The sequence below is a fragment of the Hemitrygon akajei genome, chromosome 10 (assembly GCF_048418815.1).
Source record: "Hemitrygon akajei chromosome 10, sHemAka1.3, whole genome shotgun sequence".
In the NCBI taxonomy this organism is placed as follows: Eukaryota; Metazoa; Chordata; class Chondrichthyes; order Myliobatiformes; family Dasyatidae; genus Hemitrygon; species Hemitrygon akajei.
Window position 1 is genome coordinate 19,343,131 of NC_133133.1, and position 115,627 is coordinate 19,458,757.

General features: G+C 42.0%; 4 protein-coding genes across 8 annotated transcripts; 2 read left to right on the forward strand and 2 right to left on the reverse strand.

Annotated features, from left to right (window-relative positions):
* Positions 1 to 3,994: 3,994 nt before the first annotated feature.
* akap14 (A-kinase anchoring protein 14) lies at positions 3,995 to 24,251 on the forward strand. The gene is made up of 6 exons (XM_073057635.1): positions 3,995 to 4,028; positions 4,468 to 4,598; positions 11,615 to 11,709; positions 16,733 to 16,912; positions 20,924 to 20,976; positions 23,293 to 24,251. The coding sequence occupies exons 2-6, from the start codon at positions 4,490 to 4,492 to the stop codon at positions 23,375 to 23,377; spliced, it is 522 nt and encodes a 173-aa protein (XP_072913736.1). The 5' UTR covers positions 3,995 to 4,028; positions 4,468 to 4,489; the 3' UTR covers positions 23,378 to 24,251.
* A 1,213-nt stretch (positions 24,252 to 25,464) lies between these two features.
* Positions 25,465 to 60,601, reverse strand: nkap (NFKB activating protein). Its single transcript, XM_073057862.1, has 10 exons — positions 60,463 to 60,601; positions 53,791 to 54,198; positions 46,542 to 46,622; positions 45,904 to 45,974; positions 39,135 to 39,254; positions 37,180 to 37,222; positions 30,802 to 30,908; positions 30,073 to 30,151; positions 28,334 to 28,483; positions 25,465 to 25,975 (listed from the first exon to the last, which is right to left on the reverse strand). Exons 2-10 carry the CDS (start codon positions 54,147 to 54,149, stop codon positions 25,801 to 25,803), a joined length of 1,185 nt encoding a protein of 394 aa, XP_072913963.1. The 5' UTR covers positions 54,150 to 54,198; positions 60,463 to 60,601; the 3' UTR covers positions 25,465 to 25,800.
* Positions 51,625 to 52,139, reverse strand: LOC140734051 (large ribosomal subunit protein uL15-like). The gene has a single exon (XM_073057636.1). It carries the CDS (start codon positions 52,098 to 52,100, stop codon positions 51,654 to 51,656), a length of 447 nt encoding a protein of 148 aa, XP_072913737.1. The 5' UTR covers positions 52,101 to 52,139; the 3' UTR covers positions 51,625 to 51,653.
* An 895-nt stretch (positions 60,602 to 61,496) lies between the features above and the next one.
* On the forward strand, positions 61,497 to 109,843 carry LOC140734203 (transcriptional regulator Kaiso-like). Of its 5 annotated transcripts, XM_073057864.1 has the most exons (5): positions 61,497 to 61,603; positions 91,373 to 91,415; positions 99,052 to 99,360; positions 99,551 to 99,710; positions 105,734 to 109,843. In XM_073057864.1, exons 3-5 carry the CDS (start codon positions 99,121 to 99,123, stop codon positions 107,578 to 107,580), a joined length of 2,247 nt encoding a protein of 748 aa, XP_072913965.1. In that variant the 5' UTR covers positions 61,497 to 61,603; positions 91,373 to 91,415; positions 99,052 to 99,120; the 3' UTR covers positions 107,581 to 109,843. The 5 variants fall into 5 exon arrangements, with proteins under 5 accessions (XP_072913965.1, XP_072913966.1, XP_072913968.1 ...); XM_073057865.1 differs by lacking the exon at positions 99,052 to 99,360; XM_073057867.1 differs by lacking the exons at positions 99,052 to 99,360; positions 99,551 to 99,710.
* The last annotated feature ends 5,784 nt before the right edge of the window (positions 109,844 to 115,627 follow it).

Sequence of the window (115,627 nt, forward strand, 5' to 3'; positions counted from 1 at the left end):
GCCTGCAAGTGTCGCCATGCTTCCACACCTTACTAACACAAACGTGTACATACATCTTCAGCCCGTGGATGGAAACCAGAGCATCTGAGGAAGCCGACGGGGTAATGGGGAGAAGGTACAACCTGCTGACGGAAAGCAGCTAGGGAATTGAACCCTGATCGCTGATTGCTGGTGCTGCAATAGTGTTTGCACTAACTGCTACGTCACTGTGCTGCCCTTTCAAAGTTCAATGTTCTTGCAGGCATTCACAGTAGAACAAACAAATGCAGTAGAATCAATGGGAAACCACACACAAACAAAAAAGCTGGCAAACAATTAACCTGCAAAAGAAGACAAACTGTGCAAAAAATTAAAATAAATACGTAAATAGGTAGGTAGGTAGATAGATAGATAGATAAATAAATAAAGAGAACATGAGTTCTCACATCCTACAAACCAACAAAATATGGTGGATACAGCTCAGTCCATCACAGGCAAAGCCCTCCCCAACAGTGAGCACCTCTATAAATAGGGCTGTTGGAGGAAAGCAGCATCAATCATTGAGGGCCCCCACCATGCTCCCTGCTCGCTGTTGCCATCAGGAAGGAGAAGGAGATGTCTTAGGTCCCACGCCAACAAGTTTAGGGACAGTCATTACCCCTCAAGTACCAGGCTCCGGAACCAGGGTAGAAAACTTCACTCACCTCCACTCTGAACTGATTCCACATCATAAGGACTCTACAACTCATGTGGATTGGTAGGATCGGGTGTGCAACACTGCAGAATTCACTGGAAGTGGAAGGTGAGAAGCTCAACATGGGATGTTTTAATGAGCCTATTTCAATTGGTGCTGCTTAAGTGGAAGAGATTGTATGATCGTGCTAAAGGACGTGAGGTTGGTGGGATTCCTGATGTTTGTGGGTCTGCTAACTGGCTTGAACCAGGCTCAAAATGACCTGGACGCCATTCAGGGGAAACTTCTGCTGCTCTGCAAAGGTGATTAAAATGGCCTGGAGATTCCAGGCCCAGATGTACCAAATTCAGCTCAGTGCCCCAGAGGCAAGGTCCCGCCAACGAGGCCAAGAACTACAATAGATGAGTTGTTGGCTCTGGAGTCCATCTGGAGAGGGAAAGCCAGAGATGATGATTTCCTCACTACTGAAGGGCCAGCAGAGAATGGGAAAGGTCATGGGCAGTTGTGATTGGGGACAGTTTGCATGAATGTAGGACCAAGACAACATTGAATTAGAATCTGGTGTTGTTGAGTTTGTGGTTATTGGGAAGATTTTTGAATCCTTTCAATTTGCAGGAACTCTATCTTCCACACTCTCTTCCGAATCAGCAGGGCCCGGATCCAACAGTTTCTTCTGACTTACCAGGTTCTTGCCTCATCCACTGCCTTCCACTCACTGGGGCCCTTCTCTCCACTCTCCTATCTAGCTCATCAGTGTCCTGAATCAAAGTTTTCTCTTCAACTTGCTGAGGCCTCGGTTCCATGCTCTCCTTAAAATGACTACAACCCTATTTCCCTCTCTCCCTTCTCACTCTCACCATCGGGCAAGAGTCACAGGAACCTTGGATCCCACCCCACCAGATTTAGAAATCATTATTATCCATCAACCACCAGGCTCATGAATGAGGGGATCTCATTGAAACTTATCGAATGTTGAAAGGCCTCGATAGTGTGGATGTGGAGAGGATGTTTCCTGTGGTGGGGAAGTCTAGGACTGGAGGGGAGGGCAGTCTCAGAGTAGAGGAACATCCATTTATAACGGAGATGAGGAGGAATTTCTTTAGCTAGAGAATGGTGAATCTGTGGAATTTGCCACGGGCAGGTGTGGAGGCCAAGTCATCGGGTATATTTAAGGTAGAGGTTGATAGATTTTTGATTAGTCAGGGCATGAAGGGATACGGGGTGAAGGCAGAAGACTGGGACTGAGAGGAAAATGGGATCAGCCATGATGAAATGGCAGAGTAGACTCGATGGGCCAAATGGCCTCATTCTGCTCCTGTATCTTATGGCTTTATGAATCATCGTGGATAACTCTACTCACTTCAACAGGAGTGTATGAAATACTCGCCACTCGCCTGGATGAGTGCAGCTCCATCAACACTCAAGAAGCTTGACACCATCCAGTACAAGGCAGCACACTTGACTGGTACCCTTTCCACAAGCATCCAATCCCTGCACCATCGACAAAGACCTGCAGCAGTGTGTCCTATCTACAAGATGCACTGCAACAACACACCCACATCCCATAAATAAAGAATTCAAAACTACTCTACAACCAACAGGCTGTGGATAACTTTACTCACCACCAGTCTGAACTGATTGCACAACCTACAAACTCCCTTTCAAGGACTCATGTTTTCAGTTTTATTTTGATTTTGCATGTTGACTTCTTTTCCACATTTTGGTCTGTTTTTGGTAAAATTCTGATTTTTTTTGCTGTGAATTCCAGCAAGAAAATAAATCTCAAGGTGGTGTATGGCAATATATATGTACTTTGAATCTTTCAACAGAGGTCCTGATGCTCTTCCTCGCTGGGGAATCTTCACTGTACCGCTCACTATAGCAAGCGAATCATTGCTTAGGAATGGAGTCGAAAACTTTACACAATAAACCATTTATACAGTCAGAACCAGTACGAATATCCGGATCTCGTGCACGCCAACATTCATGCAACATTGCATTCTGAGGCATTTGGCAATTGTGCTCTGCACACCCTGTGGGGCCCACTGATCCGGGATTTGAACCAGCTCAGGGTCTCGGAGTTCAGAGTTCGATTCCTGCGCCCCCTGTGAGGAGTCTGTACTGTGTGACTGTGTGGGTTTTCTCCAGGTGCTGTGGTTTCCACAACACCACTAATCTTTGCAAACTTACTAACCCACCCTTCCACTTCCTCATCCAAGTGTCTACATTTGTCAACCTATGGTCCAATAGTATACTCTCCACTCTGTGGTCACTTTATTAGGTACACCTGTACACCTGCTCATTAATGCAAATATCTAATCAGCCAATCATGCAGCAGCAACTCAATGCATAAAAACATGGGTCAGACCAAACATGGGGAAGAAATGTAATCTAAGTGACTTTGACTGTGGAATGATTGTTGGTGCCAGATGGGGTGGTGTGAGTGTCTAAGAAACTGCTGATTTTGAGGGATTTCTATGCACGTCTGTCTCTGGAGTTTACAAAGAAGGGTGCGAGAGACAAATAAAAAATTTCAGTGAGCGGCAGTTCTGTGAGTTGTTAATGAGGGATATCAGAGTAGAATGGCCAGACTGTTCAAGCCAACAGGGAAGTGACAGTAACTCAAATAACCACACGCTACAGCAGTGGTGTGTGAAAGAACACGGACCTCGAAGTGGATGGGTTACACAGCAGAAGACCACAAACATACACTCAGGTGGCCACTTTATTAGGTATGGGAATAACTAATAAAGTGGTCACTGAATGTATAGTTATCAATCTAGTTCACATGGGTGTTCATCGACCAATAATGCACTTTACATTTTAGTATACTTCATTTTTTCTTATAATATATTGAGAATTAGTTATTTACACTTTCCAAAATAATTGATTTCCCCTGTTTCTGAATTTTCACTGCATTGGCACTGGGAGCCAATTTCAATGACAAGAGAAAATTTGCAGATGCTGGAAATCCGAGCAACACACACAAAATGCTGGGGTAAGTCAGCAGGCCAGGCACCGTCTAGGAAAAGAGTATAGTCGACATTTTGGGCCGAGCCCCTTCTATGTCCTGCCGCAGGCTTTCGGCCCGAAACGTCGACTGTCCTCTTTTCCATAGATGCTGCCCGCCCTGCTGCGTTCCTCCAGCATTTTGCGTGTGTCGGAAATTTCAATGGTTCTCATTCAATGTCGTTACAGGTGGAAGACTCCCTATTGGTGGACATTGGCGTCGCCCTGGTTACTGTTGTTACTTTGCGTAACCGGGATACGCTGCTCAATGGAATTATCGGTGAACGGACTGTACCACCAGTAGCAGCAACATATCCGACAGCCAGCGGAAGGTCTTTGTGAAGCGGTAATATAATGCATTAATCTAATCCTTTCAAGTTAGTGTTAGAATATTATTTAGCTGAATTGAATATATATATATGCAACGGGATTAAATTTCTGGGCTAAGATCTTTTAGCAGAACTTAGTTTATTAAACATCATTCAATTTGTTGTCACTGTGATCCCAACGTTTGCACTTTGGAGACATTCTATTGGTGGAAATTGGCGTCGCCTTGGTTACCGTTGTTACTTTGCGTAACCGGGATAGGTTGCTCACATGGAATTACCGGTGAACGGGCTGTACCACTCAGTAATAGCGGCATAAGCAACATAGTGCTGTTGGACCACGGCCATAACTTTTTTAAAAATTTTAAAACTTAATTTAAGAGGTGGGTCTCGAGCATAAAAACAGCAAAACGAATTCACTCATAAACTCTCGTTTGGTTAAATGTAATCGTGCAAAAGGTTTTTATCCCAGCAGGGCACCATGGACGAGAAGCTTTTCAACGCAATGCTGCAGAAGCAGGCAGAAGCTATCGTAATAGAGGTACTGGAAAAGGCCAAAAGTTATCTTGAACAACAGATGATAACAGAGGGTAAGGAAAACACACGTTCAGGATCAGAATCAGGTTTAACGTCACTGGCCTATAGTACTATGCAAAAGTCGTAGGCACACATAGGACGTGTAAGACCTTTGCACAGTACTGCAGTAATTTTATGTATTGCACTGTACTGCTGCCACAAAAAAAAAACAAATTTCATGACATATGTGAGTGATGATAAACCTGATTCTGATATGTGTCTCCATTGTAGACAGAGAGGGAAGGGGGCAGGGAGAGGGGAATCATGGTTGGGAAAAGTGGGAGGGAGTGGGAAGCACCGGAGAGATATTCTGTAATGATCAATAAACCATTTGTGTAAAATCAAATGGCCTTGCCTGCTGTCTCAGAACTGTATGGGTCTGTACCCCGTGCTACCCTCCCCCCACCACCCCTGGCACTCCTTCTCTGCCACCTGTCCCACACCCCTCCCGTGGCACTCCACCCTCACCATTCCCAACATCCTTTCCTCCCGCCAGATTTACAAACTCGCTCTCCACTCCACATTGACAGATACAGTGCTGTGCAGACATTCTGACTATATGCAACCCGCACAACAAGCTGGAGGAACTCAGCAGGCCGGGCAGCATCTGTGGAAACTGACAGTCAACGTTTCGGGCCGAGACCCTTTGTCAGGACTGAAGGGGGAGGGGGCAGGGGCTCTATGAAGAGGGTGGGGGGGGGGGGGGAGTTGTGTGTGTTGCTTTGACCCCAGCATCTGCAGAGTATTTATGTTTAGGATTCTCAGACTTTTGCACAGTACTGTATGCCATGGAAGTTTCTTCTTTATCAGCAGCAGCGCAGTATAGCACACAATAAAAACAAAGTACAGGGAGAAATACATGGTGCCAAAGGAGAGTGAAAAAACAAAGGAAAAAGTAGTGAGGTAGTGTACATGGGTTCAATATCCATTCAGAAATCTGATGGCAGAGGAGAAGAAGCTGTTCCTGAAATGTTCAATGTGTGTCTTCAGGCTCCTGTACCTCCTCCTTGATGGTAGCAACAAGAAGGGGGCATGTTCTGGATAATGGGAGTTCTTAATGATGGATGCCACCTTTCTGAGGCATCGCCTTTTGAAGGGATCCTCAATGCTGGCACATTAGTGCCCATGTTGATGTCCAAGGATACACACTGCAGAATGCAGGGGAATCTCACTGAAACCTACCAAATATTGAAATGACTAAATAGGGTGGATGTGGAGAAGAGGTTTCCTATGGTGGGGAGTATCCAGAACTAGAGGGCACAATCTCAAAATTAAGGGGTGACCTTTTAGAACAGAGGTAAGGAGGAATTTTTTTTTTTTAGCCAGAGAGTAGTGAATCTGTGGAATGCTCTCCCACAGACCGCAGTGGAGGTCACGTCTGTGGGTATATTTAAGGGGAAAGTTGATCGTTCTGATCAGTCAGGGCATCAAAGGATAGGGCAAGAAGGCAGGTGTATGGGGTTGAGTGGGATCTGGGATCAGCCATCATGGAATTCTGGAGCAGACTCGATGGGCTGAATGGCCTAATTCTGCTCCAGTATCTTATAGTCTCAGGTAGAAGGGGTGATGTTGCTCTGTTGGTTAAAAAATAAAATCAGATCATTAGAAAGAGTTGACATAAGGTTGGAAGGGGTTGAATCCTCGTGAATAGAACTAAGGAACTGCAAGGTTAAAAAGACCCTATGGAGTTGTATACAGACTCCCAAACAGAAGTAAGAATGTGGCCTACAAATTGCAACGGGAAATAGAAAATGCATGTCAAAAGGGCAATATTACAATAGACATTGGGGATTTCAATATGCGGGTAGATTGGGAAATCAGATTGGTGCTGGATTACTGAGGGAGAATTTCTAGAGTGACCATGAGATGGCTTTTTAGAGCAGTTCGTGGTTGAGCCTATCAGGGGTTCAGCTATTCTGGATTGGGTGTTGTGCAATGAACCAGAATTGATTAGAGACCTTAGGTAAAAGAACCTTTAGGGGGAAGAGATCATAATACAATCAAATTCACCCTGAAATTTGAGGAGAAGCTAAAGTCAGATATAGCAGTATTACAGTGGAGTAAAAGGAATTACAGAGGCATGAGAGAGGAGTTGGCCAGAATTGATTGGAAAAGAACACTGGCAGGGATGACGGCAGAGCATCAATGGCTGGAATTTCTGGAAGCAATTCGAAAGGCACAGGATATATACATCTCAAAGAGGAAGAAGTGTTCTGAAGGAAAGGTGAGACAACCGTGGCTGACAAAAAAAGTCAAAGCCAACATAAAAGTCAACAAGAAGACATATAATAAAAACAAAGATTCAAGGGAAGTTAGAGGATTGGGAAGCTTTTAAAAACCAACAGAAGGCAACTAGAACAGTCATTAAGAAGGTAAAGTCAGCTAGCCAATAATATTAAAGGCGATACCAAACATTTCTTCCAAGTGTAAAAGAGAGGTGGGAGTGAATATTGGACTGCTGGAAATTGATGGAGAGGTAGTAATGGAGGACAATAAAATGGTGGATGAACTAAATCAGTATTTTGCATCAGTCTTCACTGTAGAAGACACTAGCAGTATGGTGGAAGTTCCAGGTGTAGGGGGGCATGAAGTGTGTTAAGTTACCATAACCAGAGAGAAGGTTCTAGGGAAATTTGAAAGGTCTGAAGGTAGATAGACCAGATGGTGTACATACCAGGATTCTGAAAGAGGTGGCTGAAGAGATAATGGAGGCATTTGTAATGATCTTTCAAGAATCACTAGATTCTGGAATGGTTCCAGAAGACTGGAAAATTGCAAACGCCTCTCCACTCTTCAGTAAGGGAAACGATAGGCCAGTTAGTCTGACCTCAGTGGTTGGGAAGATGCTGGAGTTGATTATTAAGGATGAGGTCTCAGGGTACTTGGAGGTATGTGATAAAATAGGCTGTAGTCAGCATGGTTTCCTGAAGGGAAAATCTTGCCTGACAAATCTGTTGGAATTCTTTGAAGAAATATCAAGCAGGTTAGATAAGGAAAAATCGGTTGATGTTGTGTGCTTGGATTTTCAGAAGGCTTTTGACAAAGTGCCACACATGAGGCTGCTTAACAAGCTACGAGCCCATGATATTACAGAATGATTCTAGCATGGATAAAGCAGTGACTGATTAGCAGAAGACAAAGAGTGGGAATAAAGGGAGCCTTTTCTGGCTGGCTGCCGGTGCCTAGTGGTGTTCCACAGGGATCTGTGTTGGGACTGATTCTTTTTAGGTTATTGGTTTGGATGATAGAATTTATGGCTTTGTTGCAAAGTTTATAAACGATGTGAAGGTAAGTGGAGGGGCAGATAGTTTTGAAGAAGTAGAGAGACTACAGAAGGACTTAGAGAGTTTAGGAGAGTGGGCAAAGAAATGGCAGATAGAATACAGTGTCCGGAAGCATATGGTCATGCATGTTGGTAGAAGAAATGAAAACATTGACTATTTTCTAAATGGAGTGAAAATACAAAAACCTGAGGCACAAAGGGATTTGGGAGACCTTGTGCAGGATTCCCTAAAGTCTAATCTGCAGGTTGAGTCTGTGATGAGGAAGGCAAATGCGATGTTAGCATTCATTTCGAGAGGACTAGAATATAAAAGTAAGAATGTAATGTTGAGGCTTTATAAAGCATTGGTGAGGCCTCACTTGGAGTATTGTGAGCAGGTTTGGGCCCCTTATCTTAGGAAGAATATGCTGAAACTGGAAAGGGTTCAAAGGAGGTTCATGAAAATGATTCCAAGATTGATTGACTTGTCATATGAAGAGCAGTTGATGGCTCTGGGCCTGGATTCATTAAAATTCAGAAGAGTGAGGGGTGACCTCATTGAAACGTAATCGAATGGTGAAAGGCCTTGATAGAGTGGTTGTGTTTCCTATGGTGGGAGAGTCTAAGACCACAGGACACAGCCTCAGAATAGAGGGATATCCTTTCAGAACGGAGATGAGGAGGAATTTCTTTAGCCGGAGGGTGGTGAATCTGTGGAACTCTTTGCCACAGGCAGCTGTGGGCCAAGTCTTTATGTTTGTTTAAGGCAGAGGTTGATAGATTCTTGATTGGTCAGGGCATGAAGAAATACAGGGAGAAGGCTGGAGATTGGTGTTGAGAGGAAAATTGGATCAGCCTTGCTGAAATGGCGGAGCAAACTTGGTGGGCCAAATGTCTGTTGCAAATGCAGCAGCAATGAATATGAAACTGAGACAGGGTTTAAAACAAATCCCGAGATTTATTAACCTCTGCTCAAAACTTAGAAAAGTAAACAAACGACTAACTTAACCAGAAGTTAACAGTTAGGCGGCACAAACATTCAAACTTAGAAACTGTTCTTAACGAGATCTCATCCAAGCACAGGCTTAAAGTGATAAATTTAAAAGGTCCATGTGATTTATACAGTCTTTAAGGAGAGAATTCCCTGAAACAACAATTCCTTCGAAGTAACGATGATCTGCCGATCCCACAGCCGACAGATGCCTTGTTCTCAGAAATCACGAGGAAATAAAAGGAACTGCCCTTTAGATTGGAGGGTGGTCACTGCACAAACCTTCCCCACCTTGCAGGGGTTTAACTCAAATGCGCATGCCATAATTCCTGAACGTAGTCTCAAAGGTCTATCATTCCCCAAAATGCTGAACAACATTAACTCTATCCAATCCTTTGAACTCAGATAACTCCGGTAATGCCTTCACTCTCTGATACTGGACTGTAAGGGAAAAATAAGCGTCCAACAAACAAAACTGGTGGAGTTTCCACACCTCCAACCGGCAACAACAACGTTGCACAAAAATAAAAATGAGAACTGCGTTACAGTCCGCGGGCTTTGTTCAAGTACAATTACATCATCCCTCTCACAAGACCATTACATCATCCTACTTACAAGACCATTACATCATCCCACTCACAAGACCATTACATCATCCCACTGTCCCGTGTTCAAACTGTGGGTATGTAACATGGCCAATTCTTCTCCTATATTTTTTGGTCTTATGATGGAGATGGACACGAGCCTTATATAATTTAGTGATGTTATTTACATAGCTTTTTATCATACTCTCGAAATACTCCAAGAGGCACATGCACAATCATTTAGTTTTAAAGATAATTGCCTCAATTAAGTTTTAAGGAATAACATGAATATAAGTCAATTACAAGTTGAGTCGGTGGTGAGGAAGACAAATATAGAGGACTGGAATATAAAGCTGAGCTTTTATAGGTCATTGGTCAGACCATACTTGGAGTATGGTGAGCAGTTTTGGCGGTTAATGTATGAGGAGCCTTTTATGACTCCGGACCAGTACTCATTGGAGTTTAGAAGAATGAAGGGGGATCTCATTGAAACCTGTTGAATGGAAAGGATGTTTCCTGTAGTGAGTCTAGGACCAGAGGGCACAGCCTCAGAACATAAAGACAGAAATGAGGAGTAATTTCTTTAGCCAGAGGGTGATGAATCTGTGGGATTTATTGCCATGGATGGCTGTGGAGGCCAAGTCATTGGGTATTAAAGCAGAATTTGGTAGGTTTTTGAATAGTCAGGATGTCAAAAATTACGGGAAGAAGGCAGGAGAATAGAGTTGAGAGGGATAATAAATCAGCCATGATGGAATGGTGGAGCAGACTTGATGGGCCAAATGGCACAATTCTGTTCCTGCATCTTATGGTCTTATTACTCAAGGTCTTGTGTCTTGCATTTCAGTGATCTTTACCATGTCCTTGGACAAGGATACAAGAAGCTGGCATGGGAAAGTATGTAACTGGGGTGAGGGCTAATACTGATGCCATGCGGCAAGAACTTGGGAGCAGGTTGTGGAGAACGACATATACCTGTCTGGACATGCCCCCTGCTGACTGCTCCTGTGGCTCCTCCCACAGACCCCTGTATAAAGGCGATTGAGGTCTGAGCCCAGCCTCTCAGTCTCCAGGATGTAGTATGGTGGTCAACCACTGCTTGTTCCTTCTTCCAGTCAATAAAAGCCGATATCTCGCCTTTACGTCTCAGAGAGAGTTATTGATGGTGCATCACTGGTGTACAGTAGAAATGTGGAGGTTGTTTGGGGAGCACTTGCATGAGGCTCTGGATAGGTTTGTCTGATTGAGGCAGGGAAAGGACGGTGTCTTTGCGAAGCTTTTGGGAAGATTCCAGTTGGCAGAACATGGGTTTACAAAATGGAGACATGTAGATTTTTAAAAACAAAATAAACTTTATTCATAATAAAAGAACATTTACTAGAATAAACTGTTGAATGCCTTTTCATTCTTTCCATTCACAGTCAAGACTTTCCAAACAGTTCTGTTGCATTCGTACACATCACTAGCACTATTGCCATTCACGCCGTTCTCTGAGGTGGCATGTTAACTACCACTATGACTGAGGGTTTTCTTCCCCCAACCCAGCCCCTCCTCTCCAGTAGAAGAAGAACCCTGCACTGTGGTCCTTCCCCTCTGAATCCTTGCAGCAACTGCACCAAGCTTCAGTTGTCCCCTCAGTGTGTACCGCTGCAGCCAGTGGGTAGCGTTCCTCCACTGCATCTGAATGTGCTTGCAGACCAACAACTGTTTTTTTTGGGGGGGGGGGGGTCACACTGAGCAGGTGCTACACCTTGGTCACAGGTGAGCTGCAGGCAAGCCGAGGGAAGGAGCGCCTTACACCTCACTTGATAGAGATGCGTCTGCACCCCGCCACCCATTATGTTGCCTAGTCTATTTAAAATCCAGCAGGTACGTTCATACTCTGAACACCACTGTAATAATTCAGCATGTACTGTATGCATCTCGACACGGTTTCCAGAACCATGTTGGTGCAGATGAAATTTGGCATAAACAGGCTCCAACTGTACCAATTATACAATGTTCTTCACTTTTGTAAGAAAAAAAGCGCTTGTCAAATTCGCAGTGTCCAATAGGTCACATGTATGGATCAATTTGATAAAGTGTGCATTCAAATGTAAGCACTCTTATGTTCCTAAATTAGCATTCTGTGTCACTCATGTCGTCAGGCAGTTCTTTTTAGACCATTTATACAATCTTCCTCTCTTTTGTAAGGAAAAAGCATTTATGAAATCCGTAATGTCCAATGGGTCACATGCAAGGACTTCACTGTTGCCATTGGGGCAAAGCAAATCGAAGAATATATCTCTGTAAGTTTATTTTATGCTGATAATGGACTTCCACTCTCTTTTGTGTTGTCATTTTCCTTTGGCGTTTATCTTCCCTTTTTTTTTATCAGCCGCCCCTCGTCAGTGACATCCTTTGCCAGAATATCGCTAATATAGATCTCAAGCTTGGTCATTCTGTGGTCAGATTCTGAAAGATCAGAATCAGGTTTACTATCGCTGGTTTATGTTGTTAAATACAATGCAAAACATAATGGAAAAAATGTGAATTGCATTAAGTACAGTATATACAGTATGTATATTAAATTAGTAGAGCAAAAATAGAAATAAAAAAAAGTAGTGAGATAATGCTCATGAGTTCAATGTCCATTCAGAAATCAGATGGCAGAGGGGAAGAAGTTGTTTTTGAATCACTGAATGTGTATCTTCAGGCTTCTGTACCTCCTCCCTGATGGCAGCAATGAGAAGAGGGCATGATGTGGGTGTTGGAGGTCCTTAATGATGGATGCTGCCTTTTTGAGACGTCGCTGCCTGAAGATGTCCTGGATATTACGGAGCCTCGTGCCCGTGATGGGTTGACTAAATTTACAACTCTCTGCAGCTTATTTCGATCCGGTGTGGTAGCCCCCTCTCTGTTTCATGCCAGATGGCGATGCAGCCAGTTAGAATGCTCTCCACAGTACATCTGAAGACATTTGCAAGTGTTTTTAGTGACGTGCCAAATCTCCTAATGAAATATAGCCACTGTCGTGCCTTCTTTGTAGCTGCACCGATATGCTGGGTCCAGGTTAGATCCTCAGAGATACTGACCTGACACTCAGGGACTTGAAATTCCTCAGTCTTTCCACTTACGGTTGCTCTGTGAGGATTGGTGTGTGTTCCTTCATCTTACCCTTTCTAAAGTCCACATTTTTTCTTTGGTCTTACTGATGTTGAGTGCAAGGTTGTTGCCGCGACACCACTCGACTAACTGATCTATCTCGCTCCTGTACGCGCTCTCGTCACCATCTGAAATTCTGCCAGCAGTAGATATGCATTAACAAACCAAGATAGCTTAATCTGTTCTTTCTCACACACACGCACACAAAATGCTGGAGGAATTCAAGTCAGGTAGTGAATAAATATTTCAGGCGAGACCCAGGATTTGTTCCGAAACGTTGACTGTCTAGTTCCCTCTGACTTGCAGAGTTCATCTAGCATTTTGTGTGTGTTGCTGAAGGTTTACAGCATCTGCAAAACCTCTTGTGCTTCTGATAATCTCCCCAGCTGATCAGGACGGCTAATGGTAGAGAACTGTGGAATTGAGTGTTAGTGCTATTGACAATGGGACAAATGAATTGAATAAGATTCAGTCACTCTATACCACACTGGTTTCTTGTCACCTGTACTGAAAAGACAGTGAATAGCTTTTGTTTTGTGTACCGTTCAGACAGTTTCTCCTGCAGAGGCATTAAAAAGAAAACAGAATCCAGAACATTTATGATGATGTTGCCAGGACTTGGGGACCTGAGTTATAGTGAAAGGTTAAATAGGTTTGGACTTTATTCCCTAGAGCGTAGGAGAATGAGGGGCGATTTGATAAATGTATACACAAACTTATGAGGGATATTCATAGGGTAAATGCAAGCAGGCTTTTTTTTCACTGAGATTGGGTGAGACTCGAACTAGAGGTTAGACAATAGGTTAAGAGTGAAAGGAGAGATGTTTAAGGGCAACCTGAGGGGCGACGTTTTCACTCAGAAGGTGGACAGAGTGTGGAATGAGCTGTCAGCTGAAGTGTTTCAATATACACGTGACAAATAAAGCTAATCTCTCCTAATCAATAAGAATTTTGCCGACGACACTACATTGATTGGCCTAATCTCAAACAATAATGAAGAAGTCATCTCTCTGACACAGTGGTGTCAACAAAACAACCTCTCCCTCAATGTCGCAAAAACAAAGGAGCTGGTTGTGGATTACAGGAGGATTGGAGACGGGCTAACCCCTATTGATCTGGGTTGAGAGGGTAAACAGCCATAAGTTCCTGGGCATCCACATCACCGAGGACTTCATGTGGTCTGTACACACCAGCTGTGCGGTGAAAAAGGCACAACAGTGCCTCTTTTACTTCAGACGGTTGAGGAAGTTTAGTATGGGACCCCAAATCCTAAGAATTTTCTACAGGGTCACAATTGAGAGCATCCTGACTGGCTGCATCACTGCCTGGTATAGGAACTGTACTTTCCTCCATCGCAGGACTCTGTAGTTGTGAACTTCCCATGATTCAGGACATTTACAAAGACAGGTGTGAAAAAAGGACCCGTAGGATCATTGGGGACCTGAGTCACCCCAAACACAATCTATTCCAGCTGCTATCATTGGGGAAACGGTACCGCAGCATAAAAGCCAGGACCAACAGGCTCCAGGACAGCTTCTTCCACCAGGCCACCAGACTGATTAACTCACGCTGATTGGAGTGTATTTCTATGTTACACTGACTGTTCTATTTATTATAAATTACATATTACTATGATTGCACTTAGCACATTTAGACGGAGACGTAAAGATTTTTACTCCTCATGTAAGGATGTGAAGAATGTAAGAAATAAAGTCAATTCAATTTGAATGAAAGCTTGAGTAGGCACCACATGTGGTCAGAGGCTGGGTGACCACATCAGAGCATGATGGGATACATTCTGTCTGGAGGCGTATCAGTTGCCCTGCACATGGCCACAAGAAACTGCAGCCAGTCGTGGACACAGCTCAGCACATCCCTGGGACCAGCCTTCCCTCTATGGACCCTGTCTATACTCCTCGCTGTCTCGATAAAGCAGCCAGCATAATTCCAAGACCCCATCTACCCTGGACATTCTGTCTTCGCCCCTCCTCCATCAGGCAGGAGATTCAAAGACCTGAAAGTCCATCTTCTGCCCCCTGTTATGTAACTATTGAATGCCTCCCGAAGATGATGTAGGGCTCTTGACGTCACTGTCTACCTCATTCTCATCTTGCACTTTATTGTTTACCTGCACTGCATTTTCTTTGTAGCTGTTACACTTTATTCTGCACGGTTACTGTTTTACCTATTTCTACCTCAGTGCACAGTGTAGAGATCACAAGCCAAAGGAGCAGAAGTAGGCCATTCGGCCCATCGAGTCTGCTCCGCCGCTCCACCATGAGCTAAACTATTCTCCCGTCTAGTTCCAATCTCCGGCTTTTTCCCCATATCCCTTGATACCTTGAATAATTAGATACCTATCAATCGCCTCCTTAAACACCTTCAATGATCAGGCCTCCATAGACAATAGACAATTAATGCAGGAGCAGGCCATTCGGCCCTTCGAGCCTGCACTGCCATTCAATGTGATCATGGCTGATCATCCACAATCAGTATCCCGTATACAGCTGTATGTGGCAACGAATTCCATAAATCCACAACCCTCTGGCTAAAAAAATTTCTCCTCATCTCTGTTTTAAATGGGTACCCTCTAGTTCTAAGACTGTGGCCTCTTGTCCTGGACTCACCCACCAAGGGAAACAGCCTTTCCACATCTACTCTGTCCAACCCTTTCAACATTCGAAATGTTTCTATGAGATCCCCTCTCATTCTTCTATACTCTAATGAATACAGTCCAAGAGCTGACAAACACTCCTCATATGTTAGCCCCTGCATTCTGAGAATCATCCTCATAAATCTTCTCTCCAACATCAGTACATCCCTTCTAAGATAGGGGGCCCAAAACTGCACACAGTATTCCAAATGAGGTCCCACCAGTGCCCCATAGAGCTTCATCAACACCTCCTTACCCTTATACACTATTCCTCTTGAAATGAATGTCAACATAGCATTCGCTTTCCTTACTGCCGATCCAACCTAGTTTAGGGTATCCTGCACGAGGACCCCCAAGTCCCTTTGCACTTCCGATTTTTGAATTTTCTCCCCATCTAAATAATAATCTGCCCGATTATTTCTTCTTCCAAAATGTACAACCGAACATTTCTCAACATTGTATCTCATCTGCCATTTCTTTGCCCACTCTCCTAAACTGACCAAGTCTCTCTGTAACCTTTCCATTTCCTCAACACTTCCTGCTCCTCCACCTATCTTGGTGTCATCTGCAAACTTAGCCACAAAACCATTTAGTCCATAATCTAAATCATTGATATACAGTGTAAAAAGAAGAGGCCCCAACACCGACCCCTGCGAAACACCACTAGTAACCGGCAACCAACCAGAATAGGATCCCTTTATTCCCACTCTTTGCTTTCTGCCTATCAGCCAATGCTCCACCCATTCCAATATCTTTCCTGTAATTCCACGGGCCCTCATCTTATTAAGCAGCCTCTTATGCGGCACCTTATCAAAAGCCTTTTGAAAATCCAAATACACAACATCCACAGCCTCTCCCTTGTCAATCTTATTTGAGATTAACTCAAAAAATTCCAATAGGTTGGTGAGGCAGGATCTTCCCTTCATGAAACCATGCTGGCTTGGGCCTATCTTGTCATGCACCTCGAGGTATTTCATAACCTCGTCCTTGAGGATCGACTCCAATAACTTTCCAACTACCGATATCAGGCTAATAGGTCTGTAATTTTCTTTTTGCTGCCTCCCTCCTTTCTTAAACAGCGGAACTACATTTGCGACCTTCCAGTCCACTGGAACCATGTCAGAGTCTATTGATTCCTGGAAGATCATTTCCAATGCCTCCACAATCTCCAAAGCCACCTCCTTCCAAATCCGTGGGTGCACCCCACCCGGTCCCTGTGACTGTGTGGGTTTCCTCCACATCCCAAAGACGCATGGGTTCACGGGTCAGATGGTGACAGGGGTGTAATTGGGCGTTGTGGTCTCATTGGCCAGAAGGACCTGTTCCTGTCATGGATCTCTGAGTAAATAAATGACATTAAATTAATCATAGACACAAGGAGGTTTGCAGTTTCTGGAAATCCAAGGCTAACACACACAAAATGCTGGAGGAGCTCAGTGGGTCAGGCAGAGTCTATGGAAGTGGATAACGTGTCAGACTCATACTGTAATAAGAATGATATTGTACTCCGACAGGCATGGGAGTTCTCCGATTGCTGGCTTCACTGTTTGGACTACCTGAGGGAAGAGGAACTAGAGTACCACATCCACCACCATTATCGAGTGCGATGGAGTATCCCGACACGAAGGAAGCCCATACCACGAGCAACAGCCTCCATTTACTTCATTATTGAAATCTCAAAAGTTAAACCACCTGTGAGTAAGAGTGTAGAGAACATCCACACGATAGATGAGTTCTCTGGTTTTAAACAGGGTTTGGATACACCAGCCTGGGGTAGATGTTAAAGATGGATCGTGGGATTGTGAGGGGGAATGGGCTTTATTTCTGTTGGCTCTTCATTAGACCAACACGATCTGGTGAAGCTGTGTCTATACCAGGCTGGGAGAAGAAAGGTTTGTACACTCCAGTTGAACACTGTGGGTAGGTTGTGTTGATCTGTAGATTCACCACAGGTCTAGGAATGGTGCCTTTAGCCACAGAACTTAAGGCACTGAAAACATGACAACATGGAACATAGAACAGTCCAGGCCTTCGGCCCAAGATATTGTCCCGACCTAAATAACTCTACTCCATGAACAATCTAACCCCTCCCTCCTGCACAGCCCACAACCCTCCACTTTCCTTACGTCCCCATGCTTATCTATGAGCCTCTTACATGTCCCTGTTGTATAAACCTCTGTCCACCACCCTGACAGTGCGTTCCACACAGCCCCCACTCTGTATAAACACCCACCTCTGTCCACCACCCTGACAGTGCGTTCCACACAGCCCCCACTCTGTATAAACACCCACCTCTGTCCACCACCCTGACAGTGCGTTCCACACAGACCCCACTCTGTATAAATACCCACCTCTGTCCACCACCCTGACAGAGTGTTCCACACAGCCCCCACTCTGTATAAATACCCACCTCTGTCCACCACCCTGACAGTGCGTTCCACACAGCCCCCACTCTGTATAAACACCCACCTCTGTCCACCACCCTGACAGTGCGTTCCACACAGACCCCACTCTGTATAAACACCCACCTCTGTCCACCACCCTGACAGTGCGTTCCACACAGACCCCACTCTGTATAAACACCCACCTCTGTCCACCACCCTGACAGTGCGTTCCACACAGCCCCCACTCTGTATAAATACCCACCTCTGTCCACCACCCTGACAGTGCGTTCCACACAGACCCCACTCTGTATAAACACCCACCTCTGTCCACCACCCTGACAGTGCGTTCCACACAGACCCCACTCTGTATAAACACCCACCTCTGTCCACCACCCTGACAGTGCGTTCCACACAGACCCCACTCTGTATAAACACCCACCTCTGTCCACCACCCTGACAGTGCGTTCCACACAGCCCCCACTCTGTATAAACACCCACCTCTGTCCACCACCCTGACAGTGCGTTCCACACAGCCCCCACTCTGTATAAACACCCACCTCTGTCCACCACCCTGACAGTGCGTTCCACACAGACCCCACTCTGTATAAACACCCACCTCTGTCCACCACCCTGACAGTGCGTTCCACACAGACCCCACTCTGTATAAACACCCACCTCTGTCCACCACCCTGACAGTGCGTTCCACACAGACCCCACTCTGTATAAACACCCACCTCTGTCCACCACCCTGACAGTGCGTTCCACACAGACCCCACTCTGTATAAACACCCACCTCTGTCCACCACCCTGACAGTGCGTTCCACACAGACCCCACTCTGTATAAACACCCACCTCTGTCCACCACCCTGACAGTGCGTTCCACACAGACCCCACTCTGTATAAACACCCACCTCTGTCCACCACCCTGACAGTGCGTTCCACACAGCCCCCACTCTGTATAAACACCCACCTCTGTCCACCACCCTGACAGTGCGTTCCACACAGCCCCCACTCTGTATAAACACCCACCTCTGTCCACCACCCTGACAGTGCGTTCCACACAGACCCCACTCTGTATAAACACCCACCTCTGTCCACCACCCTGACAGTGCGTTCCACACAGCCCCCACTCTGTATAAACACCCACCTCTGTCCACCACCCTGACAGTGCGTTCCACACAGCCCCCACTCTGTATAAATACCCACCTCTGTCCACCACCCTGACAGAGCATTTCACTGCCATTACCCCCTGGAGAAAGTACTGGCTGTCCACTCTGTCAATGCACTATGGACCTGGATCAGTGCCTAAACTCAGAGATTCATTATTGACCTGGGATTAGTGAGTAAACCATTGAGAATCCAGTACCGAGGCAGGATCAGTGTCAAAACTGTTTGGAGCCTGATGCACCATCAATAACTCACTCTGAGCCGTAAAGGCGAGATATCGGCTTTTATTGACTGGAAGAAGGAACAAGCAGTGATTGACCACTATACTACATCCTGGAGACAGAGAGGCCGGGCTCAGACCTCCATCACCTTTATACAGGGGTCTGTGTGAGGAGCCACAGGAGCAGTCATCAAGGGGCGTGTCCATATGTAGTTCACCACAGAGCCACTCCAGACAAGGGTTCAGAGTCCAAACTTCTTGGACCCGTCGCAGATCTGGGATCAGAGTCTAATCAACTGGGGAACTGGTCTCGATCTCGTATCAGTGTTTAAACCTTCAGTGACCCAGCGCAGAGCTGAGAACAGTGCTTTAACCATTAAACTATAAAGGTTTTAATTCTTGAAATGTACCTTTCCAATGGCGATGAAGGCTGAAGATCTATGCTTACCGCCAGTGAGATGACTACAGTGTGTCCCAGGATGACTTTTCAAGGTCAGGTTTATTGCTGTTCAAGCATGTATACAATGAAACAAACCATTGTTCCTCTGGGGCCAAGGTGCAAAACACCATGTATACAGTCACACACAACATTCCCAGTTACGACCCTGCACGTGGAGTCACAGAATAATATGAGCGCAAGTCCCTGTGGCATGGCCTGAAGGGTCGACAAAAAGTGTGTGGTGCACGTTTATGTAAGACAGTATCATGTACTGACACTATTCTAATAAAACAAGCAGTTGTACAAGTATGTGAAACGGCAGCAAAGAAAGATGAAAATTTTTCAGAGCGTGTTGAGAGTGTGTCTGTAAGTTGGGCAGTTGTGGGGTGGGGGGGTAGTGGCTGGACATTCAGACAGGGTGTATATGTGTGCTGGGGAGCAGCAGGGTGTCAAGAAGTCTTAACAGCTCTGGGGCAGAAGCTGTTACCCAGTCTAACAACTCTCATTCTTAGGCCGTGGTACCTTCTGCTGATGGCAGGAGGTCAGAGAGACTGTGGGAAGGATGGGAGGGGGTCTTTGACAATGCCGGAGGGACTGCATATGCAGCACTTCTGATTACGATCTGACATCTGGTATGTGATGTATGATATTTTTATATATGATTTCCCATGATTGGTAAGGCCTAGATTTACTAGAGAACGTATCTCATGAGGAAAGCCTGAGCAAGCTGGAGTTTATCTCTGGAGTGATGGAGGATGAGAGGCAAATTGGTAGAGGTGTATAAGACTGTGAGAGGCGTTGAGGGAGTGGACAGCCTGCACCTTATTCCCAGGGCGGCAATGGTCAATACCAGACGACATCCATTGAAGGTGCGTGGAGATATCAGACGTAGGCTTTTTACACAGAGTGTGGTGGGTGCCTGAACACACTGGTGGTTGAGGCAGATACATTAGGGACATTTAAGATGCTCTTGGGTGGGAACTGGGATTTAAGAAAAATGGGGGCCCTTGGGCTGTGTAGGAGGGAAGGGTTAGATTGACCATTCAGTATGTTTATATAGGTCAGTATTACATTGTGGGCTGAAGGGCCTGTGCTGTTCTATGAAGCCTGCAGCTTGAATGGAGATTTGTCGTCCTCTAGTGAACACATGGACATGGCTGTTCTATGTCGTCATGTTTTCAGTGATGAAACACTGATTGCTAAGTGTTAAATGTGATCGGAATTGGGAGTTTCAATTCAGCTTTGCAAAAAAAAAGGAAAAATAATCCTTTATCTCTGGAACCTTCAGTCAATGCAATATATCGCATTGTTGAGAATGCTCTGAGTAACCTATCATTCTCCGTCTTGGTGTGAATTCCTGAAGCACAGTGTTACTGAAGGATTAAACTACAGTAGTAGCACACACAGAAAAGTGAACAATTCAGTGATTTTTCTTTGTATTGTTGAAATGGATCCATCAGTTATTTAACTAATGTTAACATCTCAATGCTTTTAGGTTTTTCCAGTTGAAGTTTACTACTTTTTTGAATCAAACAGACTTCTGCACAGGTAATTTACTCACGATTTCTAGCAATTGTGTGTTTTTAATTCATTTCCAGAATACGTACGTGGGTGTCAAGGTTAGCATCTAGTGGTTGGCAACTTTGAGGATAAGCTGTACATGGAGTTGTGTTGTATAAATGACACCAAGCTGATGAGCCTTTGGAGGGACGGGTGTGCCCAGGTCTGTGGATTATGGGCCAGGCTACATCACAGGTGAATGGGATCCATTGTATTGGTGGCACTGTTTATTTATGACCTGCTCTCTCCAGAGCTCCTTTTCTACACAAGTGTCATTCACAAAGGCAAATACTGACGCCAAGGATCTGGCGCCAATGACCAGCTCCATTTCAAGGCTTTCATAAATTTGGAGCTCTGCAGTTGCAAATAAATTGTGTTTTGAGACTAGAACTAGAGGTCATGGAAAAAGGATGAAAGATGAAATGTCGAGAGGGAACTCCTTCACTCGGTGGTGACAGCTGCCAGCAGAATTGGTCAATGCGGGATTGATTGTAGCATTTAAGAGACATTTGGATAAGTACATGGATGGGAGGGGTATGGTGGGCGATGATCCAGGTGTGGGATGATGGGACTGGTCAGAGTAACAGATTGGCCACAGACTAGATGGACCAAAGAGCATGGATCTGTAATTTCTCTTTGTGGGCTGAGTACAGACATGACCTAGTTGTATATTACCAATCCACCTATTCTCTAGAGTTCCCTTTTAAATACAGAGGAGTATAGATTAACACCATGGATAGTTTTCCTGAAAATCATTAACCATTCCCATGGATTTTAAAGAGACAGCTTCAGCAGTAATAAATTATTTTTCATTAGGAGAGATTTAGAAGTCAGTTACTGCATTCACAATCAACTAAAGTTGGATTCTGATTATCCATTTATCCTCGTTAATGTGAAATAATTCCATACTGCACCTAGCAGAATCAATAGGGTCATTGAAGATTGTATAAAGAGTTACACCCCTTTAAAGGAATCAATGACTTCGCCTGTGATAATTAACTAATAGATAGCTGACTTCCAAGCCACTTCAGGTATCACAATTAGACTATTCTGACTGCAGGCAAAATTAAACTCCCAAACTAATATTGTAACATTGTTATATCCTACCTAGAGAATTTACAAATTCAGTATAAGATCACAAGACGTAAGAGCAGCGTGTCAGCTCTGTCATTCCTTCGTGGTTGATTTATTATCTCTGTCAACACCATACTCCTGGCTTCTTTCTGTAACCTTCGACACCTTCACTAATCAGGAACATATCAACCTCTGCTTCAAACAGCGGATTCTGGTTATTTGGGCACATTGGGACCAGTACATTTTGGCCCAATTATGCGGCTGCTCCAATTACTCAAAGTTTCATGGAAATAGTTTAAAAGGTATAAAAAAGACAAACTACTGTTTAACTGGATAACATGTATTTAAACGAAAACCACTACTGTAAAACTTGTATTAGTTCCTAATAGTTTCAACTGAGGAATTAATCCAGTGTACACTGCCGTGTTCTTTTGATTGACTGTAAATGAGCAAAATCAGTGCAGACACCCAGAGCAGATAATGGACTGCCGTCATACAATTGCATCCTCCAAATCATCATTTTCATTGTAACATTCAAGATTATTGTTGATATCTTCAAATTTTTCAGTTCCTTACTTATTGAAGAAGTGAAATTGTTTCATTGCTGAGGCAGTCGATGTTTCAGGCTGAGACCCTCTGTCAGGACTGGGGTCCTATGCTGTGGACCCCAGGTTGGGAACCCCTAAGCTAGAAGGTGATAGGTGGAAAAGGTAATAGGCTGAAGGAGGGATCTGATAGTTGTGTTTAATGATAGAATTTCTAGTTTAAGATGTAATTATTAGAGACTGACAGCTAATGTGCTCAATGTTTACTGACAAATACTTGGTAAAGTTCTATTAAGGTAAAGTTGTTAAATCTTTAGAAGGAATAATTTTATTTCTTAAAAACAGGTGAGTAAATAAATGGGAATTGACGTAGTTGGGCTACCTAAATAACCAAGATGTCTTGTAATATCTGAGATTAAACATGATGATTGTACATTTGAGAGCACTTGTACAACAATGGATGGGTGGAAATAGCTTTATGGTTTGCAAATTAGTCACAGAGAGTTCCTCATAATAGCTGTGGTTGCTCTTGCTAATCAGATTCAGGACAGTAACAGCAGGCGAAAATGATTTAGTTTCTTTCAGAAATGTTTCAATTGATTGGATATTTTAAGTCAAGGATTATGCTGAAACACTTTGGTTTTAAAAGCAAAGAACTAAGCAGCGTATTATTTTGTTTTTAAAGACCAGGCCAATCAAGATTCAAAGAAAGCTGGCTAAAAGACATCATCGAAAGCAAAATTCTATTAATGGAGCAAGTGGAATTTTAGTTTGAATTGTGAATATTTGGAAGAAACCAAAGCTGATTTGTATTTGGTTTTACTTTTAAAATTATGATTTACACACAGAGATGGTTCAATAGTCTCCAGTTGCTCTTTGCTTCCCTTTTGTTTCGATTCCCATAATCTATTTGTGAATCTTGATGTGAATGACAGCAGGCTGTTAAACATTTGCAATCTCTTTTTGAGAATGCAATGTCAAGACTTCTAGCATACCTCACCAAAATAAATGAGCACTCCTGCTGAACCATACATCGTTGTCACCTGAACATGTTTAAAAGGAAGCATTACAGCTGTCCTCTCCGTGACAAATATCCATTTCCTTACCTTATCATGGAGACACAAGGTCAATGTAAATACAAGTCCTCAGATACAGGACCATTGGCCAGGAATCAAACCCAAAATATCTAAGCAACAACCGACCTCAAAAGTTTCTCTGATTGAGCCATCCATGAAATGAGCAGATTTTTTTAATATATTGCATGATTTTCAAAATTAATGTATAATAAAATAATTTATGGAAAAAATTTCAGTATATTTTTTAATAAACCAGTGCTAGATTAGATTGTATAATTGCTATTTTTCTTGTAGATTAGCTTTATGCTTGTTTGTATTTTTTATATAATTACCTATGTATCTGCAGTTGTTCAGTGTTTCTCCTAGTGTTCCATATTATTCTGGAAGATTCTTGGGTATCACATTTTTCTGAATAGGGGCTATCTGATTGGTTAACCTGTGTCTACAAAATTTGAATGGTATTACTGTTAACAAATTGGTATAGGAAGGCTAAACCATGTTGCCTTGGTTGCTTTCCCATGCTACTAGGCTCTGCTTTCCCAATCACTTTGTTCTCTAAGCACTTAATAAACTGTCATGAAACAGGTTTTATGTCTCATTCTTGACTTCTGAAAAGCCTGGGTCAACCACACCAGGATCCAATAGCAGTTTCATATATACGAAAGTAGCTTCAAAACTGCTGTTTGACGTAACTGAAGACACTATTGGCCACAGGAACAAATTCATTTCCAAATGAGCATCTTCTTGGGAAGTTTTCTTTGGTTAAGCGTCACAGTGCAGAACCACTCATCCATTTTGACTTTGTTCCATCCCACTGGGCATCACTGGCATATTTTAAGGGGAAATCAGTTTATGAAGTGTTCACTTTAGACACTTGTTTGAATCATTGATCAAGTAACAGCAAGTAATTCTGTTGTACGTTCTAAACATCAAATGCTATCTTTGGTCATATTAATAGCATGGCAAAATCAATCTTCATCACTGGTGTCACAGAGAGCTTTTGGCACATTGGCCTTCATACATTAAAGTACGAGTAGAGGAGTTGGGATGTTATGTTGAAGTTGTTTAAAATGTTGCTGAGACCAAATTTGGAGTAATGTGTCACGTACCTACAGGAAAGATATCAGTATGATTTTAAAAGTGCAGAGAAAATTTACAAGGATGTTGCCAGGACTTGAACAGAGTTATAGGGAAAGGTTGAATAGGTTAGGACTTGATTCCCTAGGGGAGATATGATAGAGGTGTACAGATTGAGGGTTATAGATAGAGTAAATGCAAGGAGGCTTTCTCCACAAAGATTGGGTGAAACTAGAACCAAAGGTCATAGGTTAAGGGTGAAAGATGAAATATTTAAGGTGAAACTGAGGAGGAACATCCTCACTCAGGGTGGTGGATGCAGGTTTGATTTCAACATTTAGAATGTACATGGATGGGAGGGACATGGAGGGCAATAGTCCAGGTGCAGGTTGATGGGACCAGACAGATGAGCAGTTTGGAACAGACTTAATGGGCCAAAGGGCCTGTTTCTGTGTTGTCGTGCCCTAAACCTACCTAGGTCTGTACTGCCTTCCAGTTAATTAAAGATTAATCTTACCATATGTTTAATTAAACAGTATATGTTAATCATGGATATCACAATCAGGATGTTATATATCAACCATTTGTTGTAAATTACTCCAAAGTTGCTGGGGTCTCTGTGCTAGTGCAAATGTTTGTGAAGGATATTTTCTTCACCTGACTAATGAAGAGTACAATACAAAAAAGTATCCATCACATACCAATCTATATTAAACATTTTAATATCATAACTTTACATCAAGGTAGCACTAAGTTAAATTGTTTTATACAAAACTAGAAAGGTGATAGGAAATTTAAGGTTTCAAGTTTACAATATTAACATTCAATTTGAACCAGCTACAGTAAAACAAGCTTATAATATATCCAGATTATATTAAGGTTTTGATCAAAAACATTTTAAATGCTGAAAATGAAGGTAAAAAATCTGAAAATGACCAGCATTGCAATCACCTATCAAAAAAACAAAACTCAATCAGGTGATTGACCTGCTGCTGCACATTCCCAGGTTTTAAATAGAAGCTGTTTAAAAAATTTGATCTCTATTTCTCCTCCTTGCCCTTGGTCTTTCTTTGTACCATCTCCCTGAAACCAGAAAGGATCTTGTTCTCCCTCTTTAGCCGTTCCTCTTTGTTAAACGAAGCTAGGGCTCTCTTTTCATCTGCACTGTAAATCTGGTTCTCTTTACGGAGACGCACAGCCTCCATTCGGCGATGTCTGAACACAAAACAGGCAAAACTCAAGTCAGAGGATAAATGTCACAATTATTCACACATTGATAAAGAATAAAATCATGACTAATATCCTATCATAACTGGATGCATGTCAGAAGCAAAATGGTCAATGAAAACTTAACATTTGCTTAAAATTCTTACATTTCTACTTTATGTTTAAGATCCAGTCATTCATCTGTTATTTTACAACTCAGTTTTATTAAACAGGCACTTTACAAATTAACCAATAAAATTAGTGGCAAACTTTACAATTTAGAGCCTTACATGCTTTATGCAAGCAGGAGCTCTAATTGTGTCTGTTTTAGATAATATCATGAACAAAATCAGATAACAAGCCCACCCAGAGTTTTTGAGGTAGCACAGTACAGTAGTATAATGCTATTACAGCGTCAGCGATAGGTTCAATTCCCACCGCTGTCAGTAAGGAGTTCATGCGCTCTCCCTGTGACTGTGTGGCTTTCCTCTGGGTGCTCTGGTTTCCTCCCACATTCCAAAGACATACGGCTTAGTGGGTTAGTTAGTCACATGGGTGTAATTGGGCAGCATGGGCTCATTGGGCCAGAAGGGCCTGTTACCAAGCTGCATCTCTGAATAGAATTTTAAAACAAAGACTTAGTGTAGCCCTATTTCTCTATCCAAATCCATCATCCAGGCTCCAAAGCTGGTCATCACTTTCATAACTTTGTACATAATTTGCACACATATTGTAATGCAAGAAATTGAGAAGCTAATGATATTAATGGAGGGCATCTAAACGTGCAACATTTTAAACAAAGATTCCAATAGTTCTAACAAATGCAAAGTTGAGGAGCAGGTATTTGGCAGGATGGGGTACTGGTAGAGATCAATAAGCCAATTTAAATGAAATTCAGTGGAAAGCTCTTGACAAGGGGTTTAATAACTGATGAGAAAAGTAAATACCTAAACTTAAAAAAAAAAAATTCTATTCTGCAATTCCTTCCTTGACATGTCTACTGTGGTGCAGTTTCCCAGGCGGAAAAGTGTTCCCATCTCCTCCAGCATTTGCAGTAGTGGTCTGAAGCAGAAATTCTACAACAGACAGCACGGTAGTGTAATGCTGTAAAAGCACCAGCAATTGATAAAATAGTGTTCAATTCCACCGCTGTCTGTAAGGAATTTGTACTCTCTCCCTGTGACTGCGTGGGTTTCTCCTAATTGATCCAGCTTCCTCCCACATTCCAAAGGTGTGGAAGATAGGTTTAGTGAGTTGTGGGCATGCTACGTTCGTTCTGGAAGTGTGGCGACACCTGCGGGGTGCCCCAGCACATCTCAGACTGTGTTGCTCATTGGTGCAAACACCACATTTCATTGTATGTTTCAAAGTACGCGTGACAAATAAAAGCAAATCTTTAAATGGGCAATACAACCAATCCAACCCTTATCTCAATCTCCACATACAGATGCAGATTTCTTGGAGAATTACAATCAAGAACCCTGCAACAACTCCACCTCCTGAAGCAGAAACTCCAAGGGAAACTAGAGTTGCCTTTCTAACACCTTTAGATCCAAGACAGATTCGGCAGCTAATTTAGTTGACAAAGGTGATCCTTCCTTAACCGGCTGTATCACTGGCTTTCATTTACTACCTTAGTTGCTCTTTGATTCCACACACAAACCCCTTTAGACTGATCTCCTTGTTGCAGAAGAACTTGCACCTCAATAAGGCCTTAAAAATATTTTACACTGAATTCATCAATTTCCTACATCAAAATGCCACTGAGCAGCTGACCCTCATTTGATATACCCTCAAGAAGAGTTTAGTCCATTTTTTTCCCCAAGTGAAAATACAAAATCCTACAACTATATAATAGTAGTAGTAGTGCCATCACCCGAGTCAAGCATAATATCCTTCCAAGGGTTTGTTCCCTTAATGGAGAATGCATGTGCATAACTTTATTTCACGTGGGGAGGCTGATACACGGGTAGCTACCTACACAGTCTTTGACAGGTTGGGGTCAGGATCCAGCGGAATGGCATCCAAGATGACTGGGTGCCCTTCACTGCTGCAGCCTTCCGCCACCTTCACTGCTGCAGCCTTCCGCCACCTTCACTGCCGCTGTGATTGAGGGCTTGCTTGGACCCTCCCACTTGATCCTACCGCAGTGGGTGACGCTACCAGGAGCTAAGCTTCAGACGGCTTTGCTCTTGGGATCTCAGGAACTCACAGGCCTCTCCACACAAAGTGATAATCCTCGGAGAAGCTATGTCATAGATATTTTCCCTTCTTCCTTTCACCAAGTTTATAAATTCTACAGAACATAAATTAAAACTTAAAACAGAATTTAAAACTTGAAGTGCACTGTTAGGAAAAGCTTCTTACCTGCTTCCACTCATTACGTAACCAGAATGTTCAAAGGAAGCAATCTGCTCACTTGTCAGACCAATTTCACCTCTTCGTGGAATACGCTTCCCAGCCTTCACGTACTCAGCCATGGCAGCCCCTTCACCAGGAAGCAGAGCGTGACCGTAACTAGAAGTCAGAGATGGTTAAGTGCATGAGTAATGAACTTTAATTCTTCATAGAGCCTTACAGCACAGTACAGGCCCCCCAGCCTACAATGTTGTGTTAACCTTTTAACCTACTTCAATATCTAACCCTTCCTTCCTACATTTTGTTTGATGTTCCTTTTCGTGCCTTGTGGCACACTGGGCGACAATCTTGCCGTTCCTTTAGCATTTTGGTTTGTATTTTGATGAGGTTGAATTGCTAGCTCGACACTCAACCCAGCCTGGATGGAAAGCATGCAAAGAGCTGGCTGGGTTCAAACCCGAGACCATTCACCCTGAAGTCCATTGCAGCTGCCACTATGCCACCGGCTCACATTTCCTTCTTACGTAGCCCTTCACTTTTTCTTTCATCCATGTGCCTAGCTAAGAGTCTCTTAAATGTATCTGCCTCTACCAATACCCCATGAACCCACGTCCGTAAAAACCAACCTCTGAACAAGGTCAGTATTTTAAAATAAAAGAAAATGAACTGCTGGAAGCCAGGCAGCAGACCTCATTGAAATGGACTGTTGACAATTCAGGTCAAGATCCTTCAGGATCTGCTAAGTTCTCCACCATTTGCTTTTTTTGCTCCAAATTGCTGTATGTACAGTCTCTTGAGGCGTCAAAACAGCTGCTTTGACACAACTAGTGTGGTAGTGTAGTGGGTAGTGCTTGTCGCTCTCACTTTCAGCTTCCACCGCTGGCTAGCAGTCTTGCAAAAAGGAGCCCAAATGTGTAAATCTCTTCCTCCAGTACAGAGCCTCTCCAACAGTAAGATTTATGTGGCGCCTCCTCGCTGGCGACACACGGAAACCAAACTCCTTTCAGACTCAGGCTGAACTAAAGAGGACAGGCAGGAGGTCTGGCTCCCACACACGTAACAGAGAGGCCCACTCGTGTGTGCACACACCCTAGTTCCCCAGCTATGGGTAAATAGCCCCACTGCCTTGTTGGCAGCCTTGGGAGAGGTGAGGCCTATGGGAGTAAACCCAGACAGCAAATCCGAAGTGGAGCCCCTAAGGCGGCTGGACACCATTGAACATCCCTCCGGCAGCTCCTGCAGCCAAGCTGGTGCCAAACGTATTGCTTCATAAGCTTTCCTTTGGACTACACTAGTGAGGCAGAGAGGGGAATCCTGATGACTGGGCATCTCAAGATCTCCATACCTTCTGCCCAGGCTTGTGATCATGATCAGCACCCATTGTCCTTCTAGACAGACGGATACCATCTACTACTAAAGTCTCCAGTCTCTGTGACAGTATCCAGTTACAAATCATTTGTGTTAAAACAGGGACTACCTTCTCCCTCTCCTGGTCACATCTTTCACCTGCCAGTTTGTGCTCCTTCCATCCCCCCCCTTCTTATTCTGGCTTCTGCACCCTTTCTTTCCAGTTCTGATGAACGGTCTTAGCCTGAAAACTCGACTTTTCAATTCCCTCCATAAATGCTGCCTCACCTACTGAGTTTTTCTGGCAGTTTGTATCTGTTGCATATGTATTAAAAAGTTGATTCAATTTAGAAGTGTAGAAAATATGATCATCTACTTAAAAAGAAAATGCAATCACTTACTTCAGCGGCTTGTCATCATCTTGGGCGGAGTGTTGCTTTGGAGCTTCAGGTCCATACAAGATGTCCTCCTCATGTGCACCTTCAAAAGGAAAATGTTCACCAAGGTATTAATTAGTTAAACAAGTAGACTGAAATTGAGAAAATCTCATTAATTTTCTGCGTAGCTCACCCTCCGACCTTGTCCTCCTATGCCATTCTAATGAAGTTTAATGCAAGCTCTATAAACAGCACCTTATGTTTTGTTAGCCACACTACAGCGATGAGAGTAATAATATTAGATAAACCATTCCATTATCTGCATTTGTAGCTCCTCTAAACTTGGAGTCTGATTTAAATCAATTTCTGGTGAAGGTCCCTCCATCCATTATATTTTATGTAGGCCAGCCCCTATAAATATGACTCAACTCAAAGTTTTGTGGAAAAATTATGGATTCTGATTGCAAATATATCCAAATAAGGACTCCTGCATTACAGGGTAGGGAGGGAGTGTTTGCATTCCTTGAAAATGTCCCTCTTGCAATTTTGCATAACATTAAGAAATATCACCTATACCTGTGTTCACAAAAATAAAGTGAAAAATTTCCACATTTACTTTTTTTTTTCCCCTAATTTCATAAGAGTGAACTTTCAACCTGTACCAGAAGCTTCAGCTGTGTTCTGTGAACACTGCAAGGGCAAATTTCTGCTTGTCAAACTGCCGTAACATGATGGTTGTCTGTACATACTTACGTGTTTTTTCTACCCAGATAGCTTCATGTGCGCTTTCTTCGTCAGATTCGTCACTACTCGATTCAGATACTTTTTTCTTGTTCTTTTTTGCTTTCTTTGGTTTCTTTCTATTAAATTAAACACAAACATTTGCTTTCTTAAGATACTGTATTTTTCTCTCCATTATTAATTCGCTGCTATCAAGGCTTTTTGGGAAGGAGCAGAGTGGAAGTGGGGAAAGGACCAAAAAAGCAGAGAGGTAGAGAGGGAGGAGGGAGAAGTGATATTGTGCATCTTGCATCCAAAAGTTTTGTTACAAGCATTTCTCTTTCTGTAATGGGTTAATTAATGAAAGGCAAATGTTGAACTACTGAATTTATAGCAATGCTTTCACCAATGTGCACTCTGCTTGTCAAGAGCACACACCTGATCAGGACAAAGGATTTCTTTGTGAATCCTATTCTATCATTTGAAATTACGACAAGTTACTTTACCTTTCCCCAAATGAAACTAATCTAAAAATTGAAAAAAAAAATGCCAGAGAATGAATCAGAACTGGGAATGGGAATAAATTCCTTATTTTTATTCTGCAATTAGAGAAACCAACCTTAACCCTGACCTCAAACCAAACTAATTGGACCACTCTTTCCCCTTCCTCTCAGTTCCTGAAACATCGATAGTTTGCTCCCCTCCAGAGATGCTGTCTGACCTGCGGAGTTCCTCCAGCATTTTGTACGTGTTCCTCAGGATTTCCAGTATCTGCAGAATCTAAAGTATATGGACCACTATTTCTTTGTGATATGTAGCCCAAGTTGCACAAAACTCATTACAGCAGGTGAGGTTGCTTTTAGGTGTGCTTAACATATAAAATGGCTGTATCATTTAGCTTGTAGAAATATCAGACAGAGCGTGGTGAATCTGTGGAATTTGTTGCCACAGGTAACTGTGAAGCCAAATCTTTATGTATATTTAAGGCAGGGGTTGATATTCTTGATGGGTCAGGGCATGAAGGGATACAGGGAGAAGGCAGGAGACTGGGGCTGAGAGGATAAACGGATCAGCCATGATGAAATGGCGGAACAAGCTTGATGGGCCAAATGGCCTAATTATGCTCCTATATAATACAAAACCTACAACACAATACAGCTCCTTTGGCCCATAATGCTGTGCCAAACATGTACTTATTTTAGAAATTACTTAGGGTTACCCACAGCCCTCTATTTTTCTAAGCTCCATGTACCAATCCAGGAGTCTCTTAAAAGACCCTATTGTATCCGCCTCCACCACAGCTGCTGGCAGCCCATTCCACACACTCACCACTCTGCGTAAAAAATTTATCCCCGACATCCCCTCTGTAACTACTCCCAAGCACCTTAAAACTGTGCCTTCTTGTGTTTGCTATTTTAGCGCTGGGAAAAAGCCTCTCATCATCTTATACACCTCTATCAAGTCACCTCTCATCCTCCGTTGCTTGAAGCAGAAAAGGCCAAGTTTACTCAACCTATTCTCGTAAGGCATGCTCCCCAATCCAGTCAACATCCTTGTAAATCTCCTCTGCACCCTTTCTATGGTTTCCACATCCTTCCTGTAGTGAGGTGACCGAACTGAGCACAGTATACCAAGTAGGGTCTGACCAGGGTCCTATATAGCTGTAACATTACCTCTCGCCTCTTGAACTCAATCCAACGACTGATGAAGGCCAATGCACCGTATGCCTTCTTAACCACAGAGTCAACCTGTGCAGCAGCTTTGAGAGTCCTATGGACTCAGACTCCAAGATCCCTCTGATCCTCCACACTGCCAAGAGTTTTACCATTAATACTATATTCTGCCATCCTACTTAACCTGCCAAAATGAACCACCTCACTTACCTGGGTTGAACTTCATCTGCCACTTCTCAGCCCAGTTTTGCATCCTATCAATGTCCCGCTGTAACCTCTGACAGCCCTCCACACTATCCACAACACCTCTAACCTTTGTGTCATCAGCAAATTTACTAACCCATCCCTCCACTTCCTCATCCAGGTCATTTATTAAAAAATCACGAAGAGCAAGGGTCCCAGAACAGATCCCCGAGACACAGCAGAATATGACCCGTCCACATCTACTCTTTGCCTTCTGTGGGCAAGCCAATTCTGGATCCACAAAGCAAGGTCCCCTTGGATCCCATGTCTCCTTAATTTTTCAATAAGCCTTGCATGGGGCACCTTCTCAAATGCCTTGCTGAAATCCACATACACTACATCTACTGCTCTACATTCATCAATGTGTTTAGTCACATCCTCAAAAAATTCAATCAGGCTCGTAAGGTATGACCCGCCTTTGACAAAGCCATGCTGACTATTCCTAATCATATTATGAACACCTGGAGAGGCATAAATCCTGCCTCTCAGGAACTTCTCCATCAACTTACCAACCACTGAAGTAAGACTCACTGGTCTATAATTTCCTGGGCTATATACTCCCTTTCTTGAACAAGGGAACAACATCTGCAACCCTCCAATCCTCCGGAACCTTTGATGATGCAAAGATCATTGCCAGAGGCTCAGCGATCTCCTCCCTCGCCTCCCACGGTAGTCATCCAGGCCTGGTGACTTATCTAACTTGATGCTTTCCAAAAGCTCCAGCACATCCCTTTTCTTAAAGTCTATATGCTCAAGCTTTTCAGTTCGCTGTAAATTATCCCTACAATCGCCAAGTTCCTTTTCTGTAGTGAATACTGAAGCAAAGTATTCATTAAATACCTCCACTATCTCCTCCAGTTCCATATACACTTTTCCACTGTTACACTTGATTGGTCCTATTCTCTCACATCTTATCCTCTTGCTCTTCACATACTTGTAGAATGCCTTGGGGTTTTCCTTAATCCTGTTCACCAAGGCCTTCTCATGGCCCCTTCTGAGGCCATTGTTTTTTTATTGCAATTTATTTTTTTTATTGAAGTTCATCAAACAAACATTTCCAATAAGATGTATTTCAGACATTGTACATATATATCATATAATCATATATATCACAAATCTCCACGAAGTATTTATCTGAGGTATACACTTATAGAAAAGAGTGGAACTTAAGCTCCTTCCTGCTAGCCTTATAATCTTCTAGATCTCTACCATTACCTAGTTTTTTGAACATTTTGTAAGCTTTTCTTTTATTCTTGATGAAATTTTCAACAGATTTTGTACACTATGGTTCCTGTACCCTACCATCCTTTCCCTGTCTCATTGGAATGTACCTATGAAGAACACTACGCAAATATCCCCTGAACATTTGCCAAATTTCTGCCGTACATTTCCCTGAGAACATCTATTTCCAGTTTATGCCTCCAAGTTCCTGCCTGATAGCTTCATATTTCCCCTTACTCCAATTAAATGCTTTCCTAACTTGTCTGTTCCTATCCCACTCCAAAGTTATGGTAAAGGTGATAGTGATCACTATCTATCTCCAAAACGCTCTCCCCACTGAGACCTGACAAGGTTCATTTCCCAATACCAGATCAAGTACAGCCTCCCTTGTAGGCTTATCTACATATTGTGTCACAAAATATTCCTGAACACACCTAACAAACTCCACCCCATCTAAACCCCCTGCTCTAGGGAGATGCCAATCAATATTTGGGAAATTAAAATCTCCCACCACGACAACGCTGTTATTATTACACCTTTCTGGAATCTGTCTCCCTATCTGCTCCTCAATGTCCCTGTTACTATTGGGTGGTCTATAAAAAACACCCAGTAGAGTTATTGACCCCTTCCTGTTCCTAACTTCCACCCACTGAGACTCAGTAGACAACTTCTCCATGACTTCCTCCTTTTCTGCAGCCGTGACACTATCCCTGATCAGCAGAGCCATGCCCCCACCTCTTTTGCCTCCCTCCCTGTCCTCTCTGAAACATCTAAAGCCTGGCACTTAAGTAACCATTCCTGCCCTTGAGCCATCCAAGTCTCTGTAATGGCCACAATATCATAGCTCCAAGTACTGATCCATGCTCTAAGCTCATCCACTTTGTTCATGATACTTCTTGCATTAAAATAGACATCTCAAAACCATCAGTCTGAGCGTATCCCTTCTCTATCACCTGCTTGTCCTCCCTCTCACACTGTCTATAAACTTTCTTGATTTGTGAGCCAACTGTCCCTTTCTCCATCTCTTAAGTTCAGCTCCCACCCCCCAGCAATTCTAGTTTAAACTCTTCCCAATAGCCTTGGGAAACCTCCCTGACAGGGTATTGATCTCCCTCAGATTCAAGTGCAACCCATCCTTTTTGTACAGGTCACGCCTGCCCCAAAAGAGGTCCCAATGATCCAGAAATCTGAATCACTGCCCCCTGCTCCAATCCCTCAACCACGCATTTATCCTCCACCTCATTCTATTCCTATACTCACTGTCGCGTGGCACAGGTAATAATCCCAAGATTATTACCTTTGAGGTCCTGCTTCTCAGCTTCTTTTGTAACTCCCTGTAATCTGCTTTCAGGACTTCCTCCCTTTTCCTACCTATGTTGTTGGTACCAATATGTACCACGACCTATGGCTGTTCACCTTCCCACTTCAGGATATCATGGACGCAATCAGACACATCCTGGACCCTGGCATCTGGGAGGCAAACTACCATCTGTGTTTCTTTCCTGCATCCACAGAATCGCCTGTCTGACCCCTAACTATAGAGCCCCCCATCACTGCTACCACCCTCTTCCTTTCCCAACACTTCTGAGCCACAGGGCCAGACTCTGTGCAGGAGGCAGTGCCACTGATGCTTCCCCCTGGTAGGCTCCCCCCCCCCCCCAAAAGTATTCAAACAGGAGTACTTATTGTTAAGGGGGACAGATGCAGGGCTTCTCTCTAATATCTGACACTTGCCTGTCCCTCTCCTGACTGTTACCTACTTACCTGTCTCCCGAGGCCCTACTTGCCTATAGCTTTTCCCTATCGCCTCCTCACTTTCCCTGACCAGATGAAGGTCATCGAGCTGCATCTCCAGTTCCCTAACCCAGTACCTAAGGAGCTGCAGCTCAACGCACCTGGTGCAGATGCGGCCATCTGGGAGGCTGGGAGCTTCCAGACATCCCACATCTGACACCCAGTACAGATCACAGACATACTTCCTATCTTCACAAGTAACTTACCTCATCTCCACCTGTTATCGCTGAAGCCCCGTTGAGTCAAAGCCCTGCTACTCTGACTCCCTCTACTCCAACTCCTGCTCTATAAAGCTGTCTTCTATCGTATAGTATGGTATATCACCACAACTAGCACAGGTCATTACTAACTCCACTGGGTGAATTCCTCCATCGATAACTATTAAGAACTAATACAGTTTTATAGTACCATAGTAGTGTTTTGATTTATTCTGTATTTCATTTAAATACATAATTTGTTATTAAGTTTGTCTTTTTTTAAAAAATGTATGTTTAACTATTTTCATGAAGCTGCAGATAATTGGGACAGCTGGTTAATTGGGCCAAAATATACTGGTCCTGATGTGTCCCAGATAACCAGAATTCACTGTATATAAATCATGGCTCTTATTAAAATAAAAATTCAAATTGTTGATCTGTCCAAAAATGTAGCATTGGAACTCTAAAGATTTACAACTAAAGCCTAATTCACACTGAATGAGAAACTGGAGTTAAACTTACTTTTCATTGATTCAATTTCATCAGTTTTTACAAGTTTTAAGTTCCTTCCATGATCTTGTCCCTCCCTGTTTTGACTTCAGTCTGTCCAGACTGAAGAGGAACACTGTGGGAAGTATGAACCAACAGTACAAGAAGCACTCAGACAGGCACATGGAAGGACAGGTCTTGGAGGGATATGAGCCAAATGCAGGAAATTCAGACAAGCTACATGGGCACCATGGTCAACTTGGACTCACTGGGCTGAAGGACTTGTATCCATGCAGTCAGTGACAGGTCATCGAGACCCTGGTGGGCAAATGAAACACTTCAAAGGTGACAGCAACATCAGCCTGAGGAAGTTCAACATCAGATCTAAAAACTGGGAAAACTTTTACACTCAGTAGATTCACGTGGAGGAAGTCTGGTCAAGAGGGAGCTGTGTTACATGACAGCAAACTCCGCTGTGTCGCAGAGAACAAGCGACAGCTGCAAAAGGAGAGACTGAACCACCAATAGACCCAAATACTAACCACCACCATCACTTATTCTTGCCCACACTGCAACAGAATACCGTATGCGAATCCCAGATCGGCCTCTACAGCCACCCGAGGACATACCAATAGACAACCCTTTAGGAGAACATTGTACTTGACTCGAGTGATCGCACTACTGTCAGTGCTGTAATGCTCTATGACTCCCTAACAATTAAAATGGTTGTCAAAAATATTAATTTGCATTAGGTTAGCCAGATAAAAGCTAGACCCAGATACAAAGTGTCTTACTTTTTATGGGATTTCTTCTTCTTCTTTTTCTTTTTATCTTTATCTATTAAAATACAAGAAATACATTTAGTAATTAATACACAGTAAAACTTGGGTAATCTGGCAAGCTTGGGACACTGGTTGCAATTTTTGAACTCTTGGATGTTACTCTTATTAATAGATAGATAGAAAGATACTTTATTGATCCCAAAGGAAATTAACAGTGTCACAGTAGCATTACAAGTGCACAGATATAAATATTAGAAGAGAAATAGAAAGCATAAAAAATAAGTTACTACAAACAGTCTAACAGGAAGGGGGCATCACTTCCCTGGCTATAGGTTGACTCATTATTGAACCTAATGGCATAGGACAAGAATGACTTCATATAGCGCTCTTTGGAGCAGTGCAGTTGCCTATTACTAAAAGTGCTCCGCTGTCCAGCCAAGGTGGCATACACAAACACACTTGATTTAAAAATGACATGTTACATAGCACTGAATCTGGTGGACTTAAAAGACAGCGTGAATTTGAGACCTTCCAAAAGGCCATTGTAACTCAGATCAAATCCCAGTCAAACATTAGCAGCTGAGAAACATAGGATCCCAACCAAACTATACCTCAACTTACAAGTATATTTTAAAATTTTCGTCATGATATTCTTTCTCTAATCCTAGCTTCTTGCTAATCTTTAATTGCTTGACTACTAGTGGCTATGCCTTCAGCTTCCATGACTGGAAATTCTAACTCTTCACCTCACTACCTTACCTTCCTTGAGACACTCGTTAAAGCTCATCCATTTCTTTTTGGTCATCTTCAAGGTGGCTAGTTTTTCTGTTCTTAAAGAAGGGCAGCAAGGACAAGCCAAGGAACTACAGTCCAGACAGCATGACAAAGTAAATTTATTATCAAAGTACATATATAACACATATACTATCCTGAGATTCATTGTCTAGTGGGCGTTAACAGTAAATACGAAGAAACACAATAGAATCAAAGAAAAATCTCACATAAAAACAAACAAGCAGTGTTAAAGACAACAAACTGAGAGAAAAAACCCAAAGAAATTATAGCAAACAAACAAATAAATATCAGGAACATGAGTTGTAGAGTCCTTGAAAGGGAGTCCATGGGTTGCAGAATAAGATCAGTGTGGCGTGAGTGAAGTTAACCCCTCTGGTTCAAGAGCCTGATGGTTGAGGGGTAATAACTGTTCCTGAACCTAGTGGTATGGGTCCTGAGGCTCCTGTACTTCCTTCCTGATGGCAAAAAGCAAGAAGCGAGCATGCCCTGGTGGGGTCCTTGATGATGGTTGCTACTTTCCTGCGACAGTACTCCTTGAAGATGGGGGCTTTACCTGTGATGGACTACTTTTTGTACGCTTTTCTACTCAAAAGCATGAAGGGCATGGAGTTACTGGAAGGGACAGAATCTATCAACATTTGAACAGGCAGAGTCTGATAAGGAGGAGTCAGCATAGCTTTGTGGATGTGAAATCCTGCTTGATGAATGAGCTTTCTAGAATTTTCTAACCTAAAAGGAAGATGAGGGTAGGGCAGTGGATGTTACCTGTATGGACTTCAGCAAAGCCTTCTACAATCGCTGATAGGGAAGACGGTCATGATAGATAACAAGAAGATTTTGAAAATTTAGAGAAGTGGGACAATGAGTGGCAAATGTCCAGGGTGGGAGGGGTTCTTGACTATTTTAGCTGCTCTTCTGAAGCAATGAGAAGGGTACACAGAGTCAATGGATGGGCCGAGGTCACTTCTCTCTACGTCACCAAACCACCAACTCTACCCCATGTACACTAATTGCAAAGTACACTCCAGCCCACACCATTCACTCTCTGTAGCCTGTTTCTTTCCTTTTGCTTCTGTGTTCCTGTTTCTTTCTTGCGTCTGTACACCCAGAACACAGAGCAGAGTGTGAATGTGTGCGTGCGTGTAAATGAGAGGGACTAGTTTATATCTTACCAGTTAGGTCGCTTTCGCTGTCAGAATCTGATTCACTTTCTTCAGAATGTTTATGCTTTTTCTTTTTTGATTTCTTCTTTTTATTCTTCTTCCTTTTTTTCTTTTTCTTCTTTTTGTCCTCTGCAGGAGATATTAGAGGGTTTATATCCAATGTACACATACTGAATATGCCTTGTTCCATACAAAAAGTAATGAATTCTTTTTAATAGTGGTATATGTTGATTAAAATGAACATGGGTTCCCTGATTTCTCATTGGGTTTACTGAGTGAGTAGATTAACCAAAATATGATTTCTCGTCCTGCATTAATTGATTTTAGTCACGAATGTGGTAGAAGCATCATTGCTGGTAAGTTAGGGAGTAAAATCAGTGTGTTTCCACTCCAGAAACACTATCCTATTAGATGTAGATATAATAGGAGGGCAAAACCAGGCTCAGCCAAGCTACGATTATACAGCGGACTTTCACCATTAACATTGCCACAAATAACATTCAATTAAACTACAATTCTCCATTCATGTTTCCCCCCCCCCACCTTCCCTTCCTTCCATGGTCTTCTGTCCTCTCCTATCAAGAGTCCCCTTTCTTCATTTCTCATCTCTTCCATCAACTTCCCAGCTCTTTACTTCACCCCCACCCCCTCTCCCAGTTTCAGTAATTACCTGCCACCCTATACTCCTTCCTCCCCTCCTGCCACCTTCCTATTCTGACTTCCTCCCCCTTCCTTTCCAGTCCTACAAAGGGGCTCGGCCCAAAACGTTGACTGTTTACCCTTTTCCATAGATGCTGTCTGGGCTGCGGAGTTCCTCCAGCATTTTGTGTGTTGCTTTAGAAATTAAAGAACTGTATCCTAGCAAGGAGTTGATACTTCTTGGCTGGGACATTAGCAAGAAAAACTAGAACGTGGCAAAATCTATTTTTATAGATAGTTTGAAATTTTAACAAACTGATATTCTGGTATCCCAATCAGCAGGGGGGAGCAACTCAGAGAAGAGATTTGTCACAGGTTGGCAGCGCTTGTTTAAAAAGAGAGCTTCGCGGGCATTTGGTTTCATTCCAGCGTCCCAATCAGTGGCTGGAGAAATGCAGAGAGGAGGTTTCTCGCAAGTCGTGGGCGCTTGTTTAAAAGGACAAGTTTGTGTGCATTCGGTGTCATTCCGGCGTCCCAGTCAGCCACGGGAGCAGTGCAGAGAGGAGTATAGAAGGGACAAGCAGAGTGATCATTGTTGCAGTGGGCATCGTTGGGAATAGGAGAGAGTGCAGTAGCTCAAACGAGGCTTTTGCTCAGAAGAGGCATTGGCTCTGGGTAAGTTTTTGCTAAGTTTCCCTTTTTTCTTATTGTGTCAGGGGTATTTAGTGTAGTTTAAATGGCCATTGTGTGTTCTTCTTGCTAGATGTTGGAGTCCTGGGAGACCCAGAGCTGCATCTCCTTGAAGAACGTGTTAGGGATCTGGAGAAGCAGCTGGATGACCTTCAGCTTGTACGGGAGAGAGAGAGAAGATCATCAATCGGAGTTGCAGGGAAGCAGTCATCCCTAAGGTGCAGGAGGTGGGTAGCTTGGTGACTGTCAGGAGAAGGTAGGGTACGGTGAATAGGCAGTTAGTGCAGGGCACCCCTATAACCATTCCCCTCAAGAATCAATATACCATTTTGGAACCTGCTGCAGGGGAATGCCACAGAGACCGGGTTATGAGTCTGTGGTGCAGAAGGGAAAGAAGGAGGTAAAGGGGAGCAGTAGTGATAAGGGACTCAATAGTCAGAGGATCAGACAGGAGATTCTGTAGATATGAATGGGACACCCAAATGGTATGTTGCCTCCCAGGTGCCAGGGTCAGGGATGTCTCAGATCGCATCCACAGCAATTTTGGAGGAGGAGAGGGAGCAGCAAGATGTCTTGGTACTTATTGTACCAATGTCAGAGGAAGGAAAAGTGAAGAGGTGCTGAAGAGAGAATTTAGAGAGTTAGGCAGAAAGCTGAGAAGCAGGACCTCCAGGGTAGTAATTTCTGGATTCCTACCTGAGCAATGAGCCAGTGAGGGTAGAAACAGGATGATTTAGCAGATAAATGTGCAACTGAGAAGCTGGTGCAAGAGGTAAGCCTCAGGTTCTTGGATTACTGGGGTCTCTTCTGGGGGAGGTATAACCTGTACAAAAGTGACGGGTTACACCTGAACCTGAGGGGGACCAATATTCTCATGGGCAGGTTTGTTAGAGCTTTTGGGGAGGGTTAAAACTAATTCGGCAGGAGGATGGGAACCCAAGTGAAGGGACTCAGGATAGGACGGATGTTAAAAAAGCAAAGATAGCGTGCAGTCAGACTGTCAAGAAGGGCAGGCAGATGATAGAGGACAAAATTGCAACCAGTAGGGTGACTATCAGTGCATTAGGGATGCAGAATCAAAAAGGGTAGCAAATACAATACTCAAAAGTGTTATATCTCAATTCACGGAGTATCACGATGGTACCTGGATTCTAGCGAATCGCATAACTAGGGCCGTATATTGGACTTTAAACTAGATAGTGGGGGGGGGGGTGCAAAAGATTGGAGAAATATGGATAAAGTAAACAAGAAAATTGTGGATAAAGATAAAGAAAAAGCAAAAGGTAAAAAAAAGAGAAAAGAGTGGAGTGAAGAAAAGTCAAGTTCCAAAGAGTAAAATATTGCAAGATTTTAAAAGCACAATGAGTGTAAGGGCACTTCATTTGTATGTCCGTAGTATTCAAAACAAGGTCAGTGAACTTGTGGCACAAATCAGTACAAAGGGGTATGATTTAGTAGCCTTTACAGAGAAGTGGTTGAAGGGTGGAGAGGATTGGAAATTACATATCCAAGGATATCAGGTAATATGGAAGGATAGGCAGGAAGGAAAGGGAGGTGGGGCAGCGCTCTTAATTAAAGACGAGGTCAGAATGATAGTGAGAGACGATACAAGATCTAAGGAACAGAATGCTGAATCCATCTGGGTAGAGATTAGGAAAAGTAAAGGGTAAAACCACTGGTGGGAGTTGTCTATCGGCCACCACATAATAACATAGTGGCACAGGCAATAAACAGAAATATCTGAGGCATGTTAGGACGGAACATCAGACTTCAACTTGCACATAGATTGGGCAAAGCAAGTTGGTTGAGGCAGTCTTGAGGAGGACTTCATAGAATGCTTCCTTGATGACTTTCTTGAACAGCGTGTTACTGAACCTACAAAGGGAATGTGCTATCTTCGCTCTTGTTCTGTGCAATGGGACAGGTAAAATTAGTGATCTTGTGGTTAAGGATCCACTTGGAAAGAGTGATCATAATATGATTGAGTTTCTCATACAAATGGAGGGTGCAATAGTTTGATCTAAAACCAATGTATTATGCATAAACAATGGAGACTACAATGGAATGAGGGAGGATTTGGCTAGTATAGACTAGGAACACAGGCTATAAGGTAGGACAGTTGAAAAACAGTGGAAGACTTTCCAAGAGATATTTCACAGTGCTCAACAAAAGTATATTCCAGTTAAAAGCAAGGACGCTATGGGTGGGGAGAGCCAGCCGTGGATAACTATGGAAACAAAAGAAGGCATCAAACTAAAAGCTCATGCATACAAAGTTGCCAAGAACGGGAAACGAGATGATTGGGAAAACTTTAAAAAGCAACAAAGTACCGCCAAGTGAGCAATAAAGAAAGGGAAGCTAGATTATGAAAATAAACTAGCATAAAATATAAAAATGGATAAGCGGAAAAGGGTGGCTAAAGTGAATGTAGCTCCCTAGGGGGACGAGAAGGGGGAACTGATATTGGGTAATGAGGAAATGACTATTTTGTGTTGGTCTTCATGGCGGAGGACACATCTAACATACCAAAGAGATGTTATGGATGTGGAGGGAGGTGAGGACCTCGATACAACAGCCATCACTAAAGAGGTAGTGCTGAACAAGCTTGTGAGCCTGAAGGTAGACAAGTCCCCTGGTCCTGATGGAATGCATCCCAGGGCACTGAAGGAAATGGCAGAAGTTGTAATGGAGGTTTTGGGGATAATTTATGAAAATTCTTTGGCCTCTGGGCAGGTCTTAGCGGATTGAATGACTGCAAATGTCACGCCACTGTTCACAAAAGGATGTAGGCAAAAGGCAGGTAACTATAGGCCAGTTAGTTTAACATCTATAGTTGAGAAAATGCTTGAAGTTATCATTAAAAAAGAAATAGCAAGGCAACTGGAAAGAAATGGATCCATCAGGCAGATGCAGCATGGATTCAGCAAAGGCAGGTCTTGTTTGACAAATTTACTGGAGTTTTTTGAGGATATAATGAGCACAGTGGATAGAGGGGAACAGATGGACATTATTTACTTGGATTTCCAGAAGGCATTTGATAAGGTGCCGCATAAAAGACTTATCCACAAGATAAGGATGCATAGAGTTGGGGGTGATCTATTAGCATGGATAGAGGATTGGTTAACTAATAGAAACTATAGAGTTGGGATGCAACCGGTGGTGAGCAGTGTGCTGCAGGGGTTGGTGCTGGGCCTGCAACTGTTAATGATATACATTAACAATCTGGAAGAGGGGACCAAGTGTAGTGTATCTAAGTTTGCTGATGATACTAAATTGAGAGGAAAAGCAAATTGTGCAGAAGATGTGGAGCGTTTTCAGAGAGATATAGATAGATTTAAGTGAGCGGGCAAGGGTTTGGCAGATGTAGCGCAATGCTGGCAAATGCAATGTCATCCACCATGAAACAGCATATTATTACTTAAATAGTTAAAAAGATTGCAGCATGCTGCTGTGCAGAGGGACTTGGGAGTGCTTGTGCATGAATCATGAAAGGTTAGTTTGCAGGTGCAGCAGGCTATCAAGGCAAATGGAATGTTGGCCTTTATTGCTAGAGGGTTTGAACTTAAGAGCAGGGGGGTTATGCTGCAACTGTACAGGGTACTGGTGAGGCCACACCTGGAGTACTGTGTGCAGTTCTGGTCTCCTTACTTGAGGAAGGACATACTGGCTTTGGCGGTGGTGCAGAGGAGGTTCACCAGGTTGATTCCAGAGATGAGGGGGTTAGACTATGAGGAGAGATTGAGTTGCCTGGGATTGTACTGGGTGGAATTCAGAAGAATGAGAAGAGAACTTATAGAAACATATAAAATTATGAAAGGGATAGACAAGATAGAGGCAAGAAAGTTGTTTCCACTGGTAGGTGAGACTACAGCTAGAGGACATAGCCTCAAGATTCGGGGGAGTAGATTTAGGATGGAGATGAGGAGGAACTGCTTTTCTCAGAGTGATGAATCTGTGTAATTATCTGCCCAAAGAAGCAGTGGAGGCTATCTCAGTAAATATATTTAAGACAAGGTTGGATAGATTCTTGCTTAGTAGGGGAATTAAGGGTTATGGGGAAAAGGCAGATAGGTGAAGACGAGTCCATGGCCAGATCAGCCATGATCTTATTGAATGGCGGAGCAGGCTCAACAGGCCAGATAGCCTACTCCTGCTCTTATTTCTTATGAAGAAAGGTTACTATTACTTGATTGGCCACGACATCAAAGATTACAGGAAGAAGGGAGGAGTGGGGCTGAGGAGGGGTAGAAAGGATCAACCATGATCAATGGGCCAAATTGTCTAATTCTGCTTCAATTTCTTATGATATCACAAATTAAGCAGACAAATATCAAATAATATTTAAAATCCACTTAATAAAGACATGTCCAAAATTCAGTGACACCTTGATGGATTTAATTTCTCTTAAAAAAGTCTTATTTATAAAAATAATAGTGGCCAACTTTACATATTGTAAGGTTTGTTATCATGTCCTTGATTGATTTGGATAGATGAAGAGATCAGAAAAAAAGAAAATACAGATGCTGGAAATCTTCAGAAAAAAGTACCACTGAGAATACTTAGCACTGATGAAGGACCACTAAACTCAAACGTTAACCCTTTTCTATGGAAGGGAATAAGCAGTCAACATTTCGCTCCTGATGAAGGGTCTTAGCCCGAAACTTTAAGTATTTATTCCCCTCCGTAGACACTGTCTGACCTGCTGAGATCATCCAGCATGGGTGTGTGACGGGGTGGGGGGAAAGGGGGGTGGGGGTTGTGGGTGTGTGTAGAATCTCATGCTTAATATTAACTTGTTTTCCCCCTCACAGTCACATTTTGACCTGCTGAGTCAGTCCAGCATTTTCAACTTATCAAAAAAAATGTTATGATTGCTTGTATTTGTCACTCACAAAGCAGTTTTCTCATGTTATTTCCCATCTTATTTCCACATACAGTGCAACAAAATATGTTTTTTTGACCAGCTACATGGTACGTACTTTTAAATAACTATATAAAACAAGCTCATTGCAGATACAACTTAATTACATAGAGTAACTACTACATGGTATCATCTGGAGTATAACAGCTTGATAGAAAGAGAAGCAGGAGCTGGAAATATCAGTACTTAAAAAATTATTGGCATGAAGTTAAAAGTTACTCTGGAGCTTACAGCATGAACTGAGATAGTGTCTGCTCCTGTAGGACTGGGATGTAAAGCTATACAGATGCATCCAAACATGCTGACATATATTCTTGGAAAATGAAAAGTAACACCAAGAATTAGGCTGCACTGTGATCCTAGTTTTGAAACATTTCTGTTCATTAGAAACACTGTCAGCAAACAGTTTGCCAAGAGCCAGATATGATTCAACTGAAATGAAAGTTTCTGAATTATCTGTCAATTTCTAGTATCCATCACAAGGCCACCCTGCTGATTTCTTGGAAATATAATGTTATGAACAGTTACCTTCTGCACTGGAATCTGAACTGCTGCTCTTCTCGCCTTGCTCCCCCTCGACTGGAGTATGCTCATCTGAACTAAAACAAATGCAAAGTTCCAATGCTAGAAGTTCAATTAACATGAGGCACATTTATTCACATGGGAATTTAAACATTCTGAATCTGAAATAATGCACAAATTCCATACAGCTATCAGAATGAATACAAATAGAATTCAAAAGCAAAGTACCACAGCTGCTGGAAATCTGAACCAAAAGCATAAAATGCTAGAAAAACTCAGATGATCAGGCAGCATCTGTGGAGAGAGAAACAGAGTTACCATTTCTGGTCAATTATCTTCCATTAGAAATGGGCTCTGAAAGACCATTAACCTGAAATGTTAATGCTCGCTTCTTTTGCCACAGAATTCACCTTACCTGTTAGGCAATTTATTGATCTTTTTTGTTTATAATAGAACAGGGATATTGCTTAATAAACATTAGAGGAATTCTACTACTTTTGAATTGACTATTTTTGCTCAGGTTTCAGTAAAGAGTCATGTTTACTAATTTAACTACATCAAAATGAAGATGACAAATGAACAGTCAATCTACAAACTATAAGCACATGGGTAATTTAAATTGGTTGAGTTGGCAAAAGACTTACTCTGGCTCGGGGAATTTTGGAGACAGTCCCCAAATTTCTGGTGCACCAAGTTCTCCAATTCTTTCTCGTTCCTTTAGACGCCTGAAAGAAACATTCACAAAACAATCATTCGGTAACATTTTTAGAATTGTTACTAATGAATATCAAAAATTTGAACTCATTTATTCCAATAAATCAAGCTATAATTCAGGCATAACCCTTAGAACTGATGAATATGAAAACTACCACAGATAATGTGCCAAGTCTTCCTGAATTGTTTTCAAGTAGAGTGTATATGGTTATATGGGTATAACATATAGTGTATAGTGTGTGTGTGTATATATATATATATAGTGTACTGCACTGGTTATATGGGTAATCAGAGGAAATCATGCAAAAAATCTCCAATCATCCAGGTAAATTGTACATATAGTACCACTCTTCATCGAACATGCTTGGGACTTCGATGAGTTCACACACACTAATACACTTTCCATTAACTCTCTCCGCGGTGTTAAACAGCAGGATAATAATTTTTCCGGAGCCCAGTACGTTTCAATGGATCCTGGGAAATAAGGCTCTGGTGTGTTTAACGGAGCCAGGTGCTAAATTTTCATGACTTCCAAACAATCAGATGGTGGATTATTGAAATTTTGTTGCACATTGTGTCAAGTTGCACTACAGTATCTTGAGGAAGAGTTTGTGCTTTGTAAGCTGTTTTATTTTACCCAGCCATGCTACTCTATTCAAACCTGGCAATTAAGAAAACATTTGAGACGAGCTGGGAGGATCCAGGACTCCCAGTACATTGTTTGGTACAGTCCTGTTGCTTGATATCAAAGAAAAAGCAGGACTACAAAAGAAAAAATATAAGTAGAGAAATAGAAAGCTTTAAAGTTGGGAGTAAAAAGAGCAGCATGTCCCCTGAATAAGCTGTGTGTGAAAGAGTAGTTGATGAGACTCATTCAAATGGTCTATTTAGAACATTCAAATGGAAGTCACATATTAGAACATAGAACAGTACAGCACAGTATGGGGCTTTTGGCCCATGATGTGGGCCTATTTAGATGATCACGGTAGCAGAGCAGTTCATGTAACACTTTACAGCGCCAGTGACCCAGGTACATTTCCGGCAGCTGCCTGTAAGGAGTCTGTACATTCTCCCATTACAGTATGGGTTCCTCTGGGTGCTGCAGCTTTCTCCCACATTCCAAAGATATGTCTGTTACAATTCTGGCACTGGAAGTGTGGCGACACTTACACGCTATCCCCAACACATCCTTGGGCTGTGTTGGTCATTGACGCAAATGGCGCATTTCACTGTGTGTACGTATGAAACTAATCTTTTAATCTTCCTTCCTACGCAGCCCATAACCTTTATTATTTTTATATCTATGTGTATATCTAAGAGCCTCTTAAATGTCTCCTTTGTATCAGCAATATTCTTGTTTCTTTTTCATTAAACAGAACTCCAGCACAAGATCAGGCCCCTCAGCCCACAATGTCTGTGCCATTTTAAACTACCCCATCCGCCTAAATGTAATTTCTGTCTCTCCATTCCCTGCCTGTTCATGTATGTCTAAATACCTCTTAAATTTTGCTATTGTTTCCTTTCATATTTGACACTGGAGTTCACTTGTCACATTTTAATTTACTTGATTTAGAAAAGAGAAATTAGCTTTCCAACTAGTTTTCTTTTGTAAGAGGTATTCTAGAAAGATCTGCACAGATATAATCATTCTGGCTAGTTAATAAACTAAAGCATATTCTATTGTATTGGAGTACAAATTAAGTAAGTGATCACTGTACACAGTGAGGCTGTACACAGGTTGGAAGAGCAACCCCTCATTCTGCCTGGGTAGGCTCCAACCTAATGGTGTCAATATCGATTCTAACTTTTGTTAATTACTCCCCCGCCTACTTCTCTCTTTCTATTCTCCATTCTGGTTCCCTTCTCTTTTCCTGACTAGCCCATCACCACTCTCTGGTGTCCCTCTTCCTTCCATGGTCAATTCTCCTCTCCTATTAGATTCCTACTTCTTCAGCCCCTGATCTCTTCCACCTGACACCTCCCAGCTTCTCATGCCCCTTCCCCCTCACATGGTCTCACCTATCAACTGCCTGCTCATACTCCTTTCTCACCCTACCTTCATATTGTCTTGTTCTCCCTTTCTTTCCAGTCCCGATGCAGGGACTCAGTCTGAAATATTGACTCTTTATTCCCCTCCTTAGCTGCCGGACTTACTAAGTTCCTGCAGCAAATTGTGTATTATTCAAGATTTCCAGCATCTGCAGAATATCTTGCTTTGCAGTTGGAGATATATATTGTTGTAATTAAATATGCAAATATAGGTCATTGTACAATACTGGTATAGGCCCTTTTCCCCCCACAATGTCTGTGCTAACCATGAAAACAGTCCAAAGTAATCCTATTTGTCATTGCAACACATACAAAATGCTGTAGGAACTCAGCAGGTCAGGTGCCACCAATGGAGAGGAAGGAATTCAGCATGTCCTGCACCATCTGTGGAGGAGAATAAACGGTCAATGTTTTAGGCTGAGACCATTCATCGCAACTGGAAAGGAAAGGGGAAGATGGCAGAATAAGGTGGTGGGGGGAGCTATTCTGGCATCATCCCCCTTCCTTTCCAGCCCTGATGAAGAGTTTCCACCCAAAACATTGACCGTTTATTCTCCTCCACAGATGGTGCAGGACATGCTGAATTCCTTCAGAATTTTGTGTTGCTCAAGATTTCCAGCATCTGCAGAATCCCTCGCAGTGCAGTAAGATTGGAATACTAGGCATGAATACGCTCAGAACTCTTGGAAACAAAATAACGTTAGTATCCAATTTCGTTGAAGTTGTAGATAAGCTAACAAAGTAGGATAAAGTATCACAATACAGTTCCTCTTGAGGTTACAAGCACCCAACTTATGGACATCCCATATACATGAATGAGCATTTGGGAGCCCAGTGGGCTAGATGGGGATGAATTTGCTGGCTGCTCTGGGCAACATAGATCTTCAGCCAGCTGGGAATGGGGCATTTCTGCATGCCTTCTCTCCCCACTACCCCCTCCTGAACCCTACCTAACCTACAATAATTATGTCCTGTGCTGAGCGGAGCAGATATGGGAGCAGTGAACAGATTTATGAGGGGCATAGAGAGGGAAAATGCAAGCAGGCTTTTTCCACTGAAGTTGGGTGGGACTACAACCAGAGACCATGGGTTCGGTGAGGTGATAAGTTTAAGGGGAACACAAGGGTAAACTTCTTCATTCAAAGGGTCATGAGAGTATGGAATAAGCTGTCAGCACAAGTGGTTCATGCGAGCTTGATTTCACCATTTAAGCGAAGTCTGGTTAGGTACATGGAGAGTAAGGGTATGGTCCCAGTGCAGGTTGATGGTGTAGGCAATTATAATGGTTTCAGTATGGACTAGATTGGCTGAAGGGCCTGTTTCTGTGCTATACCTCTCTATGACTCTATTTACTCAGCAAGGCTGGCTGGCAGCCACTTTTCCCACTCACAGGGATTTTCTGCAATCCTCTCTTATTCACTGTTCACTTCTGACTTGCACACAGCTCTCAGGAAGCGAACCGCATAGCAAACTGGAATGAACTAGAATGAACAAAGTAGACTTTGAGATATATGAAACAGAGCCAATATAGGAAGGGCTCTTAAAAATGCAAGAGACTGCAGAAAGGGACAAATCAATCCAAGCCGTAACTTTCAGGGAAATTTATCTGGTTATGTGAAGTCCCTAAATAAACAACTTTGTTCCTGATTTTGGATTCTGGGAATTAACAATGTAACAAAATGTGTAACATGGTTTATTTGATGAATTAACAACGATAACAATTTGAGTAATCTTTAAAAATTGAGTTTGGGGGAGTAAGGCTCTTATTGGTTGTTAAAGAGGAAACTTAATTCAAATAAATCCTTTCCAAATTTGCATCAAGATGTGATGGTATAGGTTTCTGAAGAAAACTGATCTGGATTAACATATTCACAGCCAGCCGAGGGTTGGAACCATGAGTGGCTACTGATGAGTGGCATTGCTGTCAGAGTGAAGGATAACAGCTTTCTTCTGCCAATCACTGTGGAAAACAGTGATAGGGAAAACCTTGGGCTCCTTATCTAAGAAAAGATGTGCTGGCATTGGAAAGGGTTCAGAGGAGGTTTACAAGGACAATTCCATGAATGAAAAGGTTATCATACGAGGAACATTTAATGGCTCTGGATTTGTACTTGCTGGAATTTAGAAAGATGGGGGGAGGGGAGGGAATCTCATTGAAAACTTGAATACTGAAAGGTCTAGACAGAGTAGATGTGGAAAGGATGTTTCCCATGGTGGGAGAGACTAGGACAAGAGGGCACAGCCTCAGGATACAGGGGTATCCATTTAAAACAGAGATGCAGAGAAATTTCTTTAGCCAGAGGGTGGTGAATTTGTGGAATTTATTACCACAGGCAGCTGTGGAGGCCGGGTCACTGGGTGTATTTAAGGCAGAGCTTGATAGGGTTCTTGATTCCACAGGGCATCAAAGGTTATGGAGAGAAGACCGAAGAGTGGGGCCAAGGAGGGGAATGGTGGAGCAGATTCAATGGGTCAAATGGCTTAATTCAGCTCCTATGTCTTATGGAAAACCAGTGGAATACCATCAAATAGACAAATGAACATCAATAAAAAAGACATTCCGGTCAATGGGGTGGGGGGGGGGGGGGGAATTTCAGAGGCATTCAAGTAATTTATTCTATCCAGAATGGGGTGGCAACATACCATAGTGGTTAGGACAATTGCGTTACAGCACCAGCAATCACCTATCCAGGTTCGATCCTGTTGCCATCTGTAAGAGGTTTATATTTTCTCCCTGTGACTTTCTTGTTTTTAAAGCTTGGCAACACTTTAATGCTTTAATTTATCCAGCCCAAGATAATTATTACATTCTTTATAGAAAATAAATGTGCTTGTTATTTACTCAATATTTGAGACCACATGAAGGCCCGCTTATTGCCTCAAGAAGTTTGGTCACAAGAGGAAGAAATAAGCTCTCCCACTGCACATGGAAAATTAAGAGTAGAGACCTCAATTAAAAGTGAGTTTCTTTAATTCTTGCATCCAGTTGAAGTTTATGCCATTAATACACAAGCTCCTCCAACTTCTTTGATTTTCTCTTCAGCTTTCCTGCTGAAGAACTTAGCCTTGACAATGACCAGCTGTTTTGGAAGTCTTCCTTTGCCCAAAACTTTATAGTAACCTGCATGAACAACATCAATAACAGGTGCTGTTCCTTCAGGCTTCTTAGCATAGTTTAATCTGGTTTGTTCACTGACCAGTGTCCACAACTTATCCAGATTTATGGGAGGACAGAATAACTGGTTTTTCTTTAAATGGTAATGTCTCATACCAACTTTCCCAAAGTAACCGGGGTGATATTTATCAAAGTTGATTCTGTGGTGATGCATTCCACCAGCATTGCCTCGGCCTCCAGGATGCTTCCTGTGTTTGCCAATACGGCCATGACCGTGGCTAACATGCCCTTGCAGCTTCCTGGTTTTCCTAAACCTAGTTGGCATCTTGGCTGATGATGTAAAGAGGCCTCCCTATGACTTTCACCCACATTCCAAAGTTGTGCAGCCAGTGGTGGGGTTAGTAAGTTCTGGACATGCTGTGTTGGTGCCAGAAGCATGGTGATACTTGCAAGCTGCTCTCAGCACAATCCTCGTTGATCTGACAGTATGTTTTGATGAAGATGTGAAAAGCTAAATTTCATGTACTTAGGATGATCTAAAATTGGTGAAATTTGTTCCTTTCATGAGAACCTGAGTATGGAGCAGCATGAAAAGCAAAAGAGCTACACAATAACTATACAAATGCAACTGTTCACACATTTCAACAGCACCATGTAAAACTTTGTGAATGATGAAACCAACAGCTTCCATGTCATCACTTCATGCTTTCCCTACATTCCCGCAATTTGTTTCAATGTAATTCCCTGCAGGATCTGTATGGTCCAGTCACTAAATTCAAAATCATATTTATTCATACAATGGAAGTATTCTCTGCAGCAATCCACGCTCTCTTGTGAATCATTTCAACCGGTGTCCTCTGCTCCTAACATTCACTCTTCGACAATCAAGGATTCCTTCTATCTGAATAATTCATGATCTCAAACGTTGCTGTTAAGGCTCCTTTCAGCTTCATCTGCACAAAGGGGAACAACCTGATCATTTCCAGAGAATATTCCACGCTGTGGAGCTAGTCAGTAAATTCCTTCCTATTCTCTTTAAAGCAGAATTCAGGTTTCCAGCATTAGACTAGACCACATGGGACTGAACTAGTGTTTTATTTAAGTTTGATAAAACTTCCAGGATTTAATAAGGAATCCAATTTTTTAATTGCTGCACTCAGGATAGATTTTGAGTTTAAGCCTCACTGCCGAGGCTTGAACATATACATCCGGGCTGCTGCTCCAACACTACATTTTGCACCATGGTATTGTAGTGGTTAGCACCATGCTATTACAGCTTGGCACATCGAGGTTTGGAGTTCAATTCCAGCATCCTCTGTAAGGAGTTGGTACATCTTCCCCGTGGAGTGTGGGTTTCCTCTGGGTGCTCCTGTTTCCCACCATAGTCCAAAGACATATTAGTAAGTTAATTGGTCATCATAAATGATTATTTATTAGGCTAAGGTTAAATTGGGAGTTGCTGGTGGTGCAGCTTAAAGGACCATAAGGCCCTATTCCATGCTGCATCTCTAAATAAAATATAAAAATTCCAAATACCAATTTTGGACAAAACATAATGACAAATGCCCCATCAGCTCTCTGAATAGGATACACAAGCTGCTCATCTAGGTCTGGAATAGCAATCTACAGGCAAGAATCTGAATTCTACAATGGTAGCTTGAGAAATTTCCTGACCATTTATGACTCTATGCCCAAGGCAATTAATTCTCAACTACCTAGCAACTTAACTACAATTCAGGAAGGATAAGCGTGCTGTATTTATCAGCAAATTCACGCTCTGAGAAGTGAGGAATGCTCAGGTCCCCTTCTCCTTGTATTGCTTTTAAATTGCACTTTCAAAGTTATCTTTCATTCTTTTCAAGAACAAATGGTAAAAGGAAACTCTTAGGAGGACAGATTTAGAATGGGTCTCTATTTTTAGATAGATAACATACTTGGGGACAGAGAAGGCTACTAATGACATTTTCTAGGCAAATCTACACATTGTGGCATTAAATATTTATAACTTGCCTGACCTGGCAATAAAGGCATCATGTCTTTGTTGGAGTAAATCTTCTTGCTCTTTTCCATAATGTGCCATATAAAGCTTATTGTAATGGCCGTGATAGAAACGAGAATTCCCATCTCTGGATCTTGACCTTGAATGATGTACACCATTTTCATGCTTGTGTGCACTAGATCTTTCTCTCGACCTTGACCTGGACTTTCTCAGCTTCTGGTCAACCGATGGAGATTTCCTGAGTCCCAAATGACGACTGCTACTTTTGACCGGAGGGCTGCAGGACCTACTGTCATTGCTGCTGCTGTGCCGCCTTCTCTTAGGAACGAAGGAAGAGTCTGGACTGCCGCTCCTTGACCGACGCACAGGAGGCATTGCTGACCATCAGGTTTAAATAACGTTGCTCATTTATATTCAATATTATCTGTAAAACAAAATATTACTAGTGTAAAATATTAAGAAAATTTCCAGATAGGATTTGGATTGTTTTTGACCTGATAAACTAATAGACTATAGCCATTTTCCTATTAATGTATTTACTTGGATTATTCAGGAAAGCCTTAAGCATATAGGACACTGTGCAAAGGTCTTCGGCACATAAATATAGACAGACAGACATACTTTATTGGTCCCGAGGGAAATTGGGTTTCGTTACAGTCGCACCAACCACGAATAGTGTAGAAATATAGCAATATAAAACCATTAATAATTAAATAATAAGTTAATCATGCCAAGTGGAAATAAGTCCAGGACCAGCCTATTGCCTCAGGGTGTCTGACACTCCGAGGGAGGAGTTGTAAAGTTTGATGGCCACAGGCAGGAATGACTTCCTAAGACGCTCAGTGTTGCATCTCGGTGGAATGAGTCTCTGGCTGAATTGCCTAACCAGTACATTACGGAGTGGATGGGAGTCATTGTCCAAGATGGCGTGCAACTTGGACAGCATCCTCTTTTCAGACACCACCGTCAGAGAGATATGGTGCCTCAGACTTTTGCACAGTACTGTGTTTGTCAACGTGGAGTGGAGAGCGAGTTTGTAAATCTGGAGGGAGCAAAGGATGTTGGGAATGGCGAGTGTGAAGTGCTGCGGGAGGGGTGTGGGATAGGCGGGGAGTGGCGTGGGAGTAGACACACCCAGTCCTGAGACACCAAGCAAGGCCATTTGACACCAGACAATTGGTTCATTAATCATTACAGAATGCTCCTCTGGTGCTTTCCACTCCCTCCCTTCTCCTTTTCCCAACATTGATTCCGCTCTCCCTGCCCCCTTCCTACTCTCAGTTCACAATAGAGACTCAGAATCAGGTCTATCATCGCTCAAAAATGTCATTAAATTTGATTTTTTTGTGGTAGCAGTACAGTGCAATACATAAAATTACTACAGTACTGTGTAAAAGCCACCCCAGCTATATACATATGTGCCTAAGACTTTTGCACAGTGCTGTATACATAACTTGAGTTTTATTTATAATAATCCAGGTTATTAATAGAATAACTAGTTATAAGAGAACTGAATGGTTCCCTAGTACAAGATAAACTCTTGACTTCACAACCTACCTCATTATGATCTTGCATCTTAATGTCTAACTGCACCACACTTTCTTTGTAGCAGTTGCACTTTATTGTGTTCTGTTATTGTCCTAACCTGTACCACCTCAAAAATTGATCTGAATTCAAGACAAGCACTGTACCTCGTTACTAATTCCCAAGACTAATTTCTCTTCTCCCCCCCACACAGATGCAGCTAGATCCATTGAGTTACTCCCATTTGGTTTTTTTTGGCTCAAGGAAGGAAGAATTTGGAGAACCAGGGAGGAGTGAACTGCTACATGATGACCTACGCAGAAGAACTTGAAGTGATACATGTCTCTGGACTCCTTACTCCAACCACCTTCCCTCAGGAACCCCCACTGCATACATGCACTCAGAATCTAGCACATCAAGCACTTAACATCCCCCCCCCCCCCACTGGTTTCTCTCCAGCACCTCCCCTCACTGACTTTCCCACCACTCAACCACCCAATTCCTGGAGTCACCCTCACCATCTGCTTGCCTCCTATAAGACAAAGCAACAGAATCAGACCATTTGGCCCATTGAGCCTGCCCTGCCCGCTGACCATGGCTGATTTATTATTCCTCTCATTCCATTTTCCTTCCTTTCCCGCATAAACTTTTGACAACCTTACTAATCAAGAGCCTACCAAGCTCTACTTTAAATATAGCCAATATAAAGCATAAGGTAGTGCAGTTAGATATTGGCACATATGACGCTGTAGGCATCACCGAGTCGTGGCTGAAAGTTAGGAGCTTAACATCCAAGGGTACACCGTGCATTGAAAGGACTGACAGGTAGGTAGAGGGGTGGGGAGGGTCTACTGGTTAAAAAAAATGAAATCAAATCCTTAGAAAGAGGTGACATTGGATCAGAAGATGTAGAATCCTTGTGGGTAGAGTTAAGAAACTGCAAAGGTAAAAAAGCCCTGATGGGAGTTATACACAGGCCCCCAAAAGTGGCCGGGATATGGGATATTAAAACAGGAGAAAGAAAATGCATGTAAAAAAGGGCAATGTTACATTTGTCATGGGGGGGGGGGGGGGTGGTTTCAATATCCATGGGAAAATCAGGTTGGTGTAGATCCCAAGAAAGAGATTTTGTGCAATGCCTATGAGATTTTTTTTTTAAAGAGCATCATGTGGTTGAGCCCACTAGGGGAAAGGCTATTCTGGATTGGGTGTTGTGTAATTGACCAGATTTGATTAGTGAACTTAAGGTAAAGGAGGTAGTGATCGAATACCTTGCGGTTTATTAGGGAAAAGATAAATTCAGATGTATCAGTATTAGAGTGAAGTAAAACAAATTAGAAAGGCATGAGAGGGGAGCTGGCCAAAGTTGATTGGAAAGGGACACTAGCAGGAATGATGGCAAAACAGCATGGCTAGATTTTCTGGGGCCAATTCGGAAGGAATAGGATAGATACATCCCAAAAATGAAGTAGTGTACTAAAGGGAGGATGAGGCAACCATGGCAAAGAAACAAAGAATATCAAAGACAGCATAAAAACAAAAGAGAGGGCTTGTGATATAACAAACATTAGAAGGAAGTTAGAGGACTGGGAAGCTTTTATAAAACAACAGAAGACCCCTAAAAAAAATCATGAGAAAGGATGAAATGTGAAGGTAAGCTAGCCAAAAATATCAAATACGATACCAAAAGTGTTTTTTTTTCCCAGATATACAGTATAAAAGAAGAAAAGTGAGGTGAGAGTGAACATTGGACTGCTGGAACATTATGTTAGAGAAGTAATGGGGGTCAAAGAAATGGCGGATGAAGTTACTAAGTATTTTATGTCAGATTTCACCGTGGTAGTATGCCAGAAATTCAAGTGCTAGCGGGGCAGACATGAGTGTAGATGCTATCATGACAGAGAACATGCTTGGGAAACTGAAATGTCTGAAGGTAAATGAGCCACCTGGACCAGATGGTTCTGAAAGAGGTGGCTGAAGAGACTGTGGAGGCATTAGTAATGATCTTTTCAGAATGCTTCTGGAGAACTGGAAAATTGCACTCTTTAAGGGACGGAGGCAGAAGAAAGGAAATTATAGGCCAATTAGCCTGACTTCAGGGTTGGAAGATGTCGGAGTCCACATTATTAAGGATAAGGTTTCAGGGGACTTGGAGGCATGTGATAATGTAGGCCAAAATCAGCATGGCTTTCTTAAAGGGAAATCTTGCCTGACAAATCTGTTGGGATTCTTTGAGGAACTAACAGATAGAGAAAGGAGCGTCAGAGACTGATGTTTACTTGGATTTTCAGAAGGTCCTTTATAAGGTGTCGCACATGAGGCTGCTTAACAAGAGCCCATGGTATTATAAGAAAGATACTAATATGGAGAGAAGATTGGCTGACTGCAGGAGGCAAAGAGTGGGAATAAAGAGGGTCTTTACTGGGACAACTTTTTACAGTATATGTCAATGATTTGGATGACAGAACTAATGGCTTTGTGGTCAGGTTTGCAGATGATATGAAAATAGTTGGAGGGGCATGTAGTGTTGAGGATGCAGGGAGCCTGCAGAAGGACTTGGACAAGGAGAATAGGCAAAGTAGAGGCAGATGAAATATAGTGTATGGTGTATGACAAGGAACCGCACATGAGGCTCTTTAACACAAGATGAATTTGAGGAAAAATACTAGTATGGATAGAAAATTGGCTGATTGGCAGGAGGCAGAGAGTGAGAGTCTGTATTGGGACTGTTTCCTTTCACGTTACATGTTAACGATTTAGATGACTAAATTGATGGCTTTGTGGTCAAGTTTGCAGATGACATAAAGAGAGATGGAGGGGGTATTCACCCCCTGCAATGCCTAGGAAGCAGGGAGTCTACAGAAGGACTTGGACAGATTAGAATAAGCAAAGTGGCAGATGGAGTATAGTGTAGGGAAGTGAATGGTCATGCACTTTGGTAGAAATAAAGGCGCAGACTATTTTCTGAACAGGGAGAAAATTAAAAAATTAGAGGTGCAAAGGGACTTGGGAGTCCTTGTGTAGAGTTCTCTAAAGTTTAACTTGCAGGTTGAGTGGGTGGGAAGGAAGGCGAACGCAATGTCAGCATTCATTTCAAGAGGACAGGAACATAAGAGAAAGGATGTAAACCTGAGGCTTTATAAAACATTGATCAGACTGCACTTTGGGTATTGTGCACAGTTTTGGGCCCTTTATCTAAGAAATGATGTGCTGGAGCTGGAGATCCAGAGGAGATTCACAAGAATGGTTCTGCGAATGAAAGGGTTAACATATGAGGACCATTTGATACTTCTAGGTCTGTACTAGCTGGAGTTTTAGAAGAATGAGGGAGGATCTCAGTGAAACCTATCAAATATTGAAAGGCCTGGATAGAGTGGATGTGGAGAGGATGTTTCCTATAGTGGGTGTGTCTACGACCACAGGGCACAGCTGCAGAATAGAGGGATGCCCATTTAGAACAGAGATGATAAGGAATTTCTTTAGCCAGAGGGTGAATCTGTGGAATACATTGCCGTGAATGGCTGTGGAGGCCAAGTCACTGTGTATCTTTAAAGAGAAGGTTGATACATTCTTGTTCAGTTAGGGCATCAAAGTTTATGGGAGAAGGCAGGAGAATAGGGCTGAGAGGGATATAAATCAGCTATGATAGAACAGCAGAACAGACTCGATGGACTGAGTGGCCTAATTCTGCATCTATGTCTTATGATCAATGACTTGGCCTCCACAGCTGTATGTGGCAATGAATTCCACAGATACACCACACTCTGGTGAAAGAAATTCCTGCTTATCTCTGTTCTAAAGCAATGTCCTTCTATTCTGAGGCTGCACTCTCTGGTCCTAGACTCCCCTACTATTGGAATATCTTCCTCAGCCACTCTAGCTAGGTCTTTCAGTATTCAGTTGCTTTCAATGAGACACCTCCGCCCCCCCCCCCCCATTCTTCTAAAACTCTCCAATACCAGCACTTACAAGAGAAAGTCTGCAGATGCTGGAAATCCAAGCAACACACACAAAATACTGATGGAACTCAGCAGGCCAGGCAAGATCTATGGAAAAAGAGTACAGTTGACACCTCTGGCCAAGATCCTTCAGCAGGACCAGCACTCCCCTTCTTAGATTAGGAGTCCAAACTATTCACAATACTTCAAGTGCAGTCTGACCAATGCCTTATAAGGCTCAAGATCACATCTTCGCTTTTGTATCCCAGTCCCCTCAACATGAATGCTTACTTTGCATTGCCCTTCCTTACTACAGCTTCAACCCACAAGATAATCTTAATGGAGTCCTAGTGTACGATTCCCATGTCCCTTTCCACCTCCATCTCCCGACTGACCATCTCACCTCAGGCCATCACCACTACTCAGGATCTCCTGCACTGCCCACCTACCTGGCCGCACCTCACTCTGTTGACAGTCCCCCCACCCCCACCCGGTTTTCCCCACAGTTAGTCGGGGTCGACCATGGATATGGCGTCCTAGCTGTCCACATGATAGACAAGCCAGGGCCGTAGATATGAAGAGCAAACTGGTGCCCATACAACACCCCCCCCCCTCTCCACACAGCTGATGATTCCAAAGGATAGACAGAAACCAATTTATACAGCTTGGCACCAACAGCATCGCAGGAGTTTCCCGTCCGCATTGAACTCAATGTAGGGCTGCCTTTAGGGACTCCAGTTCCGGATTTTTTCGGGGTTTACTCCAGATGCCTTCCTCATGAGTGGGTACAGTTGTAAGGCAGTGGAGGTATGAGATAAGAGTCTTCCTTCACCGAGGTGAGCTGCCAACCACGGCTGAAGAACGATCTACCCAAAGCAACTGGTTTTAAGGCGCAAGAAACCTGCCCCTCTCCTGCCTAGAAACAGTTCTGCCGGGCCTGATAGCTAAACTACACGTGAAGGCCGGGAGCTGGACATGTTTGTCAAGGCTATTTGAGACGCACGCCATTGGGAGCATTTATAGGTAGTGCAAGATTATCCCCATTACCACCCCTGGTTATTACCAACTGCCTCCCTCACCCCCGGTATCTCCCCCTCCGACCACCTACTCCCACTGCCCCTCAGGATCCCCCAACACCACCAAAATCGTTTTCCTCTCCCTCTCCCCCTCCCCCCTTCGGCTCGCCGCGTTAATGCCTCCCGAGAGGGAGGTGAGTAGAGACTAACCCGCGTCCTCCCTGTACTCGACGTTCCGGCCGACACTCATCCAGCGCAAACTCGGACAGACGACCACAACAAACGCCTGGCAGGTCACAGGTCGGAAACGCGGTTACCCGGATGTCACCCTCTATCCTCATTGGCCCCGCTCCCCGCCGCCCCTGATTCGCCGACGCGCAGGAAGGCGCGTGCGCAGTGAGTCAAGGAGCTGTTGCGTTGGATGGAGTTGACAATCAGAGCCAATGTAAATATATTATCAAATTACGTATAGTAACCAAATCCAACGTCGAGATTCAGTTATCTTGCGAACATTTAAGGGAAAATGAAGAAATACAACAGAGTTTATGAAAAACTATACAGGACGGGACATTTTAATTGTTACCCCTTGAATTTGTTGGTTTGCATGGTTACTTTCAGAGGGGAGTTTAAAAATCAATTATACTGCTGGGTCAAAACGATGGATCTTATGCAGGGTCTTGACTCGAAATGTCGGCTATCCGTTTCCCTCCACAGCTGCCGTTCAATCGCTGAGTTCCTCCAACAATTTGTTTTAACTACAGTCTTGGAGACACAAGAGACTGAAGATGTTGGAATATGCAGCGATAACCATTTTCTTCCACAGATGTAGGCTGACGCGCTGAGTTCCTCCAGCGCCTCTGTGTGTTGCTCCAGATTTCTACCATCTGCAGTCTTTCCTGTATCTCCGAATGTCTCCAGCAGGTTGTTTGTTCCTTACACATTCCATGTACCACATAGCCCAAAGTGCACACAACATGCATAGTTTCTCGTTGCATTCGATACACATTATTGTGGCATTTAGCTTAAAGTGCAGCCCTGCAGAACAGTATTACCACAACAAGCACGTAGCTTTCAGTGTAACATCCCTGGGCTCCTTCAAGCACAGTTGCGCTTGTGCTCTATTTGACTATGAAGTGGTTCGCCAGCGCCCCCTGCAGGCGCGGAGCGCGGCGGCCGGTGCTCGCCAGTGCCCCCCACAGGAACGGAGCGCGTTGGCGGCTGCTCGCCAGCGCCCCCAGCAGGCGCGGAGCGCGTTGGTGGCGGCGGCGGGGCAGCGCGGCGCGGCCGGCGAGCACGGGCCCTTTCTTCTTTTTCCTTTCTTCTGCTTGCTTGTCAAGGCCCGAGAGGAACCGTAAGTACAGTCATAGAGGAGAAAGGGGAGGGCGGGGAAGAGAGAGAAGAGATCGAGAGAAAATAATAAATTAAATCATCCGCAACTTCCTGCCTGCTTCTGTCTCAATGGAAATGAGTTTCGGAAACCCGAGCCGAGGCGCAGGAGGGGGGTGTGATAAAAGTGGCGTTGGTGGAAGATGGGCGCCGCGCTGCCACCTCTACTGAACCAGGAAGAGAAAAAACCTGTCAGTATTGTCACTATCTGCCTCTTGATGTTTGATATCAGCATGGATTTCAGGTATTTGGTATGTGGGGGAGGGGTAGTTTCCTGTCAGGGCTGCAGCTTTATCTGTGCTCTCTCCCCCCCCCCCCCCCATGCAGTCGGCACTAGAGGGAAGTCCAGTAAAAGGTTTAAAATATGCAGTCACAATCTCCTCTTTCTGTAATGTTTTACAAATCAGTAAATCATTTACAAGCCTTTAGGCCTTTCCCTGTTTTGGGAGGTGTTGTCTTTAAATACTGGCAGTGACTTTAGGATTCTTCCAAATATTTTACAGTTTTTCATTATCTTCCTTTGCAAATTGTTTCAAAACACTTTGACACACCTCCTTGGAGAAACATCCTCTTCAGATGCTTATTTTATAACCATATATATCACATTTTAATACTTCATGTATGCCAAAAGTGTCCCTGCTGTATTAACAAAATCCCAAATCTGGGTATTGTTTGCTGCAGAATTTAGATGTTGTTTTCTAAATAAAACTTTTCAGTAAAGTGTACCAACATGGATATTTAAAAACGTAATTTTAAGTGAAATCACTTAAATCAGAACACGTTTTGTGTTCAACTATATATAGGGTTGGCACAAGAAGACTGGCGTGAGATTACTGGTATTGGAAAGACAATGGGGACAAGAAAAGCCATTTTTATCTTAATTAACTACAGTGCTACTTTCACATAAACCATACACTCAACAGTAACTTTCAGCTGACCATCCGAATCCCCCTGAACATGTCTCCATCCTAAAAGTAGCCTATGCTAGATAATGGAATTCTCTGGAGCAATTGCCATATGCAGGAGGGAGTCGAGGCATGGGATGTAATTTTGGTTTGTGTGCATAGATCCGTCATTAATTGGGTAAATGGAGTAATTGATAAGCTAGTTTGCAAATTATGTTCATTCTTGGGTAAATAGATTGGAGGGGGCAGGAATCTGCTAGTCCAACCTCAACAAAGCATAAATCATAGTAGGGCTGAGTACTCCTTTAATTATTTTATTATGCAGAACCAAATTAGACACTTCATGGAGAATTGTGAATATTGTCTTCTCAGTTCATGCAATATGTAAGTCCAATTACATGACCAATTTGCCATTAAACTCAGCAAGTACTTTGTTCATTAGCTTTGGTTTAACATTTGATTCACTGATGCTTTTTCAAAGTACCACTCAGGTGATTTGATAGTCTCATCTTTCTCCTTGAATTTTAGAATTTAAAAACTTGTTCTTCATTATGCCCATTTTTTAGTATTTAGCATATCTGAACCCTAATAGCTTAGTGCTCTTCCCCATTCTTCCAACATTCTTTTTTTGCAAGTCTTTTTTTTTGATTTTGAGATTTACCCAAAATATCCACTTAAATTTTTTTTCTGTCCAAAACATCAATTTGTGTTTTACTTCATTTTTCATCTTGTGAAGTTTTTCTGTGTTAAGGGAAGTAAAATCAAATCTCAGTAGTTTACATTGAGAACAAGTGTAAAAAATATTAGACCAAGGCCCTAAGATATAGGAGCCCAAAATTAGGCCATTTGGGCCATCAAGTCTGTTCCATCATTTCGTTATATCTCCTGCCTTCTTTCTCCCCATATCCCTTTGTGACTTGACTAATCAAGAATCTATCAACCTCTGCCTTAAATATACCCAGTGACTTGGCCTCTGCAGTCATCTGTGGCAAGGAACTCCACTCTCTGGCTAAAAAATTTCCTCCTCATCTCCATTCTAAAAAGGATGCCCCTCTATTCTGAGGCTGTGTCCTCTGGACTGCTCCACCATGGGAACCATCCTCTCCACATCCAATCTATCGATGCCATTCAACATTCAATATTAAATGATAACTAATAGTTTGCTTTGAGTAGTTACTTTCAATGAGGAAGTCCATTATGCAGTGCTCTTAACCTATATCATTTAGGAAGGCAACTTTTTCTTTTAAATAGGGTGTGGAAAATCTGAAAGAAAGGCCATGATTGATTCCAAGTTCTTTGCTGAGGAGCCCATTTTTTGCTACAGCACTGGCTGGAGTACTGTAATTATGATTTTGGCTGAGGAGGGGAAATCAGTTTAGTAAGTCTGTCCATCTGGGGAGGGGGTTACAGTTTCTGCTGGCTCCCATTGAAAATGCAAATCGAACAACTGCGGATGCTAGAAATCTGAAACAGAACTGAAAATGACTAAAGTGCTCAGCAGGTCAGGCAGCTTCTTTGCAAAGAGAAGCAGAGTTAACATTTCAGATTGGGATCAGTTTGAAGGCTGTCAGATTAGAAGGTTGGTCAGCACTCAGTAATTGTTGTTAATCACTTGAGAAAAAGCAGATTACAATTACAGCTATAAAGCAGTTATATGCTTTCTCTAATCACTTGTATGAATCCAGGATAATAGGCTTACAATAGTTCATAGGAAAGATGTATTTCTTTGAAATTTGCTGTTTTTGTAATTCCTTCTGGTAGGAGAAAGGGAATAATTTTTAAAATTAGCTTATTTGTCAATAGACAGCAGGTGCAGGAGTAGGCCATTCGGCCCTACTAGCTAGCACCGCCATTCACTGTGATCATGGCTGATCATACACAATCAGTACCCCGTTCCTGCTCTCCATATCCCTTGACCCCGCTATCTATAAGAGCTCTATCTAACTCTCTCTTGAATGCATCCAGAGACTTGGCCTCCACTGCCTTCCGGGGCAGAGCATTCCACATATCCAACACTCTGTGGGTGAAAAAGTTGTCACATATACATCAAAACGTACAGTGAAATGAGTTGTTGTATCAAATCAAATCAGCAAGGATTGTGCTGTGAGGTACCCACGTATCTATTTTCTATCCATTGGAGCCATGACCTGTATCTGTTTTCTGTCCGTTGGAGCCACTTAATCTACTTTCTGTCGTATTTTGTGGCACGTTTATTATGGTAATCTGTCACCTGGGTTGGGGTGCGGTAGAAGCAAATAAGTATAGTTACCTATTCATGTTTAGTTAGCTGTTTAGTCTAGTTGAAAGGGGGTAAGGCAAGGGGTGACTTTTTTGTTGACCACTAGTTTAGTATCGCTATTCGCCTAGTTGTGCAAATTGGGATGTTATTGGAATGCTAAGATTGTTGTATCGCTGATTTGGTTTCGTTAGCTTTTTAATCAGTGCAAGATTGTCCTTTTTTGCTGCCTTTTTAATAAAGGGTCGAACCTTTTTCGAATCTGAGAATTTGTTACTGTATTTGGAAGGGCATCTTACAGTGCCGAGTAGCCTGGCTTAGTCTCTCTGCGGTTTTGGTTTGTTTTCAAGTAACTGCTACGTTTTGTCAACAAAAAAAAATAGTAATACTAAAGAAACACCAGTTTATGGCAAAGGATTGCCTCGATCCTCTTGAGGAAACTGGGACAGCTTGCTGCAGGTAAGCTCCCTTTTGTTGATTCATGCTGTGCATTTGTGGTTTGAACACTGTTTTGGATGGTCAACGCTGGCCGTCCATTGGGAACTGTTGCTGAATTGCCTGAGAGCATTGTTACATAACCCGTGGGTATCTTGTGACTGTCTTATGACCATGATGTAATTGAGTATCTTGTGAGCATGATGTAATTGTCTTGTGGTGGTGGGGTGATGTAATTTTCCTGCCAGTGTGAGGTCACATGATGTAATTTTCCCACTGGTGTGTGGTCATATGATGTACTGTTCCAACAGGTATATAAGGGGAAACCCCTGTTGTGATGCAGGTTAGTTTGTTAGTTAGTTTTGCTGCGTATTCGTCTCCTGACGCAGTTTTGTTTTTAAAGTGGAGTTTTTACTTTCTATTGTAAGGGGCAAAAGCTGTTGTGCCGGCAGTTTCGCCAGTCGCTGCTGGTTCTGTTTTGTCCCATCTTTGATTTACCTTTACAGTCTAGTTGGAGAGTGAAGACTTTACCGAAGTACTGAGGTTGCAAGTACCCGAAGGATTGAGTAAAGTTGGTGTCGTTCGGCAGTTTTATAAAGGATCGACCTTATTGAATCTTTGCTGAAGGATAGAGACCTGCATCTGAGATAACCCCTGCAAGGTCAGGAAGGTTTGTGCAGTGTTCACCTTTCAGCAGCAAATGGTCAGTTCCTTTAAGCCGTTTTACTTCCCTCATCGTGAATCCTTTGGACAAGGCATCTCTCGACTGTGATACGCAGATTCGTCATTTTCTTCGGAGAAATTGTTGTTGCAGTAAAGTCTCTCCTTACTGACTGTATAAATCACTTGGACTTTTGAATTTACCACTTTAAGACTGTGTTCGAATTTACCGCTTTAAGAACTATTCCAGAGTTTGGCTGTTTGTTAAGTTGCTGTATAGCAGTTAATTTCCAGTTGTTAGTCGTTTGTTTACTTTTCACTTTTGTTGAGCAGAATTTAATAAATGTTTATGTTTGTTTATAAAACCTGACTCAATTCTATATTCATTGTTGCCGGCCACATAACAGTTTGTTGCTTTATTTTATTAAAGTGCTGAAATATTCTGGTTGCCGGTGTTTGAATTGAGGGCTGTTTGGTTGGTTTGCTTTAAGACCATAAGACATAGGAGCAGAATTAGGCCATTCAGCCTATCAAGTCTGCTCCACCATTTCATCATGGCTGATCCCAGATCCGACTCAACCCCATACAACATATAGCCTTCTCACTTTTTCCTTCAACGCCCTGCCCAGTCAGGAAACTATTATCAACTTCCCCTTTCAATATACCCACGGACTTGGCCTCCACTGCAGTCTGTTGCAGACCATTCCACAGATTCACTGTTCTCTGGGTAAAAAAAAAATCCTCCTTATCTCTGTTGCCAAAAGTCACCTCTCAATTTTGAGACTGGCCCTCTAGTTCTGGATACCCCACCATAGGAAACATCCTCTCCACATCCACCCTATATGGCTGTATTTGGTAGGTTTCAATGAGATCCCCCCCCCCCCCCACATTCTTCAAAATTCCATTGAGTACATGCCCAAAGCTGCCAACTGCTCCTCATATGTTAACCCCTTCATTCCCAGAATCATCCTTGTGAACCTCCTCTGGACTCTCTCCAGTGACAACACATGCTTTCTGAGATATGGGGCCCAAAACTGTTGGTAATATTCTAAGTACGACCTGATAAGTGTCTTACAAAGTCTGAGCATTATCTCCTTGCTTTCATAATCTGTTCCCCTGGAAATGCATGCCAGCATTGCATTTGCCTTCTTTACCACAGACTCAACTTGTAAATTAACCATCTGGGAGTCTTGCACGAGGACTCTTAAGTCCCTTTGCACCTCTGATGCTTGAATTTTCTCCCAATTTAGATAACAGTCTGCACTGTTGTTCCTTTTACCGAAATGCATTATCCTACATTTCCCAACACTGTATTGCATCTGCTTCTTTTTTGCCTATTCTTCCAATTAGACAAATTGCTGCAATTGTATTGCTACCTCAGCACTACCTACTTCTTTGCCTGTCTTCGTATTATCCGCAAACCTTGCCATCAATTCCATATATGTAGTGCTGTGCATGCACGGACAGCTTGTTTGTTGACTGCATTTATCGAATTGAATATCACCAGTGCTGTGGGTGAACAAAGAGTTAATTGTGAGCCATACAACTAGAGAAAGTAGCATGAGTGATTTGAAGCATGGAATTGGTGCCAACAATCCTGCAGTTGAGGCTTGCAAAAGAGAAATTAAAGCTGAAGCTAAGGCTAATCTAATTGAAAGCCTTCAAAAGGAGTATGAAACAAATATGAACAAAATTAAAGGTTTGATGCCATCTATTAATGTTCTTATGAAATTAAAGAAATTGCTTTACAAGTGCCATCTCCTCTTGAGGTCCTGAAAGATCTCTGTGAAGTTGTTGCTAAGCAACAACACATGCTAATCTCATTACTTCCCAAGCTCGAGCAGGAAAGACAGAATTGATGTTTTTCAAGCATTGATCACTATTGTAGTGCATTCGTAAGGGATGTGAAGCAATGGTTGAACCAAAGATGTTATAGTGAAAGTCATGTTATTGCATCAAGTTAATGTGTCTCTCCTTCCATCAGGCAATGCTTTTCAAATTCCAAGCCATTTCTTTGACTAGGCATATAGTAGAGAACCCACAAGATGACATAGACTTGAGTGACAGTTTGTCAAATGTCAGTGGCTTGAAGTTCTGCTGCAGATGTTCTGCAGCATCTTCTGTATCTAATAACTCCTCTGCACGTATTAAAATGGAGGCTGATTTGGTTGTATTAATCGCATGGCAGCAATTATTGAAGGACGAACATGAACTGGAAGAGAACAAGGAACAGCAACGGAAAATGAAGGAGCAGCTTAAGATGCAGGAAGAAATTGCCGCACAGGTGGCCAAAGTTACTGTGCTAAGGGCTTCCAGTGTGGCAAGTACCAAAAACGCTCAGCAGGTCAGTCGTATGATGTGAGTTCCTAAATTGATAAGGCACAGAGAAAACACAACACGTCAATGTCAACGTTGGATTTATTTGTTCCTCAAGTGTCTGTGAAACATGAACATAACCCCCACGGGGTAGTTCAGGGTGTTTTCTCAGCCTGCACTAATAAGGTACTCTGAAGCTATGTCATATCCAACAGCTCAAAGTGCTCATGGGGACATCCACTTACAGCATGGAAACATCTTGTTTCAGACGGTAGTAGTCAGAATAATATTGAAATGAGGAAGCAAAATGAAATAACAAGCTTATTGGTATAACAGCAACACAATTTATCTTTGCCCTAAAGAGAGATTCAAATCTTCGATGGTGATCCATTGCAATATTATGCATTCATGAGGGCTTTTGAAAATAGTGTTGAAGGCAAGACTGACAGCTATAAAGACTGCCTCTATTTCCTTGAACAGTACACTAGAGTTGAATCAACTAATACAAACAAGCTGGATGAACTCAGCAGGTCGGGCAGCATCCGTTGACTGCTCATTTCAACAGCTGAGTTCATCCAGCTTGTTTGTATGTGTTGATTTGACCACAGCATCTGCAGTGTACTTTGTGTTTACACTAGAGTTGCCGGCATGTTGACCCTAAAAAAGGATATCTAAAAGCTAATGCTTTACTACAGGAGCATTTTGGTAACAAAAAGAAAATTCCGTCTGCCTATATGCAAAAAGCGTCTTCTTGGGTACCAATCTAACCTGAAGATGTGAAAGCTCTTCAAGCCTACAATCTTTTTTCTTAGTGGCTGTTGCAGTGCCATGGAAGAAGTGCAGTACATGTGTGAGCTAAACATGCCTGCCAATATATTGATCGCTGTAAAGAAATTGCCCCATATGCTTAGGGATAATTGGAGAAAGGTGGCCTGTGAACTGCAATAAAGGCACAACCGTAAGATTACTTTCATTGACATTGCTGGTTCTATTGAAAGACAAATACCTGTAAAGAGTGCTACACACCTGGTGTTTAGGAATATATAGGATACTATATCACCTGCAATAAGCAAAGGTGTGAACAAGCTAAGTCACAACTTCATTCTAATGCTAAAGGAAGCAGCTTTGCCACTACTGTGGCCACTGTGAGAAGTAAAGCTAAAACTGAACGTGGAACTAATGGAAAGGAAATGGTCGTGCCAGCCAAAAGGTTTTGTCTGTTCTGTGAGGGTGAGCATACATTGGATTCATGCCCTCAGCTGGAGAAAGGGGCTAATAGAGAGAAGATTGCCTCCATAGAAAAAATGGTGTCTGCTTTGGCTGTTTGTGTACAGGACAAATCAGCAAAGAGTGTAGGAAGTGTCTGTTATGCAAGATATGCAGTAGCAAGTATCCCTCCATACTTCATATTCACTTTAACGAAAAGGGTGCAGAATCAAAACAAGCTGTGAAAGAATCAGACATAGCAGTGAGTAGTGCCCTGGTATCTAATGACCTTACAGGGCTGGTGATCATGATTTTAAACTACCCATAGTTCTATACAAGTGAAATCTAAGAAGGGTAACAAGACAGTGTTTACTTATGCTTTCCAAGACCAAGGAAGTACAGCAGTGTTCTGCACAGTGAGCCTCATGAACAAGCTCAACCTCACAGGAAAAAAGGACACACATTCTCTTATGTACCATGGATCAATAGGAGATAATGAGAAGCTATATTGTTTCAGGATTGGAAGTGGCTGGATTAGTGGTTAAAACTTATGTGAACTACATACCATCTATACACAAGAGGGTATGTTTGACCACAGAGGGAATGTCCCAAGACAGGGATTTCCAGTGATAGTCTCACCTGAAACACGTCTGCTTACCAGATGTTGATTCAGAAATTGAACTGTTGATAGGGACAAATGTGCCTGAAGCATTGGAGCTGTTGCAGATGATTTGCAGTGTTAACGATGGATGCTATGCAATTAGAACAGTGTTGGGTTGGACTGTGAATGGGCCACTGAAAGGAGACCATAGAGATGGAAGAAACTGTGCATAGCCAAAGCTGACAGTTAACAGAATCTCAGGTTTGGCTTGTCGTGAGAAGACCACAAGTTCATGGAGCTGGTTACAAATTCCTCAAAACTGGTGGATGGCCACTTCCAGATTAGTTTACCTTTGAGAAAGAAAGAGGTTAACATGCCAGATAATAGGAAGATTATGAACAGCGTACTCTAAATCTAAGGAAGAGGTTTAAGAAGGATTTGTCATTTCACACTGACTACACAGTTTTCTTGAAGGATGTCATCACCAAAGGTCATGCCAAAAAAGTGCCAGCAGAGGATCTGGAACACAGTGATGGGGGAGTCTGGGATATTCCACATCACGGCATTTACCATCCTAGAAAAGGGAATCTTTGTGTTGTTTGATCGTGGAGTGACTTTTCCGGGAATATCACTTAATGTTCAGCTTTTACAGGGACCTGTTCATACTAGCTCACTGATTGGAGTCCTAACCAGATTCAGAAAGGGACCAGCAGTGATCATGGCAGATACTGAATCAGGTTGAAGTACCAGCGGAAAACTCTGCAGTTAATTCCATCTATGGTCCTTTAGGAATCTTCAGTCTCTGCTAAGAAGATCCTGCAAGATCTATGTAAGAAAAGGCTTGGCTGGAAGAGCTCTGCCAGTTGAAGACTTTGAGGTTGTTAGGTGTTTGAAACACCTGAATTCTGGAGAAGCTTCTGCTGCACCATTACACCACTTCACAGACGCAAGCGAAGCAGGCTATGGAGCAGTGACCTACCTATCATGGCACAACAAGCACTCTCAGGTGCACAGTGCTTCTATCATGGGAAAATCTAGGGTGGCTCCATTGAAGTCCGTTTCCATCCATCATATGAAGCTCACCACTGCTACAATGGCAAGCCCCATGGAAACATTGTAGAGGAAAGAGTTGCACACATAATTCACCACTTCTTGTCTTGGGTCTGTTAGAGGAAGACAATGGCATGGATTCTTAGATTTAGGAACCTGCTCTTGTTTCTTAGTCAGAAGAGGAAGCAACTGAACATTGCTCTTGCTCAGTCTGACTTGGATGAAGAACAACAAAGGTATTGTTTGGAGAGAGAGACTGCGAAGGCCAAAGATCAAACCGGCCAAGGTTGTCCCTCAGTGGAGGTGCTCGGAGAGGTTGAAAAGGTGATCATTGAGTTTTGCCAAAGAAAACGATGAATTCTCAGGTTTGCAAAGGTGGGGTGGGGGGGGGGGAACGTGTGAAAATGAACAGCCGTATTTCCAAGCTCAATCTAGTACGTGAAGATGGTGTCTTGAGAGTTGGTGGATAACTTAGTAGGGCAGCCATGCCTGAAGAGTCCAAACATCCAGCTACACTGGCAAAGGATCTTCATATCTCAGACATCATTCTGAGGTATGTACATCAAGAAGTGGGTCAAGGAGTATTTACCACAGTTACAAGAACGTCAGAAATGGCCAGGTATAAAACACAATCTCCTCCCAGGATACAATGCGCCTTGAAACTCATGGATCATGGGAAGAGTCATTCAAGTTTTTCCAGACAGAAGAGGATTTGTGCAGCAGGTGTGCATCAAGACCAGCTGTCTGGACAGGCCTAGAACCAAGATCTGTCTTCTACAGATGCTAGAGGTTTGATGAGTTTCAGCTCTAGAAGCTTCATGACTTTGACTTGAAAGAGAGTGGTGATCACTCTGTATTGGGCAAAGTGCTAGAAATATCTAGCCTGGATGACTGTTGCATGATTTGTCTGGAAGAAGAAAGAACAAGGATGTTCATATAAACGTTAAGATTTTTATCCTTGAAGATTTGTTGTCTCCTATTTTAGTAGTATGTAGTTGTAATTGTAATTGTTGTGGTGTTATAATTAAGGGGCTTTGATGTAGGATCCACATATCTATTTTCTGTCCATTGGAGCCACGTATTTATTTTCTGTCTGTTGGAGACAAGTATCTATTTTCTGGCAAGTTTATTATGGTAATCTGTCACCTGGGTTGGGGCGAGGTAGAAGCAAGTGAGTATAATTACCTATTCATGTTTAGTTAGTTGTTTAGATCAGTCTAGTTGAGAGGGGTGTAAGCCAAGGAGTGACTTTTTTGTTGTCCGCTAGTTTAGTATCGCTATTCACTTAGTTCTGCAAATTGGGATGTTATTGGAATGCTAAGATTGCTATATCGCTAATCTAGTTTTGTTAGTTTTTTTTATCAATTCAGGGTTGTTCAACTTTGCTGGTTTCATAATAAAAGATCGAATGTACCTTTTTCAACTTTGGAACTTTGTTTTTTTGGAAGTGCTTAATACAGTGTCAATCTCCTGGTTTAGTCTCTCAGTGGTTTTGGTTTGTTTTCCAGTAACCGCTACACGCTGAGTAGCCTGCAGGTGTTGCCATGCTTCTAGCGCCATTGCCCACAATCAATAAACCCTAACTCTTAGTCTTTGGAATGTGGGAGGAAACTGGTGCACTCAGGGCAAACCTATGTGGTCATAAGGATAATGCACTGTAAAAGCATTATGTTAACCACCATGCAACTGTGCCATCCCCAATCTATTGTCAAGAAAAGTGGAGGGAGAAGTAGTTAGAAACGAGCACCTCCCAGCTGTTTACTTCATTCTCTCACCCACACACCCTCCTTCCCCCTCACCTGGTTTCATCTAGCACCTGCCAGCTTGCACTCCTGTTTCTGGAGTCTGCCTCCTTTTTTTCCAGTCTTGGTGAAGGATCTTGTCCTGAAACGTTGATTGTTTATTCCTCTCCAGAGATGCTGCCTTGGTGAGTTCCTCCAGCTTTTGTGTGTGTTGCTCAGGATGAAAGTGGAGAATAGTAGCTAAAGGAGCATTTTCTTACAAACTCAGAATACTGTAGCAGCTGGAAGTTCTAAAATAAATCTGAAAGCATTAGAAAAGTAGGTGCTGTATTTTTGAGGAGAGATACTGAGAGCTAATGCTTTAGGTGGATGCCTCCTTCAGAGCTGGGATAAGTTGGAACTCAAACAAGAGATAGAAAAAGAGGAAAGGACAAAAATGGACAGTCTGTGATAAGGTGAAATAGAAAGATTAAGTGACAAAAGGGATTATAGTGCAGGGTGAAATAAAAGGGTACGAGGAATAAATCTGGCATGTGTGAAATTACTGGAAGAATGTGTAATGTATCCTGGAAATCTGAAGCAAATACGTTAATCATCAGAAACCTTTGAAGTAGAGGACTCAGATTAAGAGAGAGAAAATCCAGAGGAGTCTAGTACCAAAGGACTCAGCCTCAAAATAGAGGAGCATTCATTTAGAATGGAGTCGAGGAGGAATACCTTTAGCCAAAGGGTGGTGAATCTGTGGAATTCATTTCTATAGGCGGCTGTGGAGGCCGTGTAATGGGGTATATTTAAGGTGGAAGTTGATAGATTCTTAATTAGTCAGGGCAAATAGCCTCATTCTGTTCATATCTCTTCTGGTCTAGCCCTTCTTTTCTCTGTCAGGTATGGCAGAGGGGAATCCGCAGTTGAAGAAAAACATGTGAAACATGTAGGAGATTGCTTTGTTCAGAGCAGATACAGCGCAGTTACAGAAACTGACAGCATTTTTCATAGTCTTGTGGTTGAGCTTTCTTAACAAGTTGTTGCTGTTGATCCTTTCCACGCCTTGTGGCGCATCGGGCAGCAACTTTGCCCTTCTTTAGCATTTTTTCCTGTTTTTGTTTAATGAGGCCAAGTTGCTAGATCGACATTCAACCTAGCATGGATGGAAAGCATGCAAGGAGCCAGCCAGATATGAACCAGGGACCACTCGCCTTGAAGTCTGGTGCCATTACACCACCAGCTGGCTTCTCAACAAGTGCAATGCTGTAACTAATCATTGTAAATCCACTCATCCTTTGAAAAGCTAAGTCTATTTTTTCCCCTTTGATTGCGGATCTACTGTTATCTTCAGCTTGTACTGGGATGTTTGAGGCAGCAGTTGCAAGGGTATTGATTCTTAAAGTAGATGAACATAGAGGAAGGAGAAAAGGATGAATGGAAATCCAGCTGAGTGATGTTTGGGGACCTACAGACTCACTTTACAACTCAGAAATAGAATCAGATTTATTATTCCTGATGTACGTCGTGAAATTTGTTTTTTTTATGGCAGCAGTACAGTGTAATACAGAACATTTATTATAAGTTACATTTAGAGTATTAAAAATTCAATAGTGCAAAAAGAGAACAAAACAGTGGGGTACTATTCATGGTTCATTGTTCATTCAGAAATCTGATGGCAGAGGGGAAGAAGCTGCTCCTAAAACATTGAGTGTGTGTCCTGAAGCTCCTGCACCTCCTCCCTGATGGCAGTAATGAGAAGAGGGCATGTCCTGGATGGTGAGAGTCCTTAATGATGAGTGCCACCTTCTTGAGGCACTGCCTTTTGAAGATGGCCTCGACAGTGGGGAGGCTAGTGCCCATGACGGAGCTGGTTGAGTCGGCAGCTTTTTTCAATCCTGTGCATTGGCGCCTCTGTACCAGACAGTGATGTAGTCAGTCAGAATGCTCTCCATGGTACATCTGTAGACATTTGCTAGAGTCTTTGGTGATATAACTCATATTCTCAGTTTTACTTTTGCATAATTTGTCTTCTTTTGCACATGGGTTGTTTGTCAGTCTGTGTCTGTTCATGTATAGATTTTGTATTTTTTTTGTTCCCTACTAATGCTTGCAAGGAAACGAACCTTGGGGTAGTATATGGTAACATATACATACTTTGATAATAAATTTACTTTGAACTTTAAGCATTGCTAATGTTCTTTTAATTTTGTTAAGCAAGGTTTGTCAGTACCACAGTGATGTAGGAAAGTAGTCAATTTGTTCTGCTGTTGTGACTTGCAATTGTCACACATGGGACTGAATCTTGACGTTCAGTCTTTCAGTTCATTGGTAAAATAGCAAAAAGGTTTTGACCTTTTCCTTTTGTACAACGAGGCATAGTTTTTTTTTAAAGGCTGTAGCATGTTCTGTTTGGCATGTCTTAATCCATGAACATAGATTTCTCCAACTTCTGGTAATCTTTCCCCTCTCCCCTTCTTTTATTCCCCACTCTGGCCTCTTTTTTTCTTTTCCCCACCTGCCTATCACCTCCCTCTGGTGCCCCTCCCCCTTCCCTTTCTCCCATGGTCCACTCTCTTTTATCAGATTCCTTCTCCAGCCCCTTTACCTCCTAGCGTCTCACTTCATTCCCTCTCCTCCTCCCACCTGGCTTCACCAATCACCTTCTAGCTTGCCCTCCTTTCCCTCCCCTCACCTTATTATTCTGGCATCTTCCCCTTTCCTTTCCAGTCCTTAACTGTTTATTCATTTCCAGAGATACTGCTTCACTTATTTAGTTGCTCTGGATCTCTAGCATTTGCAGAATCTCTTGTGTTTATGTTCTGTTTACTATTGCAAGCAGCTGATGTAATTATTAATCACGTGACAATTGTTCTGGCCTTGCTGTCTATTTAACACCTGTGAAGAACAGACTGGTAGGAATAGATCTATTCCTCTTTATTTGTTGTTTTTGCTCTCAAAATTGACCCCCCCCCCCCCCATTTTCCCTAAATGGTTAAATTTGCCCTGAAGTCTGAATTAAAATCAGTATTGTGGTATGCCAGCCGGGCCTATGAAGTAGATCCTGTGTGGCTGCTTTTTAGATAAACTTGTGGCATAAATGAGCTCCACAATGGTGATCAGACCTTTATACGACCTCAACACAATTCTTGATTGCTATTTTAAAAATATAGTCTGCATGTTCTGGCAGTGTGATGCTATAGGATGACTACTGGGTTTCTGTGCAGTTCTAGCTACAAAGGTTACAGGGGGAAGCAGGAGAATGGGGTTAAGAGGGATAATAAATCAGTCGTGACAGAATGGCAGAGCAGACTCAATGGGCTGAATGGCCTATTCTGCTCCTATGTCTTATAGTCTTACATTCACTGTCTTAAGATGCTTATGCACGATTTCTGGTCATAAATGACTAAATTGGTGGCATAGATGAAGAAATTTCCTATTGAAACTTTTCACTGATTGGATTAAGCTCTCTTTTTACACATTGCACAGGTGAATTGTGATTTTATTGAAGGTAAGGGGTGGAATTTAAGGATCATTCTATTCTGCGCAGTCAGATCATGGCAGTTAATAGTTTGCAAATCCAGAAGAAATGTAAATTTCAAATTAAATCTCTAAGAATGGTTGATGATATGGAGGACCAGGTGTTAGCTAAATTTCTCAGAGGGAATGGGCAAATAGTGTGAGTCAAGACTGAGGTGATTCAATGTGAAGTCTGCAGACAGTTAAGTTACAGTGGTATGAATCCAAATTTGCACTGGTGAGAAGCCAACCCCTGCAATGAATTTTGTGTGTATCAGTGCCAACTTGGAATACAGTAACTCGCATTAGTAATGCGCTTCACACTCTGCTAGGAAAGATTTGGCACATTTCGCGAGGAGGCAAACTGATGCACCCAGCAGGAAAAGGATGAAGTGTAAAGCTGTGGGGCCGAAATGAGTGAGGAGATCCAGGGCATTATCACGAGGTTGGACTTTGGAGGGATTTGTTAAGACGGGAGTGTGCGGGCAAGGTTTTGAGCAAGAGAAAGCAGGTGGGATTTAAAGTGACAGACAATGAACTTGCTTCCAGCAGTAGAAGGTATCAGTGGATGTTGCCAAGCACAGAGTCTGGGATTTGGGTGGATGGATTGTGTGGTTAGAAGGTGGATCCAATGATTAGTAATCCAGAATTTTTACAGAACTGGTGTAGACATTAATTATTGAATTAACTGCAAGTTTGAAGAGAAGCAAAATTGGTGTATGTTAGAAATTCTTTTGATATTGCATATCATTAATGAAGATATACAGTAATAAAGAACCTACAGGATTGTTAATGTGCAGGACGTGGCCTAAGTGATTGATGGGAATTGAGTTGTAAAGCTCCAATCCATTGACCAGTTACTCGTTGACGTGTGCTTCACAATCTGACCTCCATACGATAAAATCCATAAGATGGATTTTAAAAACAGGAAAAGTCTGTGAATAAGGTGAAAGATGGAAAGACTAAAAAGAATAGTACCTGGGGTAGGACTGGAGGAGGTGTATGTGCAAAATTATTATATGAAATTGGGAGGAAAGGGTTACATTGATCTTGGAGTAGGTTAAAGGGTTAGCGCAAAATTGGGGCTGAAGGGCCTGTACTCTGTTTTATGAAATTGCTGGAGGCATGTGGAATGAATGTTGGAAACGAAGTAAAAATGCTGATCTGAAATTGTTGAATTATTTTGGAAGAATGTAAGGGGTGGGTGTCTCATTGAAACCCATCAAATATTGAAAAGCCTAGATAGGGTGGACATGGAGAGGATGTTTCCAATAGTGGGAGAGTCTAGGTCCAGAGGGCACAGCCTCAGTATAGAAGGATGTCCCTTTAGAACTGAGATAAGGAGGAACTTCTTTAGCCAGAGGATGGTGAACCTCCGGAACATTCCCAGAGGCAGCTGTGGAGACCAAGTCATATATTAAAGCAGGGTTGATAAGTTCTTGCTCCTATGTCTTAAGGAGACTGAGTCTTGATGTCTGAGATCTGTGATTGAGAAGGGAAGAGGAATATTGGTATTGGCATGCTTCAGTTTGGTTAACACTGGATTGTAGAAAATGTTAATCACCTCTGGGACTTGATAGGAAGGTCACAGTCAAAACCTGTTTTGAAGGTGAGGCTGAATGTCTTTTCTGGAAGCTGATCGTCACTGAAGGAGAACCTCTAGCTAATTTAGATGACAGACACTTAAATTAATCCAAATGAATAGCATTAGAACCTGATACAGAGTTTGACCCAAAAGATCAACACTTCCTTTCCTTCCGTAAATGCCGCTCGACTCACTGAGTTCTTCCCGCAGGTTGTTTGAGATGGAAAATGAATCAGCCATGATGTGGATCAGACTTGATTGGCTGAATGGACTAATTCTGCTCCTTTGTATTAAGGTCTAACAAAGAAAGGGAACCCTAATTGCAATTTTTTTTTGGGTTAGTTTGGTGACTAAATGATTGTTTTGTAGTTTAGTGGTATAATTATTTTGTAGTCTTTGATGTTAGGCTCTACCAGTACATGTGGGTGGTGTCTTAAAGGAGAAATGATGAGAGGAACAATCGGAAGATGCCCGAAAACCTAATGCAATACTGTTTGTTCAAGAGTGGTCACTTTGAAAGAGTGTTCTATGCGTATTTTTAAGAAGCCTTTTTTTAAAAGGTGATTTTAGGGTATTTTTAAAGGTATTTTAAGAATATCCATTTTTAGTGTAGTTTAAGAATGTCTATTTTAATTGCTCTATTGCCCAAGGTATTGTTTGAATGAGGGATTAAATTAAGCCATTATATCTCTCTTTAGTTAAGTGCTTCTCAAGCAATAATGGTAGAAATGTTATGTGAGAGAGTGCTTGGAAAAACTCTCGGCACTGTTTGCTTGCACCATAGATGGTTGCAGTTCACTGAATGTGAAGTGTTTTGATGAAGTTCTGTGGGAAATGATACGGCATTTCATTGATATAGATCTTCCATTGAGGTTTTAAACATTTCTGTCCTGCATAATAAACATTAGTGGTTTTGAGCTTGGAGTAAGATTATATTTTGGAATGGTAAGAACATTTATGTTCAAATCAGGTGATGTTTATTAGAACAGCATCTGCTTGGGTGAGTCAAATAATACCCAATCAGATTTGGCAGATTGAAGTCTTTCTGAATTGAGTCCAGTTGGACAAGTGTAGATCACTTTACACAAGGACTATTTTGGGATACCAGATTTTACCCATATAAATTAACCTTCTGTAACTTATGTTTTGCATCACATAAAACAAGACTACAGTGTAAATAAATGCACTAATTTTGAATTGAATTAGCTGATTAAGGTAGTGAATAAGTGAACCATGACATGAAAATAAAAAAGACCCAGTATATCTTTGCCGGAGAATATACTTAATTTCTTCATTTGACCTGAGGCTTCTAGCTTAGGGCAAAGGTTGCCACCTCCAATTGTACGTGGTGCTTCTTGTTAGCCATATTTGCATATATTGATGAGTGCAAGATTAGGCATGTTTGTGATGTAATCATAATCAGATTTCAGATTTCTTGCCTAGGCTAACTTTTAAAGAATGACTACCTTCATTCAAATAACAATCCCCTGGTCCAGGAGTGGGTCGATAAGATAGAATCACACTAGATGGGCAAAAGGGCCTGTTTCTGTGCTGTAGTGTTCTAGGATTCTAAGCATTGTAAAGTAACAAGGTATGATTAAAATTACATTAACCTATATTCAGAGATTAAAATTATTCATCTTTTTAAATCCCTCAGCCACTTTTTATACTCCTGTTTCATTTTTTTTTAGCAAAAGTGCAGAGTTGGCCCTTCCAACCCTTCGAACCACGCTGCCCCAGCAACTGCCAACAAACCCGATTAATCCAAACCTAATCACGGGACAATTTGCAATGACTAATTAACCTACCCTATTTCCATTTTAACCTGGCATCAGTGTGTATGCTTTAATATTTATTTCCATCTTGGGTCAACCTAAGGCTCCCTGGTAGATTGAACACAAATTTGTATAATCCGGGAACATTTATGACCATTCATACTAGCATATCCACGCTGAAACAACTACCCACTTATCACCTAGCCCTGCAGTTATAATTTTTCAAGTAGACAGTGAGTTGAGTATTTTCCATTTCAGGCATTGAATTACTGAACCCTATTGCCGTCTGGATGAAAGATTTTTCTCACATCCCCTCTGATCCTTCTCCCATTTTCTTTAATTCTTTTAAGTCCCGTGGATTTTGACCAAGGGAAGAATTTCTTCCTGTTTATCTGGGGTTCTCATTATTTATACACTTTGATTAAGTCTCCCAACAGCCTCCCTTTTTCCAAAGGAAATAATCTCAATTTACCCTGTTTTCTTTGTTGACAAAATTTTCCAGTCCTCATAAATATTTTCTGCACCCTGTCCAGGCATTCACATCTTTCCTTCAATGTGGTGGTTTGAACTGTACAGTACTGTGTAAAAACCTTAGGCACATATATATGTCTAGGATGCCTAAGACTCTTCCACAGTACTGTAGTAATTTTATGTATTGCACTGTACTGCTGCCACAATAAAAAACACATTTCATGACATCTGTGAGTCTTGATAAATCTGATACTGATGTGGGTTTCTATTTGGGACTGAGAGTCAGAAGGGGGTAGAGAGAGGGGAATCATGGTTGGGAAAAGGGGAGGGAGCGGGAAACACCAGTGATCAATAAACCAATTGTTTAGAGTCCAGTGACCTTGCCTGTTGTGTCAGGGCTGGATGTGACTGTACCCGTGTCACACCCTGTCCCGTCACTCCTCTGTCGTCTGTCCCACACCCCTCCAGCGGCGTTCCACTCTCACCATTCCCAACATTCTTGGCTCCTGCCAGATTTACAAACTCACTCTCCGCTCTACTTTGACAAATATAGTACTGTGCAAAAGTCTTAGGCACCTTAGTTAATTATATGTAGCTTATTGTTTTGTACAGTCCTGTATTGCATACACAAATGGTGCCTTGTCTAATATTTTATATTATTCTATCATGTTATGTATAATTTTAGTATAATCTCCCTGCTCCAGTTATCAATGCCTTGGTTGATAAAGACCATCAACCTCAGTATCTTTTAACAACTTATCTATCTTCACTGCTTCTGTAAAGTTGACATGCCCTTCCTAATCCTCCTCCAGGCTTCTCAACTCACTCCCATTTATTCCATAGATCCTTTGGCTTGGTGCACTTCCCCAAATATAGTACCTTACAATTCTGTGGATTAAACATTTTACTGCCCAACTGACTAGACCACCTATATCCTTTGAAGTTGAAAGCCGCCTTCCTTTCTGTTAATGAGAAAGCCAATTGTACCATTTGAGAACGTTAATTTTTGTTGCATATATCAATGATCATGGAGCAGAGGACCTGTACCTACTGGTAAAACCGTTCCAGTCATAAAACCCACTGTCAGTCACTACTCCCTGTAACCTGCTACTGTGTCAGTGACTTAGATCTCTCGCGTTTCTACCTGGCCTGCCCAGAGGGTCCTTGTCATATGTCTTGCTGAAATGTATTAATACTACATCAGGGCCCCTGTCCTCATCAGCTTTCCTTACTATCTCTTAAAACATTTAATCAAGTTTGTAAGCCATAGGGTGCCACAGTAGTGCAGCCACGCTAGTACATCTCGGGGCATTGGGACTTGACGTTCAATCCTGCAGTCCTCTGTAAGGAGTTTGTGTATCCTCCCCATGGAATGCATGGGTTTCCTCTGAATGTTCAGGTTTCCTCCTACAGTCCAAAGATGTACCAATTAGTATGCTAACTGGTCATTGTAAATTGTCCCATGATTCTTTTATTTTGAGATAGAGTGTGGAATAGGCCTTTTCAAGCTGTGCCACTGGCAACCCCCAACTTCTAAACCTTGTTTAATCACAGGACAATTAGGCTAGGGTTAAACCGGTGGGTCACTGGCAGCGCAGCTCAAAGGGGTGGAAGGGCTTATTCTGTGCTTACCTCGAAACAAAAGATCAGTAACTCCCCTTAGTAAATCCACATTGACTGTTCCTGGGTAATCTGCATTTCTTAAATTAATGTTATATTGTTCCTTCAACTTGTTGCCAATAATTCTCCCACCAATAAAGTTAAACTATCCTGTAGTTACTCCATTCCACACTTTCTAAACAAAGGTACAACATTACCATCATAATTTTTTTAGCTAGAGGGGTTGCAAAATGATGATCAGAGCACCTGCAGTTTGCTTTTTATTTATTGCAAATTTATTGGAATTTATTTTATTGTTGCACAGTAATTTATCTACTTCTAAGATGCTAAGAAAGCTATACTGAATGCAGTTTATGAATTCTGTGCCCTTTGTGCTGTCTATTAACATCTGTGTAATTAAAGTTCCCCACCATTATTGTCCAAATACTTTCGCACTTGCCAGAAATTTTCTTTCAAATTTACTGTTCCATTTCCCTTGCCTATAATACACTGCTAAGAAAGATATATCAGTCCGAGTGGGACTGTGCTTTTTTATTCTGTAGTTTATCCCACATAGCATTGTTCGAGGAGGATTTTAACAAATCATCCCTTCTCATGGCTCTGATTGTTTCTTGAACCTTTTGGCACCCTCTGGTTTCTTGCCTGAAAACCCTGTAATCATAAATGTTAAGGTGCCATTCCTTTTACTCCTTAAGCCATGTTCACAATAGCGATAATATCATACTTTCATGTGTTTTTAAGCGTTTTCAGCTCATTTGCTTTGTACACTATACTTTCTGCTCAACCTATTTTCATAAGACGTGACTTCTAGTCCAGGCAGCATTCTGGTAATTCACCCTCTGCCTTCTCTAAAGCTTCCACATCCTTCCTATTATAAAGCAATCAGAACTGAACACAATTTTCCAAGTGTGATCTAACCAGGGTTCTATAGAGCTGTAACATCCTCGTGGTTTTTGAACTCAGTCCCTTGACTAATGAAGATCAGCACTCCATACGCCTTTTAACAATCTCTGGATTATTTCCACTGGCATCCCCTCTCCCCTTTCCAATGGCTGCAGAAGTGGATGATAGTACACATGAATGCTTGGCTAGAAAGATGAGATGCTGCAAGACAATAGGATTCTTGGGATAATAGGAGTGGGTCTGGGACAGGGCTGCATCTCAACTGTGTTAATGTTTCCTGTGACGGTTTTGGGGAGAATTTACACCAGGTTGACATCGGGATAGAAATCTGAGGAAAGGTTCAGAAGGGAAAAAAGCAGGCCTAGAAATAGAAGACGGGTAATTATGGAGTGCATTGATTAATAGGTAATTAATTTGAAGCTGATTTTTGTAGTTTAAAAGATCGGCAAAATGTATTGTGCAGTAATGTTCAATAACTACTTTTGAGATTCTACTTCTTATTGCTTTTAGTCACTTCATAAAATACAGTTCTGATTTGCTCCATGACCTCTAGCTATTTATTTCGTCCTTCAGAATTTTCTTGCAGTTGCTCATTGAGATGTTGGAACTGGCACTGGGAAAGCAATATATCAACCTGAAGTTATAGTTGTAGCCCTACAAATTCCTGTCCACTCTCCTAACTGCACAATGCCATATACCTACTGCTGCTGTGAACTCTATTTTCCTCAATGTACAGCTGTGACACCCTTGGTGCTATGATCTGGCTTTGGCTACCAACCCCTAGAAGAATGCTCTGCCATCAGTATTCAGAACTGAATACTAGTCAAAGAGTAAGCTAGCCTTGGGGGGGGGGGTTTCCTGAACTACGTGTGTCTTCGTGTCCATGTCAGTTACTCAGACTCCTCGGTCAGCACTGTCTTGACCTTTGGGGTGACCGCTTTCTGAAACGTGTTATCTACTAAACAGTGAAATAGTTTGTACTGATGTTAGCTGTGCTCAAGCTGGATAGACTGTGGGTTGAGCATCTCCAGCTGAAGACACTGTGGTTGGTTCAGAATGTGCATTCTGTAGGTCTAACGTGCCCTGCCATACCTCTACTTATTAGATTAAACAGGGGACTTGGTATACTCTTCCTATTAACTATCTTATTGATTTACTGAACCAAATGCGTGCATACACACATGAAGGACTGTCTCCTGAACTCCTTATAAGATCAATGGCCGCTAATTACAACAATTTTTTTAACTCATCAAATCTGTCTCCATCATATCCTTAATACTTGGGGGTCTTTGTTTCCTGTTCTCCTCTAATCCAAAGCAGGAACTGGAAGAATTAAAGCTTACTCAGAAAATTGTTCATAAAATATAGAAGCAAATTTGGCCATTTGGCCCCATCGAGTCTTCCACCATTATATCAATGCACCCCAACCCCATTGCACTTTATTTAGATTGCAGTGGGCAGATTTCACTAGATGTCATTTAGACAGAGAGGAGAAGGGTGAGAGGTGCACGTGTCTTGGTCTGATGAAGACTGGCAAAGGTGAAACTGCAGAATGTTAAGAAATACCTTTTCTCAGCAGTTCGATTGGCTTCTGGATGTGCATCTTGGTCTAACGTGTAAATTTGTCTAAGTTAGTAATATAAGTGAAAAATAGTCCTCTCAAGATTTTTCTCCAGTTGTCTTGTGTTAAGCAACATTTTGTTTTGAAATACTTAATACTATTTTAGTTTTTCAGGGTTATTCCCTCACCTGACTTTGCTATATAATCCCTTTTGGGTAAGGGAAACTTAATTTTAATCAGGTTCAAGAAGCATGACTAATGTTGTCCTTTTGTTGGAAAATGACTGTAAGGATTGAAATGTCTGATCCCAGAGAGCATACACTTAAGGTGAGAGGGGATAATTTCAAAGCAAATGTGAGGTGTTGTGAGTTTTTTTACACAGAGAGTGTTGGGTGCCACAGAGGAATGGACTTGCCTGGGTGGTGATAGTGGCAGATACTTTAGGGACTTTTAAGAGATGTTTAGATCGGCTGGAATTATAAGGATATGGCCATTGTGTGGGCATTAGGCATTAGTTTAATTGGCCATTTGCTTCTTAATTTATTTGGTTTGGCACAATGTTGTGCGCCAACATTGAGGACTTGAGATTGAAGCTTCTGTTATGTTGGATGATGCAGTTCATAGAGCCAACAAGAAATTGGCTGAGATTTGATAGAGGTGAACAAAATTATGAGGGGTATAGATAGGATAAGTGCAAACAGGCTTTTTCCACTGAGGTTGAGTGAGACTAAAACCAGAGGTCATGGGTTAAGGGTGAAAAGTAAAATGCTAAGGGGTACTTCTTCACCCAGAGGGTGGTGAGAATGTGGAATGAGCTGCCGGCAGAAGTGGTGGATGCAGGTTTGGTGTCAGCATTTACGAGAAATTTGGACAGGCACATGGATGGGAGGAGTATGGAGGACAATGGTCCAGGTGCAGGTTGATGGGACTAGGTAGAGTAATAGTTTGGCATGGACTAGATGTGCCAAAAGGCCTATTTCTATGACACCATGACACTCTAACCCCCTACTGTAGGTGTTTAACTGGTTCTAAAATACTGGACCTATTCATTTGAAATGTTCGACAAAGTAATGAATTTGTGAATTTGAAGAACTTGCTGAAATGTGAAATACCTTCCTATATATAAAAGAAGGTAAAAAAGGGAAATATGAGATTGAATGCATGTGGCATACTCCTGTACTCCTTATTTACATTTACATTCCAAATTGCCTTGTTCCATGGAGACCTGCAAGGAGGCTCCCACTGACCATCTTGAAACTTTGCTGCAGAAACTTGGAGGAATTGGAAAAATAATAATTATAGGTGTTCTCGGGTGTTAGTTATTTGTCCTGATGACATAGAAGCAGAAATAGGCCATTCAGCCATTTGAGTCTGTTCCTGCATTCCATCATGGCGGACTTATTATTATATTCTTAACCTGATTCTCCTGCCTTCACGTTACATTGTATTCAGAATGCAGGGGCCAGATGTCATTAGTTTTCATTTAGACAGAGGAGAGAAGGGTGAGAGGTGCACGTGTCTTGGTTTGATGAAGACTGGCAAAGGTGAAACTGCAGAATGTTAAGAAATATTTTTTCTCTGCAGTGTGACTGGCCTTTTGGTGTGCATCATGGTCTGACATGCAAAAAAAAAACTTCAGGGCTCCAGTGCATTATGGCTAGCGGCTTGAAAAATAAATAATTTCATGGCCTGATGAGGTAATAGGGCGGCACTGTAGAGTAGTGGTTAGTACAAAGCTTTGCAGTACAGGCGACTCTGGTTCAATTCCTGCCACTCTCTCAATCTCACTGCGTGGGATTCCTCCAACAGTCCAAAGACGTATCAGTTGGTAGGTTAATTGGTCATTGTAAATTGTCCTGTGATTAGGCTAGAGTTAAATCAGGAGTTGCTGTGCAGCACAGCTTGATGGACCAGAAGAAATTGTTCCACACTGTATCTCAATAAATAAATAAATCCATAATAATACAAGTCATGCCATTGAGTAGTAGGCAGTAATTACCCAAAGTTTCATTGCCAACATATGGCATCTAGAAAAATCTGAAACTGACCAAGCTAACCTAAGAGCTTTGCAGATTCCTTAACCACCAGATAGTACTTCTGATTAAATAATACATAAAGTAAATTAAAATTTCATAGTATTTCAGAATTCTCTGAGAAGTTTTGATTTTACTGTTCTGTTAAAAAGTAGTATTATCTTCTTCCATCCTGTTTAAAGTATGCATTTGTTTTAAAATCAGTGCTGCATAGCAAATACAGCTCTGTTAAGAAATCCTTCAATCGAGCATCCAGTCAGAACGACCTACTTTTTTGTTGGCATTCATGATTGCAAATTCTTAACTATTTTTTGCTTGTACAATCAAATTGGAATATAGAACAGTGCAGCACAGAAAGTGTCTTTTGACCCACGATATTGTGCCCACTTTTTAACCTACTCCACAATCAATGTAGCCTTTCCCTCCTACATAGCCCATGACCCTCCATTTTTCTTCCATCCTTCTTAAACTCTTATATAGAGGTGGCATGGTAATGTAGCAATTAGTTAATGCTTTTACAGCACCAGTGACCCGGGTTCAGTTCCCAACCACTGTCTGTGGGGAGTTTGTATGTTCTCACCATGACTACATTGGTTTCCTCCAGGTGCTCCAGTTTCCTCTCTCATTCCAAAGACATACGGGTTAGTAGATTAATTTTCACATGGGTGTAATTGGGCAGCACAAGTTCGTTGGGCCACAGGTGCCTGTTAACATGCTGTATCTCTAAATAAATGTGGAAAAAAATTAAATCTCCCTAATGTATCTGCAGTGCTTTCAGGCACCTACCACTGTGAAACAAACCTATATCTGACATCTCTAAACTTTCCCCACTCAGCTTAAAATAATGTCCTCTGGTATTAGCTTTTGCCACCCTGGGAAGAAGGTGCTGTCTATGCCTCTCATAATCCTATACAGCTCTGTCAAGTTGCCTCTCATCCCTCTTTGTTCCAAAGAAAAAAGCCCTAACTTGCTCAACCTTTACATTATTAACATGTAAGCCATGACTACAGAAACACTGTACTTCAGCCAAGCCCCTCACCAGATACAGCCACAAGTACGTCTCCAGGCAATGTGCAGTGGAAGGCTCTTATTGGAAAAAGGGAAAACAGTTGTTCCAGATCTGAATCCATTATATTTCATAGACTAAATTTAGCAATTATGATGGTTGTTATTTTCATAGTGTTAGCTTTCTTACCAGTTATTGTTCAAAGTTTCTTTCCAGGTGTTTCAAACAATCGTTTGTCAGTTATAGTCATTAAATTTTAAGGTCCAGTTCTTCTAGCATTTGGCAACATCTTCAAAATAGTATATAGTTCTCTGTTTTAGGGAAAAATGTGGATTCAATTTGTGCCATAAGCTGCTTTTCTGTCAAAACTCGTGACGGAATAAGAAACCAGGTGTGTTTTTCAAATGATTAACTCTTGTTTGTGATTTTAACATAACCTAAATAATTTCCAAGCTGCTGCACCTCGCAATGAGACTAATTGAATGTGAATATGAGCGGGAAGCCCAGTTGATATTGTTCAGTCCCTGAAACTGGAGCTGCTGAATGAGCTTCGCTGTAGTTTTGGCTGGAATCACCTGCCTTCATTTTCCTGAGAACCAAAGTGAGAAAACACCAAAATACTGCTGGTTGTGAAAGTGGAGCAAGATGGCACTGGCGACCAATGGCGACGTTTTACAGAAAACTCACAAAACTGCTAGATCATCCAGTAGATATACTTCTGAACTATGATTGCTGCAGTCTGCAGCCTGTAATTTCCCTTTTAAGGATATATTTTGAACCGACTAAACAGTCTGGCACTTTTGCCATCTCCTGGGGGATCTGGCAAACTAGACTCTCAAGTGTGCAGGAACAGCCGGGATAGCCACTGCTGGGAGTAAATGCCGCACTGAGGACTGATAGCGGAAAGCAAACGCATGGTCAGTTCCATTACACCGTGCTGATTGAAGAATCAAACAAGAATAATATTGTCGAGGACGAGCAGAAAACGAACAGGTGTTCAGCGCTGTCTGCCTGTGTTTGACCAGTCTCTGTCTCTTCTCACTGCTGCCATCAGGCGGGAGGTGCGGGAGTCTTGGGGCCCCACGCCGCCAGGTTCGGGAGCAGTTGTTGCTCTGTGGCCATCAGGCTCCTGGACTGACCTCATTCAGCTCAGCCGTGGATCACTTTTGGGAACTCTGCAGTTACACGTGTTTCTGTTTCTTTTTACTATTTGTGCGATTTGTCCTCTTCTGCAAATTGAGTATGTGGCGGACTTGTGTGTGTTTTTATTAGTGATTCTATTGTGTTTCTTTGTTTTGTGAGTGCTTGCGAGTAGATGAATCTCAAGGTTGTATATGATACACATGCTTTGATGATAAATTTGAACTTCTAATTACAAAAATATGATTGAAAATACTAGAAATGAACAGCAGATCAGGCAGCATCTATGGGGCAGGAAACTGAACCCTTCAAGATCAGTTTCCTCAGAAGCTAATTGACACATCTGCATGGCTCAGTGCAACATGAATAAGTGCCTGGAGCACTGAGTGAGATACCTGGAAAAAATCACACTTGCTCGATCTGTCTATTTGAAACAATATTTTGAACTACATGCCCTTATGTAAACATTCCAATAGCATTTGGACCAATTTTTTGTCTTTCATCCTCTGTGAACCTTAGTACCTGCAGCTGCAGTAATTCCTACTCACTATTTTATGTATCCTCACTATGACAACACTTAGAAACTCTTGGCCTTGTGTTCCCTCTCTATGTGTGGAATCTCTTTTGGCCCTGGTACTATCCAAGGTTTTTGTACTGCTTCAATTCTGATCCCTGAATTTCTTCACTTTGACTCCTTGTCCTCTCCATGGCTACAATGCCCTTAACTATCACAGAAATTCAAAATATTCTATGACAGCCCTCTTGCACTCACCACAAATTTTGTCAGATTATGTACCGGTGAGGTACCTTGATTGTTTTTCTGCATGACAGGCACTGTGTAAAAGTGGGATGGCATAGTAGTATAGCAGTTAGCACCTGTGATCACCGATTGGGGTTCGATTCCTGCCACTGTCTGTAAGGAGTTTGTACATTCACACCATGACACATGGGTTTTCTCCAGGTGCTCCACTTTCATCCCACATTACAAAGAGATATGGTTAGGCTTGTGCATTTGTGGGCCTGTGTGTTGGTGCTGGCACTGGAACTGTGGTGAAACTGAGCTCCCCCAGCACAATCCTTGCTGATTTGATTTGCTGCAAATTAAACCTTTCGCTCAATGTTTCAATGTACGTGTGACAAAACTAATCTTTTATTTCATGTATCTTTTGTCTCTCTGAAGAATCAGTTGTGGAAAGAGGTGACTAATTACAGCAAACTTACTCCTATGTTAATGGGTTGGGCTTTATCAGAGGGGATCTAAATAGGCAATGGGAATTACTGTATGTGGGTTCCATCTAAAACCTGGAAGTTTGTATTTCCTTGTATTTCCTTTGATTTTGACTGCACTACTAGCACAGTTAGGTTTGAGTATTCTCTACCCAAAAGGGTTCCATTCAGGACTCTGCAGGTAATTTTTCTTTGTACCTGCTGGTGAAGATGTGAGTGGCCAGTTGCAGCTCTTGATGCAGAACTAGGACTTTGAACTGATTCTTCACTCTGTGTCTGATGAATGAGGGAATAAACTGTGGTGATGGGTGTGGGGGACTAGGGGGGAACAGGAGCAACACTTCTAGGTCCTTACAAATAACATTGTGAAAGCTCTTACTTGTTCCTCAAAGTTATATGCCTCTTTGTTCAGCCATCCTCACCTCTGTTTAGCTGACAAGCCTTGTATTTCTCGCTTATTGAGTTAATACATAAAAGTTGGCTACAGTGTTACCTTTTCATATCATTCATTGATGATGCTCACACAGAGGACTCTATCAAAAGGACTTCAGTGCTCTGTACAGTTGTTTATTAGCATGACATCTGTAAACATCCTGCAAATAAGGTATATTATCCCTGTGTGTGTGTTGGAGGAGGTGTGGTGGTGTGATTGTCTTTGAAAGTATACCCCAGAAGAGTGTGAAGAATGGCAAGAAGGAGAAAGTTAAAAACAAAATATTGAAATTACAGTCAGTGGCCACTTAATGAGGTGTACCCCTACACTTACTTGTTACAGCAAATATTTAATCAGCTAATCACATGGCAGCACCTCAATGCATAATGGCATGCAGACATGGTCAAGAGGTTCAGTTGTTCAGACCAAACATCAGAATGGGGAAGAAATGTGATCTAAGTCACTTTGACTGTGGAATGATTGTTGGTGCCAGACAGGGTGGTTTGAGTGTCTCAGAAGTTGCTGATCTCTTAGAGTTTTCTCTGACAGCATTTTCTAGAGATTACAGAGAATGATGTGATAAACAAAAAACATTCAGTGAGCGGCAGTCCTGTGGACAAAAACACCTTGTTAATGAGAGGGGTCAGAGGAGAATGGCCAGACTGGTTGAAGCTGACAGAAGACGATGGTAACTCAGATAACCACATGTTACAACAGTGGTGTGCAGAAGAGAATCTTTGAATGCACAACACATCGAACCTTGAAGTGGAAGGTCTACAGCAGCAGAAAACCACACTGGGTTCCACTCCTGTACCTAATAAAGTTGCCACTGAGTGGATATTCCAGCCTGTAACGTGCTCTCAGCCATCTCCATTTTCCAGAGAACCCCGTTTTACCTTAAGTACCATGGAATATTTACTTCATCTTTACTACCCAAAAGACATTTTAAGCATGAATTTATAAGGTGCGGCATAGTAAAATCTGTTGAGATTTTGCTGTGGAATCACCAAGATAAGAAAAGGGCAGGAATTTTAAATAAACCTGGTCCATTAATCCAATGTAATAACATTATACTTTGTGAAATGTAATATGGTCCCAGAAGCTGAACTGAAATTTGAAAACCTTTTAGTTTTTTAAAAATTAATTTACCTTTGTCACCATGGTTTCAGAATAAGCTGAGAGGTGAATGAATTTGATTGTTGTATTGATCCGTAATTCAATTTTTAATGCGAACATGATAGTGTTTATTTGAAAAGAATGGTTTCTGACTTTTTATTGCTCTTTGGAAACTTCAGTTACACTCTAAAGTATATTTGTGCTTTTTGCAGATTATTTCAAAGAAAACTTGACCTAAGAAAATAATTATACAAGGTAAATATGAAACCCAATAATTGCTTGCTTAAGTGCCACATGTTGGTTCATTTATTTGGAGAGAATCATTTCAATGTACAGAATTTCTTAGATCTTTTTCTGAATAATAAGTTGGCATTCAATTACCTAGAAGACTAGATTGTATCCATTGCCTCAGATCTCACTCAAGGTTGTCAGAGATGTCACTCCATAAGTGCTGCAAGTCCCAAAATTGAAAAGTGGTGAAATGTGGACCTATCGAATTAATACACCAATTGATAATGTGGCCGAAATCTAAAGCTAAATGTGAAGATGTAGTGGGAAACTGAACAATTTCAGTACTTGTCTTCTTCCCAAACTATCCTGTTCTAAATTGGCAATTGGCACCAATGTCCCAAGTGAATTGGTGACCTTGCTTTGTGCATTTTTTTTCAGCTAAACGAATTATGTTTATCTATGCAACATGAAACAGAATATGATAATCTATTCAGACTAAAATAGTGCTTGTCTGTAGGGCAGTAAATGGGCAATACAGGAGGGCTCAGGGTTATCTCAGGCCTTTGCTATGTACTTCTCTGATGTAGAGCCAAAGTTGAGTGGTTAGGTTCCTTGAGGTCATGGGGAGAATGACCCAGAGTTGGAGAATTTGGAAAAGAAGGGGTCATTGCTGATCTTTGAGAAGGGATAATGGGAGGTGGAGAGGAATGCCTGGTAGTTTTCTGGCTAAATATATTTGGGGTGTGTAATTGGAAGTCATGGTTTGGCAGGATGTGAAATAGTGTTGCTGCTTTATTCTCTGAATGATAGATTTGCCAGGAGTGATATGTGTGTATTGGTGATCATACTGTCGATGGACAGTGGGGATGTACTGAAGGGTGGGATACTATGTACTTTAAAGAAAATAAGTCATATTACCAATGCAAAGCAATGATATTTTCAGTCAGAAGCAGACACTGTGAAACCTTGCTTATGCCCGACTGGCCTGTAAAATAGATGGGTCATGAAAGAGTAACTGATGTTATAGAACCTGGCGTTCAGGTATATGCAGTATATTGGATGTCACTATGCACGTTCAGTGCGTCTCCTGTGTGTTAGTAGGCGCGGTCCACATCAAACTACAAAGCATAGCTTTCATCCATTTTGCATAAGGTCGTGAATTTTTCAGTTGCATATTATTTTCCATTGACATTGGATTGTATTATGGCAAGAAAAATGGTGGCGCACAATCTAATTTCTTTGTCTTACAAAGGTTTGTAAATATTTGGAAAATATATTCAATACCTAAACATGAATTTACAGTATTTCTTTGGCTGAGTTGCTGGATTTGGTTTTATTGCTGATATTTCAGTTTCTGTGTGATTCGCTGTGGTTGACACCCATTTTATTTTGACTTCACTGAATTTGCTGATCTTGGTGCCCATCCCCCTCCAACAATCCAACTATATTCCTGTAGAGATTAGGCTAAACCTATCTTCATCCACTCTATTTGTTTTGTTCTATAGCCTGACGGCACTCTTGTGGTTCTTGTACACCACAAGGACATTTGGCTTATATTTACTTCGGTTATTTAACCTGAGTTGTCCAGAATTCCAGTCGACAGAAGTCTAATAGCAGGGAGGTTGGAAAACCAGATATTAAAATATGGAATACACTCCTTGCACACTTTATTAAGTACAGGAGTGGAACCCAGTGAGGTCTTCTGCTGGTGTAGCTCATCCACTTCAAGGTTCAATGTGTTGTGTATTCAGACGTGCTCTTCTGCATGTCTTTTGTAATGCCTGATTATTTGAGTTACTGTCACCTTCCTGTCACCGTGAATCAGTCTGGCTATTCTCCTCTGACCTCTTTGATTAACAAGCATTTCTGCCCACAGATCTGTCACTCATGGGATGTTTTTTTTTGTTTTTTGCACCATTCTCTGTAAACTCTAGAGACTGTTATGTGTGAAAATCCCAGGGGATCAGTGGATTCTGAGATACTCAAACCACTCCATCTGGTGCCAACAATCATTTCAGTCAAAGTCACTTAAATCACATTTCTTCTCCGTTCTGATGTTTGGTCTCAACAACAATTGAACCTCTTTTATGTATCAAGTTGTTGCCCCATGATTGGCTGATTAGATATTTGCATTAATGAGCAGGTGTATCTTATAGAGAGGCCACTCAATGTATATTCAGCAGGTTGGGTAAAATCCGTGCAAGGAGAAACCGTTAACATTTTAGATGCGATGGAATCTCGTTTCATTCTCGTCAGATGCTGCCTGACCTGCTGAGTGTTTGAAGCGTTATTTATTCCTAGTTCCTTTCCAGTGTACTGTGGCCCAGCGCAGCCACTCACTCCTAATCAACACATAGTTATAATTCTCTTCAATACTTGCCCAATTTGTATAGTCAAATTTGAATTATATTTACGATGCTGTGACTGAATGCAGCATCGTGATAATAAGGATGTCAAAGGTAATGGGGAGAAGGCAGGAAAATGGAATTGAGAGGGGTAATAACTCAGCCACAATGGAATGGCAGAGCAGACTCACTGGGCTGGCGTAATTCTGCTCCTGCGTCTTATGGTCTTAGAATGAACAGGTACTTTTAGGAGGGCTGATCACAAATTCTGATTTACTTGCTACTTCTTCTGTCCAGCTCAACCATTTTTCTATCATTTCATTTCACCCTGTTCTCACCTGTTATATCAATTTGATGCTCAGCTTTTATTGCTCATTTTTACAAACATTTACTTGGCAACATGCTCACCGAGCCCTAATTTGACCCAATTTCTTGCTTAAACACCAAGAGTGCTTCCAGATATGTTTATCCCACCACCTCAAGTGAATCTCATGTAATTCCTGGAGTGCATACCATCTTGGCTCACCTGCCTGCCTCAGCAGCTTCTTGGCTACTGAAACGTGAGGAGAAAATGGGAGATGAAGGAGAATAAAACTAGCAAAACAGATAGTAAATTAAAGACTGAAATTGTTACAAAGGGTCTGGGGTGAAAAGATGACAGAACAGGGGTAAAGTGATGCGTAAACGTGAAGGAGAGAAGGAAGTGAAAGAAGACAGACATCTGAACAGATGACTGTGGGTGTCACAGTAGCGTAGTGGTTAGTGCAATGCAAATGCGGATTTAGAGGTTCTGATGTTCAAAGTTCAATTCTGGTACCACCTGCAGTTCCCCCATGAACCGTGTGGGTTTCTTCTGGGCGCTCCCACAGTCGGTCCAAGACTCGCTGGTTAGAAGGTTAACACAAAATACTCTGCAGATGCTGGGGTCAAGGCAACACGCACAACACACTAGAGGAACTCAGCAGGTCGGGCAGCATCCTTGGAAACGAACAGTCAATGTTTCAGACCGAGACCCTTCATCAGGACTGAAGATGGAGGGGGCAGGGGCCCTATAAACATTGAATTCTCCAACATCTGGTAATTCCCTCCCCCTCCCTTCCCCCATCCCAGTTTCACTCTGCCTCCTCCTCCAGCTGCCTATCACCTCCCTCATGGTTCTGCCTCTTTCTACTACCCATAGTACATTCCCCATACATTCCTTCTCCACCTTTCCTGCCTATCCCCTCCCTGCTTCCCCTCCCCCACCCTTTGATCTTTCATCTGACTGGTTTTTCACCTGGCACTTACCAGTCTTCTCCTTCCCACCCTCCCCCCACCTTCTTTATAGGGCCCCTACCCCCTCCCTTTTCAGTTCCGACGAAGGGTCTCGGCCCGAAACGTTGACTGTCAGTTTCCACGGATGCTGCCCGACCTGCTGAGCTCCTCCAGCATGTTGTGCTGGTTAGAAGGTTAATTGGTGATCGTAAATTGTCTTGTGATTAGGCTAAGGTTAAATAGGTGGGTTGCTGGGTGCTGTGGCTCATTGGCTAGAAGCACGCTATCTCTAAATAAATAAATAAAATTTTAAAAAGGAATGCTGGGAGTTTCCTTGGGAGGGTCCAAAACTGTTTTGTCAACCATTGTGCTAGAAATATTTATTGTCCGGGATAGACAGTCCAATAGGTGATTTAGGAATGAATGTCAACTTAAAAATGTAAAATACATTCTTCAGACATGCAAGATTTTGTTCTATTACAATACGCTGTGTATTCCCATAAGGTGCAGTAGCCACTGCTTAAATGATTCTTACACCCATTCAAAGATATTTTTACTGTACTTCATCTCCATGTCCCCAGCAGATGGTTTATTTCATGTCAACTCTGCCATTGGTACCAGAGTACAGTATCTCTATTTTGCCAGTGACAGATGAATGTTTCTTAGGTTTATTTGTTTTGGAAATAGCCTTTTGTATGGGGCTGGGCCTATGATCCCGGGTTACTTCTTTCTTTTTACAATATTTTTATTCAGAAGAAAAAAAAAGATTTACAGAGTGCAACACATAGATACATCTCAACATAACTTGTGTACATTCATATATTATAATAAAATTGATCAAAATGTGATAGCATAACACATAAAGGTATACCACTCTGTAATCAAAAATTTAAAGATAGGTCATACATCATAAAATAAATTTTTTTATATATAAAAAGAAGTCAACCCCCTACCAACTACCAAAGAAAAAAGCTGATGGATGACAATGGATAATTAGAAAAAAAACATATTCACTTAAGAAGATAAAAATATACATAAAAGTCTGTGCACCGTTAAACTTTATAAATTGGAAAAGTAATTTAGGAAAGGTCCCCAAATATCATAAAAAGATTGTTTTGTACTTAAGACTGAGCAGCGGATCTTTTCTAAATTTAAATATGACATAATATCACGTAGCCATTGAAGATGTGTAGGAGGGGTAGACTCCTTCCATTTAAGTAAGATTGCTCTTCTTGCTAAAAGAGAGGTAAAAACTAAAACCTGTAGGTTAGGAGTTTTTAAAGTTATATCTTCATTTTCAATAATACCAAACAAGGCAGTAAGGGGATTTGGGTCAAATTGGACCCTAAAAAGTTGAGAGAAGGTATGAAATACTTCCCGCCAAAACTTTTCAATTGTAGGGCAAAACCAAAACATATGAATTAAAGAGGCATCAGCAGAGTTGCATTTATTACAAAGTGGAGAAACATTCGGGTAAAAACTGGAGAGCTTCTGTTTAGTAATGTAAGCTCTATGAACCACTTTAAATTGTAGAAGAGAATGACGAGCACAGAAAGATGATTTATTAACCCGTTTGAGAATTTTATTCCATCTGTCATCAGAAATCTGACAATTTAGGTCATCCTCCCAAGCTTTTTTTATTTTATCTAAAAAGTCTTGTCTAGAATCAATCAACAAGTTATAGATACCGGTAATAGAACCATTAACAAAAGGTTTTAAATTTAAAAGATCGTCCAGTAAATTTTTATCAGGACCTATAGGAAAAGTAGCTAATTGGAAACGTAGAAAATCTCTAATTTGAAGGTATCTGTAAAAATGTGATTTTGGGAGTGCAAATTTATTTGACAATTGGTCAAATGAAGCAGGAGATCCTGAGATAAACAGGTCCCAAAAACACTTAATACCTAATTCATCCCAATCTTTAAAGACTTTATCAGTCATGGAAGGAATAAAAAAAAATTAAGGAGAATGGGAGATGATAATGAAAAATTTGCTAAACCAAAATATTTTCTAAATTGAGACCAGATCCTTAAAGTTTGCCTAACAGTTATGTTATCTGTTGTTTTATTTGCTGAAAAAGAAGAGTATGGTCCAAGAAGAGAGACAATAGAGGAATTTTTTACAGAATTAACTTCTAAGGAGACCCATGATGGGCAATCTTTACAATAAATGTAATAGGACCAGAAAGTAATATTCCTTATATTGGCAGCCCAATAGTAAAACCTAAAATTGGGTAGGGCTAGTCCACCCTTCTCTTTATTTCTTTGTAAGTAAACTTTACTTAAACGAGCTTTAATGCCGGATTACTTCAAATTAATTTTCCTTTGTTGCACACATGGTTTACATATTCTAGCTGCCTTAATTATTCTGCATATCCAAAAAGGATTCCATGTTCCTGGCCCAGGCCACTCCTGAACATTGAAGTTCCATGCTTTCCTTAGTTCCAGATTACAAAACAAAAGGCCATTCAGCCCTTTGCATCAATGCCAGAGAAATCCCATCAGTTTCATTCCCTCATTTTACGTTCTGTAGTTCTGACAATACATTTCCTCTCACATGCCCATTAAATTCCCCCATGATTCTCTATACTGTATTTACACAATGGTGGAATTCACAGCAGCCAGGTAATTTACCAGTTTTCTGTCTTTCTTTTGTCAGAGAGCCTTGGCATGGTTCCAGATTGTTTTGTCACAAACAGTAAACTGTCAAATGTTCTTAGATTTCAGCAGAATCTCTAGACCTTCAACCAGGTTCTGTTCCCTGACCTCAAATGTTCACCTTTTCTTCCATTGCTGACCGCTAAGCTCCATAGTTCTTTGACTACTTTCCCCCACGTTCTGATCTGAGAATCAGTATTTTATCTTTGTCACGGGAGTTTCTTAGCTCAGTTGACTTGGTTGGTCATCTGTGCTGCAGTACCCACCTCTGATGGTCTTCTGAAGTCTACTCATCCACCTCTGTGGGTATTGCTCTTCAACTTCTTGCAAAAGGAAAGTAAGAGGCAAACTTCGAGAATGATATAGAAACAGTGGAGTTTTGCAGGAAAGAGGCGAGTTTTGGGCAGCACGGTACAACCTGTTAGCTTAATGCTATTACAGCGCCAGCAACCTGGGTTTGATTCCTGTCTCTATTTTGTATGTTCTCCCCATGACAGTGTGGGTTTCCTCTGGGTGCTCCAATTTCCTCCCTCACTTCAAAGATGTATGGGTTAGTATTGATTAATCAGTCATATGGGTGTATTTGGGTGGTGTGGGCTTGTTGTGTTGGAAAGGCCTGTTACTGTGCTATCTCTCTAAATAACAACAGTAAAGTGAGAAATGGAAATTAGTAGAATCAGTCACAAAAATGACCTGGTATCAGTGCTACAGGGAGTCAAATAACACCCAAAGAGAAAAATAAAAACTAGAAAACCAGCAATTAAAAAGTGAGGTGGTTACAAGGCAATAATGGTAACACATTTCATAGCAAATATTCATTCATTAGTTATGACTGCGCAGTAGATTCTGTGAATGATCATAAGCAGAATTACATGTGTTTAGTAACGTGTTTTAAGAATGCTTGATTAATGTTGTTTAAATAGTTCTTTGGCATGGTCTGAGTAAAAGATGAGAAGTTCATGGCATAAAATTTCCACGGGCCTTCAGCTCTCCTGCCATAACTGACGGAAGCTCAGTAGAAGCAGTGTAAACAGCTGCTTCTGCTGAAGGCATGAGGGAGATTGAGGGGCCCCTGAAGGAATTTAGTTCTGTGTTTTAAATCACAGATGTACAGACTTTAGGTTTCAATGTAAAAAAAATACAGGAATTTAACAAGTTCCCTGTTTTGGTTGTTTCCTGTATTGTCCCTGGAAACTTGTGCCAAGATGGTGCTACGCAGGGGACTGCACCAGATTATCTTGGTGCTATTAGTGCATAGTTTTCATGCACAGATCTCATGCATGAGCACATGTGCTTAGGATGAGCGAATTGTGTTGCTTATCCCTTTAGCGAGTGTTAAGCGTGAGTAATTTCGTGAGTGCTGCACACTTGCTGAAACTGACGTCATGCCTGCACCTCTTAAAGGGGAGGTGACCACTGAAACCAACCACTGCTGGAAGGCATTGTGGAGCTTGGGAGCCACTGAACAGAAGAATGGCAGCACTGGCACGGGAGCGGGCACCCCGTTTCATGGATGCGGACCTCGACATCTTAGTGGAAGAGGTGGAAAACTGCCGGAAGATCTTGTACGCTAGGGGACCCAGGAAGCCCTTCAGGACAGAGATGAAGTACCAGTGGGAGGAAGTGGCCAGGAAAATCAATGTTCAGAGTGATGCCCCAAGGACCTGGTCCCAATGCCGCAAAAAGTTTAATGACCTCACACGTGTGGTCAAGGTCAGTGGTGACTGCAACAAACCCCATCTACCACCACATGCACTCCCACAGTTACATACTCACCATTACCCAGCACCCACCCACACACACACATACACATCTCACACTCACTTAACTATTCAACTGTGGCGGCCATTTCACACTCTTGCATTGAAACGCGCTCATTAATGCTCTTCACTGTCTCTTACAGGAGAAGATTACTCGCAACCGCCAGCAACAGAAACAGTCTAGAGGGGCCCCTGCCCGTGGCCAGAGGCTCAGCCGCTTGGAAGAGAGAGTGCTGGCAATTATGCGCTCGGATGCCACACATCCAGTGGCCGCCAGTGGATTGGAGATCATTGATAATGATGGTATGCACCCATCCAATTCATCTTTCCATGTTTCAGCACCTTGCTCCTCCCCCACGAGATTTAATATCCAATGACCAAGCTTCAAATGTGTTCCCCTTGCCTGCCCCCTTCCCTCACCGTGACCGTACTTTTGTTTGTTTCCCATTTCAGACGCACAGGACGTACCGCCAGGCTTTTCCCAAGCTGGTGAGCTGCAGGGGTCAGAGGAAGAAGACACACAGTCACTGCATCTGTCACTCCCATCCACCAGCTCAGATCCTGGCACCTCGCGGACTCTGGAGGACAGTTTAGAGGCGAGGTCTACACGTGGCGAGTCACCGGGCGCGTGTGGACCTCTGCCAGGCCAGGGGCGGCGGGTAGCTCAATCACCAGCTTCCCGGAGGGCAAGATTGTACACGGTGGAGGACTCAGATGATGATTTTGACGGGGCAGCATACAGGCGAAGACTGATGAAAATGCATGTGGACATGCTTGGTGCGTTATCAGACCTGCCCGAAAGCCTTCGGGAGATGTCAAGAAACATGGGAGAGTCCAGCTGCAACTTTGCACAGGTCTTTGCACGGAGTCTGGAGCCCATTCTTTCCAGCATGGAAGTGGTGGCCAGTTCCATGTCAGCTCTGGCAGACCCAACCACCATGCAGTGTTTGATGACGGAAGTTTCAGCTTCCATTGCGGTGCAGGCAGAGGCCACCCAGAGACTGAGTGCTGCGGTGGAAACTCAGACAGCGGCCAGTCAAGCACAGACAGCTGCCATCATGGCTCTGGATTCCACTGTTGGCAGGGGCTTTGAGGCCGTGAAGGCACTCTTGCGATCAGCTGATTGCTAGGCTGGCTGACACCGTGGCCCCAGGGGGTGTGTCAGTGGGCCCATGGAGTAGGAATAGGCTGTCCTCTCTCAGAACGACCTGATTCATGCTCCTGCCAATCTCACTGCTGCTCATGGAGGAGTCTGGAGCTGAGCCATCGAGGCCCAGAGCTGCTCGCGGGCCACCCTTCACGGACATCTGCAACCTCCTCCACTGCAGGGCAGCAATTGTTCAGCAGCTTAGCTGGCATCGCAGTGGGGAGCCAGGTGTAGAAGTAGTAGGCTGGATAAAGACCATTTGGAGAAAAGTACTAAAAGAATGTGTAAGGGTGATGAGTAAAAGATTGTATGGTGTGGTTATTGTGTTGGAGGTATAATAATCTTGGATATTTAATTGCTTAGCTCTGATATTTGTGATTTGTGAAATAAAGGAACACTTAAGATGACCGTTCACAGAAGATGGCAACCAAACGTGTCATCATGGGGATTTGTGTTTCTCTTTATTCATTACTACTTGTTACTACTAGGAGTCAAGAGGGTGGTCAGCAATATATTGATCAGGCCTATGTTTCATTGAGCTTGGTGAAGAGCCTCCTTTTAAGCCTCACGGCAGTGCTTGCGAAGGAACTCTGCTAGTGCTGCTGTGAGGGCTGCTCCACTGGTGACTTCCTGTCCTGCAGATGTCAGAGTGTCCAGTCAAAAGGTGACAGAGATCGGAATTTCTTTTGATGGGGAAGTGCTTATCATGAATTACTGCAGTCTAGTTACAAAACAACACTCAATACAGTCACTGAATCTGTGTTTGACTGCAGTATTAGTTCAGGGAGGTTTACGTGCAGTAGCCATCTTTATCCAGAAAGAAGAGCTGTCTTTAGTATCTTTGGCACTTTAAGATCCCTCGTATAACCTATACAACACTATGATTTTATGCATTGAAGAATTTATTTTATTTAGAGAGTCAGCACAGTAACAGGCCCTTCTGCCTCAATGAGCCCGCAATTATACCCGTGTGAACATTTAACCTACTAACCTGTACATCTTTGGAATATGGGAGGAAACTGGAGCAACCAGAGGGAACCCAGCTGGTCATGGGGAGAACGTACAAACTCCTTTCAGACAGCGGTGGTAATTGAATCTAGGTCACTGCCTTGCCTCCAACATTCAGATACGGCCTTCCTAATTAAGTGATTGAAGTTGTTTTATGATCTACAGTAATCACTAGGATCTTTTTCTCAACGGAATGAGTAGTGATGATAGCAATGAGACTTCCACTTGATGAGCTTAGCCATTGCCGGGCATTGCAATGCTAACTTACCATTCTAAGCTCTGCATTTCAATGTGGCAAGCTCTTGCCAACTCTTGGGCAAAGGCTGTTTTACCTCTTGTGGGTGCTAATAGAGTGAGGTCCCTGGAAGAATATTGAGGCTTGAAACTGTGCTGTGAAATTATGTCCAGAGGGGGCTACCTTAGTTATGGTCTGCCATCCTCATTCTTATTCCTTCTCTATGTCAAGGCTCTGCTCACTTCAGTATTGTTTCATACAGCACGCTGAGAAGGCTAAGGGGAAACCTGACAGAGGTCTACTAAGGGATATAGATATGATAGGAATTTTATTTTCCCATTGCAGAAGCATCTAAAACTAGAGATTTGTCTCGGACCAAGACGTTAGCTCTTTATTCATCTCCACTGAACCTGCCTGACTTGCTGAGTTCCTCCAGCATTTTCTGTGTGTTACTCTAAAAGCAAAGAGCATAGTTCCAGGGGATCTGAAGAAGAACTTCATCACCCAGATGGATGGTTGGAATGATTTCACACTGCCTGGTGGATACAGGCACATTCGCAACATTTCATTATCGAGATGAGCAGTTGAATTTCCAAGGCGTGGAAGGTTATTGGCCAAATGCTGGTATATGGGATTTTCATTTTGGAGATCTCAGTGCACAGTTCTCTAACCTCCTAGTGCCACCTGTGATTGCAATTGCACTCTCTAATATCCCTGCACTGAGACATGAGGAGCTATGGTCAAAGGGATCCTTGTGGAGCTGTGGTCCTTGTCCTCCATGAATCATGATTCCTACTGATGTATGGCAGGGACAGACTGCATGTTAGTGGAAATGTTCTGATGGATGGTGTTGACTATCAGTATTTTCTGCTGATTCTCATATACCAGGCTGTGATAAACTTTGCAGTTCACCATGAGCTCCAGGAACACGTGTAAATTTCTAGCACCACCTAAGTACTGTCTGCCATTCTTTGAGCTTTCTGGAAGCACACAGTTCTGACAGATCTATAATTCTGAGTTCTTGTTGGTTTCTAGCCAAATGAGGGTCTGCTCTTATTGAGTAGAGAGCACCTGAGATATCCTTTATTCAAACTGTAAACTAGGATTATGTATGTCAAAACATTCAGTGAAATGCATTGTTTGCATTTGTGAGGATTGTGCTGGGGGCAGCCCCCAACCCAGGCTTCTGGCACAAACATAGCTTGCTGACAACTCAGTGACAACCCTAACCCTTATGTCTTTGGACCATGGGAGGAAAACGGGTTACTGGAGGAAACCTACATGGTAATGGGGAGAACGTACAAACTCCTTACAGACAGTGGCAGGATTGGAACCCACTGGCACTGTAAAGTGTTATACTAACTGCCACACTACCATACCTTTTCCCTGATTTGTTTCACAGGGAACCAACAAGTGGGCATTACGTGTGGACTGATATTACCTGTGCATGTTCTGGCTGCGATTACTAAGTGTGCCATGCACTCTGACGTTTACAACAGAATGTCTCAGTATGTGAGGGTAGTTAGCAATTGCTTTTTGTGATAATTTTTTTCTGCCGGTTCTTTAAGGTGTATGTGAGATGTAATTACATGTGTAGCTCAGTATTCTGACTTGCTTTTAATAGTTAATGGACACCTGAGTATATTAAGTGTAGTGATAGTGGTTTTTGGCTGTGGAAGTTTTAGGACATAAAACTAACTGCATTATATTTCAGAAATACTTTTGCCTCCATTATTCCACATGGTCTTGCACTTCTCATTGATCCCATGTTTGATGCACTTTGCCCAGCTGCTGAAACCTCTTCCAAAGATCAGCTATCTTCAGTTTTGCCTTCTCCTACCTCCTGATTTCAGAAATCTCTTATCAGACTTCAGCATATCTCCATTTCACCAAATCATTTGTGATCATCCCCTTTCCTTCCTACACTGTCTTATTGGTTTGCTTCCTCGTGGGTGAAGGAGTAGCACTGATACTGTTTTTTGTTTGCATCCCTTACCTTCACTTTGTCGCACTGCAGACAATGCCTTCTGTAAAATAAGGGGCAACAGCATTGAGAAGAAACACGAACACTGAAAATGTGCAGGTGAGGGAGGAGATGGATCTTTTAGCAGAAAATGACATGGGGGAAAAAAGAAAAATACTAAGAACTACACTCAGTGGCCACTTTATTCGGCACACCCATACACCTGCTTGTTAATACAGATATCTAATCAACCAATAATGTGGCAGCAACTCAATGCATAAAAGCATTCAGACATGGCCAAGAAGTTCAGTTGCTGTTCAGACCAAACATCAGAATGGGGAAGAAATGTGATTAAAGTAATTTTGACTGCGGAATAATTATTGGTGCCAGACCAGTGTGGTTTGAGTATCCCAGAAACTGATGATCTAGGATTTTCAAGCATAGCGGTCTTTATAGTTCACAGAGAATGATGTAATTTTTTAAAAATCCAGTGTATAATAAACGTACTTTGAACTTTGAGCGGCAGTTCTGTAGGCATAAACACCTTGTTAATGAGAGAAGTCAGAAGAGAATGGCCAGACTGGTTCAAATTGACAAGAAGGTGATAGTAACTCAAATAACCACATGTTTCAATTGTGGTGTGCAGAAGAGCATCTCTGAACACACATGTTGAACCTTGAAGTAGATGGGCTACAGCAAACATACACTCAGTGGCCACTTTATTAGGTACAGGAGGTACCTAATAAAGTGGCCAATGATTGTATATCTAGTATAATAGTATGTTTTGTGGACAGTGAAACTAAAGGGACAGATTAGGGTTGCAAATTAAAAAATAACTGGCAGCCAAAAGCAGATTAAAATAACTGTTCAAATGGGGAAAAATCAGTTGTATATAGAAAGATGGGTGTATGTTTGAGTGCCAAAGAAGATGAAGTATATTAGCATTAATTTTACATAACATTATTCTATCATGGGTTTGCTCACCAGTCATCAGTACCACCAGATAGCCATTTATTAATTATCTAACAAGCATCCTTTAACTGTTTTCTTTGTCTGGATCTGAATATATTGCATCACAACTATTGGGATTCTTATGATCTCTTGCTGGAAGTTTGGTCTGCGATATCAGGGAAACTATGTATGGGTGTGATCCCCAGTAGGAATTTAACCTTCACATTATTTTAGCAAATGGAAAGTGCAAAGCAAGTTAGAAAATTAGAAGGAAGTAGAAATTCATTCTCGACTCTTAAGCTAAACATACATGTATAGCAATGTCTGCAAGTTGTACTTTTGTATTGAAATGGTGTTCCAGTTTGTTTTTAGAACAAGTGATTGAGGGAAAATTTGTCCCCTCAGGAGTTTAACAGAAATCTCGATCTTGGCTATTTCGTAAAAGGTTGGCAGTCTTAGTCTCTTTCAAATGTTTAAAGATTCTGAGGAGTTTCACTGGAACATCAGTGATTTGGCAGTGGGTAAAGTTGTTAAAACTAAACGCAGATGTGTCACTGGAATGGCAGCTCTGATTGGGAGAACATCCATCCTTGAGTGAAACATTTTAAATTAGCATTTTAACCACAAGATAAGCAGAAAAAGAAACCTGGATGTAACTGTGGAAATATATTGCTGTATGGGATTGCTGTAAACCTATATTTTGGTGTATTCCTGTGGAATTCTATTCCTGCCCTCAAAATTATGTACTGTAGTTTTCACAAAATGGACGCATCATATTCTGTATATTATGCTACATTGATTTTTTTAGACAATTAAAAGCAAGTAAAATAAATAAAACTGTTTCATATGGGAGTCTAGCAGAAAAGGCTTCCTAGTGTTTCCTGTGAATCTCTAACAAGTGACTATTACTATTGCTACAGTTGTACAACTTTTGAAGTAAATTTGTTCATTTAGCAGGATTTGACTTGAGACTGTCAGCCAACTCATTTTCACTGGAAATATTATCTTTGTTTTTGATATAGTTATGGAGAGCAAAAAACTGATAAGTGCAACTGACATTCATCACTCGGGAGCATTGTTGAAGTCTCTTAATGAGCAGCGGGTCCAAGGACTGTTCTGTGATATTACGATAATTGTGGAAGATCGCAAATTCCGAGCACATAAGAATGTCTTGTCATCTGCCAGTAGCTACTTCCATCAGCTTTTCATTCTCGACGGCACTAGCAATGTAAGCGGACAAATCCTGGAACTGAACTTCGTCAGAGCTGAGGTATTTGCAGAAGTTCTGAATTTTATCTACACCTCCAAATTGATCCGTGTGAATGCCGAACTTGCAAGTGAGTTGATTCAGTCTGGGCAGGCCCTGGGGCTAAAATTCCTTGCTGACTTAGGGGAATCACTTTCAAAGTTAAAAGGACTAACACCAGCTGTCAACAGTACTGCTTCTGTGACAGATTCCAGGGCTGAGACTTCACAGAAGATTGCTGCTGATGCAGCAGTGGATCCTGAATGCTTGATTATACACGTTGAAGAAGGAGGTCTAGGACCTCGAATAACGGATGCTTTTTCCCTACACAGTGCAGAGTTTAGGGATTCGAATGGTAACAGTAATGTCTCTCCCGGTGATGAAGACTCAGAGGATAATGATGATGTCATTTTCTGCAGTGAAATTTCACCACCTAAGCAAAGCTGCAGTGTAGTTAGCAAGGGTTCAATGCAAACAAACATTATTGTTCCTAATATACCAGTGAGTTCTGACGATGTAAGAACTCAAACAAAACATGCCACTCTGTTACCAGAGACATCCTTGAAAACTGGAGACTTTAAAGTAAGAATCTCTGATGGAAGTACAGGGACTGAGCAAAATACCATGAGTACCCAACAAAGTACACAGACAGCTAATGTGAACTATCCTCAAGACAGCAACCACCTTGTAACCGAAGATAAAATGGCTGGCATTGACACATTGTCTAAAGGTTGCAGAGTTTATGCAAATATCGACACAAACCCTAACACGTATCATGTCGTGGTTCCGAACAAGGAGGACCTAACCAACCGTGAACCCAAGCAGAACAGGGAGCCTGGATCCCCTGACAAGAACTTGCTTCTGATCGGAGACAAGGTATCAGATGACAGAGGCCACTCAAGCATTCAGATCATGCCTGAAAATTCCAGTAATCATATAAATAATTCAAGACCCATGTTCATCAATGAGCAGAACTTTCCGGATGCAAAACGAATGAAAAGGGAACAAGATCATTATGAGTTAGTTGTAGATGGCCGATTATTTTACGTTTGTATTGTTTGTAAGCGATCATATGCATGCCTGACTAGCCTGAGGAGGCACTTCAACGTTCATTCCTGGGAGAAGAAATATCCTTGTCATTACTGTGAGAAAGTGTTTCCTCTTGCAGAGTATCGTACTAAGCATGAAATCCTTCACACTGGTGAACGGCGATACCAGTGCCTGACCTGTGGTGAGACCTTCATCAGTTACCAGGTGATGGCTTCACACATTAGGTCCGTCCACAGCAAAAAAACTGGAAAGAGTGCAGCTGAAGACGAGACTGATTCAAAACTTTACCGCTTACTGCCATGCAAAACCTTACAGATCAGGCAGTATGGGTTCCTGACTGCAAGTGCATCGGGCGCAATGGCCGAGATTAATGATGATGGAATTGTGTATCATGTAGGAGATGAGGATGAAGGAGCTTCACAGCAAACCCCGGAAACTATTGGGGGTGGCAAGCCCACTAGCTGGGATGATATTTTTCCTCAGGAAGGAACCCCAGTTTACAGGTACAATTCCTTAGATGGCAATTCCGAATTAGAGTTTGTTATACCAGAGTCCTTCAGAGAAATGGCTTGAAGTCATTGAGACTGTGATGGAACTAAACATAGTAAGAAAATGGATTGCAAAGCCAGCTTAACTGCTGACAGCCAACCTTTGGTGATAGCATTGTACTAACTGACCAGTTAAGCATTTTGTGTTTCAGGCAAATGATTCAGTGGCTGGACCATTGTGTGGGTAACCTACAGTCGTTTTTTATCGAAGAAAAAGCATTTCTGTTAAACGTGATGATGTCCCTGTAGAATGCATTATGAAATGTGAAGCCAAATGTAGCTGTGGCTTTGAACAAAAATGCAGATTATAATGCAGATATTTCGTCAGAAGTAGCCAGAAGTCAATGGACATTCATATACAATGTGCACCATTGAAATTATTTTCATCTTTGGTGATCTAGCAGCCATTACCCAGATGTTTATTTTTACATATTTCTAATCAGAAACTGATTTTATGGAAACTTAATGTGCTAGCACTTCTGGTTTCACATTGTAGGGCTGAGGTAAAAGGCTGCTATTGAGTGTGTTCTGGCAAATCCTTACCAATCATCTTTCTACACATTGTATGATACTGTTTTACATGCTAAACCAATCACAAAGCCCTTCTTCCTAAAGTGACTTCCTAGCATTTTAAAAGAAGATGCACAAAAGACCACCAGATTACTGTGTAACTTTTAGCAGCAATATCATTAAACAAAGCTCCAAAGAAGGAGCAAGCCTAAATTCTAAACTTTTGTTAGTGGTGATGAATAGGTGAAAATTAATGAGTGAAATTTGTATAAATGTTGGATGTACCAGTATTTCTCCTACCAGCACTAGGACTCAATGGCTTAATTCAGTTTTAAGGTCTAGAAGGGAGGAGATAATGATAACAAGTTTATATCCACATTAGGGAAATATAGTTTAATTCAGAAAAGCTCGTCTTCCTTTCATTCTGTAATCATTGGTCTTGCAGCATCAATCACTCTTTTCACAATTTAATGTTTATTTGAGTTAAGAATGTGCCTGATTAAACTGGATTAATGCAAATAGAATGAATAATGGAAAAAAAGATGGGTCAGGAAAAATTATGGAACGTATGAGTTGTTGTTTAGTCCATCGTGGACAACCCAATGCAAAGTAGGTTCCTTACTGGCCATTACTGTGATTTATGTTCTGTTGATTATTTTTTATTAAATTAGATGCTAATGCAGTACTTTGGGATGAAAGCTTTTAAATCTAACAGCTCAAGAAATGAACAGTTATCTTCAATATTTGCATTATCTGAAATATGCATGTTAAGTATAATTTTATCTGCCAGATTCCAATTTTACAAATGTTATTCCCTGGTTGTTTTTATTCTACTGTGAAGTTGAGAGTCTCTGTTCTTTAAAAAAAAAAATCTAGCTTCAATTTGCATAGAGTAATAACATCATTTTCATATATGCCTAAGGACTTATTTGTAGCTCTAATGAATGTTTTGCTAAGGTTTTGGACAGGCGAGTTGGGATTGCAAGGCTTTAACACGACAGATGCAGCATTTTTACATGCAATTTCACCCAAAATGCTTTAAAAACAAATCCTGGCCAGTAATTATTGAGCTTAGCTTATTTTAATGGTCAAAATGTCACAGAGGTTATGCACGTCATTATCCCAGTCTATCGTTACTTAGTTGTGAACTGTTATAAGCAAAAAGATCTTGCTTTCTTGATATTCTCTGTAATGCATCTCATAGAAACTCTCACATTAAGTACTGTAGGCTGACATAATTGAACATGTATTTTGTAGCAAACATCCATTTAGCAAAAAAATCTTATCAGCGCACTGATTTCTCTTTAGTGTATGGGTCAATATTGTACATACATTGCTTCATTTTTTTAATTAAAAAATTAAACCATGGTCCCATAAGTCTTTTGACATATAGAAAAAGTAATAAATATTGTAAAAGGAATAGCCTATCATTTTGTTTGTAACAGTTTTGCATGCATAGACTAGAACAAAATTGCAGAATAGAAAATCTTTTTATGCTTGCATAAAAATAATTCTTTTGAATTATCTGCAAATTGGCAAAACTATGTTGTTCTAAAGTAATAATGTTCTGTCCTGTTGTGCAAGCAAGGTTAATGCTTTTGTACCAGTGAAAATAATAAAACTACTAATATGTAAATATAGTTGTAACAAAGCTTCTTCATTAGTATAGGTTATTGTTAAGTCACCTTTCTATTTTCTTTAATTTGAAGCCTTAGAATGTAAGTTTATTTATTGTATTTGCTCTTTTGATGAAAAAATAATAAAATTTTCAGAATATATTGACTTGTATCTGCACTTTGTTTGGTTTGATAAATCAAATTAATAACTGTATATTCAAAAAATAGAATGTCATTGGAACAGATGCTCTTCTGATGGTGAATGCACAGTTTCCTGTTGCTTCAAAGTAATCGTGCTGGTAATTCAATTTAAAATATCCCTTTTCTTCTCTTGAAGGACAAGGAGCTGTTAGAGTAGAAACTCTTGTGTATTGGCTACCCCCCCCCCCCCCCCACACTTTGCTAAAAGGTGTTTCTTGGTGTGCAACAATAACAGGAAACAAACATTCAAAACCTCTCTGTACCCCATGTCACCAGGAAAAGGTGCAATAGATTCACAGGGATGATACTGTAACTGAAGGGGATATATATAAAATAATGCTGATATTTTTTAGAGAAATGATAAGGCAGATGGATGACACAACAGAAGTCTTTAAGACCAAGAAACATGTTAGATGTTGAGAAAATGTATCCTCCTGTCATCGAGTAGGTTGCATTAGTATTATGTCCAGGCTTATAAGTCACGAGCCCCAGAGATTCTGCAGATGTTGGAAATCTTGAGCAACACACACAAAATGCTGGAGGAACTCAAAAGTCCAGAAGCATCTGCGGAGCAGAGAAAAAACAGTTGGCTTTCACTAGGACTGGAAAGGAAGGGGGCAGAAGTCGGAGTTCTTATTCCCACCTTCCTATTCTGCTTCCCGATACCTTTCTTTCCAATCCTGATCAAGAGTCTCAGGCAGAAATGTTGTCTGTTAATTCCCCTCCATAGGTAATAATCCATGAGCCAGATTCTCTAGAGAGGTTTCTTTATATTTATTTAATCATTTGAAATTAACCATGGTATAATAATCCAATATCAGTATGGTGTTTGAAGTAAATTTATTACCGAATCATGCATGCCATATACAGCCTTGAGATCCACCTTGCAAGTAGCCACAAAACAAAGAAACACAACTGAATTCATGAAGGAGCCTGACATGGAGGAAAAACACTAGAATGGACCAATTAGTCTGCATAAGAATTAGTACGTATATCTGACAGTAAAGGAAACATGCAGTGTAACATTCTACACAGTAGGGGCTGAACAGACATTTCTGTTCTGCATGGCTCATTAGGAGACTTAACTGCTGCCTTTACTCTGATCTGCAGGGTTGCTGATTGAAAATATTAAGTGTTTACAAAGGGATTTAAAGTCCATTAAGCACTCCATTGAGAACAGTTTCCTTGCTTGTTATGTAAGCAGTTTTAAATTGACTTGGGGGTTGATGTAATACTAAAAAGATTTCCATTAATAAGCCTACATCCTTTCTAAATTCGTTTAATTGGGAATCTTGATAGCATTTCAGTCACTTCAAAGCTACAAGCCGTGTTTAATTCAAGATTTGCACACGTTTGCAGGGTAAAAAAGGAAGATAAAGATCAGCTTTGTTTGTCACATGTACATCAATGCGCACAGTGAAATGTGTTGTTTGTGTCAACATCCAGCACATTCTGAGGATTATGCTGGGACAGCTCAAGAGTGTTGCCACACTTGTGGCACCAGCATCGTGTCCCCACAACTTAATAACCCAGATAAGTGAAGTGGTTCATTTCTGCTAGGTTAAATATGATGGCAGTATATAGTATTAATGGTAAGACTGTTGGCAGTGTGGAGGATCAGAGGGATCTTGGGGTCCGAGTCCATAGGAAACTCAAAGCTGCTGCGCAGGTTGACTCTCTGGTTAAGAAGGCGTACGGTGTATTGGCCTTCATCAACCGTGGGATTGAGTTTAAGAGCTGAGAGGTAATGTTACAGCTATATAGGATCCTGGTCAGACCCCACTTGGAGTACTGTGTTCAGTTCTGGTTGCCTCACTACAGGAAGGATGTGGAAACCATAGAAGGGGTGCAGAGGAGATTTACAAGGATATTGCCTGGATTGGGGAGCATGTTTTATTAGAATAAGTTGAGTGGACTTGGTCTTTTCTTCTTGAAGCAACAGAGGATGAGAGGTGACCTGATGGAAGTGTGTAAGATGATGAGAGACATTGATCGTGTGGATAGTCAGAGGCTTTTCCCCAGGGCTGAAATGTCTAGCACGAGAGGGCACAGTTTTAAGGTGTTTGGAAGTAGGTACAGAGGAGATGTCAGGGTTAAATGTTTTACGCAGAGAATAGTCTGAGCGTGGAATGGGCTGCTGGCGATGGATGTAGAAATGATAGGGTCTTTTAAGAGACTCCTGAATAGGTACATGGAGCTTAGAGAAACAGGGCTATGGGTAACCTTTGGTAATTTCTAAGGTAAGGGAATGTTCGGCACAGCATTGTGGGCCAAATAGCCTGTATTGTGCAGTAGGTTTTCTATGTTTCTAACCCAAACCTGCACATCTTTGGAATGTGGAAGGAAACCCACACAATCGTGGCAACATACAAACTTCTTACAAACAGTGGAGCTGTAAAACAATTGCACTAACTGCTACGCTGCCATATCACCCACACTGAGTTCCAAGTCAACGTTGACTGGTTTATTGAAATATTTAACAGGATGGGCTGAGCATTCACATCTGCAGATCAGAGGTCTGCTACCAACCAACCCCTGCTGCACCCTACAAAACAAGACTGAAGAATGTGGGCCACTTCCCATGCCGTGGGAGCCTCCTCTCAATGCAGACAGGCATCGGTAAAGGCAATAGTGAATTTCTTTAAGATGTCACTTTTGGCCAACTGAGGAAAAATGGTGTTTGAAGGTCAGTTCCAGGGCAAAACGTGGTCTGTAGTGATCTTTGGTCTCCAATATAACTCTGTGACTTAGATCATCTCATTGCACGCATCTCAAGACACAGTGACTTAGATCATCTCATTGCACGCATCGCAAGACACAGTGACTTAGATCATCTCATTGCACGCATCGCAAGACACAGTGACTTAGATCATCTCATTGCACGCATCTCAAGACAGTGACTTAGATCATCTCATTGCACGCATCTCAAGACAGTGACTTAGATCATCTCATTGCACGCATCTCAAGACAGTGACTTAGATCATCTCATTGCACGCATCTCAAGACAGTGACTTAGATCATCTCATTGCACGCATCTCAAGACACAGTGACTTAGATCATCTCATTACACGCATCTCAAGACACAGTGACTTAGATCATCTCATTGCACGCATCTCAAGACACAGTGACTTAGATCATCTCATTGCACGCATCTCAAGACACAGTGACTTAGATCATCTCATTGCACGCATCTCAAGACACAGTGACTTAGATCATCTCATTGCACGCATCTCAAGACACAGTGACTTAGATCATCTCATTGCACGCATCTCAAGACACAGTGACTTAGATCATCTCATTGCACGCATCTCAAGACACAGTGACTTAGATCATCTCATTGCACGCATCTCAAGACACAGTGACTTAGATCATCTCATTGCACGCATCTCAAGACACAGTGACTTAGATCATCTCATTGCACGCATCTCAAGACACAGTGACTTAGATCATCTCATTGCACGCATCTCAAGACACAGTGACTTAGATCATCTCATTGCACGCATCTCAAGACACAGTGACTTAGATCATCTCATTGCACGCATCTCAAGACACAGTGACTTAGATCATCTCATTGCACGCATCTCAAGACACAGTGACTTAGATCATCTCATTGCACGCATCTCAAGACACAGTGACTTAGATCATCTCATTGCACGCATCTCAAGACACAGTGACTTAGATCATCTCATTGCACGCATCTCAAGACAGTGACTTAGATCATCTCATTGCACGCATCTCAAGACACAGTGACTTAGATCATCTCATTGCACGCATCTCAAGACACAGTGACTTAGATCATCTCATTGCACGCATCTCAAGACAGTGACTTAGATCATCTCATTGCACGCATCTCAAGACACAGTGACTTAGATCATCTCATTGCACGCATCTCAAGACACAGTGACTTAGATCATCTCATTGCACGCATCTCAAGACAGTGACTTAGATCATCTCATTGCACGCATCTCAAGACAGTGACTTAGATCATCTCATTGCACGCATCTCAAGACACAGTGACTTAGATCATCTCATTGCACGCATCTCAAGACAGTGACTTAGATCATCTCATTGCACGCATCTCAAGACACAGTGACTTAGATCATCTCATTGCACGCATCTCAAGACACAGTGACTTAGATCATCTCATTGCACGCATCTCAAGACACAGTGACTTAGATCATCTCATTGCACGCATCTCAAGACAGTGACTTAGATCATCTCATTGCACGCATCGCAAGACACAGTGACTTAGATCATCTCATTGCACGCATCGCAAGACACAGTGACTTAGATCATCTCATTGCACGCATCTCAAGACACAGTGACTTAGATCATCTCATTGCACGCATCTCAAGACACAGTGACTTAGATCATCTCATTGCACGCATCTCAAGACACAGTGACTTAGATCATCTCATTGCACGCATCTCAAGACAGTGACTTAGATCATCTCATTGCACGCATCTCAAGACAGTGACTTAGATCATCTCATTGCACGCATCTCAAGACACAGTGACTTAGATCATCTCATTGCACGCATCTCAAGACACAGTGACTTAGATCATCTCATTGCACGCATCTCAAGACAGTGACTTAGATCATCTCATTGCACGCATCTCAAGACACAGTGACTTAGATCATCTCATTGCACGCATCTCAAGACAGTGACTTAGATCATCTCATTGCACGCATCTCAAGACAGTGACTTAGATCATCTCATTGCACGCATCTCAAGACACAGTGACTTAGATCATCTCATTGCACGCATCTCAAGACACAGTGACTTAGATCATCTCATTGCACGCATCTCAAGACACAGTGACTTAGATCATCTCATTGCACGCATCTCAAGACAGTGACTTAGATCATCTCATTGCACGCATCTCAAGACACAGTGACTTAGATCATCTCATTGCACGCATCTCAAGACAGTGACTTAGATCATCTCATTGCACGCATCTCAAGACAGTGACTTAGATCATCTCATTGCACGCATCTCAAGACAGTGACTTAGATCATCTCATTGCACGCATCTCAAGACACAGTGACTTAGATCATCTCATTGCACGCATCTCAAGACAGTGACTTAGATCATCTCATTGCACGCATCTCAAGACACAGTGACTTAGATCATCTCATTACACGCATCTCAAGACACAGTCTGCAAAATCCTCCACTAGAGGGTTGGGTGCACCAATGTTAATATTCCCTCTAAGGCTAATATTCTCAACACGAAGATCCTGATAAGACTCTGTCAGCTCTTCATGCTTGACACTAGATTTCTTAAACAGGCACTCTATTCCATGCAGGTGGACAGAGGAAGAGGCCCGAGGAAATTGTTGAAGACTCTTGGAAAGAATGTAACATCTCCACTGAATCCAATGAATCCTTGGTCTGTGTTTACTCAATATGAAAATTATGAAAGGGATGGATAAGATAGAGGCAGGGAAGTTGTTTCCACTGGTAGGTGAGACTAGAACTAGGGGACATAGCCTCAAGATTCGGGGGAGTAGATTTAGGACCGAGATGAGGAGGAACTGCTTTTCCCAGAGAGTGGTGAATCTGTGGAATTCTCTGCCCAATGAAACAGTGGAGGTTACCTCAGTAAATATATTTAAGACAAGGTTGGATAGATTTTTGTGTAGTAAGGGAATTAAGGTTTATCAGGTAGGTGGAGATGAGTCCATGGTCAGATCAGCCATGATCTTATTGAATGGCGGAGCTGGCTTGACGGGCCAGATGGTC

What these genes read in the sequence shown, in the direction of transcription:
- nkap (XM_073057862.1), bottom strand. Translation starts at nt 54,149, where the DNA reads ATGCCTCCTGTGCGTCGGTCAAGGAGCGGCAGTCCAGACTCTTCCTTC. An exon ending in AAGAAGAAATCCCATAAAAA is followed by an intron (nt 30,909 to 37,179) that starts GTAAGACACTTT and finishes TTAATTTAATAG; the next exon opens with AAAGAAACCAAAGAAAGCAA. An exon ending in GATGATGACAAGCCGCTGAA is followed by an intron (nt 28,484 to 30,072) that starts GTAAGTGATTGC and finishes TCTGACTTCTAG; the next exon opens with TTACGGTCACGCTCTGCTTC.
- akap14 (XM_073057635.1), top strand. Translation starts at nt 4,490, where the DNA reads ATGGACGAGAAGCTTTTCAACGCAATGCTGCAGAAGCAGGCAGAAGCT. An exon ending in AAATCGAAGAATATATCTCT is followed by an intron (nt 11,710 to 16,732) that starts GTAAGTTTATTT and finishes GTACTCCGACAG; the next exon opens with GCATGGGAGTTCTCCGATTG. An exon ending in TCAAACAGACTTCTGCACAG is followed by an intron (nt 20,977 to 23,292) that starts GTAATTTACTCA and finishes TTGTTTTTAAAG; the next exon opens with ACCAGGCCAATCAAGATTCA.
- LOC140734051 (XM_073057636.1), bottom strand. Translation starts at nt 52,100, where the DNA reads ATGCCAACTAGGTTTAGGAAAACCAGGAAGCTGCAAGGGCATGTTAGC.
- LOC140734203 (XM_073057864.1), top strand. Translation starts at nt 99,121, where the DNA reads ATGGCAGCACTGGCACGGGAGCGGGCACCCCGTTTCATGGATGCGGAC. An exon ending in ACCTCACACGTGTGGTCAAG is followed by an intron (nt 99,361 to 99,550) that starts GTCAGTGGTGAC and finishes TGTCTCTTACAG; the next exon opens with GAGAAGATTACTCGCAACCG. An exon ending in GGAGATCATTGATAATGATG is followed by an intron (nt 99,711 to 105,733) that starts GTATGCACCCAT and finishes TTTTTGATATAG; the next exon opens with TTATGGAGAGCAAAAAACTG.